Source organism: Schistocerca serialis, chromosome 4, assembly GCF_023864345.2.
Source record: "Schistocerca serialis cubense isolate TAMUIC-IGC-003099 chromosome 4, iqSchSeri2.2, whole genome shotgun sequence".
Classification (NCBI taxonomy): domain Eukaryota; kingdom Metazoa; phylum Arthropoda; class Insecta; order Orthoptera; family Acrididae; genus Schistocerca; species Schistocerca serialis.
The window spans coordinates 58,432,657-58,576,835 of record NC_064641.1 but is presented as its reverse complement, the minus strand read 5'-3'; the positions used below and the strand labels follow the sequence as shown (position 1 = coordinate 58,576,835).

The window sequence follows — 144,179 nt, the reverse complement described above, 5'->3', positions numbered from 1 at the left end:
TAATTCCCACTATATCTAACTTTAACCTATCCATTTCCCTTTTTAAATTTTCTAACCTACCTGCCCGATTAAGGGATCTGACATTCCACGCTCCGATCCGTAGAATGCCAGTTTTCTTTCTCCTGATAACGACGTCCTCTTGAGTAGTCCCCACCCGGAGATCCGAATGGGGGACTATTTTACCTCCGGAATATTTTACCCAAGAGGACGCCATCATCATTTAATCATACAGTAAAGCTGCATGTCCTCGGGAAAAATTATGGCTGTAGTTTCCCCTTGCTTTCAGTCGTTCGCACAGCAAGGCCGTTTTGGTTAATGTTACAAGGCCAGATCAGTCCATAATCCAGACTGTTGCCCCTGCAACTACTGAAAAGGCTGCTGCCCCTCTTCAGGAACCACATGTTTGTCTGGCCTCTCAACAGATACCATCCATGGATCTATCGTCAATGTTTAAATGTCTTAGAGGAAAAAAACATGACCTGTGACTGTGGAAATGTGCGCTGTAACTATCGTCATATCGTGTGTTTACAAACGGAATGCGAAGAAGAATGCACGACTTCTTCATTAAAATACGATCTTATGTTAGCTAAACTATATGTAGAGAAGCTTGAATAAGTGATAGATAGTGTACAGAAGGTGGAAGAAGTGATAGACCATTCAAAGGGTAGTGAAACGGTTGTAAACGAACAAAACGGTAACTTTATTAGGCCTAAAAAGTTTTGTCGTGTTAATCGTAACGAAAACAACTTTCGTCTCCCACAAGCAAATAAGTTTGAATTTTTAACGTGTGATGAATATGAAATATGTGAAAAGAGCCAAAGAAAGGAAGTACTTTCATCAAATGCAGCGAGCACAAATCATTTCAGTAGGCCTACGAAGTCCTGTAATAACAAGAAAGGAAATACCAGAAAATATATGGAACATACTTATCGTGCAAACAAGATATCTACCAATACAGGTAAGAAGAAAAAAGAAGATATTTTTATACTTTCAGACAGTCATGGAAAGGGCTTAGCCGACATTTTGTGTAACATGCAAACTATATTCAAGGTTAGTGGAATAACGAAACCGGGTCCCCCTTTGCGCGAAGTTTTAAAAGACTGTGAACATTCTTTGAAGCTTGGAAGCAACTGTCTAATAATAGGAGGTGCTAATGATGTTTATAGGAACGAGGGCAAACTCGCCACAAGAGCTCTAAGAAGTACATTACAGAAAATTACAGATGTTAACTTCTTCATTGCCAGTATCCCACAAAGACATGATCTTATAGAAGAATCCTGTGTCAACAAAGAAATCACAGTTACTAATAGGAAATTTGAGAAAATCTGCCGAAGCCTCCCAAATGCCACATATGTGGACGTACCATCCGCAGAGAGAGGTCATTTTACAGGGCATGGGCTTCACAGAAATAAACTCGGAAAATCATTCATTAGTCGAGAAATCCCTAATGCAGTGAAGGCAGTTAAGGACAAGAATAGCACGACCATACCACTTCCACCACCAAACACAGCAACTGAAAATTTCCAACAAGAAAATGAAATTGAATCACTGACAACAGGTCCAGCACTAGAATCTCCACTTTCGTCAAAAACAGCTGAGATAAATGATTCAACTAGGACAGAAGTTTCCAAAGCAGCTTCAGCAGAAGCAGCTACATACTACGCAACTGCATCATTAACAAGAAAAAAAACGCCTGATGTGCCAACAGCCAATGACCTTTCATCAGTATTGGCCGCTCCTCAGTCTTCAACAGTGAAAGACTTTTCACCAGCTTCACCATCATCAGCAGTAACAGAAGCAAACAGAAGAAGCACAAGAACCAGGAAACTTTCAACTCTGCGGGATTTTTGGTACCCGGCCTCAGTTACAAGACTAACATAAGGCAGATACCTTCAGATACACCAACTTCCAAGTCAAACCGGCAACAGACTCACCTCCACTGTCATCAACAGAAGAATAACCATGCCACCAGCTCATCTGAAGGATTTTTTAGCATCAGGTCTAAAGGGAAAGGCGCCACCAAGATAAGTGAAAACAAATGCCTAACAGTGTTTCATCAAAACATTCAAGCCATAAAGAACAAAGCACAACAGCTAGATGTAGAATTGGAAAAATTTGATAGCCCAATTTTCTGTATCACTGAACACTGGTGCAAAGGGAAGCAAATTGAACACATTGCATTAGCCTCATTTGACCTTGCATGTTACTATAGCAGAATCTCAATGAATGGTGGAGGTTCATGTATCTATGTAAAAAAAGGTATGTCATTTAAAGTAAGATATGATCTTTTAGATCTAGGTGAGGACAAACATTTCGAACTTTCCGCTGTTGAAATAATAGGACCTGGCATAGCAAAAAAATTAGTCATATTTTGTGTGTACCGCTCTCCTAGTGGAGACATTGATATATTCTTCTCAAAACTGAATCAAAGCTTAGACAAGGTTTCTGGACCAAAAGCAAATGTAATTATCTGTGGTGCCTTAAACATTAATATGATGAAGCCTGATAAGGCTAGCAACATATATGTGAATATTCTAAGCTGTTATGGAATATCCTCCCTTGTTAATTGTCCAACTAGAATAACGAAAGAATCCTCCTCATCTATAGATCATGTAGCTACAGATATTGATAGTAAAAAAATGTCATATTGCTGTCCAAAACCTGGGCCTAGCAGACCACCTCTGCCAGATCTTAAAAACTAACATTCATGTAGAAACTCCTCCTAAACTTTGTACATACAAAATAATGTTTTCCAAATCAGCCCTGCATCAGTTTAAATCCCAGCTAGAATATGAAGATTGGAGGGAAGTCTATGCAGAAACCAACACAAATCAGAAATTTATCAAGTTCATGTCAATTTTTAAACTCAGATTTGAAGAGATGTTTCCCAAAACTCTTTATCAAATTAAAACTACAAAGAGAAATCAGTGGGTGACGACAGGTATCAAAAAATCCCCAGAAACTCTTAGATATCTCAACTCCATAAAAAATAATCAATCTAACCCAGAAGTTCTGCAATCCTACAAAAAGTACAGGAAAATTTACAGAAAGGTGTTGCTAGCTGCAAAAAAACTTTCAAACAACAAAATATTACTTGAAGCTGAAAACAAGAGCAAAGCAGCCTGGAACATCGTCAAACAGGAAACATCTAACTCTGCTAAAAAGGACCTCAATTCACATATTAAAAACAAAGATGTACCAGTAGGTAACCCTAAAAAATTAGCTGATTTTGTAAACTCATAGTTCAGTAGTATTGCAAAAAAATTACAGCAGAAATTACCAGATACGTATGATTTACCTACGCAGAACCAGCCAACAAACTCAATGGTGCTCTTGCCAACTACAGAAAGGGAAGTGGCACTAGTAGTACACCAACTAAAAAATAAAACTTCAGTAGGACTTGATGAAATCCCAGTCTGCGTAATTAAAGATTGTATAGACTCCATAAAGCGCCCATTAACAGACATAATTAATAAATCTTTCGAATCTGGATACTTTCCGGAGTACCTAAAACAAGCAAAAGTTATACCTATCCTTAAAAACGGAGTTGTGGAAAATGTAGAGAACTACAGGCCGATCTCTATACTGTCTATCATTTCTAAAAGAATAGAAATACTAGTCAAAAAGAGACTGCTAAATTACCTGAATAAGTATAATCTTCTTTCCAATGACCAATTTGGTTTTAGGCCCGGAAAAGGCACACAATATGCTATAGCACAGTTCACTAAAGTAATTTTAGAAGCACTGGACAAAGGTGAAAATGTAAGTGGTATCTTTTTAGACTTGTCCAAGGCCTTTGATACAGTTGACCACAAAATCTTACTTCATAAATTAGGGCAAATAGGAATAAGAGGTGTGACAAAGAAGTGGTTCAAATCATACTTGGAAAACAGAATTCAACGAGTTGAGATATCACAAGTTTCAAACAATTCCCTTATAAAACACCTGTCTGACCCAGAAAATGTGAATATAGGCGTCCCACAGGGAAGTGTATTAGGCCCAATATTGTTTCTTATATACATTAACGACTTCCCACAAAGTATCAGACATGGCGAAAAAATACTTTTTGCTGATGACAGCAACATAGTAATAACAGGTGAAAATCCAACACAACTGTCAGAAAGAGCAAACGAGGCTCTCAATGATGCCCACAACTGGTCATTAAAAAATAAAGTAACCCTAAATGTAAAGAAAACTAACTATATTAACTTCCAATTGAACAAAAAACACAATGACACTAGAATAAAAGTTAATAATAATGAATTAGAATGTGTAACAAGTACCAAATTCTTAGGGATGAATGTAGACAGCCAACTGAAATGGACAAACCATGTCAACATTTTGGCAAAGAAATTATCCACAGCATGCTATGCTCTTAGAATCCTTGCACCGGTATGCAATAATACCTGTCTTAAAATAACATATTACGAATATCTACACTCAGTCCTCAGCTATGGGATCATGTTTTGGGGAACAAGTGCCAGTAACATACAAACTGTATGCCATAAGGATAATAACAAATAGCAACAAGAGGGCCCACTGTCTAGAATTATTTAGAAAGCTAGGAATTCTAACTGTTTCTTGTGAGTATATCTTTCAGAACATAATATTCATTAAGAAAAATCTCAACATGTACAACACAAACAGCCTAATACATGACCATGAAACAAGAGCTTGTCACCACCTCCATCTAGATAGAAAGAACAAGGCAAAGACGCAAAAAAAGTATATTTTACAATGGGATAAAACTGTACAACAAATTACCACAAGAAATTAAAGAAATAAATGAGCCCCTCACTTTCAGACAAAAGCTTAAAACCTTTTTAGTAAGTAAAAGTTGTTATACTGTAAAAGAATATTTAACATAGATGTAGATTATTAGCAACATATGACATTATCACCAAAATATTATGTAATTATAAATATGTGTATGACTAGTTATAAAAACTACACAAAATATGAGAAACCTGTTTAATTGTAAATGTAAATGTGTGCTCATGTGTTGTAATCTGACGACATCCATACAATATTTATTGTTCCACGGATGAATAATTAAATAAATAAAAAAATAAAATAAATACCTTGAAATATAACGCAAACGTAAATATTACGCAATGCCATATGTCCGTTTGTCACCATAACAATTATCCCGCACCCAATCTTTACGAGTTCCACAACTAACGAAATTATCATTCTTCAACTAACCTAGGCCTCGGACAACATTAGAGAGAAGTCCATAGAATAGATTTCCAGGGGGGTGTCCCAATATTGTGCTCCTGGCAAAGTATGTGTTATGCTTCAATTTTGGTCATTGTTATGTAAACAAGGAACTATATGTCATTGTTACGCTCGAACTGCGTCTTCCTACACCGTGTCTAGTTTTTCAGAATCCGGGTTATGTTCATATGGCATTGTGATAAACAATGCTGAATGAGGAATTAGATTAATTTTCTTTCTGACATGCATGCTTCCATGCATTGCTTAATTATATTAATTAATTTGAAACTGTGTGAAACAATTGTGTTATATTCATATATACTGCCTCATGTGGTCTGTTCTTGTATTAGAAGATACCAAATAAATAAACTGATAATTACATAGCCAGTGTGTATATTGTTGTGATCATACAGTCTAATTTCAGCTACTTCCATAATTACAGAGACCCAACAGCTAGAAATATGGGCCAGATCCTCATCTGCTTAAAGGCTTTCTTGCATTTACTCACTAAACAGTTCTCGGAAACTGCTGATTTTCATTTTTTCATGCTTGAGATGATGATCAACACAGCAATTAGCAGTAGTTTGTATAGTTAATAGATTAATAGGTCTAGACAATACTCACACCTCCAAATCGTGAGACTGTTATAGATGTAGGTCACTGGTAATCACAATTTATCATTTACAGTGAAATGTGTAACAAAACATTTGAAATAAATCACAAAGTTTCAGAGTGATACGGTATGTTTTAATGTATTAGACATTCACTCATAGTTCTTTTCTGTATTCTCTATTACAAACATAGGGCCTAGTCTGCTAGCTACAATACGGTATGTGGTGATGGGTACCTTGTATGACATTTCTCTAAATTTTTTCAATAGTGTTCCATGTAAAGAACATGTTTGTCCACAGTTTTTTCATTTGAGTTCATGAAGCATCTCCATAATACTTGCATGTTGATTGAGCCTACCAGTAAGAAATCTAGAAGCCCACTGCTGAACTTCTTGGTTTCTTCCTTAAACTGACCTGGTGGGGATCCCAAAAATTCAAGTGGTACTCCAGAATGAATTGCATCAGTGTTCAATACAGGTGGGTTTCTCTCAACTTGTGGTCTGAGCGACACTCTTCTCATTCCCAGTCTTCCCAAATGTATTCATCTTCCCAGAGGAAGGAACTATGAGTACAGAAAGCTAGAAATAGTTTTTTTACTCAACTGTTGTTTCCTCTAATAGTTCATACAAACCATTTTATAATTTTTAGAGAGCACCATCAGCTGTTCATATAACTGAAAAGTTAAATATCTGTTTAATATGAACATTACTGTTATCCAGTACATGCATCCTTGAGTCCAAACATTATGATTAATTATAGGAGGGGAGGCTAATGAGATACTCTTTTACTTTATATTTATTTTGGATAATTTACTTTAAATCATTCTCGATCACAATTTGATATTTTTTTTTTTTTTTTTTTTTTTTTTTTTTTTTTTTTTTTGTCATTGGTTTCAGCCACTTATGTGGTCATCTTCAGACCCATTGGCAGTGGCTGTTTATGGAGCAGAACTCCATATGGCAGTAAATCACTGTTGCAGAAGTAATTACATTTATTTAATATCTGGGGTTTCCAGTTTTCTGTCTGATGCCTGCCAGCAACCTGTTAGACTACAGGGTGTTAAATAAAGGAACAGTCGTGGAGATCAGCACCATACATCACGGATAAAATTCTGATTTTGCACCAGAATGTAAATTTCTATTCTGAATCCCAGGCAGAGAAACAGACTATGCAAGTATTATGGCATTTAATTTCACAAATAATCCTAAATTCACACTTCTTATGAACACCAAATAAAATTAGGGGGTTAATATATTGACATGAGAGTGTAAAACACAAGGACAATGAGGAGGCTTCTGTAAGATGTCAAACTATCACTTTTACACAATAATCTTACTCACGTGGATAAAAAGTTATCTCATAAGATTCCACATTAAATCTGAATAGAATCCCATGCTTTTGATTACTGCCTCCATCACTACTGTCAGGGCCCAAGTCTGACTGTCATAAAATTAATGAGGTTCACACTGATGCCCAGTGGACACAATGCAGTTGGCTAAATTACATCATGGAGAAAGCATATGCTAAAGCAACACCCTCTGCATTCATAGATCACATTTTTGCAAGCTGTCCAGCCTAGCTTGCAGTGCCATCACTTGTAATAGGTGGTGAAATATGTGAAGTTTTTCTCTGTAATTTTTCTTTCCGATGTGCATGCTTACATGCATTGCTTAATTATACTAATTAATTTGAAATTGTGTGAAACAATTGTGTTATATTCATATATACTGCCTCATGTGGTCTGTTCTTGTATTAGAAGATACCAAATAAATAAACTGATAATTACATAGCCAGTGTGTATATTGTTGTGATCATACAGTCTAATTTCAGCTACTTCCATAATTACAGAGACCCAACAGCTAGAAATATGGGCCAGATCCTCATCTGCTTAAAGGCTTTCTTGCATTTACTCACTAAACAGTTTTCGGAAACTGCTGATTTTCATTTTTTCATGCTTGAGATGATGATCAACACAGCAATTAGCAGTAGTTTGTATAGGCTGTCCCACATAACTGATACCATACTCACAAGGAATATTATAAATCCCTGGTACACTGAGCCTGAGAGTATGTTTGTCAGGTCACAACCTTTCTTTAATTTTCCTTGGTGACAGAAAGACTCATCTGATTCCTTGCCTGTTTACACTCTAACTTACCCATTGCACCACAGATTGGAAGCCATGCTGTGTCTTTGTCCTTACGACTTGGCTGATGATTTCTTCAACAGAATTGACCTAATTTCATATATAGAATGTTGTTTGGAGGGAGGGGGGAGTGGGGAGATTGTGAAAGAGCAGTGGGAAGATAGGAGGTTTGGTCAAGGGTATAAGTAAAATAAATAGTGACTAAATGGTGGTGGCAGGGGGGTGGTTTTGAGTCGTAATAAATACAAATCCAGGAAAGATTATGTCACAGCATTATGACAAGACTACGGACTACATGTCATAGGCACAATCCCAATTTATACAGTAGTGTTCTATCTGAATTAATAGCAAACTTACTTCCAACTGGGAATTTGCATAGATAGCCAATACATATATTACACGCCTAATACTGCAAAGAATTCAAACATTATAAACAATATCATGCTTTGCTGAATATGCAAACACACACAACAATTCAATAATATTCATGAGGATAAAAAACATTGTTTATATATATCAAAACAAGTGTAGAAGGAAAAATGTCTTCAACTGATTCCAAAATCACAGAACAGACTAGTATCACAAAGACCACCATACTACACTTAATAATTGCCAATATCAATCATTATAAGATGATATCCAAATTTACCTATTAGTGTTGACATCGATAGCCATCAAAACATAGAGGGTATTTTCTGGAGTGAAGTTCCACAATCAAACGATATTCCTCTCTTCTGCTCTTATTTTGTACACCTCCATGCCCAAACCCTCCTTCCACTGATCCTTTAATCCGTGTTCTGCTTACATCTTTCCTTGATCATGAATGCTCACTTTACCATGTGCAGTCCACTCCCCCCGTCCCAATGACCTGTCTCAATGTTGACCCTTTGCCTCAAGTGATGCAAATGTATTACCGACTGCCACTCACCCTATGGTCAGGGCAGACCCACCACATCAGATACACTAGAAGGTGCCTCAACAGCAGAGCCTATGGTGAAACAAATGATACCTGAGCTGTTCCAAGCAATGCACCAGTTTCTCCGCCACCATTACACCTGAATGCAGCAGCCTGAAGACAGCTGACCATAGTTAAAAGCACCTTCAGCCAATCATGAACTGCAGCCAGCTCCTATTGTGTCCAACACACACCCTATCCATCCTACCATTTCTAACTTAAGATTTAAACTATGAAAACAAACAAAAAAAAGCTAAATATGTGACTTACTAATGTTTGACAGAGGCAGATGGCTTCTCCCCACTCGAATAACATTATATTGAATATATTGTGTGTTCTTATCTAAGTGCTGCAATAATTTAATAACCTGTTTATGCACTATAAAGAAATTTCACCTTCAACTTATTATGTGTATGCGCAATACCTAATAGACTTACAATAAGCCTCTATTCCCTATTTTAAGTTTATTAATACCAGAGATTGCTGGTTCACATTTACATAAGCTGAGATTAATTTGGAAGCCTCCCTTCCCTCCGTCTCTTGTCCATACCACCTGCATTAATACTGTACTTTTGTTCCAATGTGATCTTTGCACTCTCAATTGTGATTATTAGTTTTCCTAAAGCAATAAAAAATCATTTAGCATGATGTACTGTTTTTATGGTTTTTCAGTTGATTTTTGTTAATTATCTGTCAAAATATGACAAATGAACTCAGCTCTTCTACAACCAAGTCAATTAGTGGTATGTTATAACAGCTAATTATGTGATGGCAGGATGCTGTGAGTTGAGAGCTTCGAAGTTATGATAGATAACACTTGGCACGATACTCTGAAGTAAAGTTTTTTTCCCTGGTATGTTAACTTATTTGCCTATGAATCTAAGCACACTTAATGTGTCATAAATATTTTGTGATGTTTCTGGACAGATATTCTGATGATGGGCACTGTCTGAACTGCATTACTAATTAGTCATCAAAAGTGGCTAAAACATATACTGTTGTTTGCTTAACATTTTCTGGTGATTTCCCCATAATTATTTAATCCTTGCACACTATTTCCTTTTGCATTTATTTTAAAAATAAAAGTAACTTCCTATACAGATATAATGGTACATTGTACATGGAAATTCAATCTTTATTTTTTGTTTCATGGTCCTGCTAGTGTTTCAGCTTGTATTTATTTTTAATTGAATTATTAGAATTTTTTCTGTTTTCAGTGTATTCACTTAAATTATGAATAATTTAAAAGTACATAAAACATTAAACCATATAACCTGCTGAAATACTAAGAAGCACTTCCAGAATTTCTGTAGAATGGGTTAACACCATTGTTCCGATCACTTTACAGAAAACTATCGAAACAGTCATTTTAACTCTTTCACTTTACAATTTATTAGGCCTACTGTATTTGGTGGGATGAGTTTGTATAAGATACATACTTCTTGAAAAGCTGCTGGCAACCAAAACTTTTTTTATTGAAAATGTGTGTACAATATTATGCAAGTGTTTATTCAGGCAAATAGTAATATTTAAATAAACTGAAAGTTAGTTGTTTCTGTATGCTGCAAGAGTTTGAAATATTTTCCAATTAATTCACAAAATTTAATTCCTTTATGACATTTTCAAGTGCATCTTTACTTCAATGATACTTACTCTTTACTTTCACTTGTCTTTTTTTTCCATCACCTCAGTTAACTACCTTCATTTCTTTCTTTTACAAATGTCTGCCAAGTCATCTGGCGTAGCCTATCTAACCGATAACCAGTGTGGTGGGTTAATACGGATGCCAGGGAATTTTGTTTATGTTTAGATTGAACGCTTGTAAAATTGTAGTGCTTTAGGTGTGCATACTTTGCACTCTGAACTGTAAAACCAAGGGGTTGTGTTCAGAGCAGGTAAGTTTGGGACCAGACTGACCCCACCATACTGCTTGTGGGATTTCTCTAGCGAACTGTTTCCTGTTCTTATAGATTCAAACGATGTTATATTCTCGTAAAGAAATGAAAATAAGTGATCAACTTGATGAATGGCTACAGTCTATCCTTGACTAAGTACAGCTACACACACTGATTAATCAGAACCTTTTGACCATCTACCTAATAGCTGGTATGTCTATCTTCGGCACGGATAACAGTGACAATGCGTTTTTGCACAGAATCAGCGAAGCCTTGATAGGTCGCTGGAGGGAGTTGGCACCACATCTGTGCACACAAGTCCCCTAATTCTTGTAAATCCTGGGGAGTAAGCTCTGATGCCACGTTCAAATTCAATCACATGCCAGTCTGTGTGATGGGCAAAATCAAGTGTGTCTGTATGATCACCCTGTGTGAACAAGTTCTTAAATGCAAAATTTAGGACTTCTGTCTTCCTTTTGCCCTCTTCTACAGAAAGTAACCAGCTACAATGCTGAGTTGGGCCTTTATCTGGATTATATAGCAGCCATGACAGTAATTCAGAGTTAGGTGAAGAAGAAGAAAATGGAAACGAGGTAGAAAATGAAGAGGTGTTGGGAGAGGTCATATTTTGATCTAGCACTTACCAGGCATTGGTCCTACATAGGTCTCCAAAATTCTTGTTCTGAATGCAGCATCTGGTCATTCCATGTAATGGGTAATATTTTTGGAGAAATTCTTAGGGCAATGAATGATTTTTTCTTCTTTTTGTGAATCCATCAGAGGTAGGATATAGGACTGCAGCTGGCTTCAAATTCTTGTGAATAACCTTGTACCAAACAGCTGTTTTACTTTTTATAAATTCTTTACTATATGCAACTAGTTTTGGCATCCCATTAATCTTAAGGCTATACATAAACCACCAGATAAATATATCACATAGTTGGTCTGCATTATGCAGGTGCCACCAGGTTTTTTACTAGATTCCACAGACTTCTTCAGACTGACGTGGACACCTCAGTCATAAGACAACTAGTTATATTTCTGCAATTATATCCATGGTATCCATTCTTTCAGACAGCCGAAAGAACAGTCACCATGCATACAATTTTATGTATACATAGCCTAGCTTGGCACTGGGTAACTTTCTTCAGTTCAGATGCACTCATATACTCAGAGCCATTTGCAGGAATATCTCATGGAGACGGCGAGTGAGATGGACTGCTGTAGTGAGGGTACTATTGCAGTAGTAGTGACATATGGAATTTTGGGTCAGATGGGAGACTTGCTGAGGTAATCCACATAGTCGTGATGGGCACTGTGTCTGGGCAGTGAAGTAGTCAGTGCAACTGCCTTGACAGCAGGAGTGATGGGTTCAAATCCCGATCCAGTAAAAATATTCTTGTGTCACCATTGATATAGGTCAACACAGCAAGAAAGCATTTAATAAAATTATCAAAATACTTTTATGTCAGAGGCATCCACATGGAACTGAAGGAGATATTCACAGAATCTAATAAAAAACTGCTGGGACCTGCACAATGCAGACCAACTATGTAGACATGTTTATCTGGTGGTTTGCATACAACATTAAGATGGCTGCCATTGGGTCGCCAAAACTACATGCATGTAATAATGGATTGATTGTAGAAAAACAGCTGTTTGATACAATGTTTTTCACAAGAACAAATGAAAAAATTCTGAAAAACCAGACTATTTCTCCAACAGAAAATACCTGATTGGTGATATGTGTCATGCAATTTAAGGCATCTTGAGATTATTATTATCCGATTCAGCTTTCTTGAAGTAAAAATGTATTTACAATGATGCCTACACAAGTTTATCTTGTTGTCCATCTTTTCTATAACCTTTGAGAGCTTTATAATAAAATTTGTATGAAAAGTTTACTGTACATGTTTAATTATCCTGTAACTACAGCTAATTGATGCATAACATAGTGCTATTGTGATGGGTTTACTCACATGTTGATTCAACCAACGGGTTTGATTCTTAAGGTTTTAAGAAAATATAACATTTCCATATATTATACACATGTCTGAACCATTTCAATGTAAACATTTAAATTATGGTGAGGAGTATGTGATTTTCAACATGCTTCACAAGTTTGATTTTAATTGCTTTAACCAAAGAAAACTAGTTTGAACTTCTTGCACAGCCCACTTTTATATATTATCCCTTAAATGTCACAAAGTTGCCAGCAGCCATGGCAGACAGCTGAATTATTGGGCAAAAACATTCCATTAAAGGAAAATTCCTCAGTCAGACATTAGAATTTTGGCTGCACTTTTCAAGCAAGACTTCTAGATGCATATACTTCATGCTCAAGGTCCCGAAAAGCTGTTAACACATCGACTGCAGTATTGTCACTAAAAGCCACACACCTGATGCCATATGCCTGGTGACGAAACATCCATCGCCAAGCATGTCATAACCGACATGTTAAATATAGAAAATTGGACCAAGAAAGTCAGCAAAATAGATTCTCGGGAACTGTTTTAATATAAACAATAATAACTGGAACTGAATAAACAATTTTCAACTTGTCCAAGCAAATTTTGCTTTTTGACTTCACTCAGTTGTCAACTGGAAAACATTCATACTGTAGGATTCTGGTGAATACTCATATTTTACCTGTAAAAATAGCAAAACCATTTGAAATGACTACGTATATAGTCCAATTAATGTTACAGTTTAGTAGATATTTCAGTTACATTTTGTTAACTATATGCAATAGGATAAATGAGTCAAAAGAAACACACAAACTGTGACATTTTCTTTATTAAGTACACTCGGATTTCCACATCACCCTGAGGTACCGAGTATGATGCGTTACTCATTTTTTTACATGGCGAGTTTCCCCAGTAGGCCTATAAACCATGATACCCAAACATGCACACACAACTGTAGGACAGATAAATTTAATTCTTAGAGTATGTGTGATCAATGCCAACATGTACACTCAACACTTCACTGTCAGGTTGCACCAAAGCACTAGCAACATTTGGCGTTTCAGCCAGGATTGGTTTACCACACTGAAGTTCTGTTTGTCAGATGTTTGTTGAACTGATTGCTGGCACAGTGTTGACCTCCTTTCTTGGAGCGAGAGTTAACAAGTGACAGCAATTTCTTCCCACAGCTTCAGAATTTGCTCACTATCTCCAAGTATGTCTAAATTGTTCCTTTTGCTAAGAGAAATCTGTTACACATGAAACTGCATTCCAATCTGGGTTCCATGCGTTCACTTTGAAATCTTATCTGTTTCATTGTAGGTAACTGCATCATCTGTGCAAAAATTGTAGTTCCTATTAATACTGTTTGCAGGATCATTAATATCATCCCCATACTTCACCCACAGTTACTTCCACATCTGTCGACGACACTCTACCCAAGCTAACATGTTGTGTCTCACTACTAAGATATCCTCAAACCGATCACATATTTCGTCTGATACCCCAAATCATCATACTTCCAATAATAAGTTTAGGTATTGTGTTGAGTCAAATGCTTTCGGAAATCAAGAAATATTGCATTTACCTAACTGCCCTGATCCATGGCTCTCAGGATGTCATATGAGAAACGTACATGTTGTGTTTCACATGATTATGTTTTCGAAATCCATGCTGTTGGCGTGGAGGAGGTCGTTCTTTTCGAGACACTTCATTATATATGAACTCGAAATATGTTCTAAGATTCTACAATAAATGGTATCAAATGTATTGAACCGTAATTTTTTTGATCTCTTTCTTCCAGCCACAGTTCTTTGTTTAGAGTATCTACAATAGATCATAGTCGACCGATGGGGACAAACTCAGCTGTGAATTAGGTATATTATCCGACAGGGAGTCCATCGGACCCTTGGGCTTTATTCAATTTTAACCATTTTAGCTTTTTCTCAACAGCACTGATACTAATAAATATTTCACACATCTTTTCAGTGGTACAAGAATTAAGTTAAGCATTTCTGCTTTTTGTTTGCTGCTCTCAACTTCAGTTCCAGTCTCATCCACAAGTAACAGGACACTAATGTCGGTGCCATTAAAAGCCTTCACATGGTCGTTTGAAGTTGTGATGTTAATCTGCTTTATTTCTTTCTTGATAGTCCCCAGTGTCGACGTACTGCATTGTTATACTGTGTGAAAAATGGTGGGTGGAATTTCAATACTGACTCTGTAAATGATGTAGCTGACAATTGCACAATTGAGTTTCACAGTCCTTTGCTTTTGCTGTTCACATCCCTCAGTATTACATAATTATATGATCAGTTCACTATTGGTAAGTGTTGATAAGCCTCATTAATAGGTTGTAGACAACATCAGCAATACTGCTACAGTAGTTTCCTTTTGAACATCTATGAGCAGTAAAAATCTAACCACACAGTTCACAGTTCTTGGAGAATAATATGGTACGTGTGACACTATTTTTCAAATAAATTAAACAGACATTGTCATTAATTGTTTTAACACACAGCTTATCTGTGTTACACTTATTCCACTGTTAAGTTGATGCACTGTTGTTGGTCTCACCTACACATATTTCACGTCTGAAAATCGGCTGTGGACTGAATGTCTCAGGACCAAAAATTAGTCCTTGATATGAGGGGCATCTGAAAAGTCCATGTAAAAATAAAAACTACTTGTGTTTGAGGTAAACTTTTTTTATTTTTCGACATAGTCTCCTTTTAGACTTATACATTTCCTCCAACACTGTTCTAATTTGTTGATCCCTTCCGAATAATAGGAGTTGTCCAAGTCTGCAAAACAGCTATTACTTGCTGCAATCACCTCCTCATTTGAATAAAATCTTTGTCCCGCCAGCCATTTTTTCAAATTGGGGAACAAATAGTAGTCCGAGGGAGCCAAGTCTGTAGAATAGAGGGGATGTGAAACGAGTTGGAACCCTATTTCCATTAATTTTGCGAACACAACTGCTGAGGTGTGTGCTGGTGCATTGTCGTGATGGAAAAGGACTTTTTTGCGGTCCAATCGCTGGCGTTTTTCTTGCAGTTCGGTTTTCAAACGGTCCAATAACGACGAGTAACATGCACCTGTAAAAGTTTTACCCTTTTTCAGCTAGTCGATAAGGATTATCCCTTGCGGATCCCAAAAAACAGTCGTCATTACCTTTCTGGCCGAAGGAATGGTCTTCGCATTTTTTGGTGCAGATTCTCCCTTGGTAACCCTTTGTTTAGATTGTTGTTTGGTCTCAGGAGTATAGCAATGTATCCATGTTTCATCCACAGTGATGAAACGACATGTAAAGTCCTGCAGATTCTTCCTGAACAGCTGAAAACCATCCTTACAACAATTCACACGATTCGGTTTTTGGTCAAGCATAAACAATCGCGGAACCCATCTTGCGGATAGCTTTCTCATGTCCAAATTTTTATGCAAAATATTATGTAAACGTTCATTTAAGATGCCCACAGCACTAGCAATCTCACACACCTTAACTTTTCAGTCATCCATCACCATATCATGGATTTCATCGATGATTTCTGGAGTTGTAACCTGCACAGGACGTCCAGAACGTTCAGCATCTCTTGTTCCCATATGACCATTCCGAAAATTTTGAAACCACTTATCTAATCGAAGTCAGAGTCACTGTAATGTTTATCAAGCATCTCTTTAGTCTCCTGAGGAGTTTTGCCTTTCATAAAGTAATGTTTAATCACCACATGAAATTCTTTTTCGTCCACTTTTTGACAATCACTCGACTTCTTTGATTCACACGAATGCCAAGGAGGATGCGAAGTTCACCCAACCTGGATATGATGTGACGTCATTATGACGTATACACGCTTTAGTCGATTAACGCACCTATCGACTTTTACGAACGTTCGAGATTCTAAACTGTCATCAGCTAGTGGTTTGTTTTGACACGTGCGATTCTGAAAACAGCTCAGTGTGGCAGCGTATATGTCTTTCGCCAAAATAAAAGAGCTGGATATTAATAGAAATATTCCTGACCGTGGCCTTGAAAACACCACGTAAACAAGTGAAGTCTTCGTATGTCCCGACCAGATTAGATTGTGTGATTGTTGTATTGAATGCTTACGCCGAAAATAATATTTGTTTATTATCAACATTTTAGTATGGTTTCATACAATTGGTCTTGTCAGTACATATTAGATTGTAGCAGCATACTCTTGCTGACTTTTTTTTTCTTAATTTATATAGCTGAAAGAGAACTCGTGCAAGTTTGTTAGGTAAGTAATTTATATGTCCATCCCAAGATAGTCTTTTATTGACCATAATTCCACGTAATTTTACACTCGGACCGCAGAGACAGGTACCTTAGTGTCCAGTAATGACTGATGTGTAGAATGATTGAATTTCGAACTTGAAAAGAATAATATGAGGCATTGTTGAAGAAAAATCGTTGACCGGGGATGAAATACGAGGGGAAGTGGATTTCTCAATGTAATCTTAACCAAAGGTTAGTGTCTAGTACTGATTGACGTATGAAATGATTGAATGCAGTGTCAAAGCATTCCATGGTGGTAAGCTTTTCTCTCATTAGTCTCTCGAATGCTGAACACATAATTAGAGACAAGCTAACGAAAAACAACGCACAGGACACAAACACAGTGCAATACACGATTTAAACGCAAGGAACGCAAAACACATTTAAACGAATGGCGCAGAGGCAACAAAACACACAGACCTGCACGCGGGTGAAACAGCGCTTTCCGATTGGTCTTCCAGTTCTGACTTTTCATTGGTCACTGGTTAGAACTGGAAGACGTGGTGGGGGTAGTGCAAGACTCCTCCTGTGTTGTTGCGACTATTTCCGAAATGAATCTAGCATCGTCAACACCCCCGCCCCCTCACGCCGCCGTATATGTGGGTGCTTGTCAAGTAAATACGTTTGTAAACAGTGGTGCAGCGCCATCTACCTGCGATTGAGGGAAGCGGTTCAGCACGAGTTCACTGATTGCACTGTAGCACGTTAATGCAGATAACAGTGTTTATGCGGGGGTGAGACAACCGCGATGCACCGTTTTCGCTTAGTGACATTTGATGTTAGTGGGACACTTCTTAATTTTCGGAGGCCACCTCAGACATTGTATTCAGAGGCAGCGTCTCTCTTCGGCGTTACTGCGCAGCCATCAGACATCGCTTTAATATTCCGAGCACAGTATGATAAATTATCCCGTGAGCATCCGAACTTCGGTCAAAAAACCGGCATAGGCTGGAAAAAGTGGTGGAATCTGCTGGTCGTAGATGTTCTCGAAAAGGCAACGCGATGCCAGTACAACAGAAGCACTTATGACAGTGTTGCAGGTTATCTCATAAATGCTTTCGAGAACGGAGATTGTTATGCCATTGCTGAAGGCGCCCAAGATTTATTGTCATATCTGCAGCAGACAAACACAATTATTGGCGTAATCTCAAACTACGATGAAAGACTGCATTGTGTACTGAATTCACTGGATTTAAATAAGTATTTTAATTTTGTTGTAACATCATATGAAGCTGGTATTGAAAAGCCATCACCCAAAATATTTGAAAAAGCCCTGGCCTTAGCATTGAAGATTGATACCCATGTAACTCCATCATGTTCTCTTCATATTGGTGATAAAGTCGAAACCGATTATGTTGGAGCCATTGGGGCGCATTGGCATTGTGCTTTAGTGACGAAAAGCAGTGATGAACTGTGTAGAAGAGGACTGCAAAGACAAGGTGTATTACCGAATTATATTTTCCGCGATCTTGTTGAACTTAGGGCAAAGCTCCCACATCTATGGGAAAGGGACATTGGTGAAGATGCTAAGAAATTTTAGAAGGTTAAAAGTAAACTAGTTGGGGCCTGCACTTATATTAGTTTCAACAAAACCTTTTGCAAGAGTGCAGTGAAATAAAAAGAAACATGTTTACTGCATATTGAAGAAGTATGTGCCCACTTTGTGAAGTCATAAGAGTCTTTTATAATATAAACGAGACAGGCAAATAGATTAGCTGCGAAACAATGGATATTATGTAACATCTTGTACTCCTGTATTGAACGCCAACCGCTTCTACGGATCAGAATATGTTTGCATTAGAATTTTGCTTTTGTGTGAAAACGTCTGGTGGGGTATATAACTTAAAGCATGTATCAATTAGGGGAAAGAACCACACAAATCAGCTGACATCTGAAGCAACAACAGCATATAAATGATTCTTGGTGTATTTTTAATTAATGGGCCTTGATTACATTTTCCAAGTCCAGAGTATTAACAGACAAGTCGGGAGGTGCCAAGTGCTTCCACCGTAGTTTATGTCCTGTTTTCTTGTCAACCATTGTGTTCCAGTTTTTCTTACTACTTCTTGCACCAATTTCCTGTTGGCCCTTCTAAACAACGAAAGTTCCAAGGTGATGTTTAAGCTTTGTTCATTAACTTATTAGCCACTCTGGTACATGGATGAAAAGTGCTTGCAAATACAGAGCTAGATATATTACGTGGAAAGAGGGCAGTTCAAAGGCAATTGCTGCATACAATAAACTTGAAGTATTTTAAATAAATGTTATCTGGAGCTGTGAGCAGAGTATGTGAACACTCTGGACTATTTAAACCAGCAAACACAAGATATAAAATTCACATGCATTGTATATGAAACTGCTACAAATTTTTAAATTACATTATGTACTTGGCACAAGAGATGTAATTGACACAAAAAACTATCCCCATGTTTGTGATTTTAATTCTCTCATTTCGTTTTTAAAGCACAGCCTTTATACACTAAACTTTTCAGTACTAATGTTTGCATGTAAACCTTTCCTATCAGAATCAATTATTTTAACTTGAGATTGGCATGCCTTAATAAATGTAAGTCAAAATCATAACTGTACTGTCTACCATTTTATGTAATCAGGGACAGTTGTGTTTCAGCTTTATTATGACGGTATAAAATTTGAGTTTGTATCACATATAAAGTGACACACACTACAAATCACACATCAGAGAAGTTGTTAAAAGATAAAAGTATAATGACTGTGGAATTAGATTGTAAAGGAAAACTACTTTGCATGTATTGGAGATTGTGATACTGTCATTCTGGGTTATGATGATAATATATTTTTTATGTTGTTCAGTGTATGGTTATATTTATGTATTTGCTGAAAATCCATATTTTTCACTATGGTCTGATTTTTCAAGTTTAAAGGTGTTAGTAACAAGAATGTTCAATCTCAAAACCGATATAGTCCCGCCCCGCAGTGTTGTTGATAGTGTGATAATATGTTGTTATGGTCAACATTGTGGTTATATAATGCTAACAAATAGTTGTGTTGCTGATAGCACTACTGGTCAAAGCTAAGAGATCATATCATTCCCTTCACTACTTTAATTACTTCTCCTCAATGCAGTGCGTCAAATAGATTCACTTGTAACATCATGCCCTGAAAGACAATTGAGTTCAAACAGCTTCTAACTTCTTCACTGAAAAATATTATTATCACTTCTATGCACATTGATGTGGTAATCATGATTGCTCTGCCAAATTGTGCTAGGATGGTCTCATCAATGGAAGGAGGCCTTTGGATATGGCACAATCACTTAAGATAGATGTCTGATCTTATTCAATCTCCATGGATCTTTGGTTGATACAGAATACATGGTGGAATCTAGGAATGGACTTTTATGAGAATAGTATCCATTTGTTCTAGTTTCTTGTTGTGGTCTAGGCCTTGTTGATGTTGCAGGAGGCAATTGGGAATGTCATCTGTCATATGGAGTTGCGCAATAATTAAGTAACAAAATTATATATTTGCATACAGTGTCTGCGTGATGAAGAGTGATATTCTGCATTGCTCGCTCTTCATTTTAAGCCTCTGTACTCTTTATCTGAAGAGAATCTCTGACTAATGTAGTTAGAAATAGAGGAGGAGTGCGTAGGAGACCAGCTGCCGGCGGAAACTCGCTAACATGAACAGCAAAGTATCATAAATGAACTGTATCTTATCTTTGTTTTTTTTGGGGGGGGGATTCTGGGATTCTTTTCATATCTGTGCACTGTGAAATAAACCTGCACTGATTTCAAAATTAGTTATTCCTGGAAAGAAGCAATAAGTACCCAATGGTTGTGATCGCAGCATTAATAACTGTTAGATGCCAAAATCTAGGTTTGTCTTGATGTGTATTTTTTTCCACCACATAATTTACTGCAAGCAATGAACTAACTTCACCAGGCCATGCCCAATTTAGACAGATATGTAATGTGTTCAGAGTACATGTAAATGTTACAAACATGTATTCCTAAGTTGAACATTCATAGCTCTGTCTCGCAGTGTACTGGATTCATGTTGAATAATGTCTTACATGGATAAAATGTGACTGTAATTGTTTTAAATTATCTTTCACATTCAACACATTACTGTTTTATTTTTCAAATTATTATTTTAGTAGAAGATTGTGGACCGTAAGAGTCAAATTTGTGTTTTATCATGTACAAGCTTATCTCAGTATGAATTAAATGTTCTAGTCTGTCACAGGTGGGTCTCTTAAAGCCCAAATGGTGTGACTCTCATTATTCTTGTTATGAGGTATTATGATTTACAAAGATTGTTACTCAAAACTTGACAGTAATTTTTGGCTAAAGTGCACTTACAGTGTGCCGCAGTATTCCATTGCATGCTGCTGTCGGCACTTTGTTATCGTTGTTCATAGCCAGTCAGGTGATATAGGCCTACTGTAGCCAATGGGAATCACTGACTGTAATGGTTCCTATTGGTAGAAGATATGAATTAATGGCATCTGTTTTCAGTATGCAGAGCACCAGAATAAAATTCACTGCTCTGGTTAGTATGAATTTGTATGTTGCTTACTAATTTCCATAAATTCTCTGTTGACTGGGAAAACTACATGTGCTGATGGACTGACCTGTGGTCATGAATGGAAGAAAATTAGATGTAGCTGCAGCATAGCCTGAGGCCTAGGTTAGAGTGGACTATAATTTGCTTGTGAATTAGCTAAGCCCACTAATCGCAACACAATTGCCATAATAGGTTGATGTGTACTGTAGCCCAAGAATACATTCATCATTGCAGTAACCTACTTGTATGTCCTCTTCGAGATTTTACCATAACTCTAACCTAGTACAATGCCAGTTAATCTTACTTATAAACCATAGGCAATTACAAACAAGAACCCCATTGGCTACATACATCTGATTGATGTTTCATCATGTTAACTTCCCTTTATTTATCGTACAAACTGTTACTAAGAGCAACAGACAACAGAATAGCTGTGGTACACCATAAGTGCATTTTTACCAATGTTATCCAGTTATAGACCTGATACAGGGGTCCAAATAAAGGTAGACCATTTATAATATAAATAGGTAAAGGATTTTACTTACTATAATAATATACATGGCAGTTGACAGTGTATTAACATAACCTTTGCTACTCATAGTCAGTTCCATTCAGTTGCCCAATATTTTCATCATTGCCAGAAGAATGAACTTGCAAATTTGATTATGGTCCTGTATCAGCTGTAGAATATTTCAGATCAAATGAAAATTTGTGGCGGACTGGGACTTGAACCTGGATTTTGTGCTTGGGGTCAGTGGTTACTTTAAGCACTTCGGCTATCCAAACATGCTTCCAGGAGCGGCTCATACAAACATGCTTCTAGGAGTGGCCAAATCTCCATTTGTCCTGGTGTTCTTGTGCTTGCATTGTATTACTGTGATTCCTGCGCAGAGTGAGACATTGTTCTCTCTTGTCATTTTCATTTGTTCTGAAATAGTCTACAACTGATGGGGAACCATGATTGCAATTTGTGAGCTCATTCTTAACTGAATGCGGCTGTTGGTCATTAGTGCAGTGACTCAGACACTGCACTGCAGATTGTCAGAAGAAAGGAGACTCTAAAAGTAATCGCAACAAGCAGTTGGTATGTTTGGCAAAAGGTCTTTCATGGCCTCCTCCTTCTCTTTAGTAACAGCCTGTAGTCATGTGTACAGATTTACACAAGGTATGTTAGTCAGAGAAACTAGGTGTCCGTTTTCAGATCCCAGCTTGAAGTTTAACTTTTAAAATTCCATGTTCGTTGAAAGAGTTTCCTTGAAAAATATTGTGAATGGTTCAGTCTTTTGGTAATCCTCTAGATGTTTTTCAGTGTCAGTCTTCCTTTTGGTGACTGACTTCAAAATGTTTTCAACATACAAGAAGTCATTGCCATTACAGCAGCAAGAAAGGTCTCTTTTTCCAAGACTTGTCGATAATATTGTAGCTGTCATCGGGACCAAATATCTAATGTCTTTACTGCAGTTTTCTGTGAGGCAAAGACACCACCATTGGGGTGATAGGAATCACCACTTTGTATGAACATTGGGGTCTATGGTTTCAGTGTTATTCTCTTCGTTAAAACTAGTTTCATTAATGTTATGACTCTTTTCCAGTTCCTGTTCTACCCTGTACAAGTATTGTTGTACATCACAATGTGTTTTGCTGATGGTGCTATTGTATAAGTGTGTTTCACCAAACAGTCACTTCGTCCCAGTAGTACTTGAATCCTAATTTTGATAACAGCTTGTGACAATGTAAATTGAAAACATATAATTTATGTTTGTAATAATCTGTTTGACATGGCTCCTGAGCTTTTTTGGCTTTGCGTAGATGCAGTTAATGGTTCTGCCAAAGCTTGATGTTTTTGTGTTCATCCGTTGAATGCTTGAGTTTACTAGCAAACATATCATATTGTACACAAGCATCCTTGCGAGGAGCAAGGAAATCAAGCTGAACTCACTGTTAAAAGCTCTGTGACAAATGTGTTCTGCACCTAACGCTTTTTCCTTAACTTTCAACATGTTCTTTGTAAAAATTGGAGAAGAGTCAAACATTCATATCTTCTGATAAAGGGGAATGATGCTATGTGACCACTTACTATTAATTTTCCTGTAGAGCTTTGTTACCGGGAATGTTCTTGCAATGTTTATCTTCGCCTGGAGGCTCTCCAAGTTTTACCTTTCTCTTTTTTTTTTTTTAAATGGCTTGAGCATTCTACCATCAGAGATTTTGAATGTTTCCAAGAAGTATTTTTTACACGTTGTTTCACTTCTTCCATCAATGTTCATATGAAAAATAGAAGTTGCAGTTGTTTTTATTTTTAATGATCTTTTTTGTTCAAAGGCATTGTTTTCTCTTTGACTAAGCCACAACAATGCATTTTGAGGAGAGAAAGATTTTCCAAAAATATTGTCAGTTCATTCTCTTTGCTTGCCCTGAAATGTTAGGAAAAGATCTAACATCCACAACAAATTGAAAAAACTAAAAAACAGTAGCAGTCACAGTGGTTTATATCCTAACTACACCACTTCAACTGTCAGTGGAGAGATGCCTCTACTTACAGCAAAAACTTATGTTGTTACACACATGGTTGCTATGCAGGTTAGGAATTACACCATTTGTGCTGTTAATAGAATGGCACTTGCTGAGCATGACCCCAACCATATTAAAAAAATAAGAGAAAGTGGAGTTGCACCACTTAGTCTTTAACTGGAAAATATGTAACATGTAATTTAGCACTCTCAGAGTTAAATAATTGTTGTAAATTATATTTTGTTTAGAAACAAACACTGTGTGCAAATACGTATTTTCCCTGCGACAAGCACCTTAGAAGGTAATACTTCCTGCGTGGTTTCCTATAGCACAAATAACTGGTGTTATAAATCAGGAGGTGTTTTCAGCCATATTCAGGCCATCTTCTGTGTAATTACATGGGCCTACTTGTTCTTTGCTATCAGCTGGAAACTATTAGTGCAGCTATGGTAAGTATAATTATGATTTTTCTAGGAAACTCCCAAAGAAAAAATTTCTTTGCATGCTCATTTTTTATCAAGAACAGTTGGAGTACCATTAATCTTGGAGTTAAGGAGATTAATTTTTGGGTCTTTAATTTAGTCAAGTTCAAACTTCTCATTATAAAGGAAGTTTACCATTGTGGGGAACTATTTTCCTGATAGGTGGTGGTAAGTGACTATGGGACCAAACTGCCGAGATCATTGGTCATTTCCTGATAGGTATTCAGCAGTCAAATACATTAGTCTGTTTTCCAAAAATGTCTCAGAAACTTTATAGTTCCTGGTGGTAGATTTTTTCGTACTTATAGAAACATACCTGCTGTGTCAGATTTCTTTATGCTTTTTGAAACCATGGTGTCTTAATGCTATTTTGTCTGACAACAGCGTTTTTTAAGATTTATCGATGTTATGTAATACGGTATGTTTCTAATCTAAGCATCAACAAACCACAATTTTTATTAACCACTTTGAAGCAAAAAAATAACACTATTACTGACTTTGAATATTACAGATTGATCACCAAATGCCTTACATGCAATTGTGCTAAAACACCATGATGTGTTGTTCTAAGATCATTGTATTTCTACACATTGGGAAAAAAATGTATTTTTAAGTGCAGTTTGGTAGCCACTGAAGGTTCTGTTGGTCAAACATCTGAGCCAATCACACCTTTTTGAAGATACTCTGTATGATTGTATCTTTGTTGTTGATGGGGTTGTGCCATGTCTAACACCTTTCACAAATCTAGGAAGATGGCTTCTACCTGTTTGCTTGCAGTGGCTGTTTGCAAGATATTGTGTATGAATAAAAAAATATTCTGAATATAATAGAGAGGAACATTCCACGTGGGAAAAATATATCTAATAACAAAGATGATGTGACTTAGCAAAAGAAAGCGCTGGCAGGTCGATGGACACACAAACAAACACAAACATACACACAAAATTCTAGCTTTCGCAACCAACGGCTGCTTCGTCAGGAAAGAAGGAAGGAGAGGGAAAGACGAAAGGATGTGGGTTTTAAGGGAGAGGGTAAGGAGTCATTCCAATCCCGGGAGCGGAAAGACTTACCTTAGGGGGAAAAAAAGGACGGGTATACACTCGCACACACACACACACATATACAGACACAAGCAGACATATGTGTATACCCATCCTTTTTTCCCCCTAAGGTAAGTCTTTCCGCTCCTGGGATTGGAATGACTCCTTACCCTCTCCCTTAAAACCCACATCCTTTCGTCTTTCCCTCTCCTTCCTTCTTTCCTGATGAAGCAGCCGTTGGTTGCGAAAGCTAGAATTTTGTGTGTATGTTTGTGTGTCTATCGACCTGCCAGCGCTTTCTTTTGGTAAGTCACATCATCTTTGTTTTTAGATATAAAAAAATAATCTGTATCACATGAGTGATTTTTCTTGATTATGTGCTGATTCTTTGAGAGAAGCTTGTTTTCCTCCTGGAAGATCATGGTGTTTAAGCTTAGAATATGGTCTAGCATCCTACAACAGATGTCGGCAGTATTGGTCTGTAATTTTCTGCATTTAATCTTACATCCTTGTGGCCTGCACTCTTTCCCAGGCATGTGGGACTATTTGCGAGGGGGAGTGGCTAATATTGATACCTCTAATTTTGAATCTGTAAGGGGGTCAAATTTGATGCAATAATACCCTCATCCACAAATATGTTTTAAATGTGGAATTTAATATTTCTGCTTTCTTAAGATTCAACATTGGATGGTTCCGCAAGAAACTGAATGAAAGACTTTGACTTGTTCATTGACTTTATTTAGGGTCTGAAATTCCTTGGATTTTCTAATAAATCTTTTGTCAAGATCTAGCTATTAAAATTGTTGTAAGGCTTACTATTAGCTTTTTTCTATCAATTTGTGTGCAACAAGAGTTTTGCAGTCTCTGTTCTTACAACACTGTCTGAATTGTACCATTAAACCATGGTGGGTCTCTGCCATATTTTTGTGGAACATCCTTATCCAGGCCACAGTTTATAATTTCTTCCAGCTTTAACCACAGTTATTATGTGTTTGTTTGATCTGAATTAAATATTATCATTTTATGCTTTAAGAAGGTTGATACTGACACATTATCAGTTTGACCAAATACAAATATCCTCCTACATTTCTTGGTAAAATGTTTGCCTTTGATGACCATGATCACAAATTTCTCTCTCATTGCTGACACAGTTTAAAAAAATGGGTCTGTTTGTAACTAAGAGGTCTAAAATATTTCTTTAGTGTGGGGGTTGCTGGACTACTTAATCTAGGGAGTTAGACAATGTATTCAGTATTAATTCGCAAGGCTATTTGTCGTTATTGCTGGTCTCATATCCGTAGTTTTCCCTGTCAGTAATAGGCAGGTTAAAGTTGCCACCTACTGCTACCAAATGTTCAAATTGTTTCTGCCAGATGTGTCAAGCTATGTTTTGTAGAAACATGTGATTATTAAATTAAGTACACTGACTTGAGTTACTCTTGTCAAATTAGTTCACAATCAGATTCAGTTTGCACCTCACTAGACTTAATGCCTCTGCTTGTTCATATAAACTGTACTTGTCTTGGAGAGTCTAGCCTAACTTTCTGACATGCCTTCCATGTGTTGTCAAAACTTGCTACAAACACTGTTCCTCTTAGAAAATCTAGCATATCTTTCTGATGTACTTCCAATGTGTTTTCAAAAAATTCCATCCTTTCTACTTCTTGTTTCTACCTACTCTCAGTTGCTAGTATGACGTGGAGACAATTGCTTTCTAAAAAAAACACATGAGCTTTTGGTATCTTTTTGTGAATACTCTTTCTTTTAACTAATATTTTAAGATTCTCACTTTCTGGATTTGCTATGCAGTCTGTTGAATAACTGGCCTGTCTTATGCTGATTTTTCCACTGGGGTTCTTGGAGTTTTGTCCAACTTTTTGATGTGCAGTTTGCACTTCCTTTGCCACCCAGAGGCCATTTCTAGTGTATTGTGCCCATCTGACCTGTCAACATGACTTAAACAAGTCTCCACCGTCTATGGTATGTAGATGAATCTACAGTCAGTATAACCACGGAACTGATTAAGCCTCTAGTTTAGACTCTCTACTAGACTTCTGATTACAGGGCCTCAGTAAATCCTTGGAATTATTTTACAAATGATAGCTAGCATCAGCCAAGAGGTCTCTGAACAAGTGTCTTCACCATATCAATTACGAGCCGGTGGTTTATAGGCACAGAGCTTGAGCCTAGTAACATCCAAGATGTGTTCTAGTGGGTTCAGATCAGCCAAATCTGGTGGCCAGTACATCGATGTGAGTTCATTGTCATGCTCCTCAAACCACTGTAGCACAACCAACAATTCTACTGCTAGAAGATGCCATTGCCAACAGAGAAGGCATTAGAGCTGAAGTGATGCAGATGGTCTACAATAATGTTCACATAGTCCACAGCTGTTATGGTGCCTTTGATTGCTACCACGTCCCATCAAAGCCCAGGTGAATGTCTCCCATAACATAATAATGCCTCCCACGTGCCTGCATCTGTGGTGTGGTGCAAGTTTCAAGCAGCTGTTCATCTGGATGACAGTCTATACAGACACAACCATCGACGTGATGTAACAAGAAATGTGAGTTATCAAATCAGGCAAAATGCTTCTATTGACCCATGGTCCAATCTCAATGATCACGTGATCACTGCAGTCACTAGGACAATATTCTTGGGTCAGTATGGGAACAAATAGGGGTCATCTGCTGTGGAAGCCCGTGTTTAATGATGTGTGCCAGGCTGTAGCAATCTTCCTTTCATCAAAGTCACTTTGCCAGTGGATTTCTCCATTTTGGCTCACATTGTTGCTAGAATGACTCACTATTCATCTCTCCTCTGCTTCTATTTTTTCCCATTTTATGTTACCACAATGCCACCAGGTAGCATTCAGTCTTTCTTGGGCAGTGGTCATGTTTTGGCTTATCAGTGTATGTATTAGTAATTCAAAGTATTGTAATGCACCAACCATATTTGGTCATAAAGGGGCAAAATCGAAAGTAAATTGCAGGAGTGCAAATGTTTTGCTTTACATAATCTACTACAACGTTTGCAATATTGTGAGGCAGGACCACGTGGGAGGATATGTAAACAGTTGACACAGCATTACCCAAGTGACAGATGCCTTAAGTCTTTCCACACTAGCAGCTATAAAAAATCAAGGCATAGCAAGCCTAAACAAGTGCAGCTAGCCATTTTATACAAAAGTCACTTCCGTTAGTATTGTAGCTCTGTCACCAAGAAACTGTTACACTCGGCTGCATTTGGAATGCTGTTTGAGGGTACCAGTCCAACTTTGCACCAGGGCGCTCCGCCCTTGGATCGTGGGATCTAGAGCTGCTTTCTCAATGGATCAGCACCAGCCCTGGGAATCAGCTCGCTGGGCATCGACTCAGGGGCAGTGGGTCACTGCCATATCACCAGGCTGTTGCCTTCTGGACAATGCAGGGCGCACCACAATACAAGCAGTTATAGATATCTGGGACCGTCTGGAGTTGGAATCACTGCTGATAGAAGCAGTTGCATCACAGGCCACTGCCCAGCTGATGTGCTATGCTCTGTCAGCATTGTGGGGCAACAAAACACAGGAGGCGTGCAGCCAGGTTGTCGCTTCCTGTACTGAGCTACAGCAGGAGGCCATAATAAAAGCATTTGGAATTACAAGCTGGTTAATTGGCACTGTACAGCATCACCCGACCCAGATCCACCAGTCTATTACACTATTTTATTAACCCTTTCCACTCCAGCATCAAGTGGTGCTCAACATTGTGAATTTTGCTTTCTGTTCGGATAGTGATTCTCATTTGACACAATTGTTCATGGCTGTCACATGATCAGTTCTTGTTTCTGACAGTACTAGGTGTCAATGGTGCTTGGTGCTGCCTTCTAGGGGAACTTGGCATTAACTCGGTGTCAAACTGTTGCAGTTGTGTTGAAAGGAATGTTGGAATTATTATGTTCAAGTTCACGTGCATGCAATGGCTAGTTCCTTATGTTCAGTTCTTTCCGAGGAAGAGATTTTACAGCCTTTAGAGGAATCTCTTAAGCGACAACGATAGTGAGAGTGATTTTGATGATGAGAGTGGTTCATTTCTAAACAATTCTAGTGAAGATGATAATGAAGACCATTAAAAATGGCATGTGATGAGGGCCTCACGTTGGGTAGGCCGCTCGCCTGGTGCAAGTCTTTTGATTTGACACCACATTGGCGACTTGTGCATCGATGAGGATGAAATGATGATGAGTAGGACAACACAACACCCAGTCCCTGAGCGGAGAAAATCTCCGACCCAGCCGGGAATCGAACCCGGGCCCTTAGGATTGACAGTCTGTCGCGCTGACCACTCAGCTACCGAGGGCAGACATGAAGACCATGAAATGTGAAATGTGTATTTTTCTAGTGATTCAGCAGAAGATTCGTGTTGAATGTGGAGCAAAAATTTTTCAGATTTTCCTTTTGACAAATCAAAGTGTGATTTTATCACTAAAAGTGGTAGTGTTCCATCATTGCCAGTTGATTTCTTTCAGTTAATTTTCACAGACAACCTATTTCAACAAACAGCAAACAAAATGAACAGGTAGGCCACAGCAAAAATATGTAAAGTGACACCATTTCCACAACAATCTATGTGGTGGGACTGGAGAAATGTTACCAAGGAAGAAATGAAATGCTTCCATGTTGTGCCAATGAATATGGCAGTACAAAAGTGTGAGAACTTGCAGGACTTTGTTTCAAGAGAATTGTTACAATTATCTGACTTCTTTTCAGACTGTTTTACTCACAGAAAATTTTCTGGGAACTTCATGTTTCTAATCCAGAGAGTGTTACACATCTCAATACACTGGTTCAGTCATGTCTGAGTAAAGTGAAGAATGTGTAGGATTAATTAAACAATGGAAAATCCAGGATGGAATGTAACAATACGAGAGAAGGAAAGTTGCTACTCACTATATAGCGGAGATGCTGAGTTGTGATAGGCTCAATAAAAAGATTCGCACAATCATAGCTTTTGGCCATTAAGGCCATTGTCAGCAGTAGACACGCATAAACACACGCACATACACTCATGCAAGCGCAACTTGCACACATGTCTGCAGTCTCAGAGAGCTGAAACTACACTGCGAGCAGCACCACCAGTGCATGATGGGAGTGGCGACTGGGTGGGGGTAAGGAGGAGGCTGGGGCAGGGAGAGGGAGGGATAGTATGGTGGGACTGGCGGACAGTGAAGTTTTGCAGTTTAGACAGAGGGCAGGAGAGAAGGTGCGGGGGGGTGGGGGTAGGTAGCGGAAAGGAGAGAAATAAAAATAAATTAAAAGACTGGGTGTGGCGGTGAAATGACAGCTGTGTAGTGCTGGAATGGGAACAGGGAGGGGGCTGGATGGGTGAAGACAGTAGCTAATGAAGGTTGAGGCCAGGAGGGTTACGGGAACGTAGGATGTATTGCAGGGAAAGTTCCCACCTGCACAATTCAGAAAAGCTGGTGTTGGTGGGAAGCATCCATATGGCACAGGCTGTGAAGCAGTCATTGAGATGAGGGGTATCATGTTTGGCAGCGTGTTCAGCTACAGGGTGGTCCACTTGTTTTTTGGCCCAGTTTGTCGGTGGCCATTTGTGCGGACAGACAGCTTGTTGGTTGTCATGCCTACATAGAATGCAGCACAGTGGTTGCAGCTTAGCTTGTAAATCACATGTCTGGTTTCACAGGTAGCCCTGCCTTTGATGAGATAGGTGATGTTAGTGACCGGACTGGAGTAGGTGGTGGTAGGAGGATGTATGGGACAGGTCTTGCATCTAGGTCTATTACAGGGGTATGTGCCATGAGGTAAGGGGTTGGGAGCAGGGGTTGTGTAAGGATGGACAAGTATATTGTGTAGGCTCGGTGGATGGCAGAATAGCATGGTAGGAGGGGTGGTAATGATAGTGGGTAGGACATTTCTGATTTCAGGGCATGACGAGAGGTAATGGAAACCCTGGCGGAGAATGTAATTCAGTTGCTCCAGTCCCAGATGGTACTGAGTTATGAGGGGAATGCTCCTCTGTGGCTGGACTGTGGGACTTTGGGAGGTGGTGGGAAACTGGAAAGATAAGGCACGGGAGATTTGTTTTTGCACAAGGATGGGTGGATAATTACAGTCGGTGAAGGCTTCAGTGAGACCCTCGGCATATTTAGAGAGGGACTGCTCGTCACTGCAGATGCGACGACCATGGGTGGCTAGATTGTATGGAAGGGACTTCTTAGTATGAAACGGGTGGCAGCTGTCGAAGTGGAGGTATTGCTGGTGGTTAGTAGGTTTGATATGGACGGAGGTACTGATGTAGCCATCTCTGAGGTGGAGGTCAACATCTAGGAAGGTGGCTTGGGTTGCGTAGGACCAGGTGAAGCAAATGGGGGAGAAGTTGTTGAGGTTCTGGAGGAATGTGAATAAGGTGTCCTCACCTTCAATCCAGATAGCAAAGATGTCATCAATGAATCTGAACCAGGTGAGGGGTTTAGGATTCTGGGTTTTTAGGAAGGATTCCTCTAGATGGCCCATGAATAGTTTAGCATAGGATAGTGCCATGCGGGTGCTCATAGCCGTACCGTGGATTTGTTTTTAGGTAATGCCATCAAAGGAGAAGTAATTGTGGGTGAGAATATAGTTGGTCATGGAGGCTAGGAAGGAGATTGATGGTTTGGAATCCATAGGGCATCTGGAAAGGTAGTTTTCGATAGCAGTAAGGCCATGGGCATTGGGAATGTTAGTGTACAGGGAGGTAGCATCAGTAGTGATGAGCAGGGCACCGTGTGGTAAAGGGAAAGTAACTGTGGAGGATTGGTCAAAGAAATGGTTGGTATCTTTTATATGGGAGGATAGGTTCCGGGTAAAAGGTTGTAGGTGTTGGTCTACGAGAGCAGAGATTCTCTCAGTGGGGGCACAGTAACCGGCCACAATGGGACGTCCTGTGTAGGATTACTTGTCTCGCAAGTTTCTCGAAATTTATTTACCATATAGGTATTTAGCTGCCGAAGAAACTACAGTATCATTCAAAGATCACATGTTATTCAAAATGTAAAATCCTCAAAAACCAACAAAATGAGGACTCTGAGTTTGTGATTTCAGATTCTCAAACAGTTATATTTGCAGTTTGATGCTCTATTTTGGCACTGTAACAACAGAGTCATTGGTTCGTCCAGACTTGAATTTTTTCGGAGATAATAGTCCTTCAATTGCTGGCTAATATCAGAAGTGTTATAGGGAAATCATAGTATAATTTATCATTTGTACACTGACTGTTTTTATACAGGTTTTGCATTAGCTGATGAACTGTGATTCTTCATTTTCTCCAGGCGTATTATATGACGAAATAAATCTCGGGCGAACAGCCTGGTATGAGTGTGCATAGGACACAATATTTCAGCAATTGACCGGATTGTAATCATCAGGTGCGCTGATATACTGAGCGGCAGTGGGCCGGCACTTAAGGAATCTGACATACTGGTGAACTTCGACGTGGTATCTCTATTCACTAAGGTTCCGTTACAAGACTCCTTGGACGCACACCGATTTGTACCTACATGCGGATAGCTGCCACCACCCAGCACAAAAGAATGGCGTGCTCAAAACTCTTGTACACACAGCTCACACCATCTCCAACAGGGACAGTCTCCAACAAGAATTGGACCATCTGAAGGCTGTGTTTCGGAGGAACGGTTACAAGGAAGGGCTAATTCGGAAGGCTCTACACCCCACACCTGCAGCACCGGCGGAAGCTGAGAATAAACCTCAGGACGAGGTGGCCTTGGCTATTATTCCATTTTGTGGGGCCTTATTTGGAAAAATTGGACACATTTTACGTAAACACCAAGTGAAAACCATCTTCCGTCCTCCAAGCAAAACCAAGAGCCTTCTTGGTTGTGTCAACGACAACCTTGGTCTACGTAAATCAGGGGTTTAGCAGATACCTTGCCAATGTGGTAGTGTATACATAGGGTAGACCATTCGTACCATTGAGCCCCCAGGGGCTCAGCATTCTGGGGACTGGTAAGTGCCGCCAGTCCCCTGTCACCGTAAGCTCTGGGCATACTTCAGCGACCACCGTGCAGCGCGGCGGTGGAACGTTGTGTGTCTCAGGGAATGGGGATCTTGGCTTGACCACCCGATCACGAGGATGGAACAAACCTCTATAAACAACCCCTCAATCTCAAGATGTGTTGCGCGCTGATGAGATGTATGGCTGTTAAGGTGGAACAGTTGTTAGCGGGCACCTCAGTTGTATAAGGCTTACCTAGGCACGCGGGGCTCTGTGTAGGTGGACTTCTAGTTCCCTAGTTACTCGTGGGACCGAGATGGATCCTTCAAAATCCTCTTTTCCTCCTCCCAGCAGAAAGGGTGAGCTGCTGAAAGGTTCTAACACCCAGTCTCTCAACAGGGCCCATGCAGTCAGTCCCCCTGACTCCGGCACATCTTTAACAAGTAATGTCTTTAGTAACAGAATGCATTCTGGTAATCAGAACGTGTTTCTCATTGTGAAACGGAAGGAGGGTAGTTTTGAGGAGATTTCGCCCTTCTATATACAAAAGTGTTTGGAGGGCATCTGTGGCACCTTAAAATCAGTGAAGCGTTTGCGTAATGGGACCTTACTAGTGGAAACTTCCAATTCCCAGCAAGCAACAAACCTCCAATCTGCTAAATGCCTTGGGGAGCATGCCATAGACACTGAACTGCACAGCACCTTGAATTATAGCAAAGGTGTTGTGACATGCCGGGATCTAATCGACATTCCCAAGGAAGAACTGCAACGTGAGTGGGCTCCGGATGATATCATTGATGTACAACCTATCATGAGAGGGTTGACAATCTTGTCAAATCCGACTCCTTCATTCTGACCTTCAGTAGCATGAAACTTCCTGAACATGTTAAAGCTGGCTTCCTTCGCCTTAGTGTGAGGCCTTATTTCCCGACCCCCAATGCGCTGTTTTAAATGCCAGCGTTTTGGGCATATCACCTTAGGGTGTATAGGCGAAGTGACTTGTGGCAACTGTGGTAAGGCTGCTCATGAAAGAGTTAGTTGCTCGTCTCCAGCCAAAGGTATCAATTGCTCTGGAAACCACCCTGTATGGAGTAGGGACTGCCAAATATTTTTAGAGGAACGCAAAGTCCAGGAAATAAAAACAACCAAGTGTATCCCCTATGGTGAGGCCAAAAAGATCTACAAGTCGATGCAACCTCATACATTTGCCACATCTTTTGCATCCATGGTTCAGAAGCCTACTCCAAAAGCCGATGCCTATACGCAGACAGAGGTGGTGAGAGTTGGCACTAACACCTGTAGCTGTCAATGCACTTGCAACGCACTGCACTGTAGCCCCTACTCGAACGGCAGATAAAGGTACAGTGGCGAACTTGGGCCAGCCCCTGGTGCCTCCAACAGCTGAGGCTGTTCCGAAGCCCGGTACGGCCATCACCACTCCCACGTCGGCTCCCCCAAAGCCCACCAAACCGCAGAAAGCTCCTCTACAGCAGCAACAGCGGGTCAAATCACGCAGTAAACCATCTGACCATGCAGATGTTGTTTTACGTGAGGCTTCGTCTGACTCTTCCCCAGAGCTCATTGAGTATGACGTATGTGTGGGGGAATCACCTCGCCCCACGCCTGCCCTTCCACCTGCTGCAGTCTCCCCACACTGTCGGAGAGACAAGATGGAAGTGCTACCGCCTGTCATAGATGGCTCCCATACTTCAGTGGAACTTGCAGGGGTTCAGGACACATGTGAAGGAACTTTGTCTACTCTCTCAGGGTAGACCACTGTGTCTGTGTCTCCAGGAGACTTAATTCCATCCATCATACTCCCCCGAGCTACAAGGCTATACACTCCACGAAAAGGACGACCTGCGTGGAGAGAGAGCTAGAGGAGGTGTAGGTATTTCCGTCAGGACGGACTACCACTCCTCGCCTCTCTCGCTTACAACGACTTTACAGGCCGTCGCTGTGTCCATGCACGTGCGTCATCCATTGACTGTCTGTTCGCTTTACTTGCCCCCACATGATACACTTGATGACGTGGCCCTCACCAACCTTCTTACACAGCTCCCCCAGCCAATCATTATTTGTGGTGATTTTAATGCCCACAATGTGCTTTGGGGCTCTGCAATTACCTTTCCCAGGGGTAGAGCAATTGAGATCTTATCCTGTCATCCTGTGCCTACTTGCTCAATGGAGGATAGAGCACTCACCTCTGCACAGCGACTGGGTTGTTCTCTGCTATTGATATCTCGCTTTGCTCTCCAGCTCAATGGGAAGTGGTTGCTGACTTGCACAGCAGTGATCACTTCCCAATCTGGATTCACCTGCCAGATGGTGTGGGCCCCGAAAGGAGACCACCAAGGTGGGTGCTCAGTGGAGCCAACTGGACACTTTATAATCAGTTGGCCCAGTTCGAACACTGTGCGAATGTTGAGGCGTAGGTGGATCATATTACCAAAATGGTCCACCACGCCACTGCAGCATCCATTCCACAGGCCACTGGAAGAGGCAATCTGTCCCTTGGTGGAGTGCCGAATGCCGCTCTGCAATCAGGACCAGGCGTGCGGCTCTGCATCGGTTCCAGTGTCAGCCGACTGCTGAGAATCTTGCAGCCTTTCAGGTGGCAAGGGCAAAATGTCGCTGCATTATTTGTGAGAGTAAGAAGAGGTCATGGCAACAGTTCCTGAACACCATTAATCGTTCCACCAAAAGTTCCATTGTGTGGGAGGCCATCAGGAGAATTTCTGGGAGAGGAGGGAGCTGTCCCATGGCTTCTGTAATGAATAACGGCACTCTCCACACGGATCTGCGAGACGTTGCCCAGACTATGGCAACGTATTTTGCCACGGTTACTGCAACAACCAATCAGTATCCGGGTTTCCGGCGCCGTAGAGCGGTTGCTGAGAGGTGTAGTCTGTACTTCCAGTCCACCTCTCATGAAGTTTACAACTGCCCATTTTCTATAAGAGAGCTGGATTCTTCATTGTCTGCAGCTCGTGACACATCCCCTGGTCACGACAGGATCCATTATAGTATGCTGCAGCACCTCACAAAGCGCAACAAAGAAATCCTCCTTTACTTTTTAATGCTATTTGGGCGTCAGGTCACTTTCCTGACTCATGGCATGAGGCAGTTTTAATTCCTTTTTTAAAACCTGGGAAAGACCGCACGAACCCGAGTAGCTACCATAGAGTTTCCCTCTCTAGTTGCCTGGGATAGACCTTGGAGCGGACGGTCAACCGCTGCCTTGTCTGGATGTTAGAATCCTGGCAACTCCTTAGTTGCTTTCAGTGTGGGTTCAGGAGGTTTCGTTCCACCTTCCATAATCTTGCCCTCCTGCAGGCAACTATACAACAAGCTTTCCTACGCCATCATTACCTTCTAGGTGTATTTTTTGACATCGAGAAGGCCTAAGATACCACTTGGAGGCGTCTCATCCTGGAGCAGCTTCACGAATGGGGTTTTCGTGGTTGTCTTCTTCTTTTTATTCAGTCTCTCCTCTCGCCACGATATTTAAGATATCGAATTGGTGACGTCCTGTCTGACCGCTTTGAGCAGAAGAACAGTGTACCTCAGGTTAGCGTTTTAAGTGTGACTGTCTTTGCCATCACTATTAATAGCATTACCTCCATAGTGAAAAGTCCTGTCCAGTGTTCCTTGTTTGTGGATGATTTCTCTTTGTTTTGCTCTTCTTCAAGCCTTGCAACGACAATGCGTCAGTTGCAACTTACTCTTAGACGTTTGGATGACTGGGCGCAGAAGAGTGGTTTTAAGTTTTCCACCGAGAAGACCATGGTGTGTTCTTTTTCACCGTTCTCGTTCGATTCTAACCTTTCCTGAGTTGAGGATAATGGACAGTATCCTTACTTTTAAAGACACGGTGAGATTTCTGGGGCTCATTTTTGACTCTAAGCTTACGTTGTTACCTCATCTTAAAGACCTGAAACGACGGTCACTGAAGGCTTTAAGTATTTTGAAATGTCTTAGTCACAGTACATGGGTAGCCAACAGGACTTGTCTGCTCCAGTTTTACAGTGCGTTTGTGCGATCTTGGTTCGATTATGGGTGCACGGTGTATGGGTCTACGAGGCCTTATTACTTAAAGATGTTGGACATTCTGCACCATGAGGGGCTTCGGTTGGCCACTGGGGCATTCAGAACCAGCCCCATACCAAGCCTCTGTGCAGAGGCTGGTGAACCGCCACTTCATATGCGGCGACGGCTACTTACAGTGCGCCAGGCGTATAAAACTTTGTTCACACCATACACACCTGCATAACATACCGTTGCTCAGCTTCCTCTGGCATGGCTATTTCATAACCGGCAACATGCAATGCGGCCCTATGGCATTCGTGCACAGGATTGCCTCTCTGCGATGGATATGGCTGGTCTTCATGTTTTACATCCTGTTTGGAGCAGATTTCCACTTTGGCTCCTCCGGAGACCCAGACTTATTTTAGATTTGACTAATCTTAAGAAAGATTTTACATCCCAATCTCTGTTTTTTAACATTTTAGATGTGCATCGCAGTTTTACCATCGTTTACACTGATGGCTCCAAACAGGAGAATTTCCTTGGCTGTTCTGTAGTGTTTCCTGATCATGTTGCCCAGATTCGCCTCCCTGATGAATATACCGTATTCGCAGTGGAGCTCCACATGATACTGAAGGCACTGTAGCTGATGAATCGTGTTTGGGGCAATCGATTTCTCCTCTGCTCCGATTCTCTTAGTGCCTTACAATCACTGCAGAATCTGTACCCAACTGAGGCGATGGTCCAGCTGATGTATGACCAATTCTACCCGTTCCTACAGCGGGGTAAGGAGATGTCCTTCTGCTGGGTGCCTGGTCATGTAGGAATATGGGGCAATGAACAGGCCGATCAGGCTGCTAAGGAGGCCTGCAGAGAGCAGGATGTGGTCCAGTGTCCTCTTTCCTTGCAGTCTGTCATTTCTCCACTCCACAAGAAGTGCATGGAGTTGTGGGAGGAAGAATGGCTGGCGGTGATGGCCAATAAACTGTGGTTGGTGAAGTCAAGAACTCGGCCATGGCGTTCCTCCTGCCGGTTGTTCAGGCGGGAAGAAGTGACCCTTACACGTCTTCGGATCGGGCACTGTCCTCTCACACATAGCTTTCTATTACGGCAGGAGGATCCCCCATTTTGTGATGATTGTGGTGTGCACATCTGTCCAGCACATTTTAACAGACTGCATTTTATACCGTGATGCAAGGGCAGAAGCACAAGTTGATGGGGATCTGCCTTATGTTTTAGCTAACAATGAGACGCGTGTGTCTAGGGTTTTAAAGTTTTGTGATGTGTCTGGACTCTGGCCTAAACTTTTAGGCTGGAGGTTTTAGTGTATTGCAGAGTGGCTGGCTCCTCCCTTTTTTCCTTGCTGTCAGTCAGACACTTCCATCTGCTATATTGTTTTAGTTCCCTCTACCACTTTCTTCCTGTGTTGTTCATGTTTTACTGCTGACGACATGCTTTGTCCCACGCTTCGGTGTGGGTAGGAACATATTTTTCAAACCTTGTTACCTGTGTTTTACTTTCTGTTTTATTTTACTGTTCTGATTATTTTCTTGACACCCGTCTCAATCTGTTACTGAGTGGGCACTGAAGACCTTGCTGTCGTGCGCCCAAAAAAACCCTCTACTACTACTACTACTACTCGTACCATTGAGGACCGATGTCAAGAACATCAATGGCACACTAGACTGCAACAGCCCAGTAAGTTGGCAATCGCTGAACATTGCCTGTCGGAACTCCACAGCATGGATTATGACCAAATCAAAGTCCTGACACAGACTTCCAAATACTGGGACTGTGTCATCAAAGAAGCCATAGAGATCAGTGCAAGGGAGCCACAACTAAATTGTGATAGCGGTTATATCCTTAGCAAGGCATGGGAACCCACAATCACCCGGATTAAGAAGATAAAGGATATTTCCCAGAGTGTACCGTCTTCCGGGGAGGAGGGAAGAATAACGAGAGCGGTGCCAGCAGACCCTCCTGAACAAGAAGACCTAGGATGCAGCGCCCAGACGGCAGCGAACGGACGCTGTACCTGGACCGCACGCGGGGCGCAGGCCGCACCGACTCATAGGAAGCAGCTGAGGGAGGAATGGGAGGGGGATTGTCCTATATATACATGGCGCCGGCCCACTGCCGGTCAGTACATCAGCGCACCTGATGATGGAAATGTGGTCGATTGCCGAAATATTGTGTCCTATGCACACTCATACCAGACCGTTCACCCGAGATTTATTTTGTTAGCTGATGAACTGTCGAAATAGAGCGTGCATCACACAGGAACACTTCAGGCCAATCGCAAAAACCTTCCAGCTACAATCAAGAAAGGAGTTCTGCATCTGAAGAAGCATGAAATAAAATGCCTCCGCAATAACAAAATGATAGTTCTGGCATGGCAAGGTAAATGAATTGTTCTCATCATTTTTACAAAAGCAAATAGCTCAGTGACACTTATAGAAAGGAGAAACTGAAAGGAAAGGGAAGAAGTAATGTAACCAAATGTGATTACTGATTATACTTTCAAGATAGGTGTAGTGTATTGATCTGACCATTTTACTTCCAGTTATGGTTTTCTGATGAAAAGTCTGGAGTGGTGGCAAAAACTGTATTTCCGGTTGTTGGAAGTAGGACTTGTAAACAGCTATTTGCTATACAAGAATCACTGTGGGAAAAACATCTTGGAAAAACTGCCTCACAAAATATTCTGTAAAAGTGTTACAAGAGACTTCATTGGTGAAGAAAGAAACCCAGGGCAGAAATGAGGACCTTTGTACTGTAATGTTTTGGAAATATATTTGGATGAAATCATATTCTTTGCTTTAATGTATACTCTACCTGTTGGTCAGTGGCCTCATTGTTTCCATAAAGAAAACACACAATTCTCTGTGGCATGCTCGCTGCCCAGGCAGTGGTGATTTAAATAAGAGTACGCTGAGCTGCCTTACGGAGTGCATAAGGTTAAGAGCAAGTACCACTACCATTACAAGTAAGTTAGCACACTGAAATTACATTTCAAAGGGCCAAGATAATTTTTATTAACTAGAAAAGGCAGTTATTTGAATCATGGCAGCTGAACTGACACCTGCTGACATGATAAACACTTGTACTCAGTTTATACTATCAGTGTTTTCATTGCATTCATGTTGACTCCCGCTCTCAATCAGAGCCAAAGAATTATTTGCTTTGTTATTTATTTATTTTAAATACAAATACATCATCAAGCATCTAGATTCTACATGAAAGACTGGACAATATGTTAAGGGAAGCAATCAAGAAGGAAAACTTAAAATACTTATACATTATTTCCAGTTTGTCTCAGCCTTACAACACACAAATATTAAATAACAATGTTAAAAAAATAAATCTTTAATGTATGTACATGTTTAATCTTTGCAAGATTATGTACTTAACAAATAAAAAAGTGCTAGTACCATCAAGTTTAACCAAAGTTAACTTTGGATGTTAGCTTTTGTGGCTGTGTGTATTTTTCTGCACTGAACTGTCCAAAGATTGTTGGATTTTGTGCTTGCGGATGACAAATGTTGGCAACAGTGATGCAGTTGCCATCAGACCCAGTCTAATGAAAGTTTCTGTACTAAACAGTGTGTCAAGAGACGTGATGGAGGACAGAACTTCACCAGCTTGAACGCACATAAAATTATATGGCATTAAACCTGGAACAGATATCATCAGTTATAATTAGAAACATTTCCACAGTTCCTACTGTCACTACCATCTTCTTCTCTTGGCAGTCTCTCGTTTCTATAGGAGATACATGTAAAAACAATTGCCAAAAAAGTGACATTTCACTTTATTATTTTAATACATTCTATCTGAAAGAATAAGTACTTTTTTTCTAAGTTTTACAAGAGAGTGAAAAAGCAGCATATAAAAAGGGGGGAATTTGTTCTCAATTTGGAAAAGATACACACATCTCATACTTAAAACATTGGTGTGAGCACCTACTAAATTCGATTTCAATTTAAGTTTCTAAAAATTCAGAAAAAAGCTTGTGGTTTCTGTCTACTAAATGGATAACACTTTGATGGCAGAAAAGAAAAGTTTATGCTTATTAGAAAACATACATTGAATGATATTTTGAGTTCAATTTACCTTCATATGTGAAAAAAAAAAAAAACTGAATATTGCTTAACTCTTTATTATCAATAAAGTGTCATAAAAATCAACATTCCAAAAATTTACTCCAGTAACAGTAACACACATTATACTAAAGTGTCATAAAAATCAACATTCCAAAAATTTACTCCAGTAACAGTAATACACATAATACAAAAAGAGTGTATGTGGGGCGGGCGGGGGGGGGGGGGGGGGGGGGGGGACCTCATCACCTGCACTGTCACTGTTCCTCTCAGCATTGGGCCACTGGAAGAAATTTTCATAAAATTTCTAGAAATCCTGCAGTATATGCTCACTCTGTTTCTTCCACATCTAACTATTTATTAATCAGCCAAACATCCCAGGACAACAGAATCCTGGGAAGCATGATGTTTTAAGGTTACTGTTGTTTTTTGAATATGAATTTGTGAGTGATACACTACGCCATATATAAATTTGTTACAGCTACGAGTCTCATGTGTGTACTAGAAAAAAATATTACTTTCGATTGTTCCGCAACAGCCTTTCCTAGTGACTCAGTAGGTAAGGGCATTTTCTTGTAATAGTCCCGCCCACCACTATTTTTCAAAATAAAGAAGACTTCCAGTGTTTCAAATTCTGTGAAGTCTTTTTAAGGAAGAAATCTCTAGTATTGGGAAACAAGGAATGGCCTATAATGGATAAGTTTTTTTTTTTAATCCACCTTATGAAAACACAATTAGTTTATTTTTATTTATTTTTTTTATATTTACCCAGACATGTTTTGACACCTATGGGTCAAATTTTTGTTTCTGTAAAATTCTAAGGGCTGCAACAGTTAAATTATTATAAATTTGATATTGTGTTTTACAGAAATAAAAATGTTTGGGTAAAAATTAAAAAAAAAAAAATCTAATTGTGTTTGCATAAGGCAGATTTTCAAAACAACCCAATTTTTACATGGTTGCAGTTTTGCCTAGGTCAACCATATGAAAAAGAGGTATATATTGTTTATCAATTATGTATTTGAACCATATGGTACAAACATCATTGGCTCCTTTCCTTGATTTCCTTCATGATTACAAAGAAAACTTACACTATTTGGTTTTCAATTTGTCAACACTAAAGCAACTGATGTATATGTAACATAAGTAAATTTCTTGGATGGGAATTTTGGTAATGGAAGCATCTGTAAGACCAACAATATTATCTTGCTCATAACTTCAGTTTCTGATAAAACTTCTTTGTTCTTTAGTGAAATTATAATTCTCACAGAGGTGTCCACTTTTGTTGTGAAGTTTAACATTTTTTGTGCAGGCATCAGTTTGAGTTTGAGCTAATTACAGATTAAACTAATGGAGGTAAAATTTGTATTTCACATTTGAGTGTAGATACAAATGAAGGAGTGTAGACTACATTGTCTTCATGTCTAATCTAGCATCTAAGTACTTTATATTCCAAAAATGAAACAGGCTCAGCTTAGTTGGAAAAGATTTAATATGACCACGAATCTGATAAGAGATTTCAGGAATTATGGTACTTTGCATACATTAATTTCTTGCCATTAATCAAACTATTTCATTTGAAGGAGATTGTGTGATATTTTAGAGGGTCACTTTGAGGCTTATGCTCCTTCGCATTGGGCCTTTCTATGAGTAGTTGTGAGAAAATATCATGATCATCTTTGGTCTTGATCAAATTAATAGTGTTGACTGAGCACAAATTTTTGTCAATACTTAAATTACAAAAACACTGCATGCAAAACCTACAGTGAGGACCTGTTGCTTCTGTAGGAACAATACTCTACTTTGACTGGATTCATTATAAAATAACCCCCCCCCCCCCCCCCCCCTGCTCTCTCTCTCACTCTCTCTCTCTCACACACACACACACACACACTCTGAGAGAGAGAGAGAGAGAGAGAGAGAGAGAGAAGATTCTCCTCAACCAAACAGTCTTTGAATGTTGATGATAATGTGAACGCTTGTTATAAGCACACCTTTTATTAATATCCAATATGTCTGCACAGTATTGTACCACATCATCACGATACAATATAGCAACTGAAACAGAAGCACCTGGAGCCCACAACACATGTTGTTTCTGCAGTCATTGAAGTTTTATAGGGGCTTATATATTTGAGGTATGATTTCTTTCTCCATCAAGAATGAAACCAACTGCTTGAGAGATGAGCACCACCATACTAGTCTCCGCAACATAAGCTGTGGAGGGGGTTGTGATGAAGCAAGCTGGGATATTCTTTCTTCCCCTCTTGTTTTGCCAGCTACCTACTTAACTTCATTTTTTATCATTTCTGAACTAATTATCATTAACGTACATGAATATAATCTGCATTTTCAAAAAAAGAGAAAGATTAGTCCTCAGTTTTAAAGAATATAACACCAGATCTAATTTTGTGCTTAGTTTTAAGTATGTAATTGATTTTCTAGTTTATTTTGACTATTCCTAGTTAGTATCTTTTGTTACAGGACAAAATCAGTAATTGTTTCGTAATTTAAATTCTACTGTTGACGTATAAACAAATATAAATTATATAATAATTATAAACATTTAGAGGAACAACTAATTGTATTCTTAAAGGATTTATCTGGCTCTATTCGAAAACATGTTAGCAAAGCCGGCTCTTAATTAATTCCAAAGTAATTAACAGTTTTGTCAAAAGTATTCTTTGTGCACCTACTTACATTTGTTAATTTCATGATTTAAACAAATAATTCAGCCTAACTCTTGTAGTAGAAGAAACTGTTAAAAAGACGGAATTTTCGATGTATTCAGTTAATTTAATGAGTTAGATTTTAATTGTAATTTCTGTAAATTTAACTTTGAACAATGTGTAGTTTCAGTACCTGTTATTGCGAAGATATACACTCCTGGAAATGGAAAAAAGAACACATTGACACCGGTGTGTCAGACCCACCATACTTGCTCCGGACACTGCGAGAGGGCTGTACAAGCAATGATCACACGCACGGCACAGCGGACACACCAGGAACCGCGGTGTTGGCCGTCGAATGGCGCTAGCTGCGCAGCATTTGTGCACCGCCGCCATCAGTGTCAGCCAGTTTGCCGTGGCATACGGAGCTCCATCGCAGTCTTTTAACACTGGTAGCATGCCGCGGCAGCGTGGACGTGAACCGTATGTGCAGTTGACGGACTTTGAGCGAGGGCGTATAGTGGGCATGCGGGAGGCCGGGTGGACGTACCGCCGAATTGCTCAACACGTGGGGCGTGAGGTCTCCACAGTACATCGATGTTGTCGCCAGTGGTCGGCGGAAGGTGCACGTGCCCGTCGACCTGGGACCGGACCGCAGCGACGCACGGATGCACGCCAAGACCGTAGGATCCTACGCAGTGCCGTAGGGGACCGCACCGCCACTTCCCAGCAAATTAGGGACACTGTTGCTCCTGGGGTATCGGCGAGGACCATTCGCAACCGTCTCCATGAAGCTGGGCTACGGTCCCGCACACCGTTAGGCCGTCTTCCGCTCACGCCCCAACATCGTGCAGCCCGCCTCCAGTGGTGTCGCGACAGGCGTGAATGGAGGGACGAATGGAGACGTGTCGTCTTCAGCGATGAGAGTCGCTTCTGCCTTGGTGCCAATGATGGTCGTATGCATGTTTGGCGCCGTGCAGGTGAGCGCCACAATCAGGACTGCATACGACCGAGGCACACAGGGCCAACACCCGGCATCATGGTGTGGGGAGCGATCTCCTACACTGGCCGTACACCACTGGTGATCGTCGAGGGGACACTGAATAGTGCACGGTGCATCCAAACCGTCATCGAACCCATCGTTCTACCATTCCTAGGCCGGCAAGGGAACTTGCTGTTCCAACAGGACAATGCACGTCCGCATGTATCCCGTGCCACCCAACGTGCTCTAGAAGGTGTAAGTCAACTACCCTGGCCAGCAAGATCTCCGGATCTGTCCCCCATTGAGCATGTTTGGGACTGGATGAAGCGTCGTCTCACGCGGTCTGCACGTCCAGCACGAACGCTGGTCCAACTGAGGCGCCAGGTGGAAATGGCATGGCAAGCCGTTCCACAGGACTACATCCAGCATCTCTACGATCGTCTCCATGGGAGAATAGCAGCCTGCATTGCTGCGAAAGGTGGATATACACTGTACTAGTGCCGACATTGTGCATGCTCTGTTGCCTGTGTCTATGTGCCTGTGGTTCTGTCAGTGTGATCATGTGATGTATCTGACCCCAGGAATGTGTCAATAAAGTTTCCCCTTCCTGGGACAATGAATTCACGGTGTTCTTATTTCAATTTCCAGGAGTGTATAAGGGCCCAATTTTTGGTCACGAGACAGTCAGTCCACAGCCGAGTTTCACACAAGAAACCTATGTTGGTTAGAACAACAAAAATGCTTCAACTTAACCGTGGAATAAGTGTTAAACAATTAGGCCATGTTTAAAAACAATAACAGTGTCTTCTCCATACTATCTGATTATTCTTCAAGAACTGTGAACTTTTTGGTTAGGTTTTACTGCTCGTAGATGTTCAACAGGAAACTATTGTAGCAGTATGCGAAGGTTTGCCTGCAAACTATTAATGAGGCTTATCGAAAGTTAAACAATAGTGCACTGGCCATATAACTATGTATTATTAGGGGGTTGTGAACAGTGAAATTAAAGTACTGTGAAATGCAACTGCACACCTCTCGGCTACATTATTTACAGTAGTTGCACTTCCACAAACCATATTTTAGCCAGTGCGTCAACACCAAGGACAACAAATCAATGAAAAGATAAAGCAGGTGTTACCACTACAGGGACTGTAAAACAAACACCCATTCTTCATTTTTTAAATTTATTAGTACACATCAAAAAGAAATTTGTCCTTTTCTACATAGTCTCCTTGAAGTTCTGTACATAGATTTCTCATGTGTGAGGAGTCTGAGAATCCCTTCGTAAACTGTTCGAAGACTTGACATGACCTGACTGCATCTGAACTCACTTTTACTGTCACATTTTAGGGACATGGATGAGGTGCTTTCTTTCTATAGTTTACTTTTATGGCATAGTATATGGCTTTAGAAGCAAGGAGCTCATGAAGTAAATCTATGAGAAGAATGCCTTTCCAGCAACAGAATATTATCTCTCAAGTTTTTTCCTGGGTAACATAACTTTTGGCCTGTGTGTGGCTAATGTTCTTACTCCTTCACCTCTGTATAAACGTCAATTGAGACTTGGGAATATATTGATGGATCTACATCTCAACACAATTCCCTACTCCATGCAAAGTTGTTAACTTTGACAACCCCATCTATACTTTGTGATCAATGTGAAGTAATTTTGTAACTCTCTCATATATTAAGGTTTCAGACCATTCCATTAATGGATGGGCAATGAAAAGAATGATCGTGGTACACTTCTAGGCAAGCTATTATTTTCCCAATTTTATCTGCACAGTCTCTTTGGGATAGATATGTAGGCGACTGAAAACTATGTTCAGTTTCCATCATTGAAAGGCAGTTCTTGAAGTTTTCTAAGCACATTCTCACAAGATGTATGATGCCTCCTTCAAGTGTCTGCCATTTGAGATTTTTCAACATTTCTGTTAAAATCTCTCACTGGTCAAACAAGCCTGCGACCAAATGCATCAGCCTTCTTTGTGTACACTTTATACACCTGTCGGTCTGACCTGATATAGGCCACATACATTGAGCATGGACAGTTGTTATGTATGGGCCATATGTGTTTTATTCAGTTTCTTTTGTAGACAAACTGCAATTTCCGAGTATTCTGACAATCAATTAAAGCATGCCATCAGATTTAATTAGAACCGAGATTGTGATGATTCCACTTCATACATCTACACACTGTTACTCCCAAATATCTGTATGATGTGAATTACACTATTTGTAACTCATTAATACTACAGTCCAACAATACTACATTTTTACATTTTGTGAAGTGCACAACTTTCTCTACATTAAAAGCTAACTGCCAGCCTTGGCAGCAGGTTGATATTTTCTTGAGAATGTTTATATGAATAAATTCCAGACTTTATGAATGCTTTGTTGCACCCAAACTATGTTTAGAAAATTATAACTAATAGTTGCTGATGTAATGTTGCATTGATTTTGGAGTTCTCTTCCATATCTGTACTTCTGTTACACATACTAAAAAGAAAACAAAAGAGGTTAACATACTGTACTCACCAAGAAACACAGTAATGAGAAACTGTGTGAGTGGTACACCAGCTAATGGTGCTATAAGATTTATCAACCAGTTTGGTGTAACAGGGAAGAGTCGCAAGAACAAAAGATAGTAGAGCAGACAATTTGAATTGCTAGCAACCTGTGAAACAATAAATGATCTGTATTTATAGACATGTACATAAGCATAAAAGTATATAGTGACTATGCATTCTATAAGTTCCTACAGAAATATGTCAACAAGATTAAAATTTCAATGATACAGATACAAAGTTTATATGTAAACAACTAAATAAATTAATAACACAAAGACACGCAAGTTTGTCTCATAATAAAATTTAGGTCACTTATTGTGGATGACAACCAGAAAGTTGTGCAATTAGAAGCTTTTTTATACATCATCTTTTTGTTAGTACATGTATTGTTTGCCTCAAGACATAAATTATTTTGAAATCTAATAAAGAGAGCTTCCATGGTTCATCTGCCATCCAGTAAATTGACTGCATGCCCCACCCACCTCAGTTTTACTTTCATTACAATCATGATTATGTGTCTTACTCCAGTCTGTTCCCCAATCCATTTCTTTGTTTCCCTGTGACTTCCAGTAATTCCCAACATACATGTTCTTTCCTTTCTATTTGATCCTCAGTATTTGATGATGGTTTACACATTAAAAGGCTATGTCCAACAAACTTATGCTAATACTGGAGATCCACATTGATTGTCAACTTTCCCTGTGGGACACAATGGAAGCTATATTTTAAAAACTTTATTTAATTTATCAAAGGTACTTCAAGCCATTTGTACTCTTCTGTTTACTTTGTTTGCTGCCCATCAAGATTCTTAACTAATGAAATGTGATGTCTGCCCAACAGAAGTTTCTATCTCATTTCCTTCATAATCATTTTGTTTTCAGTTGTTTCTCTTACAAAATTTTCATTTTATATCCTCTCAAGTTTGTGTATGAGCCATGTCTAATTTGAAGAAATTGTCCATAAATATGGAAGATTATCGATATAGAGCAGAAGTTGTGACAGAGGGAGGATGAGGAAACAAAAAGAATGAGGAATTGAAACCCATTCAGCAAATGAAATGGGACAGTGGTTATCACACTGGAATGAATAACAGTCAAGAGGTGTGGAATCACACCACTTTCCTGCAATCTTAATTGACATTTTCTGCAGTTTTTCTAAATAAGTCATGGCAACTGATGGAATGATTCATTTAAGAACATCATTCCTTTCCTGTCCTAACTGTATCTGAGTTTTTGCTCTGCTAAAGCCTTTCTTATTGGCAGCAAGCTACACCCCAGTCTTTCTACCTTTCCTTCCTTGAGCGTAACTCTTGCTAAATGTGAATCCAATGTCTTAATAAACTTGCCACTTTAATCAGAAAAGCAGAAGGTAAAGTATGGCCTTTGTAACTGAGTTACTATTCAACCAATTACATTGTGTGTTCGAAAGCAGAATACTGTCTCTTGCTCTTCAGGTTAATTTCAACACATAGCAGTAAGAACACTGTAGCTTCATACAAGGCACATTATGTGGCCAATTTTGTGTAGAAGCCAGAGAGTTGGTTATGTGGTAATCTAACATGTATAAATAAAAGAACATTCATTTTTGATCTAGAGCTTCACATTCATAAGTGCTCTTCTCTTTCATTGTCCCTGTATGAAATCTAATAATCAATCTGGCAATTTCTGGTTAAAAAAGGAGTTGCACCAGAAACTGTCACTTGAGAATGACGGTCAAGTACAAAAGAGATAACTGTAGCACGGCATCAGGCTAAGTAGTGCTGCTGCTGTGTGCTAGGTGGGTTGCGCAGGTATGAATGAATGAATAAGTAAATTAATAGTTGCAGTAGTATCTTACGTCTCTGTAGCATATTTCAATAATACTGTGCAAGTAGTTTTTATTTGAGTTGGAACAGATGTGATCAAAAGTATCCAGACACCTGGCTGAAAATGACTTACAAGTTTGTGGCGCCCTCCATCGGTAATGCTGGAATTCAATATTGTGTTGGCCCACCCTTGGACAATCATCTGCTATGCTTTTATAATTGGCCACACGTTGCATCACAAAAGACAAACAATTATTTGTCATCAACATCCTACAATTAGTATGATGTACATTTCGTATTTCGAACTAAAAGATAACTGAAGCGCAATTCTGTAGTCACGTTGTCTACTTTGATGTGAGTTTCATTGTTCTTCATTGTTTTTTTTTTTTTTTCTTCCTTGGCGGGCTGCGCTGCACTGTCAAGGTAATCCCCAGTCTTTGGCTAAATGGCTGGCGGGAGGCCAAATAAATAAATTTAAAAAGATCTCCACCCTTCGACAGCTGACAAGCAAGTCAGTAGAAAACACAGCTGCAGTCAACAGTTGCTCGCCTTTAGCCAGTCTGTGCTGTCGTGTAGAACAATGTCTTCACTCTTTTATTGGTATTGTTTTGACTCTGCAGTAACTCGTCGAGTTTTGAAGTACAGAAGCACTAGGAGGTTATGGATTCATCCCATGAATAGCGACAGACATTTAGGAGAGTTTCTTTCTTTATATGAAGAACTTAAAAACTATCCTGAAAAATTTTATTCAAATTACAGAATGAATCATAATACATGTGCTGCAGAATATTCAAGACAAAATTTCTAAGCAGAACACAAATTTTCGCAGAAATATAACAGCAGAAGAAAAATTGTGTATAACGATAAGGTAAGATTCGTTAGTACACACTTTTTGGTTTGCAGTAGAACTTTGTACAGCATTCACTACCTCCAGTTAATTGCAGTCATGCTTTTGTATTTTAAATTTCACAAACGCTTACCTCTGAGGGGAAGAGAGTTTATGGGACTCCTGAGAATCATTAGGAAGTAATTAGCTTCGTCATTTTGGGTAAGGTCTTGCTGTGCCTTCAACGAAGAATCGCAGAAATACTCCTTCAGAATTTTCCAACTTTTTTCTTCTTTTTTCTTCATGATGCAGCGCTTGGCAGTGGTGATGGTTCATCATGTGGAGCCACTGATGACCTCACAGAATTCTTTTCATTACCTTGTAAGATAGACAGATTGATAGGCGAAGAGTTTTGAGATAATGCCCTTTGACTCAGTGGTTCTATTTCCACTGATAAGGAACTGCCACAGCATGACTTTACAATGCATTATCATCTGGCAGGGACACATTTCCGTCCCTCAGTGACACTCATATCTGTCTCCGTTTACAAGTAAATGCGAACTATTCAGTGGCGGCAGTGCCGCGATCGCTGGCAAGCTACTGTTGTAAATGCATGTAAATACGGTAGATTAAATAAATGAAATAAAAGTAATTTCGCATGTATCATTATAATAAACGTAATTTTTCCTGACTGATTGTGAAATGTGAGGCAACATCTTAAAATAAAAGACGTGTGCAGTCACACTTGTGAAGAAAGCAGAAGGGAGACGTGTGATGCGTGTACTGCAGAAGCTGTAGTGCTGCGCCACAGGCTCGCGCCTGCGGTCGGCTCGTGCCGGCAATATTAAACACTCGGGATGTCGCCGGCTCGGCTCCGGGAGGCTCATGCCGTGTCGGCACGGCCCGGCCGCCAGTGTGAACACCGCAATTCAAAACCATGTGTTTGATATCGAAGCGGGCGGCGGCCCGGCCAGGCTCGGCTCGGCCCGGCCCGGCCGGCAGTGTGAACGCAGCCTTAGCCTTGGTGACAGCTTCCACTCTCAGAGGAATATGTTCAATCAGGTGCTGCAAGGTTTCTTGGGGAATGGCAGCCTATTCTTCATGGAGTGCTGCACTGAGGAGAGGTACCGATGTTGGTCGGTGAGGTCTGGCACGAAGTCGGCATTCCAAAACATCCCAAAGGTGTTCTATATGATTCAGGTCAGGATCTCTGTGCAGGTCAGTCCATTACAGGGATGTTACTGTTGTGTAACCACTCTGCCACAGGCCATGCATTATGAGCAGGTGCTCGATCGTGTTGAAATATCCAACTGCCATCCCCAAATTGCTCTTCAACAGTGGCAAGCAAGAAGGTGCTTAAAACATCAATGTAGGCCTGTGCTGTGATAGTGCCAAACAAAAAAATGGGTGAAACCCCATCCATGAAAAGCACAGCCACGCCATAACACCACCACCTCCGAATTTTACTGTAGGCACTACACACACTGGCAGATGACGTCACCGGGTATTCACCATATCCACACCCTGCCATCCGATCGTCACATTGTGCACTGTGATTTGTCACTCAACGCAACATTTTTCCACTGTTCAGTCGTCCAATGTTCACACTCCTTACACCAAGTGAAGCGTCGTTTGGCATTTACCAGTGTGATGTGTGGCTTATGAGCAGCTGCTCAACCATGAAATCCAAGTTTTCTCACCTCCCACCTAACTGTCATAGTACTTGCAGTGGATCCTGATGCAGTTTGGAATTCCTGTGTGATGGTATGGATAGATGTCTGACTATTACACTTCACAACCCTCTTCAACTGTCGGCGGTCTCTGTCAGTAAACAGACTAGGTCAGCCTGTATGCTTTTGTGCTGTACATGTCCCTTCACTTCACTATCACATCGGAAACAGTGGACCTAGGGATGTTTAGGAGTGTGGAAAACTTGTGTACAGATGTATGATACAAGTGACACTCAATCACCTGACCACATTTGAAATCCATGAGTTCCGTGGAGCACACCATTCTGCTCTCTCGTAATGTCTAATGACTACTGAGGTCGCTGATATGGAGTACATGGCAATAGGTGGCAGCACAATGCACCTCATATGAAAAACATATGTTTTTGGGGGTGTCCGGATACTTTTGATCACACAGTGTACATGTTTTGATAACGCATAATTTACTTCTGATGGTCACTATTACTCTAATGCATTAGTGTGATTAAAGAACACTACCTTGTTTACAAAGTGACTTGTAAAATCCTGTGGTGATAGACGTGATCTTGTAGTAGAAGTCTATAAACAATCATGCCATGAGAATCCCAGAAAATGACAGCCATTGAAGCAAACTCAACTGAAATTACTACAGCTGACATATTCCTTATGAGAGAAATCAGCAAGTGTATGCCTATTGATATTTAAAACAATTTTAAAATATTGTTTATAAATTAAATTGTGTGTAAACAAGTCTGAATTCACTTGTGCAATGCACATTTGAATGTGTTTTTGGTTTATGTTTATCAGGCATGGTATCCATTGAGTAGAAAGCTTTATTATGCACAAAGCTAGGCGTCAAATTTGCTGAAAGTGTGCTACTGAGATCTTTGCAATATCAGTGACCATGTATGCCATTAACTGGCAATCACTGAGTATGGAATTGTGAACTTTTGTTATAGTCTCATAGGTTATAGAAGTTTTTCGATGTCATGAACACTTGTAATTTTCAGTGGTTTGGAGGACTCTTTTGGTGTAAAACATAAATCCTGTTTTATATTTGCTGAGGTTAAACCTTTAATTCTCTGCTCACACAATGCCCCATCACTGTTCACAATGATGGTGGCTTATAACTGACCAGAGCTTGAGGTACTGGAAGAATGGCAGCACAGACAAGCCTCTGGGTCAGGGACCCAGGTTTATATTAAGCTTGAATTCAGTGACTCTTGGCGATTATGATTTAACATTCACCTCGAAAATACCCCAAGTTAGGAATTCTATGGACACAACAGGTATTTCAGTGCCCTCCTATTTGTCCCACTCCACATCAATACAAGGAGAAATACATGATGGAAACTGAACAGAGACTTTTGTTATAGTAAGAGTATTATCTGAATTGTAATCAATACATAAGTCTACATTTTAAAAATTTTTGTCAAATGATTTCTCAAAAATAGGTATTCTAGAATTAATCTGTATTGCTGATTCTAAAAATTACTTTCATTTTGCTCTGTCACATCACAATTATTCATAAAATAAGATCTCATATTCTAAAGATTTAAGTAACTGAAACACATATCTTAAAATAAAATTTCAATCAAATTCTATATGATTATAATTATTGTTTTATTTTCATAGGCATATACCAAGGATACTATAAACAATTGTCAGCTACATTATGAGTTCTCTTTTACATTTAATTTTCAAGTGTTATCTTTCTTTATTCCCTTGAAGAACCTTCATCTTTATTGTCCATCTTCAAAACATAACAATAGTGAGCAATCATACATTATTTCAATCTTTCCTATTACCTCTCCACAACTGCATGCTACTCTTCACTAAGATGTTGCAGATTTACAGGGAAGTACTCAATATGTCAGTGTAGAATGTAGATTTCACACCCATGTTACTACTCAACAACTTGAAATTTTCCAACATGGTTTTGAGAATGTTCTTGTAACTTATATGTTTTTTATTCCTTAGAAAGGTTTTGGTAACAGATCTGTAGGCAGCCCATGCATCTATTTTTGTAACATTCAATATTCTTGAGCAGTATGGAGCAGACAACATCCTGTTGGTCAAAACCTCTGTGTAAAGAAAAAATTTAGCCATCTGAAGATGTTCATGGCTGCCCAGAATCAGTTATGGCACAAATAAAAAATTTAAAAAGTATTTGTGGCTGGTTGCGTCATTCACTAATATTTTTTTGTGGTCAATGAACAGTTCAGACAACATGTTTTTAGTCCCAGGCACAAAATATCTCTGATATGGTCAAAGCTTTGTACTCTAATGCTTTGCACTGCCCACCTATCACACTCATATGTATATTTATAAAAGACAGTGTCCCAACTGACTGACTCATCATTGACCAGCACAAACCACTAAGGACAGAAACTTGAAATTTGCAGAGGATGTTGATCTTATACTGTAGGCGTCATTTAAGAAGCCTTTTTTTGAAATTCAACCCCTATCTATCTATATCCGAATCCCGCTCCAGCTACTGCCGGGTCTGGGTGCTGACGAGTCCTCTCCATTTGGCTCGGTCCTCCCACCACTTTTCTTCCTCCACTTGCTGCCAGGTCACACCTCTCCTTTCAACAGATATTCTCACTCCCATTTTCCACCGTGTTCTTGGGCACCCTGTAGGTCTTTTCCCATCCATCTTTAGTTCTTCCATAATTTTGGGGAGTCTCTGCCCATGCATCCTCTTAACATGCCCATACCATCTTAATCTCTTTCTTTCAATTTCTTCTTTCATACTTTCTTGTTTGAGGTCCTTTCTAATCTCTACATTCCTTACTCTGTCCATTCTTGTTTTTCCCTTAACTGCTCTGAGAAATTTCATTTCCGCTGCTTGCAGCCTGCTCCAGTCCCTTTCTTTCATTGTCCATGTTTCTCCACCATAGGTGACAATAGGGAAGTAATAATTCTTATACATCAGGAGTTTTGCTCTTTCTGAAACTTCATTATTCCAAATCAGATGTTTTATTGTTTGGTAGAAATTGCCTCCCTTCTGTAACCTCCTATTAATTTCGTTAGTTATTCTTCCATCCCTAGATATTTCACTCCCTAAATAAGTGAAACTTTCTACCACTTTGAGGGGTTCTCCATTCAAGGTAATATTTCCATTGATTCCTTTCTCTCTTCCAAATACCATTACTTCACTCTTATCTTTATTTATTTTTAATCCATACCTTTTCATTATTTCCTTCCACGCATCAAGCTGTAACTGTACATCTACCTCTTTATCACCCCATATTACCATAGCATCTGCAAAAATCATCTTTTTGTCTTTTTCTTTTACTATATCTTTAACTGCCCTATTCATTCCCTCCATCACAGCATTAAAAAGCGCAGGAGATAGAATACTTCCTTGCTTAAGTCCTTGTCTTATTTCAAAGTATTCAGAGTTCCCCAATGGTGTTCTAATTCTACAATTGTGGCCTCTGTACATTGTCTTTATAACATTAATGTATCCATCTTCTATATCTATCTTCTTCAGTTCTTCCCAGAGTCTTTCCCTGTCAACTGAGTCATATGCCTTTTCTATGTCTATAAAAACCATTATCACCCTTTTGTTATACTCCCAACTTTTTTCCATCAGTTGACGGATAGAAAATATCAGGTCGATTGTGCTCCTTCCTTTCCTAAACCCATGCTGTTCTTCACTCAGCTCCTTTTCTATCTTTTCACTTATTCGATTTAGTAAAATTCTTTCAAAAATCTTGGCTGTATGACTCATGAGGGTTATTCCTCTGTAGTTTTTACAAAGTCTTTTATTGTCTTTCTTGAAGATGGGAACAATGTCTCCTGTTCTCCAGTCGCCAGGTATTTTACTATTTCTCCACACGCTTGATAGTACTCTATACAGCCACTGCATTCCCACTGGACCTGCTGCTCTTATCATGTCCACTGATACTTCATCAGGTCCTGGGGCTTTCCCCCCATTCATCTTCTTCACAGCTTTTTCCATTTCTTCCTGTGTAATTTGTCCTAATTCTGCTTCCCAACTTCTCTCAATTTCTCCATTATTTGTTGTTTCCTCATGTACCTGCTCCTCAGCGTTTAACAGCTTCTTAAAATGTTCTTTCCAGAGATCTTTTATATTCCCTGGATCTTCAATAATGGTACCGTCGTCTGTTTCCATCTTTACTGGTACTTCAGAAGCCTTCCTTTTATTTTTCATCATTTTATAGAACATTTTCTTATTGCTCTTCACATCTTCTTCAAGTTTTTTTTGTAAACTCTTCCCATGCCTTTTTCTTTGCTGTTTCCACTATTTCTTTGCACTTCTTCTTTTCCTCTATATATCTTTTATGGTCTTCGTCATTTTTAGTTTTGCACCATTTTCTCCATGCTCCATTTTTTCTTCTAACTGCTTGGATTGTGGTATCATCCCACCAACCTTTTTTTGAAATTCCACCCCTAAGGCAGTGAAATAGACAATGAAAGGTTTTTTGGAAATATGCTGCTATTAAGACAATTTTGAAGCTAAACCTATGAAACTGGTGTATGGTGTCTCCATCAAAAATAAAGATATATATGTTTCAATATAATGGAAGGAAACATTCCACGTGGGAAAAATTATATATAAAAACAAAGATGAGGTGACTTACCGAACAAAAGCGCTGGCAGGTCGATAGACACACAAACAAACACAAACATACACACAAAATTCAAGCTTTCGCAACAAACTGTTGCCTCATCAGGAAAGAGGGAAGGAGAGGGGAAGACGAAAGGAAGTGGGTTTTAAGGGAGAGGGTAAGGAGTCATTCCAATCCCGGGAGCGGAAAGACTTACCTTAGGGGGAAAAAAGGACAGGTATACACTCGCACACACGCACATATCCATCCACACATACAGACACAAGCAGACATATTTAAAGACAAAGTCTCGCACACACGCACATATCCATCCACACATACAGACACAAGCAGACATATTTAAAGACAAAGTCTTTAAATATGTCTGCTTGTGTCTGTATGTGTGGATGGATATGTGCGTGTGTGCGAGTGTATACCTGTCCTTTTTTCCCCCTAAGGTAAGTCTTTCCACTCCCGGGATTGGAATGACTCCTTACCCTCTCCCTTAAAACCCACTTCCTTTCGTCTTCCCCTCTCCTTCCCTCTTTCCTTATGAGGCAACAGTTTGTTGCGAAAGCTTGAATTTTGTGTGTATGTTTGTGTTTGTTTGTGTGTCTATCGACCTGCCAGCGCTTTTGTTCGGTAAGTCACCTCATCTTTGTTTTTATATATGATATATATGTTTCAGCATTTTTGTAAGTTTAACGCCTATGGGGAGGGGGGGGGGGTGAAAGTTTTGTTTAAACAAATCATTATTAAAGAACTACTAACATATTTTCAAACCTACATATATGAAAACTGGTACTTGGTTTGTCAGTCAGAAATAAAAAAAGTGCTTCATTGTTTTTGGAAACTCAATGTAGGCATCGTTTAAGAAGGGATTGTTTGAAATTCCACTCCTAAGGGGGTGAAATAGGGGATGAAAGTTTTTTCGAAAATATATGGCTATTTTCATTTTCAAGCAGGTGCCACAAAAATTGGTATTTGGTTTTTCTGTCAGAAATGAAAGACATATATGTTTCAGTGTTTTTGGAAATTCAACCACTAATGGGGTAAAATAGTGGGTGAAAGTTTTTTGAGAATAAATTGTTACTAAAGAACTACTGAAGTATTTGTAAAGCTACATATTTGAAAATTGGTTTTGATTTCTTGATTAGAAATTTAAAAAAAATACAAAAAATACCTCTTTCAGTGTTTTTGGAAATTCAGCCCTCTAAGGGAGTGAGATAGGGGATGAAAAGTTTTACGAAATTATTCATCGTGAAACTTTTTTCAAAGCTAAATCTAATAAAATTTGTATTTGACGTCTCTGTTAGAAATTAAAAAAAAAGGTGTTTCACTGTTTTATGGGAATTCAGCCCCCAAGGGGATGAAATGGGGATGAAAATTTTTAAGAAAATATTTTGCTATATTAAAAAAAAGCTAAATCCATGAAAACTGGTATTTCACTTCTTGGTTAGATAGGATGAAATATGTGTTACAGGATGAAAGTTTCTCTGGAAATATCACAAGAACGCAAAGGGCATGATTAACAAAAGCCTTGGACTCAAGCTACCAGAACTGCTTTTTGGTCAGAAGTGCATTCTGGGAAAGACCACACTTTAGAAGCCTTAGTTAGTGTGAAAAGTTTAGAAGGTGTTGCAGTTAATGGACTAAATCAAAGAAAGCTATTTAACAGCTACCATGACAAATTACCTTTGTCAGAACTGCATAGAAAAAGAAATAGCTCATTAATACATTCATTTTTAGTAGACCTAATATATGTTTATAAAATTATCTTTTTTAGTTACTAATCAAACTCGCATTTTCATGTACCCAGTTTGCTTTCCTAACAAAATTCCTACAATTAAACACAAAATAAACTTTATTCAATTATGAAAAACTATATATGATAGAAGAAAATTAAGATCAGTTATAAAATCAGCATTAAAAATTAGTTATGAAAACACATCTATTTTCAGTCATCCGATATCATGTAGACTGGTGTTATATGCACTGCCTGACAAAAAATGTGATGTGCTGAGAAGAAAAACGAACTGAAACTTCATTGTTGACAGGCTATGTGATGTTTTTGCAGCAATTACAAAATTGACTCGAGTTCAGAACTTGGCCGTATAAGCCCATTTATCATTAAAATGTTGCAACCCTCTCGCCTGGATGCATGCACTGATTCGGTTGAGAAGGGTGTCATCAAGAGAATGTAGCCTCTCCTGAAGCAAGCAGCCCCACTGCTGCTGCAATTGGTGCTTGATATCTTCGATACAGGCATTGGGATGGAGTTGACATTTGAGCTGGTACCACACATTCTATTAGGGACAGATTTATATTGGATAGTGAAAACCAATCAAAGACATTATGGTCAGTGATCAAAGCTGAAACATGTGCCACAGATTTATTTAATAAAATTCTTTATAAATGTAAACAAATCAAACATCAATGTAGAAGATTGCCCAGACAATGTAAATTCCTTCAACAGTGAGCAATTTGAAGGTGAATTTTTCAGTACATTTACCAAAACTAGTGTAAAAGATATAGAAAATGTGATACTATCACTGAAAACTAAAACATCAGTGGAATGGGAAGGGATACAACAAAAGTGTTAAAAACAGTCTCTAAAATAATTGCACAGCCAGCCACAACTACAATAGTGAAACAGTCCTTCAAGAAGGTTATTTTCCAGATGCAATCAAGTACACAGTAGTTAACATACTATTCAAAAAAGGCACAAAAGAACATATGGGAAACTCTTGCCCAGTCTCTCTTCTTCCATCACTAACAAAAATATTTGAAAAGGTAGACAACACACAAACTCAAAATTTTATTGAAAAATTTAATAAATTAATCTCAAAAAATCAGTACGGATTTCAAAAAGGCAAAACCACAGTATCTGTTATAAATCATTTCGTCGGTAAAATTAGCTCATCTCTAGACAACTCACTGCATGCCACAGGATTTTTTTGTGACACATCAAAGGCCTTCGATAGTGTGAATCCCTCCTTGCTACTCTGTAAACTGGAAAAGTATGGAATTGGGGACATGGTATTAGAATGGTATAAGTCCTATATGATCAACCCAAGACAAACAGTGGTTATGTCATCAGAGAGAGAAACTTATACTTCAAAATGGAAAACCATTTCACATGGAGTAGGAATGCTAGATAAAAATCTATCTTGGGGATCACATATAAGTACCTTGCAAATTAATTAAATAGCCTAGCATTTGCAGTGGGGATATTGTACAATGCTACCAGTATGGGCATAAGAAAAGTAGTATATCACAGCTACTTTGAGTCAGTAATAGGGTATGGAATTGTATTTTTGGGTAACTCAAACCATATGTGTCATATCTAAGACTTCAGCAAATCACCATCAGAGATATGTATAATGTAGGGCGAAGAAAATCATGTTGCCCACTCATAAAAAATCTAAGTATCTTAAGTGCTTCCTCGCTATAGATATTTGAGCTGATTATATTTGTACATAGTAACACTGATTTATTTGTAGCAAATCATTTTCAACATGAGTACAACACCAGAAATCAAAATAATTTTATGCTGCCCACCCACCGTTTAAAACTTTATGCTCGAACTCCATATTATATAGGTATGAAAATTTATAACAAAGTGAAAGGAAGAGAATTGCTCAGCGTAAATTTATAAACATTGAAAAAAACCTTTATGTGAAACTCGTGCAGAAATGTTACTATTCAGCAGAAGAATTCATAAACGACAACCTGAAAATTTGGGCAAGAGAGAGCAAGCATTTAGGACTGTTAATTTTTAAAAGTTTGTTACTTTTGAAGAAAAATTATTAATTGCTTAATTGAGTAATCATTCAGTACTGTATATTATATTACTGATATTATAAGAAAAACTGTAAACCAGTTTTTGTGTTGTGAAGAGTCTCCTGTACATTGAGTCAATGGCTTGAAATTGTTTGTTACAAGACAATAAATGTCTATTCTATTCTACTGTATTCTATTCTGGGGATCTTGCTGGCATGGGAGTACCTCAACATTACGAGGGTAGTTTGAAAAGTTCTCGGAATCACCACAGCAGGTCAGCACTAGCGCAACGAGTTGTTCATGTGATATTCATTGGACTGTTGCTTGTAAACACGTGCCATGTCAGTGCTCTTGGAAGAGAGCTGTGGTGGTGACGTGGCCCTGTTGTTGTTCCCATGTAGTGATTTTCTAAGATGGAAAAAAATCGAGATTCGAGCAGTGATTAAGTACTTCGGGAAGAAAGGTATGAAAGCAAAGGACATTCATGCTGATTTCCAGAATACACTGGGGGACTCTGCTCCTTCATATTCAACTGTTGCTAAGTGGACAAATGAATTTAAATTTGGTTTGGTGACCTCAGATGATGATCTGTGCAGTGGTTGGCCAAGATGTGCCACTACTGCAGAAATACTTGCAAAAGTACACAAAATGGTCATGGAGGATCGCCGATTGAAAGTGCATGAAATTGCTCAAGCTTGCCAGATGTCATCTGAAAGAGTATATCACATTTTAAATGTGCCAGATGTCATCTGAAAGAGTATATCACATTTTAACTGAAGAATCAGAAATGAAAAAAATTACCTGCAAGGTGGGTGCCGTGACTCTTGAAGCTGGATCAAAAACGCGTGAGGTTGGACATATCGGAACCATTTTTGGCCTGTTTTAGGAGAAACGAACAAGATTTTTTGCACCAGATTGTGACCACAGATGAAACTTGGGTGCACTACTATACCCAGAGACAAAGCAACAGTCAAAGCAGTGGAAACGTGCTGATTCTCTGCCACCAAAGAAAGCTAAGACAATTCCTTCGGCGGGAAAGGTCATGCCATCAGCGTTCTGGGATGCGAAGGGGATTCTGTTTGTAGATTAATTCTCCACTGGGCAAACAATTATTGGAGAATACTATGCTAACCTCCTGGGCAAAATGCAATAAAAGATACATGAAAAAAGGCTATGTTTAGCAGGGAAGAAAGTCATCTTCCATTAAGACAATGTGCGCCCGCACACATGTGCCGTCGCCATGGCAAAATTACATGAACTAAGGTATAAATTGTTGCCACGTCCACCTAATTCACCTGATATGGCTGTGTTAGACTTCCATATCTTGCCAAAACTGAAAATTTTTCTTGGTGGATGAAGATTCACTTCAAACAAAGAATTGATAGCCAGAGTTGACAACTGTCTTGCAGGCCTGGAGGAAACTCATTTTTGAGATGGGATCAAGGCATGGGAACATTGTTGGACCAAGTGCATTAATCTACAAGGAGACTACATTGAAAACCACAAAAATGTTTCAGTGATGTAAGTACTTCTTTTTCTATTCTGTTCTGAGAACTTTCCAAACCACCCTTGTATGTAAACAGTTCATAGACATACATGATGTGTGCATAAGCATTGTCCAGTTGAAAAATGGCTAATGATGGGAGATAACACGAGATGCAGGCTGTTCATGGCATACTGTTGTATGAGGGTCACTCCAAAAGAAATGCCCACTGTTTTTGGAAAAATACACTTTTCATTCTGCATGTGTGAAAGTTTTACAGTATGTAGATACATTCTTCCCGCTTGTTTTCAAACTTTATATTAACTTAAGTATGTTGTTAAATTAACTTAATTATGTCATGTATTGGAAAATTTGACTCGTTCCACATCATTACGAAATATCGTATTCATGATCCATGGAACTATTAATCTAATCTAATCTAATCTAGTTCAACCTGTTCCCGTGAGTATCACCTTCACAGCATGTCTTCAAGATGGCTGCTACACTTGATGTTCATCAGAAGCAACATGCTTTCATAGAATTCCTGTGCTGTGAAAATGAGACAGTGGGAAACATCCACAAGAGATTGAAAAAGGTGTATGAAGATGCTGCTGTCGGTAGCAGTACAGTTAGTCGGTGGGCAAGCAGGTTACGTGATGAAAGTGGGCATGGCAATATTGAGGATTATCCTCGCAGCAGCAGGCCTCGTACTGCACACACTCCAGACAATGTGCAGAGAGTTAACAAATTGGTGACTGCTTACAGATGCATCACAGTGAACGACTGAGTCGTGTTCAACCACATCGGCAAAAGCAGGATGTTTTGCTGTTGCATGAGAATGCACGGCCACATGTCAGTCAAAAAACCATGGAAGCGATCACAAAACTCGGATGGACAACACTGAAACACCAGCCTTACAGTCCTGACCGGGCTCCATGTGACTATCATCTCTTTAGGAAACTGAAAGACTCTCTTTGTGGAACAAGGTTTGAAGATGGTGACCGGTATACAGTCGCTGGTACCAAGATGGCATAAGGCAATTGAGAGGGATGGAAATTATGTGGAGAAATGAAAATATTGTTCCTAAAGGATGTATCTACACACTGTAAGACTTTCAAACATGTAGAATAAAAGATAGAATTTAAAAAAAAATAGTGTGCATTTCTTTTGGAGTGACCCTCGAATCATCATAGTTCCCCCAATCTACACACTGTAAGACTTTCAAACATGTAGAATAAAAGACAGAATTAAAAAAAAATAGTGTGCATTTCTTTTGGAGTGACCCTCAAATCATCATAGTTCCCCCAATCACCATTAGCCATGGCATGAAGTCATATCTGATGGCTCCCGACACAATAATACCGGAAGTAACACCAGCGTGCATCTCCAACACACTGGAAGAATCGGACCTCTCTCCAGATCACTGCCAAATGTTTCCAGTGATGGTTACTTGAGATAATGCACAACTGCAATTCATTGCTGAATAAAATGCAATGATATTCACCAGCAGTCCATGTTTCCTGGTCATGGCACTCCTCCAAATGCAGCCATCTGTGTTGTGGTGTCAACATCAGCCTACACAGTGGACAGTAAATCCCTGGTCTGATTACTGCTAACCTCTGAACAATGCAGTGGGATGACACAGAATGTCTCAGGATGTCCATAACTTGTTCACGTATGGCACATGCTGATGTGAAGGGGTAATGATGTGCTTGATGCATACTATTGTGGTTCTCCCTTGTGGTGGTCAGGCGTGGTTCATTGGAACCTTGACGATGAATATGTCTGTCCTCACATTTGCATGCACTTTATTGGACCACTGCACCATTCAACTAGCTGGCTGAATGGACGCCCACACTGACACCCCTTTCAAACTCTGTCAGGTGCTGATAATGCTGTCTCACACAAGCATACGGCATGCCCATGTCCTTCACAGTGATCACTTAACGTATGCTATTTACATCCCTCATATACCTCACCAGGGCTGGCAACAACACTAAACATTAACAACACTAATGCACTCTGATGGCGATTCTACCTGTCACAGAGAATTGCTACTCTAATCATTTCTATACCTGCTGAAGGTGTGTACTGTACAAAGTTACTATGACTTCGAGCCATGTCTTCTGAGTGCTTCACTTTCCTTACCATGCAGTGTAAATCGACTTCCAGCATAAATCAGTAATTGAGAATTCTTGGTAGGAGCAGGAAAGGTAGTATAAAGAAAGGCTGCCACATAGATAGGAAGTGCTGATCAGTAGAGAGATACATAGAAAGTTCTCAGCTATATAATCCTTTTTCTCATAGAAAGCTCACACTGTCAGGAAAGTTAAAGGGGGGAGGCACTGTCATGAGTGATAAAATACTGGTGGTTGTAGGGTTCAGAAAAGATCCTTTTTTAGGGTAGGGAGGACAGAAAGAAACCAAATTTTAAGAGAGGTTAGGACTGAGACAAACCTTCAGTTTGAGAAAGAAACCAGAAAACATAATTCTAGCTTATTACCTCGGCATAAACAGCTATTGGTTAATAATTTTCAACAATCAGCAGATATTTCAACTCTACCCAATTTTATCTCAGTCAATGTGAAATATCAGCTATCTTTATTACATCAAAATATTCGAGGACTGAGAAATAAAATTAATGGATTAATTATCTGCATAGATGAATTAGAGTCCTCAAACCCAGCTGACATAATCTGCCTCTCTGAACATCATGTGACCACTGGTATAGAGCTTTTAAGTGTTACAGGGTTTAGGTTAGCATCTCACTTTTGCAGAGTAGAAATGGAGAAAGGAGGAGTTGCCACATTCATCAGGAACAGTCATACATTTAAGAACACAGACATTCAAATATTTTGCCTAGAACAGCATATGGAAGCATGTGCAACAGAAGTAGAATTTCACAAAAAACCCTTCATAATATTAAGTGTATATCGAGCACCTGCAGGTAACTTTAATCTGTTCATAAACCATCTTGAAGCTGTACTGGCCTATTTAACAACCAAAAACAAAGAAATAGTGGCTGCTGGTGATTTCAATGTAGATTTCCTTAAAGACTTTCCCAATAAGAACTTATTTGAGTTAGTAACACTATCATTCAATTTAATTCCCACTGTAAGTTCCCCACTAGGGCAGCCAATTGCTCACAAACAGTCATCAATAATATTTTTATAGAAAAGTCCAAAGAACAAAATTATATTACAAAACCAATAGTCAATGGCCTCTTAGATCATGACATGCAGTTCCTTCTGTTAAATGTTAATACTGAACAGGATATAAAATCTGTTAAATCTGAGCTCAAGAGGGTAATCAATAAGCCAAAAATTGATTATTTTAGGACACTCCTCAGAGACATTCACTGGACTGATGTTTCCAGTGCTCATGGCATGAATGAAAAATGTAACACTTTTGCTAATAAAGTGCTTACCTGATTTGAACACTGCTTTCCCCTCAAACTGACCAAGGTTAGAGCAAAGTCTACAAAGAAGCCATGGATTGCTCAAGGAATAGGGATATCTTGTAAAACAAAAAAGAAAACTGTATCTGTCAATCTGAAACAGTTCTGATGTTGATGCTATAGCATATTACAAGAAATACTGCAAAATATTAAAGACTGTAATACGAACATCAAAGCAAATACACTCCTGGAAATTGAAATAAGAACACCGTGAATTCATTGTCCCAGGAAGGGGAAACTTTATTGACACATTCCTGGGGTCAGATACATCACATGATCACACTGACAGAACCACAGGCACATAGACACAGGCAACAGAGCATGCACAATGTCGGCACTAGTACAGTGTATATCCACCTTTCGCAGCAATGCAGGCTGCTATTCTCCCATGGAGACGATCGTAGAGATGCTGGATGTAGTCCTGTGGAACGGCTTGCCATGCCATTTCCACCTGGCGCCTCAGTTGGACCAGCGTTCATGCTGGACGTGCAGACCGCGTGAGACGACGCTTCATCCAGTCCCAAACATGCTCAATGGGGGACACATCCGGAGATCTTGCTGGCCAGGGTAGTTGACTTACACCTTCTAGAGCACGTTGGGTGGCACGGGATACATGCGGACGTGCATTGTCCTGTTGGAACAGCAAGTTCCCTTGCCGGTCTAGGAATGGTAGAACGATGGGTTCAATGACGGTTTGGATGTACCGTGCACTATTCAGTGTCCCCTCGACGATCACCAGTGGTGTACGGCCAGTGTAGGAGATCGCTCCCCACACCATGATGCCGGGTGTTGACCCTGTGTGCCTCGGTCGTATGCAGTCCTGATTGTGGTGCTCACCTGCACGGCGCCAAACACGCATTAGACCATCATTGGCACCAAGGCAGAAGCGACTCTCATCGCTGAAGACGACACGTCTCCATTCGTCCCTCCATTCACGCCTGTCGCGACACCACTGGAGGCGGGCTGCACGATGTTGGGGCGTGAGCGGAAGACGGCCTAACGGTGTGCGGGACCGTAGCCCAGCTTCATGGAGACGGTTGCGAATGGTCCTCGCCGATACCCCAGGAGCAACAGTGTCCCTAATTTGCTGGGAAGTGGCGGTGCGGTCCCCTACGGCACTGCGTAGGATCCTATGGTCTTGGCGTGCATCCGTGCGTCGCTGCGGTCCGGTCCCAGGTCGACGGGCACGTGCACCTTCCGTCGACCACTGGCGACAACATCGATGTACTGTGGAGACCTCACGCCCCACGTGTTGAGCAATTCGGCGGTACGTCCACCCGGCCTCCCGCATGCCCACTATACGCCCTCGCTCAAAGTCCGTCAACTGCACATACGGTTCACGTCCGCGCTGTCGCGGCATGCTACCAGTGTTAAAGACTGCGATGGAGCTCCATATGCCACGGCAAACTGGCTGAAAATGACGGCGGCGGTGCACAAATGCTGCGCAGCTAGCGCCATTCGACGGCCAACACCGCGGTTCCTGGTGTGTCTGCTGTGCCGTGCGTGTGATCATTGCTTGTACAGCCCTCTCGCAGTGTCCGGAGCAAGTATGGTGGGTCTGACACACCGGTGTCAATGTGTTCTTTTTTCCATTTCCAGGAGTGTATATTACAAGGAAAAGATAGTCATATAAGATACCAAAGAAGGACAAAATGGGATATAGTGAAGCAGGAGACAGGTAGAACCAGACATGAAGAGGGACAAATAGCATTAAGGGTAAATGATACATTGGTGACAGATGTGTATAGTGTTGCAGAACTTTTTAACAAACATTTTATAACTGTTACTGAAAAGATGAGGTTGTCAGGTTCGTAGATGCTGCTATGGAATACCTCAGACCAGACATTTCAAGTAACTTTCATAATATGAATTTGACCCTCACTACCCCAGCAGAAATAAAGTCCATCATAAAATCTTTAAAATCAAAAACATCTAGTGGGTATGATGAAATATCAATAAAGTTAATTAGAGAATGTAATTCTGAGTTAAGTAACATATTAAGCTATCTGTGTAACCAGTAGTTCATCAGTGGAATATTTCCTGAATGGTTGAAATATGCTGAAGTTAAGCCACTGTTTAAGAAGGGAGGTAAAGAAATAGCATCAAACTTCCATCCAATTTCATTTTTGCCATCATTCTCAAAAATTTTAGAAAAAGTAATGTTCAATCAGCTTTATAATCATCTTATCTCTAATAATGTACTGTCAAATTCGCAGTACGGATTTCTAAAGGGTTCTGATATTGAGAAGACTATCTACACTTACAGTGAAAATGTGCTTAATTCATTAGACAAAAAATTGCAGGCAACTGGTATATTTTGTGATCAGTCAAAGGCATTTGACTGTGTAAATCACAATACCCTTTTAAGTAAATTAGAGTATTATGGTGTAACAGGAAATGCTGCAAAATGGTTCAAATCATATCTCTGGCAGGAAACAAAGAGTGCTATTAGGAAAGAGACATGCATTAAGCTATCAGGCATCATCCAACTGGGAACTAATTACATGTAGGGTCCCCACAAGGTTCCCTTTTAGGGCCCTTACTTTTTCTTGTGTATATGAATGACCTTTAGATTAGATTAGATTCACTTTCATTCCAATTGATCCGTAGTGAGGAGGTCCTCCAGGATGTGGAACATGTCAGAAAAACAACAATACATGACAAATATTTAAACTAAAACAAATAAGCCAATGCACCATTCCACAGGTCCCAAGTGGAATGATCGTCATTTTTTAATGAACACTAAGAGTCATTTTACAAATACTATTGCACTGAATTTAAAATAAAAAAGTTTTATATTTATTTATAAGGTAAGAAACATGTAATACAACTACTGTAATACTTATTTACAATGAACACATTACTGCACTGAAATGGTGCAGAAGTTAGATTATACTTACACACACACACACACACACACACACACAAATTTTCAGTGAACACATTACTGCACTGAAATTGTGCAGAAGTTATGTTGTACTTATATACAAATCAGTTGGTTTTCCTCAGAAATTCATCAATGGAGTAGAAGGAGTTGGCCACCAATAAATCCTTTAGGCTTCTCTTAAACTGAATTTCATTGGTTGTTAAGCTTTTTATGGCTGCTGGCAAGTTATTGAAAATGTGTGTTCCTGAATAATGCACACCTTTTTGTACAAGACTAAGTGACTTTAAATCCTTGTGAAGATTATTCTTATTTCTAGTATTGATTCCATGAATTGAGCTGTTGGTTTGAAAAAGTGATATATTTTTAATGACAAATTTCATTAAGGAATAAATATATTGGGAAGCTGTAGTTAGTATCCCTAGTTCCCTAAACAGGCTTCTGCAGGATGTTCTTGAGTTCACACCACATATAATTCTTACTGCACGTTTTTGTGCCCGGAAAACTTTAGCTTGGCTTGATGAATTACCCCAGAAAATAATCCCATATGACATTATGGAATGAAAGTAAGCATAGTATGCCAGCTTTTTCATTTTTATATCCCCTATGTCTGACAAAATTCGCATTGCAAACAGAGATTTGTTAAGACGCTTCAGCAGTTCTGTGGTGTGCTCCTCCCAGTTGAATTTATTATCAAGCTGTAATCCCAAGAATTTAACACCGTCCACTTCTTCTATCTTCTTGTCATCATATGTTAGACATATACTCTTGGGACACCCCTTACAAGTTCTGAACTGCATGTAGTGTGTTTTTTCAAAGTTTAGTGACAAAGAATTGGCTAGGAACCAGTGATTAATGTCTACAAATATTTTATTGGCTGATCTTTCTAAGACTACACTTGATTTGCTATTTATTGCAATGTTTGTATCATCAGCAAACAAAACAAACTTGGCATCTGGTAATGTTACTGATGAAAGGTCATTGATATACACAAGAAAAAGTAAGGGCCCCAAAATGGAACCTTGTGGGACCCCACATGTAATTAATTCCCAGTTGGATGATGCCTGATAGCTTGATACATGTCTCTTTCCTAATAACACCCTTTGTTTCCTGCCTGAGATATAAGATTTGAACCATTTTGCAGCATTTCCTGTTACACTATAATATTCTAGTTTACTTAAAAGGATATTGTGATTTACACAGTCAAATGCCTTTGACAGATCACAAAATATACCAGTTGCCTGCAATTTTTTGTCTAATGAATTAAGTACATTTTCACTGTAAGTGTAGATAGCCTTCTCAATATCAGAACCTTTTAGAAATCCAAACTGTGACTTTGACAGTATGTTATTTGAGATAAGATGGTTATAAAGACGACTGTACATTACTTTTTCGAAAATTTTTGAGAATGCTGGCAACAGTGAAATTGGACGGAAATTTGATGCTATTTCTTTATCTCCCTTCTTAAACAGTGGCTTAACTTCAGCATATTTCAGCCATTCGGGAAATATTCCACTGATAAACGACTGGTTACACAGATAGCTTAATATGTTACTTAGCTCAGAATCACATTCTTTAATTAACTTTGTTGATATTTCATCATACCCACTAGATGTTTTTGATTTTAAAGATTTTATGATGGACATTATTTCTGTTGGGGTAGTGAGGGTCAAATTCATATTATGGAAGTTACTTGAAATGTCTGGTCTAAGGTAATCCATAGCAGCATCTACCGAACCTGACAACCCCATCTTTTCAGTAACAGTTATAAAATGTTTGTTAAAAAGTTCTGCAACACTATACACATCTGTCACCAATGCATCATTTACTCTTAATGCTATTTGTTCCTCTTCATGTCTGGTTCTACCGGTCTCCTTCTTCACTATATCCCATATTGTCTTTATTTTGTTATCTGATATGACTATCTTTTCCTTGTAATATATTTGCTTTGACATCCGTATTACAGTCTTTAATATTTTGCAGTATTTCTTATAATGTGCTATAGCATCAACATTGGAAATGTTTCGGATTGACAGATACAGTTTTCTTTTTGTTTTACAAGATACCCCTATTCCTCGAGTAATCCATGGCTTCTTTGTAGACTTTGCTCTAACCTTGGTAAGTTTTGGGGGAAAGCAGTGTTCAAATAAGGTAAGCACTTTATTAGCAAAAATGTTATATTTTTCATTCATGCCATGAGCACTGTAAACATCAGTCCAGTGAATGTCTCTGAGGAGTGTCCTAAAATAATCAATTTTTGGCTTACTGATTACCCTCTTGAGCTCAGATTTAACAGATTTTATATCCTGTTCAGTATTAACATTTAACAGAAGGAACTGCATGTCATGGTCTGAGAGGCCATTGACTATTGGTTTTGTAATATAATTTTGTTCATTTGACTTTTCTATAAAGATATTATCAATGGCTGTTTGTGAGCAAGTGGTTATCCTAGTGGGGAACTTTACTGTGGGAATTAAGTTGAATGATAGTGTTACTAACTCAAATAGGTTCTTATTGGGAGAGTCTTTAAGGAAATCTACATTGAAATCACCAGCAACCACTATTTCTTTGTTTTTGGTTGTTAAATGGGCCAGTACAGCTTCAAGGTGGTTTACAAACAGATTAAAGTTACCTGCAGGTGCTCGATATACACTTAATATTATGAAAGATTTTTTGTGAAAATCTAATTCTGTTGCACATGCTTCCATATGCTGTTCTAGGCAAAATTTATGAATGTCTATGTTCTTAAATTTATGACAGTTCCTGATGAATGTGGCAACTCCTCCTTTCTCCATTTCTGATCTACAATAGTGAGATGCTAACCTAAACCCTGTAACACTTAAAAGTTCTATACCAGTGGTCACATGATGTTCAGAGAGGCAGATTATGTCAGCTGGGTTTGAAGACTCTAATTCATCTATGCAGATAGTTAATTCATTAATTTTATTTCTCAGTCCTCGAATATTTTGATGCAATAAAGATAGCTGACATTTCACATTGACTGACTTAAAATTGGATGGAGTTAAAATATCTGCTGACAGTTGAAAATTCTTAACCAATGGCTGTTTATGTTGATGTAATAAGCTGGAATTATGTTTTTTGATTTCTTTCTCAAACTGAAGGTTTGTCTCAGTTCTAACCTCTCTTAAAATTTGTTTTCTTTCTGTCCTCCCTACCCTAAAAAAGGGTCTTTTCTGAATCCTATAACCACTGGTATTTTACCACTCATGACAGTGCCTCCCCCCTTTAACTTTCCTGCTATTTCCCCAGCCAATTTACCCTTCCCCTTCCTGTTGAGGTGAAGGCCATGCCTAGTATAATCCCACCTACTGACAGAATCAACATGAACCACACCAATGTGTGACCCCGCACCCGACATGAGCAGCCGTTCCAGCTCCAAATTAACTCTCTTGACAGAAAAGTTCAAATGAGGTCGGTCATGGCGCCCAAGAACAGATACAAACTCAACACTGGTATGCCTCGATGCTGATGCAATCTTTGCCAGGTCACACTCTATGCTGTACCCAGGATCTCTGTCAATACTGTTACCTGCCCCACCCACTATAACCACGGTGTCTTCCTTAGTGAAATCTTTGCAAAGTAATCCTAAATCCTCTGTCACCTGCTCCAGACCAGCACTAGGTTTAAAAAAATTGGTGACCTGGTATTCTGATCCTAGTTCATCCTGCAAGAGTTGGCCAACACCTCTTCCATGGGAACTACCTAACAACAACAGTAACATTACCAGGTGCTGAGTTCGCTTTGTTTGCTGATGATACAAACATTGCAATAAATAGCAAATCAAGTGTAGTCTTAGAAAGATTGGCTAGTAAAATATTTGTGGACATTAATCACTGTTTCCTAGCCAATTCTTTGTCACTAAACTTTGAAAAAACACACAACATGCAGTTCAGAACTTGTAAGGGGTGTCCCACGAGTATACGCCTAACATATGATGACAAGCAGATAGAAGAAGTGGACAGTGTTAAATTCTTGGGATTACAGCTTGATAATAAATTCAACTGGGAGGAGAACACCACAGAACTGCTGAAGCATCTTAACAAATCTCTATTTACAATGTGAATTGTGTCAGACATAGGGGATATAAAAATGAAAAAGCTGGCATACTATGCTTACTTTCATTCCATAATGTCATAGGGAATTATTTTTTTGGGGTAATTCATCAAGCCAAGCTAAAGTTCTCCAGACACAAAAAAGGGCATTAAGAGTTATATGTGGTATGAACTCAAGAACATCCTGCAGAAGCCTGTTTAGGGAACTAGGGATTCTAACTACTGCTTCCCAATATATTTAATCCTTAATGAAATTTGTCATTAAAAATATATCACTTTTTCAAACCAACAGCTCAATTCATGGAATCAATACTAGAATAAGAATAATCTTCACAAGGATTTAAAGTCACTTACTCTTGTACAAAAAGGTGTGCATTATTCAGGAACACACATTTTCAATAACTTGCCAGCAGTCATAAAAAGCTTAACCAACAATGAAATTCAGTTTAAGAGAAGCCTAAAGGATTTATTGGGGGCCAACTCCTTCTACTCCATTGATGACCCCCATGGTGAGAATTTTCCATGAACTGAATAGGTTTACATCCACTAATGCACCCAGTCAATGGACACATTGGGTAGAATATCTAGAGTGATTTGAACAGATCATAAATAATTTGCCATTGTCCACAACACAAAACACTACAGCTGAAGTAATATGCAAGACAAAAGAGAAGAATGAATGGATAGTCCCACTTTATTGGTGGCCAACTCCTTCTACTCCATTGATGACTTTCTCAGTAGAACCAACTGATTTTTGTGTGTGTGTGTGTGTGTGTGTGTGTTTTACATGTTTATTGCATTAAATTCAGTGCATTAGTGTTTGTAAAATGATTCTTTCATATAGTGCTCATTAAAAAAAATGATGATCATTCCACTTGGGGCCTGTGGAAGGTACATTAGCTTCTTTGTTTCAGTTGTAAATATTTGTCATGTATTATTGTTTTTCTGACATGTTCTACATCCTGGAGGACCTCCTCACTACGGATCAATTGGAATGAAAGTAAATCTAATCTAATCTAAACATTCTGATAGCAGTGCCTCTAAATGTTGCTTTATCCTCACATACTTTTTATCTGGAGAATAAGAGTTTCACACATGGACTTTTGTTTTGTGTATATTTTTTACCCTTCCATTACATTATAACTAAATAATTAGTGCATTACGACTGCTAAGTGACAAAAATTTAAATATTGTGGAATTCATAAAGGAATGAAAATGGATTTTGCCTTAATGCTGAATGATGTGTAATATTTATTTTAGGTACACACTACTTCCACATATTTCAAAATAAGAAGTCAAAACAAATTTTATTTTTTTAATTATAAACATGATAAAAGAGTCTTCTTCTTCATGTGCTGTCTCCTCTAAGAAGGTTGGCTGTCATCATGGCAATTTCTGATCTTGATTTGGCTGATCTAAGGAGTTCTGACGTTGAACAGTTGTACCAATTTTTTAAATTGTCAATCCAGGATGTCCGTCTTCTACCCCTCGTTCTCTTCCCACAAATTTTCCCTTCTAGTATTATTTCCAATATTTTGTAATTTACTCCCCTAATAACATGGCCTAAATATTGTAGCTTCCTTACTTTAATAATTTTAATTAATTCTTTTTCCTTTCCCATTCTTCTTAGGACATCTTGATTAGTAATCCTCGACACCCAACTAATTCTAAGTATTCTTCTATATGCCCACATTTCAAAAGCTTCTAAACTGTTCATGTCCTTCTTTTTCAATGTCCACGCTTCCATTCCGTATAATAATAATTTTGAGAATACATAGCATCTTAGCAACCTCATTTTTGTGTTTAAACAAATGTCTCTCGAACAGAATGCATTTTTCATCTTATTAAAGATACTTCTGGCCTGTCCTATTCTCGATTTAATTTCTTCTGAGCTTTCAATCTCCTCATTTACAATTGTTCCGAGATATTTAAATTTACGTACTTGATCGACTCTTTCCCTATTGATTGTAAGATTTTCTTGTTGGTGTGTTTTAGATATCACCATGAACTTAGTCTTGCTTACGTTAAGAGTCAAGCCAAATTCTTCACTTTTTTCTGCGACTTTGTCAAGAAGTAATTGTAGATCTTTGAGGTTTCCAGCTAGTAGTGCAGTGTCATCAGCAAACCTAACATTGTTAATGTTTAGCCCATTCACTTTAATGCCAACTATTTCATCTGATAGAGCTGCCTGGATTATGTCTTCTGAATACATATTAAACAATAAGGGTGAGAGAACGCAACCTTGTCTCACACCCCTCTTTATTTCTATATCATTTGATAACTCATTTTCTACCTTCACGGTTGCGGTTTGATTGTAGTAGAGGTTATATATAATGCGGATGTCTTTCTTATCAAGTGTTTTCTTTTCTAACAATTCTATGAGATGATCATGACGAACTTTGTCAAATGCTTTATTATAATCCAGGAAGCACACATATAGTGGCTGGTTAACCTCCATACATCGTTGCGCTAATATGTTAAAAGCAAACAATGCTTCTCTTGTACCGAGGGAACTTCTAAAACCGAATTGTGTTTCACTTATACCTTCTTCTACTTTTTTGTATATTCGTTGGTGTATAACTTTTAGAAATATCTTTAAGGTGTGACTCATTAAGCTTATTGTACGGTGATCATTACAAGTTTTGGCATTAGCCTTTTTGGGTAATGTAACAAAGGTAGATGTCAACCAATCCCTAGGAATAATTCCCGAATTATAAATATCATTAAACAATTGTACAAATATATCTATATGGTCTATTCCTATGAGTTTCAGGATGTCATTTGGTATCTTATCCGGTCCAGGGGCTTTTCCTGTCTTTGATTTGTTGATAACATGTAATATTTCTTCTTTCAATATGCTTGGTCCTCGTTCTCCGATCATGTTATCATAAAATTTTTGATCTTTTCTTGTATCTTCAAATAGTTCTTTGACATATTCTGTCCACCTGTCCAGTTTACCTTTAACATCAGGAATTATTTTGTCATTTTTATCTAACAATAAACTTGTACTTTTCTTTTTATTAAGTCCAGCTAAATCTTTAACTTTTTTGTGTAAGTTGAAACTATCATGTCTTGTTTCATAACTCTCAATTTCAGAGCATTGTTGCTTGTACCATTCTTCTTTTGCTCGCCGTGTTTCTTTTCGTATTTCTGCATGTAATCTTTTATACTCACTTTCATCTCTATTTTTAAGTATTCTTCTTTGTTCCATCAATTGTAATATCTTCTCTGTCATCCACTTCTTTTTCATGTTGTCGTGTTTGGTCGCCATTGTGTTTTTACATGCATTATTTAATGTGTCTTTTATAAGTTCCCATTTGCCATCAATGTCTTCTGTTTGATTATTCTTTATCCTAACTAATTCCTTATTAATCTCTTCAGAAGTCTTTTGTTTAGTCAAGGGGTCTCTTAGAATAGTTGTATTTATATAGTCCTTCTTTTGTTTCTTTTGTATGGCTTTCAGTTTCACATGGAACTTTGCTACTAAAAGGTTATGATCAGAAAATATATCAGCTCCTGGATATGTTTTCACACCATGGATAGAATTTTTGTACCTCTTGTTTATAAGTATGAAATCAATTTGATTTCTGCAAACTTCTTCATTACAGTCTCTTGGTGATTTCCAAGTATAAAGTCTTCGTTTAGGGAGTTTAAAAAATGTGTTTGTAATAGACAGATTGTTTTCCTGGCAAAATTGCGACAGCAAATCTCCTCTTTCATTTCTTGTTCCTAAACCAAAAGGTCCAATAAGATCACCTTCACTTCCTTCACCTATTTTGGCATTAAAATCTCCCATGATGATAATAATGTCTCTGCTTTTTGAGGTTCCTATTGCTTGTGTTAATTCTTCATAAAATTTTCCTATTTCTTCTTGGTCTTTGTTGGCTGTTGGAGCATAGATTTGGATTAAATTAATATTTGTTTGTTTCGTTTGTAAATGTAGACTGATTACTCTATCTGAGATTGGTAAAATGCTTTTGACAGATTTACTAGCATACTCATCTAAAATTATTCCTACCCCATTCCTGTGCTGGCTATCAGAATTTCCCGAGTAATATACTTTCATGTTGTCAATGGTCATTTCTCCTGAGTCAGGCCATCTTGTTTCACTTACACGCAAAATGTTAATTTTTAGGCGTTTCATTTCTTGTATAACATTATTTACTTTGCCTGGTTGGTATAATGATCTTACATTCCAAGTTGCTATTGTTGCATTATTTTTGTATTTACTTGTGGCATTGTTCAAGGCTCTCCCCCCCGGAGATCCGAGTGGGGGAGTTGAAACTCCGGATAATTTGACATTGAATCCTGCCATGATGAGTTTTCCTGGGGATATCCATTGGATCTTTAATGCTGTGGTTTCCCGTTGCCTTCAGCATCCTATGCCGTTGACCACCCTTGGTGATTCTTTCGTCTTTAGGAGTGATTTCTCACTCCAAGGACAAGAGGGTGCCCTTGCTCTACCAGCTCATCCGCCCTCTAGAAGGTCGTTGGCTTAGTAGAGGGTTCTCCTTACCCCCGGGAGAAACTCGGTCGCCAGAGCCTCGTTAGCGTAGCAGGGGATACCACATGCCGGAGAGGTTGACATTTGTGTGGGAGAGGCTATTGGTGACGCATCCCACACCTTACCAATTTCTTGTTTTGTACATTTAAAATGAATGTTTTTTTAAGAAGTCAATTTCTTCTAGTAATAATTTAAGAACATATGACAGGCTCCAGTGTAAAATACTTAATGCATCATTGAATAATCTGGTTCTTATGTAGGCAATCACTGTATTACTTGCCATGCAAATTTTTGTTTTACAGTATTAATAATGGTTGAGATAATTATAACTAAGAATGCAAAAAAGGTTGATTACAGGAAATTGAAACAAAAAGATTTGCATGCCATTTTCTTCTCAATAATAACATTCCAGCTGCATAATCTTGTTGGTCCTGGGTGTCCTATTCGTCTTCTCTGGTTTTCTTTCTTGTCTTCTGGCCTCTTTTGTCATGCTTTCAGCAGCATTTTCAGCTTCAGTAAAATGTTGCCTGTCCACTCATAGCAGCCCATTTTTCATGTTGTCCCCAGTTTTGATGCCTACTCTGCTCGTGGATTTTAATCTTTTTGTTACTCCATCATTAAAACATATTATGGAGTCCATCACACCAGTTTGAAATGCTGACATGTGAACAAAAACAGTTTTTGTAAGGACACCCAAGTACAACAGAAATTTTCAATTGGATTCTGCATTTTGCTATATAAATACTTTTCACGGAACTTAGAATCTGTAAGATATCTGTAGATTGGCTTTAGTTCTGCCATAACAGTTTCTGCCACGGGGTGTGCATCTGTATGCTTCTGTCCATTTGTGTTTGACAATAGTGTGATGGCTAGGCATTTAAAAAATATGTCACATTTGCATTAGTCATTAAAACATAAAAATAATGAGGTAACATACATAAAGTATATATTTTAAGAATCTGGAAGCCTCACAAAATTTTATTAAACATAAAGCAAAATTTCATTTTTTGAGCCTTCATGATGTCCACTTCCACTAAGTGGGTATTTTGCTGACCTATCAGAATCACATTTCAGAGATGGTATTTATTCACTGCAGAAAACTGGAAAAATAATTTGCTATAAAAGAGGACTGCTGAGAAAATTATTAGTTTTTTGACCATAGAAACATCTTCACAGCTAGGCTATGTGCCTTTCACCTTTCCCTCATAATACTGTCCGTCAGTCAAGTGCACAAAAATGTTTAGACACAGCACAAACTGGTCTTATATAAACAAGTCTTATATAAACATGTAGTATGAAACTTGTAACAGATGACGATTTGTAGATCTCACATTGGATATCAGCTATCATATGCAAAACAAAAGTCCATGTGTAAAAGTCTTATTCTCCATATAAAAAGTATGTAAGGATAAAGCAACACTCAAAGGCACTGCTATTAGAATGTGTGAGCTTTCTATGAGAAAAAGGATTATATAGCTGAGAACAGTCATAACTATCTTTTTATGTATCTCTCTACTGATCAGCACTTCCTATTTATGTAGCAATCTTTCTTCATACCACCTTCCTGCTACTACCAAGAATTCTCAATTACTGATTTATGCTGGAAGTCGATTTACACTGCATGGGAAGGAAAGTGAAGCACTCAGAAGACATGGCTCAAAGTCTCAGTAACTTTGTACAGTACACACCCTCAGCAGGTATAGAAATGATTAGAGTAGCAATTCTCTGTGACAGGTAGAATCGCCATCAGAGTGCATTAGTGTTGTTAATGTTTAGTGTTGTTGCCAGCCCTGGTGAGGTATATGAGGGATGTAAATAGCATACGTTAAGTGATCACTGTGAAGGACATGGGCATGCCGTATGCTTGTGTGAGACAGCTTTATCAGCACCAGACAGAGTTTGAAAGGGGTCTCATTGTGGGTCTCCATTCAGCCAGCTAGTTCAATGGTGCAACATCCAGATTTGGGGGCATTCAGATGGTACAGTGGCCCAATAAAGTGCATGCGAATGTGAGGACGACATATTCATTGTCAAGGTTCCAGTGAACCACGCCTGACGACCACAAGGGAGAACCGCAATACTGTGCACCAAGCACATCATTACCCCTTCAAATCTGCATGTGCCATACGAAAACAAGTTATGGACATCCTGAGACATTCTGCATCATCCCACTGCATTGGTCAGAGGCTATCAGTACCCAGACCAGGGATGTACTGTCCCCTGTGTAGGCTGATGTTGACACCACAACACAGATGGCTGTGTTTGGGGGAGTGCCATGACCAGGAAACAAGGACTGCTGGTGAATATCATTGCATTTTATTCAGGAGTGAATTGCAGTTTTTGCATTATCTCGGATGACCATCTCTGGAAACGTTTGGCAGTGATCTGGAGAGAGGTCCAATTTTTCCAGTGTGTTGGAGACGCACACTGGTGTTACTTCTGATATTATTGTGTCAGGAGCCATCGGATATGACTTCATGTCACGGCTAATGGTGACTGAGGGAACTATGATGCCACAACAGTATGTCATGGAGATCCTGCATCTCATGTTATCTCCTATCACGAATCATTTTTCAACAGGACAATGTTCATGCACACACCTTGTACGTCTATGAACTGTTTGCATAATGTTGAGGTACTCCCACACCAGCAAGATCCCCAGAATAGAACGGAATAGAAGTTTATTGTCTCATAACATACAATTTCAAGCCATTGACTTAATGTACAGGAGAGTCGTCAAAACACAAAAACTGGTTTACAGTTTTCTTATAATATCAGTAATATAATATATGGTACTGATTAATTACTTAATTAAGCAATTAATAATTTTTCTTCAAGAGTAACAAACTTTTAAAAATTAATGGCTCTAAATACTTGCTCTCTCCTGTTCAAATTGTCAGTTTGCCATTTATGAATTCTTCTACTGAATAGTAACATCCCTCCCCCTCCCACAGCCCACCATCTAATGTCGAACCTGCAGCACTTCACTGTCTGCCACCTCTACCATACTATCCCTCCCCCTCACCTCCCCAGCCTCATTATCCCTACCCAGTCGCTACTCCCATCATGTACTGGTGCTGCTGCTCGCGGTGTTGTTTCAGTTGCCTGAGACTGCAGTCATCCACGCGCGCGCGCAGAGGAACACACATATAAAAGTATTAAATTTGCAAACTCTCGGTGCCAGAGGCTCCTTCTTCTGGCAGAATGGTTAAAGGGGAAGGAAGATAGGTGAAGGATAAGGACTGGTGAGGTTTAGAGTTTGGAAAAGTCACCCAGAACCCTGGGTCAGGGGAGACCTACCGGACAAGATGAGAAGGAAAGACTGACTGTACAGGATGAGATTTGAAAACCTGAGAGCCTTAAGGTGGAAGATAGGGTAATCAAGAAGACAGAGATTACTGCCAATACATTGTGCATGAATTAAAAAGAGCAGAAAAGTAATAGCATTTATGTGATAGGGAGATGGGGAAAAATAGGCAGGTCAGAAAATGAAAGATATAGAAAAGTAAAAGGGAATGAAGAACCGCTTGAATGATGAGATTAAGGTAAAAAAGGCCAGGTGGGTTGAAAACCAAGGACATATTGTAATGCCAGTTACCACCTGTTGAGTTCTCAGAAATCGTTGTCTGGGGGAAGAATCCATGTGGCACTTAAGGTGCAACAGGCACCGAGGTCATGACTGTGATGTTGTAGAGCATGCTATGTGACAGGATACTGTGTGTTGCCAATACACACTCTCTGCCTATGTCCAATCAGCCTAACTGATAACTTGGTGGTAGTCATGCCGATGTAAAAGGACAAACGTGTTTACATAACAGCTGGTATACAACACGCATTGTTTCACATGTGGCTCTCCCTTAGATGTACATGTTTTTGCAGTTACAGGTCTGGTATAGGTGTTGATAGGACGGTGCATAGGGCAAATCTTACAGTGGGGATGGCCACAGGAGTAGGAGCCAGAAAGTAGGAAAATGGGTGCAATAGGAGCATAGGGTCTGACACGGATACTGAGGAGATGGGGATGGTGATGAAAAGCTATTCTAGGTGCGGTGGACAAAGTGTCGGACAGAATGGACCTCAATTTAGGGCAAGTTTTTAGGAAGTCATAGTTTGTTGCAGTAGCTCATTAATACATGCAAGACCAAGGTAATACTGAGTGACAAGAGGTATACTCCTAAGTAGTTTTTGTAGGGATCAGCAGTGCCAGGATTGGATGTGATGGCCTGGGAAATCTGCTTTTGAATTAGGCTGGTGGGGTAATTATGTTCAGTGAAGGCTGAGGTGAGACTGGTGGTGTATTGCTGTAAAAAGTCTGCATCTGAACAAGTATGTTTGCCTTGAATGCCACAGCTTTATGGGAAGGAACATTTGACATGGAAAGGATGGCAACTGTCAAAATGTAAGTACTATTGTTTGGTAGTAGGTTTAATGTGAACAGAAGTGTGTAGATAACTGTCAGTGAGGATGAACTCAATGTCAAGAAGGTGGTACGGGATTCAGAATAGGACCATGTGAAATTTAATTGGGAGAATGTATTCGGAGATTCCAAGAATTTTAACATGTCAGCTTCACCATGAGTCCATATGGCAAAGATGTCATCCAAACCAGGGATTGAAGGCTTATGGATCCCAGGAAAGCCCCCTCCAAGTGATCCATGAAAAGGTTGACATAAGAAGGAGCCGTCCTTGCACCAATGTTTGTGCCCCTGATACAAAGGAAAGACGTCACAGGTTTGGAATCAGGTGGGTGCTGACTGAGAAATTGCTCGTGGCAGACAGACCAGGTACATGTGGGATGTTGGTATAGAGGGAGGCAGTATCAATGGTAACAAGTGCTGGGAGTGGGACGATGAGAGATTTCAGATGATCTAGGAAATGATTGATGTCTTTACTATAGGAAGGAAGTCTCTGTACTATAGGTTCAGGTATTGATCAACTATGCAAGATATACATTCAGAGGTTGCTTCAAAGCCAGCTATGGGATGGCTAGGGCTACTGAATTTGTGAGTATTATGAAGAAAGTAAAAGGTGGGGGCACATGGTTTGGATGGGGTAAGAAGTTCTGTGCATTGAAGTGTTAGTCCTTGTGAGGGGCTTGAGGTTTTGAGAGGAGTCTGTAGGTCAGTCTGAATCACAGGGTGGGATCTTGATGGCATGATGTCTTGCACAATCTGAACAAAAGACATCCCAATGTTAAGTTAACCATGGCATTAGAGAATGATGGTTAATTCCCATTCCTGGATGTCCTGGTGAAAACAAAGGCAGACTGCACATTCAGCCACAGTGTATATAGGAAACCAACACAAGCCAACTTATATTTACTGGCTGACAGCTTCCACCACACAGCACAGAAGAATGGGGTGCTCAGAACACTTGTACCTTAAGCCAAGACACTCTCCAACACAGAAAGCTTGACCACAGAATCAGAACACTTACAATGAGTGTTCACAGATGACGAATATTCAAGCAGAGTCATCTGATAAGCATTACATCCTACCAGATGACCTGATACAATGGAAGAGGAACAAGAAGAAGATACAGGAAGGTAGCCTTTCTACTGTATGGTAAAATGGTACAGAAAGATTGGTTTTGAAATCCTTTTTGGAGCATCTGTTGTAAATTCTCAAGTGCTGTACAACTTGGCAAACATAGGATCCAAGTCTCGCATACAAATAATTTCTTTCAGAGAGCGCTTGACTCTACTACTATTGAATGACAAAGATCCACAACCACAATCAACACTACAACTGTTCCACGAAGATAACAGCCATCACCTTGTGACAGAAGAGGGATCAAAGCAGAGCAGTCGAAGATGATGTTTGGGCTGTTATGAGTGCCTGCGAAGAACAGAAGAAAGAAAGAAAGAAAGAAAGAATGCTGCTAAGAAAGTGAAGAGGGTGTGCATTAATTGCAATAAATGTGCAATTTTTATGTGCAACGAATGTTTTAGTGACATTCACAATGCTGTGTTGTAGAAGTAAAGTATTCTAAGATCTTTATTCATAAACAATATTGCCAGAACAAAAAAAAAATTGTAAATAATACAGCATTATATGTAGCTAATATAATCAAATAAATGAAGTGTTTGAATCATTTCCTGAAAAACGATTTTTTTTATACCTATTGTGGTTTTAAATCATGTGAACAACATGTGGCTCATGTGGCCACAGATTATAATTGTCCTACAGCCTAGGTATTCGTGGCAAACGTATCTGCTCCAGTGACGAATCCCTCAACAACTACACCAATAACCTGACCAGTGCTTTCCTCTCTCGCAACTATCCTGCAGACCTTGTCCACAAACAGATTTCCCGAGCAATACATTCCTCCCCGTCCAACAACAATGTTCCTACCCCCAGACCACACAGAAGCATCCCCCTTGTCACCCAATATTATCCTGGCCTCGAAAACATCAACAATTTACTCCGCCAGGGATATGACTTTCTCAAGTCAACCCCTGAAATGAGATCATCCCTTGACAAAATTCTCCCCACACCACCCAGAGTTGCCTTTCGTCGCCCCCCTAACCTCTGTAACATCCTTGTTAAACCCTACAATATTCCCAGACTACCTTCTCTACCCAGCGGTTCCTACCCCTGTAACCGACCCCGCTGCAAAACCTGCCCCATGCATCCCCCCACAACCACCTACTCCAACCCCGCTACTGGTAAAACATACACAATTCAAGGCAGGGCTACGTGTGAAACTACACGTCATTTATCAACTGACATGCCTGCACTGCACGGCCTTTTACATCGGCATGACAACAACCAAACTGGCTGAGCGCATGAACGGACACAGACGAACTGTCCGCCTAGGAGATGCCCAATACCCAGTAGCGGAGCATGCCCTCCAGCATAATTCTAGGGACCTAGGAACCTGCTACACTGTATGTGCCATTTGGCTTCTCCCACCCAACACCAGTCCCTCTGAACTGCGGAGATGGGAACTTGCACTCCAACACATCCTTTCATCCCGCCATCCCCCTGGACTGAACCTACGTTAAACAACCTCACTCCCATTCACTCTTCAGTCTTCTCCTCTTTCCCTTTCCTCTTTAGCCATTCACGCATCTTTTCATCCTACATAGTTGTGTTTATCTTTATACTATATACCTCTTTACTTCTGTATGCATCCTCTTTGGTTTGAAGCTGGCACAGTACTTACAGTAGAATATCTTTGGCTTCCCTCTGACAACCATGCCTCCATCCTTGCTACCCTCCCTGTTTACCTTTCTTTCCCTGTTGCTTCATAACCTGGGTTGTGAGTAACTGAATCCACTTTCCCTTCTTCCCTTTTTTCCCCTCTCTCCTCCCTGATGAAGGAACAAAGTTCCGAAAGCTAGGAATGTAAATTTTCAGTTCTGTTTTATGTGTATCTATCGGCTGTACTGAGCTGAGGTAAGTACTGGCCAGCCCCTCTATCTCTTTGTTAGTATTAAATTGTTGTTGTTGGGTCACGTGAGCCATATATGGCTCATGCCTGATATCAGTCCAGATCAGTCACAAATTGACATTTTGTCAAGTAACTTAATTCTACATGTTCAAAAGAAGACATCTGATGCAAAAAATCAATTTGGCTTCGAAAGTAATATTCCTGATTTCAATGTGGCATAGTAACGCCTGGTCCAAATTTCATCGTGGCAGTCAATGTGTTAAAGAACTACTAAAGAATTTTTAAAGTTAGACCTATGAAAATTGGTATTTGACTTCTTGGTCAGAAATAAAAAAAGACACATGCTTTGGTGTTTTTAGAAATTCAACACCTATGGGGATGTTTTATGAAATTTTTCATTAAGAAAGCTTTTTTGAAGCTAAATCTACGAAAATTTGAATTTGGATTCTTGGTTATAAATAAAACATACATGTTTCACTATTTTTGTAAATTGAACCCCTACGGGGGTAAAATAAGGGATGAAAGTTTTTATAGAAATATTTCATTATGCAAGCACTTTTGAAGATAAATCTACAAAAATTTGTACCTGGCTTCTTTCTTTTTCATTATGTTTTATGAAAACATTTCATTGTGAAAGCATTTTCAAAGCTACATATATGACAGTTGGAATTTGGCTTGTCAGAATTTAAAAAAAAAAAAATGTGTTTCACTATTTCCGGAAATTGAACCCCTGAGATGATGGAATAGGGCCAGACTGATTCTCTGACTCATCATCACCTAGCCCAAACTTCTAGGGATAGAAACTTGAAATTTGGAGAGGGTGTGGATCTTATACTGTGGGGATTGTTTCAGAAGCGACTGTTCAAAATTCCACTCCTAAGAAGGTGAAATACGAGGTAAAAGACTTTTTGAAAATATGTCATTATCACGGCAATTTTGATTTCTAAGTCAGTAATAAAAAATACATTTTTCAGCATTTCTGGAAATTCAACCAATAAGGGGGAAAAACAGGGGATCAATATTTTTAACAAAATATTTCACTGTATTAACAAATTTTTAAAGGTAAATGTATGAAAATTGGTATTACACTTCTCAGGTAAATATAAAGAAATATTTATTAGGGAATGAAGTTTCAATGGAAATACCACCACAAGAATACAAAAGCATGATTGACAAAAACCTCGAACTCCAACTACCAGAATCACTTTTTGGTCAGAAGTACATGTGGCAAAGATCATGCTTCTATGACCTTATTTAGTGTGAAAAGTTTAAAAGTTGTTGCAATTTGTGAACAACGTACAAATAAATAAATAAATAAAATTCGATTAAAGAAAAACAAAAACAAAATCTGTGCAGACCACACAGTCTACATGAGCGAAGGAGTGGGTGCTAAGCTAGTATCAAATATAAATTTAAGTGTTAGGAAGTATTTTCTAAAGGTATTAGCTTGGAGTGAAGTCTTGCAAGGAAGTGAAATTTGGATTATAAACAATTCAAAAAAGAAGAGGTGCCTTTGAAATATGATGCTACAAAAGAATGCCGAAGATTAGATGGGTAGATAGGATAATTAATGAAGAGGTGCCAAATCAAGTTTAAATTTAACTAAAAGAAGGGATCGGCCAATGGGACATGTCCTGAGACATCAAGGAATCATCAGATGATGGACGAAAAACAAAAGAAAGAGAGAGAGTGAGAGAGGAGAGAGAGAGTATTTGGGAAGCGGTGGGGTAAAAATTGTGGAGGGAGATAAAGACTGGACTACAGTAAAGAAACAAATACTGACATAGCTTCCAGAGTCATGTAAACACGAAGAGACATGCACATGATAAACCAGTCCTGAGGGCTGCATAAAACCAGGCTTTGACAAAGAACATAACAGCAACATTTGTGACATTTCAAGCAAAAACCAAATAAACCAGATTAATTCAATTAATATCACATAAACAGCACTAATATTAACTAAGTAGTGTAGGATATATAAGGATATGCAAATGAAGGTTTCACAATGTTTCAATATACTAAAATTTTTCTCTGATTTCTTGTCACATCAATTCCCGTAACACTTTGGAAAGCATACACACTATTCTTATCTTCTGGCAGATGATGGGAGGAGAATTTAAGGCTTCCAAAACAATGTGGATGCAATGAAAACTGATGTGTGAAATTTACGAAAGTTTTATTGCAACACATAAGCATGTTACACAGTTTGCAAGTGTAGAGTAAAGTTTAAATATTTTTCTGTCCGCTTTGATCAGCTATAAACTGCATCAACTTACCTTTTCCTGTAATCTCTGTACTTGGTCCTTCCAGTAAAGCATCAGCAAGTCACCAAGAAAGTATCGGGACATGAGATAGCAACATGATGCTCCTAATGCTGTGAGAACACAACACAATGGAAAGGCCACCAGACTTCCAAACAGAGCTCCAGCTAACACATTCTGTAAGTAGTAATGAGAGAAATGGCTTAAATGCAAAGAAAATAAATTCTGCATGGGGCAATTCAAATTAAAGAAAAGGGACAGATAAATGCCTACCTATAACAAAAAACTGCCAGTGAACATTAGGGAGTAATCAACCATGCAAGAATAAATAACTTTGGCTTTCAAGTGTTACTGAAGACCTTGGATTAATTCATGCTTGGTGATTCTTGCTCTTTCTACCACAAATTATTATTATTTTGTTTTACCAGATGAGTTGTGCAGCAGTAAATCAATGCAATTTTATTTGGGAAAGGCTATTTAAAGTCACTGTTCAATTCATTTGAACTACTTTCCACTATTTCACTAGATCGCTCCATTGATGGATCCTTTAGCAAGCAAAATCTGATTTTTCCTCAACGCCTATCAAGACTGGTCAGAACTTTCATCTTTAATGACTAACATCTGAATTTATACTCGACGTTAACAATTTTCTCTTTTTCATCAATACTTTTTTGCTATTCCCAGTCTGCATTTTATATCCCATCTACTTCTGCCATTGTCACTTCTTTTGCTGCCCAAATAACAAAACTCATACACAACTTTTAGTGACTTATTTCTTAATCGAATTTCCTCAGCACTGCCTGATTTAATTCTACATTCCATTACCCTCGTTTTGCTTTTGATGATGTTCATATTATATTTTCAAGACTCTTGTCATTCTATTCAACTGCTCTTCAATGTAGTTTGCCATCTCTGACAGTATTAGGAAAAATCTATGTTCCTTTCCCCTGTTTCAGTCAATCGTTGCCTAGTGCTTCCTTTGAAACTTTCAACAATGTCTGATTCCTTCAATTTATCAAGCCCCATCTCCTTAATTTCTTACCCATCTACAGTTTCTTTCATTTTAATATGTATTTCATAACCAATAAATTATGGCCAGAGTCCACCTCTGCCTCTGGAAATGTTTTGCAGTTTAAAATCTGGTTTCAAAATTTTTGTCTTACAATTATATCATCTGTCTCAAAATTCATCCACATAAGAAAGTGTGTTGCAGAGACACTTTCAGGGTACTTATTAGAGGGTGTGGTGACCAGCCTAGAGGTGGTTTTCAGAACAGTGTTCACATCCAGCTAAGTAAATACTGGACTGGTTCACACATCCCACCACAGATACATAATGTGCAAACACTTTGAAACCCAATGTCACATTTGATCATGCAATTACAATAGACATAGTAACAAAGGTTACACAGAGTCCCCTCTGGAGGAGCTGGCAGTAGCTTTAAAATGCCTTGGGAGTGGTGACCTCAATATAATAATAGCCTATATATAGGTACGGTTGGTCTCCATGAAATTGGAGACATATTGTACCAGTCCTGATGGCATTGGTTCGATAAAGGGCAACGGAAAGGAAAGAAGGAAGAAACATATCTGAAACCTTCCAGAATCTCTTAGTCTTTTCCATTTACACAGCTTTCTTACATGATTCTTGAACCATATTTTAGGAATGATTAAACTGCGTTCTGCTCGAAATTCTACCAGAAGGCCTCTCTTTTAATCCCTTTCCCCTAGTCCATGTTGTCTATTGTTTTCCTTTACTCCTTTTTCATACAATCAAATTCCATTCTCCCATCACAAAAAAAGTTTTTTCCTTTAACTATTTGAATAATTTCTTTCAATTTCTTCTTCGCCTGCAGAGCTAGTAGGCATATAAATGTGTACTGCTGTGGTGGGTGTTGGACTTGTATCTGTTTTGTCTAGGACAATGTGTTCACTATGTTGTTCATTGTAGCTTACTCACATTACTTTTTTCTTATTCACTATTAGATCTACTTTTGAATTTCTGCTATTTGATTTTGTGTTGTTCACCCTTTACTCACCTGACAAGACGTCCTATAATTCCCACCACTGCACTCCACTAATTCCCACTACATTGAACATCAATTTATCCATTCTCTTTTTAATTTTTCTAACCTACCTATCTGATTAAGGGATCAAAATTCCACACTCCAACCTGTAGAACACCTATTTTGTTTCTCCTGATGATGAAATCCTCCTGGGTAGTCTCTATACAGATATCTGAATGGGAGCAGTATTTTTACTTATGGAATATTTTATCCAATACATTGCAGTCATTATTAAGCCATATAGTAGAGTGACATATCCTCAGGAAATATAATGCTGTAGCTTCCCTCTGCTTTCAGTTGTTTGCAATAACAAAATAGCAAGGTCCTGCCGAAAAATGTTCTCAGGTAAAATTAGCCAAACTGTTACCCCAGCAACTACTGAATACCTCCAATGTTGTTTCACATCCAGTATGAATATCTGTATGACTGAAGCACAAAAGGCATCACACTGCGGGAAGGTCCATGGTTCATGTGGCAGTTGGAGTATATGTGCTAAAAAAAATTCTAGGGTTAGTCAGCTACAGAACGTAACACTTTTGCATTAACAATGTGACACTCAGTTGACTGAACTAACAAGTCACACCCTTTAAAAAAAAGTTTTAGTTCTTTTTGTAAAATTATAGTGTGCTATAAAACACAAGTTACACAAATTAAGTCTTCAAAGAAACACGTGAAGAAGCTTCCAGCTGTCAGTACTTCTAAATATAAACAGAAATGACAAATTGTCTAAAAAAAGTCTATATATAAAAGCATTAATTCAAAAAACAATAATACTTTAAATTTGTTCACTGTAAGCACTCACCAAAAGAGCTGAACCTGGTATGCTGAATGCTTGCTTGTAGAGATATGCACTGCTAAAGAGGATTATTACATAGAGTAAATGATGTTCTCGATACTGCTCCAGCAAATGTGCTAAATCTTTCATTTGTTGCAGGCTGCTTGGAAACTGCAGTTTGATACTGCCCTGAAAAAATAAAAGATGGTCTCATATTATGTAAGAAGAAAATACAAGGTTATTTTCTTCTCTTTGTGAAGTAAATGTGAAAGAACCAGTATCATCAGTCTTATTTCCTGGAACTGGAAGCAGTAAATCAGTAGTAATAAACAGACTTAGTGAGAAGACCTGCTGGATATACATAATTTAAATGCCAAAGCCACTGTAGTTCATATTTTTCCTCATTCACTAGTAATTTGTGACAAAATGTTGAAAGCGGGAAAGGGGGGGGGGGGATGGACATATCTTCTTCAGAATTATAGCTAAACTAATTTTCAATTACAAAGGCTGTTTGCAGATAAGGGCCATTCCACCAGTAGCTTTAGCTACATGTCCCAGACAGACATTAGCAGATCAAACAGCCAGTCTCTTTTTATATTGCAGACTGGATTGTAAAGCTTCTAATGAGCAACTCCAAAAATGACAGCCCACAGCACCAGTCAATCAATCAACAGCTTAAACAGCACTATATCGACATAGCTGTACTCTCTGCAAATCACTTCTCATATGAAGAATTGTTCACAGAAGTAGGTGAGGGACTTAATTATTCTGAAAGCCTGCAGATGAAACTCATTTCCATGGTGTATCATCACCATTGGGGATGATCCACTCAACTGTCTTCCTGAAACTCTTTGGTGCATGAATTGACAGCTCATGATACTAAAAGAGAAGTTCAATGAAAGTCAACATGCCTTAATTATCAGTGCTTATGCTCCTACTTCAAAGGCAGAAGATAACACCAAAGAAAAATTGTATGTAGACCATGACCTCATTCTCTCACATACAGAAAACAGTTGACAAACTAATTTTCCTAAGAGATTTTAACAAAATAGTGGGCATGACTCAATTCTGAGGAGGACATATTTGGGAGAAATTAAATTGATTCACCAAATTCTAACGTAAAACTTCTCTTGCCTAATTGTGGAGAACACTATAATAATCCATTAGAAATATCACTATAAAACATCACAGCAAGATCCATAACCCAAGCATTAGTATCTAACACACTATATCACTGTCAGAAAAAGAGACCAGAATGGTGTTTTTACAAATGAGGCACTGACTAGTGCCAATGACTGCTGGACAGGCTGCTGACTTAACTAATTAGTATAGAACTAAAAGTTAAGAGAAGGCAAATAGGGCTTTAATTTTTTTTAAAAATCTGATGTTGAAAAGATAAGGAACCAGGAGATTAAACTAATGTTACATAAAAATTTAAGGACAAATCTCCCTTGTGAATAACCTCAGAATCCCCTAGAAAACAAGTAAACTTGAAATGCAATTCATTCCACTACTGACAGAAAAAAGAAAATAATGTTCAACAAGAATAACAAAAACTTTCAGCACCTTATAGATAAGAAGATGAAAGCTCATTACACAATATGAAAGCCTCCTAGGAACTCAGAGCAGGTGTGCAAAGGAAAAGAAAAACACTCAAAAATGACCGACGGAAATCCAAAGCTATGAAAATGCTTACACTCTCATCAAGGCTACAAATAATACATACACAGTGTTTCATTAATATATGCTGACCCACCACGAGCAGTTTTCTAAAAACAAATAAATACACAAACAAATATATGACACAGATACTAAATTGCTGATATTTATTTTATGGACATAGGACTGTGGTCCAAGGCATAATTCTGTGTCTAATGTTTCATGTTCCAATGCTGGAGACATCATCAAGGTACAAGCTTGAGCAATCTCAGCAAGCCAAACAGTTTAATGTGTATCCATGCAACGTTTGGTTCGTGACATCATCAGACCACAGTCTAAGATTGCAGAGATGCACTGATGTATGCAATAGAAACTGTAGTGACGAATAATTGACACTGTTTGTTTTATTTAGCACTAAGGCCCACAACTTGTCTAATTTTAATGCTTATTCTTTATTGTTAAAGCTGTGTCACGATATTCTACATCTACATCACTACTCTCCAATTCACATTTAAGTGCTTGGCAGAGGGTTCATCGAACCACAATCATACTACATCTTCTACCATTCCACTCCCGAACAGCGCGCGGGAAAAATGAACACCTAAACCTTTCTGTTTGAGCTCTGATTTCTCTTATTTTATTTTGATGATCATTCCTACCTATGTAGGTTGGGCTCAACAAAATATTTTCGCATTCGGAAGAGAAAGTTGGAGACTAAAATTTCGTAAATAGATCTCGCCACGACGAAAAACGTCTTTGCTTTAATGACTTCCATCCCAACTCGCGTATCATATCTGCCACACTCTCTCCCCTATTACGTGATAATACAAAACGAGCAGCCCTTTTTTGCACCCTTTCGATGTCCTCCGTCAATCCCACCTGGTAAGGATCCCACACCGCACAGCAATATTCTAACAGAGGACGAACGAGTGTAATGTAAGCTGTTTCTTTAGTGGACTTGTTGCATCTTCTAAGTGTCCTGCCAATGAAACGCAACCTTTGGCTCGCCTTCCCCACAATATTATCTATGTGGTCTTTCCAACTGAAGTTGTTTGTAATTTTAACACCCAGGTACTTAGTTGAATTGACAGCCTTGAGAATTGTACTATTTATCGAGTAATAGAATTCCAACGGATTTCTTTTGGAACTCATGTGGATCACCTCACACTTTTCGTTATTTAGCGTCAACTGCCACCTGCCACACCATACAGCAATCTTTTCTAAATTGTTTTGCAACTGATACTGGTCTTCGGCTGACCTTACTAGACAGTAAATTACAGCATCATCTGCGAACAATCTAGGAGAACTGCTCAGATTGTCACCCAGGTCATTTATATAGATCAGGAACAGCAGAGGTCCAGAGGTCCCAGGACGCTTCCCTGGGGAACACCTGATATCACTTCAGTTTTACTCGATGATTTGCCGTCTATTACTATTGGGACAAGACTGATAGTTTAATGTACCAAGCCATGGAAGCAGATTTTGCAATATCAGTTAATATATGGAAGGAGAAATTCGACAGATTGGAAAAGAAGAGAGTAACTTTCCTACCTTCAGATATGAGTCATGCTGTTATTAATAAGTCTGACACACTTCTGTCTAAGAATGAAACAGAGATGCCTGTCAAAGGAGAAAATGATGTGGTTGCATCATCTAGCACTTGCTAATATTGAAGCTGAAATCCATGTTTTACCTAAACCAGCTGCAGAATAGATATGTATAGCCTCAGCCAGGATCCTGCTTAAGAGCAAATGACCTAGCAATAACTTAACGAAAGGTGAGATGAAGTGTCTCTAAGATTTAAATTCTGATAAAGACAATCAAATTCTTCCAGCAGACAAAGGCAATGCTACAGTGGCAATGAAGAAAGAAAGAAGTATACTACAGTAAAATTAGGGACTTGTTAGATCCAAGAAGATACAGAGAACTTATGGGAGATCCCAAAACTTATGTTCTCAGGATAATGGAAATGCTAACTAATGAAGTTCTCTTCAATTTCTCCTGCTGACAAGAAGGGTCTTGTCAAATCAGAAGCAATCCACCAAAATTGCATGGTTTACCAAAAATTCACAAACAGGGCTTTCCACTGAGACCAGCTGTTAGTGCCATTGATTGTCCAACCTATGAGACTGCCAAGCACTTATTCCCTCTATTAAAGAGGTGATATCACAGTTGGAAAGTGTCCGCCCTCGGTGGCTGAGTGGTCAGCGCGACGGACTGTCAATCCCAAGGGCCCGGGTTCGATTCCCGGCTGGGTTGGAGATTTTCTCCGCTCAGGGACTGGGTGTTGTGTAGTCCTAATCATCATCATTTCATCCCAATCGACGCGTCACCGCAGTGGCGTCAAATCGAAAGACTTGTACCAGGCGAGCGGTCTACCCGACGGGAGGCCCTCGTCACACGCCATTATTATTATACAGTTGGAAAGTACTTTAGCAAAGGATATGGTAGATCTCTTTAAATATTGTCTCACATCTACTTACTTTCAGTGAGACAATAAATTATATGAGCAAACTGATGTTGTGGCTTTGGGTAGTACACTCAGTGAAGTTGTAGCGTACTTTCGTATGGAAAAGTTTGAAGAAGCAACCCTTTAGATGGTGAAGAAGAAACTCTCCTGTTGGTTTCAGTATGTGGATAATACTTTTGTTATATGGCGTTATGAAGAAAAAGAACCTTCTGAATTTCTAAATTTTCTGAATAATATTAATTCTAATATAACGTTCACTATGGAAAAAGAGAAAGGAGGTCAAATTCCATTGTTCAGGTACTTAGAAAACATGCTGGAACTATGGAGCACAGTCTACAGAAGGCCCACTAATATGGGTAGACACCTGCACAGAAATTTCAGTCCCTACCCCATGCAGAATTAAAAGACTCTGTGAACCACAGTGTTTGGAGGACAAGTTCAATCATTTAAAAACTCCCTCCTGAATAAATGACGAAGATATAAACAGAGCACTACATCCTAAAAGGCCTAGAGCTTCTAATGAAAGAAAACTCACATCAGAAAAGTACTCAGAAAACATGGTATTGACACAATGCTTCAGCCAACAAGAAATATTGTGTGAATATTTGAAGACTACAAAAGACCTACGAGCCCTGTTTGCTGCAGCAGGAATATGTCAGATCCCCTGCACTTGTGGCCAATTGTACATAGGAACTACAAAAATAAATATTAACATCTGCCTCAAGGAACACAAGAGCAAATTATGATGTTCCAATACAATGTAGGAACAAGGATACAACATGGATAACTAAATTTTACTTTTTCCACATTTCAGCACAGCTGCATTCAAAAATTTTTATTTGTGGTGATTAGCATTCATTTATGGTTTGTGAATGGACAATGTAGTCTGAAATTAGTCACCACACATAAAGATTTGTGAGTACAACTCTGACAGAAATTGGAAAAAATAAAATAAGAGCAGTTGTTGCCTGGGCGAGATGGATGAATCAGCTGGAGCAGATCATGCACTATGACCAAGAAACTAACACATTTGTTTCTCTGACACTATGGTTTTACCAAGATCTACTAACTACTAAATTAGGTTGTCCTGAGAGGGCATTTAAATTCAAAATCACAAAAACAGCTTTAACAGATAAGAAGAAGCATTGAAATTAGACAAGTTGGCAGCCTCAGTTCTAAATAAAACAAACAGCGCCAATTGTACCTCACTACAAGTTCCATAGCATATATTGGCATGATTCCATGATCTTAAGCAGTGATCTGATGACATCAAAAATCAATCGTTGCATGGATGCATGTAAAAATTTTGTCTTGCTAAGAATTTTTTGAGTTTGTAACTGCTTTTTGAGTTTGTTACAGTCTCTAATGATGTCTCCAGCATTGGAAGATGAAACATAGGCAGCGAATTATGCCTTGGACCATGACTTTATGCCCATAAAACAAATATCAGCAATTATGCAAACAGCAGTTGTGAAAGCCTGCATTCTATAGTAGATCCTAAAGTCATTTTTCAGGGAACTCAGTGCTGACTTGAAAAGTGTCATTCAATAATAAATAGGAAATTATCTGCATTTGGATGAAAATGTGAACCAGATGGTTGACTGAATATAGAATCAACACATTGAGAGATACAGAATTCCAGGATATTAGTTGAGGTGACATGCATGACAATAGTGCGGTTTGCCTAATTTCTACTTGAAAATACAACTTTGCATTAATGGTGAGGATTTCCACTTACTGCACTACAAAGGCGACCCTTTTTTATACAGCACTCATCAATCTGAAGATAGTTTTGAACATCACTGAGCTTTAGTAGGCATGGTCCCCTTGCTTGCCTTCCTCAGACCTGTGAACTGATTTACCCAGCCTGTTGGGCAACTACTGTTTAACATGGAACCACAGGGAAACTTTGCACTTTCCGCATAAACAAACATTGAATTCATTAGTGTATGCTTTTTTTCTAATATGTAGTGTAAACTTGCTTCATGTCCATGGTTACAAAGCGTTAAATAATTTTGAGATGGGGATCACAGTTTAATGCATGAAGGAGTTCAGCCTCCATGACACTGTACTATTGTGTGGTAATGTACGTTGTGAATGTTTACCAGTATGTCAATTTTTGTTGCATTAGCACAATTAGTTTCCAATTTATAGTGAGATAACACATTTCATATCAGTACCATTTAGGGCATCTAGCTCCCTTGAAAATGACTTTAGACCAGTCACCAGTAAAGGAAGAACTTTGTATACCTCCAACATTAACTTAAGTCTAGAAAGCCATAACTCATACTACGGCACACAGACCAGCAAGCCCAGACAGCATACCAGCAGGGAAACTCATTTGTGTTGAATACTTGGAAGATCATGGCTCAGATGCAATGCAAACTTATCTCAATATTTTCAGAAAAGATTCTGACCAAAATAAAGTTCTCAGACAAACAAAGTTATGACAGATATGACATAAAGGAGGCAGGCAGGACAACTAAGCATTAATGTCCTGTCAATGATGAGCTGACTGGATATGGAGCCCAAGATCAGAATCAGGGGAGAAAGAGATAGGAAATTGGCCATATCCTTTTCAAAAGAATGACTTCAGGGAAACCATGGAAAACCTAAATCTATATGCCTGGGCAGGAAAATGAAGCAACATTCTTCCAAATGCAAATCCAGCATCTTAAACATACTCACCTAAATTGGTATGGCATTTACAGGGCAACAACTATAAAAGAAGTGTTAGAAACAGAACACACACCTCAACAGTTCTTTATAGATCTAGTGAAGGCATCTGATATTGCTGATCATAGTACTCTACAGAAAATTTTTATATCCCATGAGTACCCAATTAAATATATATCAATCTTGAAAGTACTCTACGACGACACGGCAGCTTCAGTTATCACAACCAATAATTTTGGTGTACCTTTTGAAGTCAAAGTGCTTGAAGTGTGGCTGGGTGACAATGATTACTTACTTTATCAAATACATCTGAACTGTCCTACAGATTATTGAAGATCAGATGAAAAACTAACACAGCAGTTGGATGGGAATCATTTAAACCACCAAAGCTTAACACTAGAACTACAGTAATGTCAGTCACAATCTACAACTAGACTACAGTTTAACACACATTCTCCAGATCTCAGAAATTTAACAGAGTGCAAATTGTAAGCATATGTTTCTACATCACTTATCTAGACATAAAAAACACGAAGGACTTATTTTTCAAATAGTTTGTCACAGAAATCAGCAATAATAAGTAACATCAGCACGGTTTGAAGGGAGTTGCCTACAGAAGCTCAATATGGTATATTTAACAGTCTGACTGCTGTCATGGGGACCTTCTCTATAGAAACAGAATTGATACCATGTGTTAAAGGAAAGTAATAAAATAAGAATGTGTGTCAAGCTATGTGCTAAAATGTATCAGATATTATTTGAAATGCAACATGAAGAAGAAAAAAACTGACAGCAATCGAATTTAGATGTGAGAAAGTATCAACTGAAGTTTAAAAGAGCTCACATAGGAAAATAAACTTGGTTGACAAATATTGGCACCTAATAATTACTAAAGGATGATGCAAGAATGAACACTTTATAAGGCTTCATACACAATTGTATGATGTGCCAAAACGTAATACAAGCAGAGTCTCATCCTGAAAGAAGAGAATGATACAATACATAAAAATAGAAAATATATAATAAACATGATTAGTAGTAGCAAATAAGAAGCAATTCAGAATGGAATATCTACATAAAGGAAAAGCCATCATCAACTCAAAGGCTGATTTGAACACCACAGTGCTTTACTAGGCATGGTCCTGTTGGAGATGGTATGCCTTTGTCTTCCTCTCACCTTTGGACTGACTTTCCCAACCAGTTATAGGTGGTATTACAGTTTAACATGGACTCTGAACCACAGCGCAGTTCAATATTTTTTTGATTAACAAAAATTGTCAGGGGTGAAAGAAGTGATAAGTGACAGATAAAAATCTTGGGGCAGACTGGGGCTCAAACCCAGGACCTTTGGAACTTTAGTCTGACACTTTACCACTGAGTCCCAAAGAAATATTTATGAAATTTTAAAAGTCACAGATAACTAAAAAAATCAATCATACAAGTTGTTTCTTCTATCACAGGCTGCAGTTCTGATTAGATTACCTTGTTTTCATTTTCAAGTTTTGGGGCATCATCAATCAAGAAATGCAGCCAAATGACATTCCTTCTCAAACAGGTTATAGTTCTGATCAGCTTACCTTGTTTCCATTATTGAGTTTTGGGGCAATAGTTGTCAAGAAATACAGCCAGCCTGTTGCTAAAACAGCAACGGGTACAAGAAACCATATTCTTTTAACACTGTTGCTCTCTTTTTTAGTGGAATCCATCTGGTACTCTTGTTACAGAAACCAATTCATCTGTCTGAAAAAAACAAGCACACGAAAGAAAGCTTGTATTAGGGTTAATACAACCTGTTTACATTATAAAAGAAGGGTTCTTCTTAGCCCAAAGCTACTTTAGATTTTGAGAAGTAGGCAATATCGGCAAGTACAAAATTACTGTCCAATATCCTTGACGTCAGTTTGTTGTAGACTCTTATACTGTACTCTGAGCTCAAACACAATGAGGTATCTTGAACAGAATGACCTCTTCCATGCCAACCAGCATCAATTCCAAAAACATCAATCATGTGAAACCCAACTCTTTTCACATGACGCACTGGAATCTTTGGATCAAGGCAGTCAGATAGACATATTATTTCTCAGTTTCTGAAAAGCATTTGACTCACTACAACACCTACACTTCTTGTCAAAAGCCTGATCATATGGGGTATCAAGTGAAATTTGTGACCGGATTGAGGACTTTTTGGTAGGGAGGATGCACCATGTTATCTTGGATGGAGAATCATCGACAGATGCAGAAGTAACTTTGGTGTGCCCGAGGGAAGTGTGTTGGGACCCCTGCTGTCCATGTTGTATATTAATGACCTTGTGGACAATATCAATAGCAATCTCAGATTTTTTGCAGATGTTGAAGTTATCTATAATGAAGTACTGTCTCAAAGAAGCTGCATAAATATTCAATCAGATAGTGATATGATTTCAAAGAGGCATAAAGATTAGAAACTTGCTTTAAATGTTCAGAAATGTAAAATTGTGCACTTCACAAAATGAAAAAAAAGTAGTATCCTATTACTATAATATAAGTGAGTCACAAAAGGAATTGACCACCTCGTGCAAATACCTGGGCGTAACACTTTTTAGGGCTATGAAATGGCATGATCAGATATGCTCAGTCACGGGTAAAACAGATAGTAGACTTTTATTTTGTTGATAGAATACTGGGAAAATGCAATCAGTCTACAAAGGAGATTGTTTACAAATCACTCATGCAACCCATTCTAGAATACTGCTCAAGTGTATGGGGCACATACCATATATGACTAGCAGGAGATACTTAATGTATACAGAGAAGGACAACATGAATGGTTACAGGTTTATTTGACCCATGGGAGAGTGTTACAACGATGCTGAAGAAATTGAATTGGCAGGCCCTTGAAGATAGATGTAAACTATCCTGAGAAAGTCTACTGTTTCAAGAACTGGCTTTAAATAATGACTCTTGTAATATACTACAACTCCCCAATGTATTGCTCACATAGAGATCATGATGACAAGATTAGAATAATTACAGTAGAGGCATTCAAACAATCATTCTTCTTGCACTCCCTATGTGAATGGATCGAGGAGAAACCCTAATAACTGGCACAGTGGGACATGTCCTCTATGCACTTCACAATGGTTTGGAGAGTACAAAATAGGTGTAAATGTAGTTGTAGAAGGTATGCCATAAGAGAGGAAAAAATGAGACCTTGGCATTTGCACGCCTAACAGAAATAATGTGTTCCTGTCTTGATTTTGCTTTTCTTCTAAGATATAAAATGCTCCAAGCAGAGGTCATCTGAGATGAAGCAGTTTCTTAAAGTCCACAATGATGCAGGAAATGTACGGAATGCCTTTACAGGATAAATCTTTGCATTTTCCAAAAGTGATTTTTAGAAACTATGATTGCTTAGCATCTGCAATGATCTTATTATGAATAAATATATGTAGGAACACAATTTAGTTATTTTCTTATTGCGCCCACACATGCTGCTACTTGGTATCTGGTTGTATTCTGAAGCATTATTTGCTGCAGAGCTTCTATTTCTTACATTTGTCATTTGATATACAAGTAGAACATAATAGTTATTGTACTAGTTGACAGTATATGGACTATTAGTGGCAAATTATCTACGAACAAGAAGAGAAGTTTATCTTGAGTCAGGTGTCACAAAACTAAATAGTTGTGGCCACAGTGTAGTAATCATGAAGCTATGGACAAAGTCAGTGAGTACTCGAGATAGTTTCAACAGGCATTCAAATCATGCATTCATAAACAGGGTTCCTACAAAGAAAAGTTTAGATGCTTTTAAAACTAGTGTCTTCCATAGATTGGCACCAAATATATCAAAATGCCTATAGAAAACTGTCAAAGTGAAAAGGTAGTATTCCCTCAGACTAACTGAAATAAAATGCTTTGCCCAAATACTAAATGATAAGGACAAAGCTGCTAAAGAGACTGGGATTAGGTCAAAAGGACCTACATAAAGAGAAGTATAAAAACCAAAGGAGGAAAGCAATGCTATACTTATTGAAGCAGCTCGTGACTCTCACAAATCAGTGTGGGATCTTGTTAAGGAATGCAAGCTAAAGCCCACATTGTGCTTTAATTCTTTGCAGTTCAGATGAATTTAATGAACATTTTATAAAGAAATTGGACTGCAGAGTAGGTGAAATATCTGACGTTAGAAGAGATTCTGCAGCTGCTGTGAAATTTTGAAATAAATGTGGCATGGTCATATGGAAGAATGTTTATCCAAAAGATCTAGTAAAAGTTGTAAAAAGACTCTCAGGGCATGTCTGAAATCTGTCGAACTGTTCAACCACTGACAAAAGTAAAAAATAAATGCAACTATGCTGGGGAATTTCCAGACTTCATAAAAGCAGTCATGGTACCAGTTTGCAAAATAAAATGTGAAGCTACTGCCTCATAACTGTACTACCAGCACCAGCTAAAGTGATGGAGTCTATAATGAAAGACCAGCTCTTTTGCATTATTTAGATGGAAATCACCTCTTTTATGATTCAAAACATGGCTTTCGGAAGGGCATGTCAACAATAACAGCAGTACTTGACTTAGTTACAAATATAAGTCAGGGTTTTGAAGACAAAGAGTCTATAGCATTGACACTATGTAATCTTGGTAAAGCATTCAATTGTATGCCATGTAAAGGCCCTGTTCAGAAGGCTAAACTCATATGTTATTGGAGGAACTGTTCTACAAACTCTCCAGTCCTACCTGAATAACAGATGACAGACTGCATCAGTGCAAGGAGTGTGATCCTTGCATAATCAGATGAAAAGAAGTTACAACAAGGTGTGCGACAGGGATCCCTAACAGGGCCTATGTTGTTCCAGCGTTTTCGTTAATGACATAAGTTTCGATTAGCATACCTTGTTGTTCATGGACAATACAACCTTGTTCTCAAAAAGAGAAAGTGTTGTTCAACAAGCAGAAGTCCTAATTAGCAAGGCAAGAGCCTGGTTTATCACGAACAAAATAAAAATTAATGAATATCTAATGCTGAGACGTGCAACCTCAGTGATACTGGAGCACTGTTAAATGTCTGGTTTTTTTTGTTAATAATAAGTTAACCTGGCAAGAGCCCACTAAATACATAGATTTCAAATTTCATGTATCCTGCATCTCTTGTGGAAACTAAAAAGTACAATATCAGAACAGTACCAACTAAAAGTCTACTAATCAATGCTCCACAGTCACATCAGCTATAGGCTGCTGCTGCAAGCTGTGCAGGCTGCAAGACTGTGCTTTTCTTGCAAAAGAAAGCAATGAATATCATTATCTCAACCATAAAATGATGTATTGTAAATCAGTTCTTTATAGATTAGGAGTTCTAGCTGTTTTAGCCAATATAGATTCAACTGCCCCCTTCACACAAAGATAAATCAGAAAGCCCAAGATGTCGATTAACAAAGACACAAAACAGTTTCCCAATGGTGGCCCTATAACTATTTAATGCACTATCTAAAGATTTTCAGTCATCACCAGTGGAGCAATTTACAATTAAAATTTTATATAAATTAAGAGAGCAACCTTTTGTACAGTACTGAAGAATTCTTCTCAGGTAATAGAAGAGTGTCTACCTGAGCTGCAATTCAGTGTCACAACAACAACAGGGACTCCGCTACTTAACTACACTATTTTTTTATTTTATATTTGTAATTATTGTCAAGTATATTGTAATCTAATTCTTATAAAATCCATTTTCGCGTCACATTCTCAGTTACAATATTGTATTCATTTAATTGTGTAGGATTATCATAATTTTGACGCAGTTTGTCCAGCCATGGCTGGCGAATGACATAGAATTGGTAACACAATGGTAACATATTTATCCAGTATTTCAAGAAGATAGGTCTCTGCATAAACATATACATGAGACCGCTCTTGAAGAAATTTATATGATCACATTTGTGCTGTGTACACTTTTATTCTATCACATTTATGTATTCTACAGAATGTAAATGGTTTAACATCCCAAGTGACCTTGTGACATAATCCAATAGTATTTGGTAAGTACAATGGTCTTTATGGTGCTAGCTATGGAAGAATGCTCTAACACTGGCGGACTTCAAAAGAACTTTGTAGTAATATTCTATTATTGATTTACAAGACTAAGCTATAAACTTTGTTTCAGATAAAGCACAGTTTAAAGAGAGTTTGAAAGGCATTTTGGTAGGCAACTCCTTTTATTCTATATGGAATACCATAACAGGGACTGTTCGACCTTCTTAAGTAGAAATGTGTGTAGGATGTCAGTTTTGACAGGACTTGGTACCAACTGTCAAGATTAGGTATTTTGTGTACAACAAATTTATTAAAGTGCATAACACTGTTTCATTCTGACAATGTATTAAACCTGTAAATCTTAGCAGATCCAGTTCACTGTAATGTAATATCTTGACAGCCTCCTGACAAATGATCTGGGAAGTGAGTATTACATTCAAATGTTCTAGTTTATGCTCTTTGACATGTTCCACACCCTTGAGAATCATCTCATTTTTAGGTTTCTGGAATGAAACTGAATCTAATCTAATCTAATAAACCACAGTACCAGTTTCACTGGCATTCAAACGTTCTTGAACTGGTTCATGAGAGCTATGTGTACGTTACGGGATTTTCAATACGATCAGTGGGCACATATGTTCAGTTGAATAAAACTTACGACATATACAAATATGTATTTGAAAAGGTACCCTCTATTACATGCGAACTTAGGGGAAACGCTAGTGACACGGTATTGATCTGTTCGCGAAGTTGAAACACGGTATTACATATTTGTTTGTTACAACTGATCAGTGACTAAGAAGAATTGGGGGGGGAGGGGGGGGGGGCAGTGAGGGTAGGTCTGGCGTCTTCGTTAAATTACTCATTTCCGAAGTTAGAAGCCTGAAAGCTAAAAAAAAATGTGATTGCAAACATCTAATATTAAATATACTCTGAAATTATAGGATAATCTGCACGAGTGGTAACTTTCACACTCCCAAATACTGGGTAATGCGATAACTGTTAATATTTCATTTGCAGTCCTTGATACCTTTATCATAAAATGCAAAGTTTTTATTGACGTAGGTCGTATCCATCACATAGGATTTTTTTAAGCAGACCTGCTAAGAAACGCGTATGATTAATAATGGCACAAGAGATCTTATTATTTCGCAATACAGAGAAGAATGGAACGATTGCATTAGGGGGCAATGATACGAATCCATCACCACAGATCACAATATCACATGTAATCTGTTCACTACGCACCGTTGAAGTAATTCTGGTGTTAACTGACCTGTTAAGAAAGTAGTATTCGGTTAGTAAATACGAGTATCATGTAGTTTATTGTCTTGGGTATAATCACTTATTTGCTGTGAAATGTTAGTAATGGGATGCTTTGTAGAAAAAGCCTGGCAATACATGCTCGCCATCTAAACATTTCGTCATGTGGTTCTCAGCTGTCTTTCCATCTCTACGAACAAAAAACAAAAAAATAAATTTGAGACAGGTGAAGTATGATTAGGTGTCCACGATAAAGAGGTTCAATCGTGATGTATTCACTAAAAGAATGATTGGTAATCCGTTATAATTTTGTTGTTGTTGAATAACAATCATGTTCTTACCGTTCGTATTTAAAAAAAAAAAAACTTATTCATTAAAATCTTCACAATATATAGCCTTTAACAGGGAAGCATAACAGTATTTGTGTGCTACGTTTTACGTAAGTATAAAACCAGAGGGAAGGATTTATATTTGAATTTTTATGGCGGACGAAGCACGATACGTACAGAAGACATGGAATTATTTTAGTATTTGACACTGTAACTGAATATGTTATTCAAATATGTGATACATACTGAAGACCTACAGAGGAGCATGACCGAGACACTAAGAGGTTACGTGACAACCGGTTTGTAGTTTATATGACGTTAAATACATTTATCGGAGTTTCAGAAATACATTGTATACAGATAGTTAACATGGTGTGAAATTTTGCCCACGAAGGGTGCTTATTTTACTTGCAGTTACTGTTGTGTATGTTATCACGCAGTCTTTTCTGTGGTCTTGTTATTTTGAATAAAAATGTTGACTCAGTGTGAATTTTTTTTTTAATGCACAGTTCTTGTATTCAGTTTCTGTTTCCTGAAAACTGTTTTGCTGTGAAGAGAATTTCTACAAAATGTATCGTAGCATAGTTAATTGTTTCAACCCATAAAACCCTTAGTGGTTCCTGAGAACTTTGAATTAAGGAATACGATGTAGTCCAACGTCAAGGTCTTGGCATACGCTTTTAGTAACACTTTTGATTCTAGACTGTTTTTATTCTGACGTGTATGAACAGTTATTGTATCTTTGTTATTTGTTTATGTTTTAGGGATTTTGTATTAGGCTGTTCCTGGCATAGCAACCACAAATTTTCTCTTTCATTTTTTACAACATATGGGATAATTTTTCCATTGAATCAATAGGCTGGTGTCACCTGGAAATGTGCTCTGTTCATTTTCCCACCAGAATTACAGAGAAAAGCAGTATACTAATAGACAATATTTTTCAAGGTGACATAATTGGTTGTGCAGTAGCTAGTGGCCTCTCTGACCTGATGCACAAGTACCCATACTTGATAATGAATTTAAGTGTAATGAAGTGGTATCATGGAAAAAAGAATAATTAAAGAGCAGTCAACAGACAGTTCCTAGACAGCCTTACAGGAAACCGTATCTGTATAAAGTGATAGATGTCTGTCCCGAATTTAATGTGACAGTGGAAAATCTTGGACCTTGGCCCAACAAGCCACCTTTTGCTATGTCCACCTGCACCTCCCTGATTGTTCTATACACATCAAACCTACAAACCACCACCAACACACCCCTTTACATCTTGACCCATTCCACACTACAAAGCCAATTCTATACATCCCAGCCACCCATGGTTGTTGCATTTGCAATGACAAGCATTACCTTTCCACATATGCCGAGTGTCTAATTAAGGTGTTCACTCCTTGTTCAGAAAGAGATCTTCTGTGCGTTCTCTCTCCAGCCACTATCATCCCTCAAATACCCAGTGATCCCACGCGAAGGAGTGCCTCCCTCATGACTCAGTACCACCCAGAACTGGAGCAGTTGAATAACATTCTCCACTAGAATTTCAACTACCTCTTGTCATGCCATGAAATGAGAAACTCCACCACTCCTTCCACAATTGAATTCTGCACACATCCAAACTACACAGTATCCTTTACAATTCATGTCCCACATCAGCTTCCACCACCTTGCCAATGGTTCATATCCCTGTAAAAGACCTAGATCCAGAACCTGTCCTATACATCCTCCAGCTCTGTCACAGACATTTCTTATCCATTAAAGGCAGGACCACCTGTGAAAATACCCATCCAGTATACCAGCTTAGCTACAATGACAGTTTTGAATTCTATGAGGGTATGTCCACCAATAGTTTAGCTGCTTGCATAAATGGCCACCACCTACGCTGCCTGGATGAATGGCCGCTGCCAGTCTGTGGCAAAGAGATAGCTGAACCACCCAGCTACCGAACATATTGCGCTATATAAGACGCTCTACTTCAACAACTTCTTTATAGCCTGTGACTTTTGAGTTATTCCCACTAACACCAGCTTTTCTAAATTGCACAGGTGGGCACTCTTCCTGCAACATATCATTCATTCCCATAATCCCCCTAGCCTGTTGCTAGTTACTACCTTCCACCTACCATGCTGTGCCCTTCCCTGCTCTGACTCCAGTCTCACACGTCTTGTTTTTCCCAGTGCACCTGAATAGTCCTTTCCTCTTATCTGCTTCTCTCCTCTTTCACACTTCAGATTGCCCTCCCCCAGATGCTGCACCTAGCAGCCTTCCAGCTGAGATTGGTGCTAACTCGAGTTGAGCTTCAGTGCCTTGAACTGTGTGTGTCACTTAGCACCTCCTATATGTGCCTAGTATCAGTCTATACTGATTTAAATTTAATTTATTTACAGATGGGTTTCTGTCAATATTTAACAGCTGCTTTGCCAAGAAAACCATAAAGGATGTTACTAATAAGACTTTAAAAAAATCATGGATTAAAAAGCAGTAAAAATATCATTCGTAAGGAAATTGTGAATTATAAAAAGGAAATTATTTGAAATGATTAGGACAAATAGAGAAGCAGGAGTGAATACAAATTACAAGAAATATTGTGTTGTCTTGAAGAAAGTGATTTAAAAAATCAGAAAAGATCTGTGTATCGTCCTAAATCAATAATTGATGTCATAAAATTAAATCTATATGATTAATAGTTAAAAGAAAAATCAGATCATCCATGGAATGTGGGAATTCTTTTTACTGAAGAAAATAACAAAATAATAAATTTCAGCAGTCAGATAGTCAAATATTTAACAATCACTTCCTTGAAGTAACTCAAAGTAGTGACATGGACAGTTCAAGGGTCAAGCAGTAGAAGGAAATTTACATTTACTCCATGCTCCCTCAAAACTAAAAATTCTCATGGAGATGACTTTATCTCAATTAAAGTTCTAATATCCTGTTCCACGTATGCAGTGTATTTAGTCTCATATGGAACCCGCCACCATCAAGGTATATTTCCAGAAAGACTGAAATGTGATATTGTCAGATCCTTTTACTAGCAAGGTAATATGACATGATCAGTCACATAACTTACCATGTACTTGAAAGTAAACTGATTAGTATCACAACTTACCTCATCCTGGAAGGTAAAAGCTGCAGTGAAATCTGTGGCTCAAGCTCCTTAGGGCTAGTGCAGGTAGAGTGGAACTTTTCTTCGCCATGGTAGTAGCAGGAGAAGGGTGGTAGACGCGTCACCCTGGTTGTCTTTTATCGTGGTACTTATTTTATAGCAGACTGAATGGACCTAGGGCTGTCCCAAGGAGCTGGAACAAGGAAAAAATCCCTGCTTCTATCCTGAGTTGAATCCTGGACCTCCACAGCCAGAGTCTAGCACTCTACTAGATAGACCACCGAGGTGACATTCTCAAAGATATTGGAAAAATAATTATGCTTGAAAGAACCATAACACCCTCTCTCAAAATAAGATTAACTAGTCTTAATTTGTTGAAGAAAAGGATCTTATCATGGAACATGTTATTTTTCAGTTAAAAAATCAGAATATGCAAAAGTTAAATGACAAAATACTGCCTACTGGTTTTTTTTCCTTGTCAAAAGCACTTGATTTGCAGTAAAGTATTCTGATAGAGAAGCTTACATATTACATATTTGAGATCTTACTGGTAACTGATGTTCATTCTATCTAATTAAGAAGGTGGAAATTGTAGCACTAAGAAACACTGGGAGTGTACCCAGTGAATAATCACTACAGGGATTGGTATTTGATCCACTCTTCTTCCCATTGTATATAAATGATCTCTGCATCATTCACCCAAGAAGCAGAAATAGTTTTATTTGGTGATGATACAAGTATTATAATAAACGCTAAGGTGTAACTTCAACACTTTAAAGTGTAAGGAATATTTTCTTGAAAACAAATAACTTGTTATCTGTAAATGAGCTGTCATGGAATTCTTTAAAATGTAATATATGCAGTTCAGTGCTACACAAGGTCTGACCACACTGTGGAAAATTATGCATCATGGTAAAATTGACCACACCATTAGAAACGCATCTTGGTAAAGCAGTAAATGAAACAGAATATTCTAAATTTTTAGTTGTGTATATTTATAAGAACCTGAACTGGAAGTCAAATGTTATAGATCATCTTAAACATCAAAGCTCTGCAACTTTCACGTCGTAGATAACACGAGGTGATGAAAATGCCCAAAAGTTGACTTGTGTTTCCTGTTTTTATTGGCATCATATTTGGGGGTAACTAGTCATTGAGGAATAATCAGTGTGACACAGAAAGGAGTAAGGTGTTGAGACAGAAAAATCTGTATTCATCTCACCATACAAACAATAAATAAGACTGAACTCAATACCAGCTTGGTATGAATGTTACACTCACAAGTACTTAGATTCTTTACCATTAACAACTTTCTGCATTCTACTACTTACCTAAGAATTCATTAATTGAAGAGCATTTTCTGTGAAGCCATAGTACTTCAGTTTATTTAATAATATCAGAGAGTGTCTAAAAGCTTTTGACAAATCTGCAAGTCTGCTGTGAAACAGTGGACCCCGAAAACATTGCTCTTGTGAAACCCAGCTTTCACTTTTTTCACATGATATCCTAAAAGACATGGATCGAGGCAGTCAGATAGGTGTAGCACTCCTTGATTACCAAAAAGCATTTGGTTCAATACCACACCTATGGTTATCATCAGAAGTACGATTTTATGGGGTATCAATCGAAATTGGTCACTGGTTTGAAGATATCTTGGTAGGGAGACTGCAGCATGTTATCTTGGAAAGAGGACTCATTGGCAGAACCTCCAACTTTTCACAGATGATGCAGTTATCTGTAAAGAAGTAATGCCTGAAAAAAGCTGCACAAATGTCCAGTCAGATCTTGATAAGATTTCAAAGTGGTTCAAATATGAGCAGCTTATTTTAAATGTTCAAAAATATAAAATTGTGCACTTAAAAAAGAGTATCCTATGACTAAAGAATCAGTGAGTCTGAAGTGGTCAACTCATACGAATACCTTGCCATTACACTTCGTACAGATGTCACATAAAACCATCACATAGGCTCAGTCACTGGTAAAGCACATGGCAGACAGCGGTTTATTGGTAGAATACTTTGAAATGCAATCAGCCTACAAAGGAATTGCTTATGAATCATTTGTGCACCCATCCTAGAATATTGCTGAAATACGTAAAACCTATATTGTATAGGCCTAACAGGAGATACTGTGTGTATACAGAGGAGGACAGCATAAATTGTAACAGGTTTGTTTATTCCATGGGAGAGTGTTACACAGATGTTGAAGAAACTGAACTGGGCAGCAACTTGAAGACAGAGGCATATTATCTCAAGGAATTGAACTAATGAAGTTTCAACAACTGGCTTTAAATGATTGACACTAGTAATGTATTACAACCCGTATATACTGCTCCCATTAGGATTGTGAGGACACGATTGGATTAATTACAGTGAACACAGAGGCATGTAAACACTCATTCTTTCCATACTTCATATGTGAATGGAATAGGAAGAAGTCCTGATAAGAGGTACAATGGAAAATACTTGACAGTGGTTTGCAGAGTATGGATGTAGGTGTAGATGATTGGTTTTATAGTTGCTTAATGCAACACACTATCACTAAAGATCTTGTTTTCTTCAAAGTAGTTTACAGTTTGTTTATTCATTACAGCTTTAATTTGACACAGGCCTGTAATTGTCACAACCTGAGAGGTATCCTTTCATATGAACTGGAGTAACTTTCACACGCTTCAGTATTATTGAGAGCTGCAGTACCAGTACATGTGTGTTCATTACACGTGTTAGTTCTCCTAGACGAAGTGATCCATGTTTTAACATTACTGTATTCGGCGCCCAAGTATCACTACTGAAGTTCATCTTTTTCAACAAAGTTAAAAATATCTTGCCCTTCAGTAAATCTAAAACTGAATATACCTAACTAAATTTGCCAAATTTTCCAAAAATACTTGCGGTAAGATACTGTGTTGTGAGTGTCGATCTTCTTCATTGTTTCCCGTACGTTGTCAGTACAGAAAATATTGAAATATTTATTATTCAGATCACCAAATCCGATTGGTGAACCCCTTTTGCTGTTATGCTCACTATTAATAATCTTCAGCCTGACTCTCATATTTTCAGGTGTATTATTGCAGCATTCTTTTTTACATCCTGTTTCTTTTAAGACATGACAATCTTTTCTTTTCAATTATGAACATTATCTTTACCACATCTGATCCCACAGTTCTATACCAATTATAACACTGATGCCACATTCTTTTAATCTTCAAGACTCCTCATAACACACGTTATTAAACCATCTTGTCCTTTCCTCACCATATATTTTACAGGGAGAGGACATGTTAACAATTCTGAACAGAATGGCTTTATGATCATCAACTTTCTTGTCAGTGGAATGTTATCAATATTTTTGCAACCAGTTACAATTATAAATGAAATTTAAATGTATTTTGTGTCTGCTCTTTTACCACGTATATATTTGTTCTTGGCAAATACAGGATGAGCACAAAGTCTTGCCCTGATTGTAACAATTTATCACAGAATAACCATTTGACATAATAATTTACATTTGATGCTGTTACATAGGTTAGTGTTACTATTTTTTTTTTTTTAAGACCACGTACATAAGTAAACCTCAATGTGTGCTCCCTTGGTAGCTTGGAGAATGTTGAGGCGGTATTCCAGTTCCCGCCAGGTGTTTTGTAATGTATTCTGTCACAGTAACCACAGCAGCTTGTATCCTAGCCTTCAGTTCGTCGACATCAGCAACTGGTGTGACAAAGACTCTGTCCTTGATATGGCCCCAGAAAAAAAAGTCAAGGGATGTAATGTTTGGATCGGTGGATTGGAAGGAACAGTCCAACACCCTGGCCATCCCGCTCTCCAGGCATTACGCCCCTTGACCTTTTTTTTTTTTTTCTGGGTCTGTATCAGGGACAGAGTCTTCGTCACACCAGTTGCTGATGTCGATGAACTGAAGACAAAGATACCAGCTGCTGTGGGTACTGTGACAGAACACATGTTACAAAACACCTGGCGGCAAATGGAATACCGCCTTGACATTCTCCGAGCTACCATTGGAGCACACGTTGAGGTTTACTAACGTAAGTGGTCTTAAAAAACACTAACCTATGTAACAGCATCAAATGTAACTTATTATGTCAAATGGTTATTATGTTATAAATTTTTATAATCAAGGCAAGACTTTGTGCTCACTCTGTATATTTTGTTAGTTGTAGCATCTATTGTATGGTTGGTTCTAAGAACTAATGTCCAGTGATCAGATGCACAAGTCTTTAATTGTGTATCATTTGAGATATTTTAATTCAAGTAAGGAAGCGATATTATACACGCATTCCTTGTATCTTTGGCTAATAGTTGTAATGTAAACCCCAAAAGAATTCAATAAAACTGTACTGTCCAGTCACATTAATATGACAACCTATCAATTAATGAACTTTTGCAGCACAGACTACTGAGAGATGTGCAGGAAGAGTGTCACACATTGCATTGTCCTGCTGGTAGATGGCATCGTGCCGAGGAAAAACAAACTCCATGAAAGTGTGGACGTGGTCCCCTGGGGTACCTGCATACTTGTGTTGATCCATTGTGCCTTCCAGAATGAAGAGATCACCCAAGGACTGCCCTCTAGCCCAGATCCTTCAGATGATTATTGCATTGTGTTTGCTTTCAGATGTACATGCCAAAGGCCATGTGTCTGATGATTTCGTCTGAAAAGGCCACTTGTTGCCACCCAGTTGACACCCCGTTGTGCTATTGGCATGCAAATTCCAGTCTCCATATCCGATGAACTGCAACCAGCATGAGTGCACAAACCAGGCACCTGCTGCAGAGGCACTTACACAGCAAGGATCACTGAACAGTCATTGAAGAGACAGTGTTGATGGCCCATTGGTTCATCTGGGCAGTTAGTTGCTCAATAGTTGCACGTCTGCTCGCCTGTATACATCTCCACAGCCATTATTGACACTTGTTATCTATGGCCCATGATGTACCACAATTTCTTCAGCAGATTTTGGATAATGCCATTTTGGCATCAATGGTGTACTTCAACCACAGTGGCACACAAACAATTCACAAACTTAGCTGTTCAGAAAAGCTTCCATCTTTGACCCAAAAGCCAGTGATCATGTCCTTCTGGATGTCAGATAAATAGCTGCATTATGACAATGATTGCACTATTTTCCACATCTCCCCAACACTTTATATACATTCCACTACTAACTTTGCCATCTGTGAGTGGTTTTTGCATGTTGACATCGAACATATGCAGTGGTCACATTAATGTGACTGCACTGTGTATGTGCATATGAGCTATATTAGTTGACAGCTTGAGATTAAAATAGAAATTGGCATAAATAATCCTCCTATGTCTACAAGGTGGTTCAAATGATTGATTTTAACCCATCCCCTCAGAAGCACATTATTCACCAGCTTGAAATTTATTGGATACCCACTGCAGTACACACAACATATTAATTAATGGATCCATAAATAATGGTGATTCCGTTTGTAAAATCAATTTGAGGATCCGATCACTTCCAAATCTCCCAATTCATGGTAGGCACAGAGCGGAGACAATGATCTCTGACCAGAGTACTGTAGGAGAACAGGGTGTGGGCTATGTTCTTCTGTGTGATGAATGACGTCCTCTTCAAAGTCAAGAGCGCAGCATATCCATGAAGCACCACAGCCAACCCTCCTAGTTTCGAGCATAGCAATTTCTCGCAGCCATTGTTGTAGTCAGACAAAGGTGTTGTGTGAAGCCACAACTGCAGCAGGCACCGACAACAGTTCCCCCTTCTCAGCAGGTGTGCATACTGTGAAGTGTGAGATTTGAAAGTGATCCCAACTTCATACTGATTTTACATCCATGGGTTCCTTATCAAAATTTCATCTGCTGTGTCCCCGTGACAACACTAAGAAGCCTGTAACAGAAATTGAATTACCATGTATAATGGCAATCATGAACAATGCATTTCAGAAGTGTTGCAGTGCAGTGTGGAAGCAGGAGAAACTCTTAAGAGAAAAATAACAGTTTTATTAGGCCAGACAAAGTTTGTCACTTGAAGTACTTTATGCTTCTCTTTATGCCATGAACTCATAAATTTTAACAAATTTTTGCCTCTGTTGCAAGGTGAAAGTATCATGAAAGAGGCAGAAGGGGAAAACCAGTGTTTATATACATCAATGAATAAGAAAAAATGCAAAAACAGAATTCAAGAAAGGGAAATAATCATATTTTCTAATAGTCATGGAAAGCGGGACTTGTTGCCTACATGCAAAATAAAGGTGCCTGATTGAAACCAAGGAGAATCACGAAATCATGAGCTCGATTATAAAAAATACTGAAGGACTGTAAAAATTAACTCAGTCCAGAATGCAACTACATGATGGTAAGAGCATCAAATGACGATTACCACAATGTAAGTGTACATGCTGGAGGAGTTCTAGAACATATGCTACAGGGGAGCCGATGAGTGAATTTCCTTGTGGTAAGCATCTCTCAAAAACATATCTAATGGAAACGTCGTGTACCAACACAATTACAACTGGTAGGAGGTTCAAGAAAGTATATAGTACCGTTCTAAATGCAGTGTTATCTGCATTATATCTTCAATGAGGAATCATTTTACAAAGTATGGGCTACATAGGAATAGGAAAGGAAAAGTGTTTTGAAGAAATCTTAAAAGTAGTGCTTGATTTGTGACTATACCTGCTGGTACGCCATTCTGGTACCTCTGGAAAAAAAGTCATGAAAATAACATTTTAAGACATCTAAATTTATTTATTTATTTATTACAAATCAAACACTGACTGAAAGTAATCAATGAAAATACTGTTAAAAAGTCCCTAACCATATAGCTGCAAGCACCTTCAGCCCTAATTTTATTACCAGCCAGTGATCTGGATTTCACTCCAGAAAAGTCTGTGTCAGCAGTCAGTAGGAGGGGTAGAAAGATCACAAAGTAAAAAATGGCCAGAAGAGAACACAGACAAGCAGCAACAAAACAAGTACTGACAGCATCCACAATGATAGGAAAGGAAATTGTATTTACTGGTGCAGAGAGAATTGTATCTATAGGAGAAAGGAATATAATACCATCAATGCAAGAGGACACTGCTAAGCAGCAGCAAATGAAACAATGACATTGGTAATATCAGAAGAGGACCTACACCTATAATGGCAGATGTGGCTGTTAGTGCAGTAGGCTTAAAGAAGGAAATAATTACACCAGAAACAAAGGCAACATTCACAGCAGCAACTGAACCAATAGTATGAGAAGCATACACAGAAGAAACTACAGCTGCAGCTGAAAATGGAGGCATCACTCAGTAGGGAAAAGAAAGACATTGCTTCCTGTATGCCTAAAAGATTCTTTACTGACTGGAGAAAAGAAGAAAAATCCAGGGTAAATAGTGATGAAAAGTTGACTGTCTAACAATTATCTACCAAAATATTCATTCAGTGAGTAATAAAATCCAGCAATTTGAAGTAGAAGCCCATTCATCATATATATCAAAGTATGCATTACCAAGCATTGGTACACGGAAGCAGAAATAGTGAGTGTGGCATTAACCTGTTATGGAAGACCATATTTCTCTTGTAGAATATCCCCAAAAGGTGAAGGCTCCAGAGGTTATGTAAAAAAGATTTACAGTTTACATTCAGACCTGACTTCTGTTCCTGTGGTCCAGACTGACATTCGGCTTGATGGCTGATTGGAGCCATCATTAAGGCATTTCCCATTTACAGCTGCTCCCATCAGCCAGTGTGCCAAATGTTAGTTTGGACTTCATGAGTACACAGTGAAGATAAACATTATTAAATCTCTAGAATGAAATGAATGGGACAGAAAAAGAATTTACCATACTACGTGTGTATAGATCACCTAGTGGCAATTTTGTTGGTCTTCTTAAGTAAATTAACCCAAGCTCTGGATATGGTGTGTAATTGATAGTTACTTTATGTGAGAATATGAATGTAGACACAGAAGTGTGAAGTTATTGACACTTTCCTGAACATTGTCATAGCTTTGGTGCCCCACAACTGGCCAATAGTGCGACAAGAAAACTGAAACAATGGTATCGACATTAGATCCCTTAATAACTGACACATAAAACCAAGTTTAACATAACTGTAAAAGATCTAATGCTTTCTGACCATTTCTGCCAAGTTGTTAATCTTAATTGAAGTACAGAAAAATCTCTCAGGAGGAAGGTTTACAAAAGGGTTTTTCCAAATAAAAAATGTATGGTTTTGCAAAGCATACACATCACCAGACCTGGGAGGATGTGTACGCTGTAGAAAAGTAGAGGCTAAGTACTGTGAAGTTTCACCACTGTTTAAAGTAAAATTTAAGAAAAAATTAACAAAACCATTATGTTCTGTTGAAACTACAAAATATAGTAGGTGGGTCACCAGGGGAATTGTGAAATCCTCCCAAACCCAAACATAATTTAGCTCTCCAAAAATAAATCAAAATCGTCCAGATTACCATCAAAAAGACAAATGAATATAAGAAGGTGTTGCCAGCAGCAAAGAAAGCCATGAATATCAGACTCACATGCAAGTCAGAAAATAAAAGCAAAGCTCTTTGGACAGTTGTAAGGCAGTACACATGGAAGTAGCAATCATCATCATCACACCAGCTCTGTGAGCCTTGTCCTTCTGCAGAAGGTTATTCCATTCTTCCCTTTTTAGTGCCGAGAACTACTCCAATTATGAATTCCAACTTTCCATGTGTCCTCTCTGAAACCTTGCTCCAACCTTAGCTTTAGTCTTCTAATTCTCCTAGTTCCTTTAGGCACTGTGCTGAATATATTCTTAATCATTCTGTCATTTGCTCGTAGTACAATTTTTGACTGTCCCAGCCTTGCAATCTTAATGTCCTGACCATGTCTGTTTCATTATTCAGTTCACATAATTCATAGTTGAATCTCACCCCTCAAACACCATTTTCTTCCAGTGGCCCAAGAATTTGTCTCAAAATTTTTCTTTCAAATATGACCAGTGCTTTTCATCAAATTTTGTTGCTGTCCATGTTTCAGCACTGTATGTTAGCACCGGCCTTATTGAAATGTTATACATCATAACTCAAGTTTTCCTGAACAGTAACTTAGATTTCAGATGTTACCTGAGGCCATGGTAGTACTCGTTGGTGGACAATATTCATTTTTGGATCCGAGTGCTGACAGTTTACTTCTGGTCCAATGTAAGTGGAACTATGGATGACATCAAACTTTTATGAACCAATTTCTATGGATGGGGGCTCATTTGGATAATCTTTCTTTGTTACAGACATATACTTACTTTTCACTTCATTTATCTGTTGGTTCATATTTCTAGAAGCTCTCTCAACAAGACTTGTAAAGGCTTATTTCATTGCTTTTGGTGTCCTCACAATTATACTGTCTACATATCCCATCAACTGAACTGATTTGTTCAGGATAATCCCTCTTGTATTGAACCCCCCCCCCCCTCCCCGTCCCCCTTACGGGGCCACCCGCATTGTCACCCGCGCCGCCCCTGCCAGTCAGCCTGCACGCTATTCGTTCATTTCTTTCATCAGTCGACTCGACTGAATCAAGTTTCGAATAGTTGTACTTTCCTATGTAGCACGCGTGTCCGCATAATTGTATTGTATACATTTCTGTCTGGCACATAGATAGCTAACACGTACCTACGAGAAAAGTCACGGCCATTCTAGTGATCTCGATACGTTATTCTGGCTGGCATTTCTTCAAGAAAAGTCGCAAATATTCTACTGTTTTCTTGTACAGAGAGCCATTGATACATAGCGTTATAAATACGGACTATTTGCCGAATAGGAAGCTAGTTTACACTCAGAAGCAGAAATCTTAAGACTGAAGAATGAATAAGTAAAGTGTCCTAGTTGTAGCAAGTACAAGTGTGAGGATAAGTCAAGAGTGAGAGTGATCAGTTGATTGTGATGTATTAATAATAGTAATTCGTAGTAATTTCTCAGTAAAAATGTTGTTATGAAACTCATAACACTTTACTAATAGTGACTTTCAAGAAGATTCCTAAAAACACATGTGCTACAAAGGAATGGAATCGACAATAAAAGTTCCACACACATAAATTGCCACATGGCGTCATCATTGTGATGGTCAGCAAGTTAATATTGATTATTGTGTTATGTATTATGTAAATTTGTCACATATGTAGTTTTCTGAATATATTTACTTTTGCATATGGACACATGACTAAACCCATATCATGTGCATGATTGATGGTTGAGAAATAAAAATAAATATGAATAAGGTAAGTCCACAACTGCCAATGTTCCTTTATTCCAAACGCAGTCCCTGATAATGTCTTTTGTACAGTACAAAATGCAGTAGCATCTCTCCATTCCTGTTCGTCTACAGACTCAGAGTATAGTGAAGGCATTTTAGTACTTTGGCAAAGAATGTTGCACATAGTCTATACCTTTTTATTTTAATAAATTGACCTAATAATTGAATTATAATTCTCTGAAATGGGTAGTGCGAAGAACTGGTTACAATAATTTGTATTTTCATTTCTGTTTGCAGTATTAAAAAGCAAGCAATAAGTAAATTGTATCAAAGTATACATCACACATCTTGTAGAGGTCTGTTAAACAATTTTGTAATTGTTATACATCTTCCTATTTCATTACTTTGTAGTAGTGTTGTACCGAGTAATAACAAAATTGGTTTCAGACAAACTGTGACTCATAACTATAGCCCAAAACAAAAATAAGAATTTGCCTATTTGTCCATGGTTCAGAGTGGACTTCTGTATCCAGATGCTTTGTGAAGTTTTCTGTAGACAAGACACTGAAAATTCCTCACATCAAACAGGAAATTAAAAACCTGTATTATTACCAAAATTGTTTACAAATTATGTTACCTGGACCTGAATTTTGAAAATCAACAACAGCTACAGAATGAGTAGTTACGCTCATTGTAAAAAGGGACTGTTGTTACAATGTATTTCTGCTTCCTACTTCTACCTGCTAAATTTTGGCTAGCATCATTGTTAATAGGTGAAATTATCATTTTCTGTCAATCTTGAATTATCATTTTCTGTCTACCTGAGTTTCTTCTTCCTTCCAGGCCATTTAATTGTAAAGAGGTTATCTTCTAGTTGAAGAGCTAGATGACTGACCCACCTGGATAGCCTCCTGCATTAATGTTCCATTTCTGGAATTTGGAGAGGTGAGCCAGCCCTGAATTGAATCCACTTCATGAATTAATGATGAGAGCTGGTCGGCTGGCCACTCTCGATGTGTTTTTAGGTAGTTTCCCCACACCCAACTAGGTAGATATTAATCTGATACCCACATTCTGCTTCAGTTGCATACTAAACAAATATTTAGAAAATGTTCTCACACTTAACATGACATTCACCCTAGAAACAGACAGTTGGGTTACACAGATTCCATCCCCACGGGAGTGGTGGTGACAGGAAGGGCATCTGACCACCCACTGCCATTAATATTTTCTCAGCTACATTTAAAAATGCTGACTCCATAGAAAAACTGCAAAAGCCGAGGAGGACTGCTAGGTGTCTACTGCTTTTCATGTTGGTGCCAACACGTTATTTTCCTGTTGATGACTACTTCATTATACGTTATGTTGGGTTTCAGATTATTTCTGATGCTTTCTCTCAATGTGATATTCAACATCTGTTATAAAACAAGTCCAAAGTAGAACCTTACTGGCAGGATACATGAATGAGTGAATGCTGTTGAATCTTCTCAACAGATGAGGATCATTTGGCAGATGGTAGTGGCCTGATCTTGGTCTTAATTGGTAATACGATGAGGTGACAAAAGTCATGGAATACCTCCTAATATCATCTCGGACCGCATTTTGCTCAGCGTAGTGCAGCAACACATACTATGAACACAATGTGTTAAGGACTCAACAAGTTGTTGGAAGCCCTGCAGGAATACTGAGCCATGATGCGTCTGCAGCCATTCATAGCTGATAGAGTGTTCCTGGTGCAGGATTTTGTGCAATAACTGACTTCCTGATTACGCCCCACAAATGTTAGATGAGATTCATCTCGGGTGATGTGGGTGGCCGATTTATTCGCTTGAATTGTCCAGAATGTTCTTCAAATCAATTTTAAACAATTGTGGCCTGGTGGCATGTTTGTGAACAATAAGTCCATGAATGGCTGCAAATGGTCTCCAAGTAGTCAAATATAATCATTTCCAGTCAACGATCAGTTCAGTTGGACCAGAGGACCCTGTCCATTCCATGTAAACACAGCCCACACGGTTATGCAGCCACCACAAGCTTGCTCTGTGCCTTGCTGACAACTTGGGTCCAAGGTTTCATGGGATCTGGGCCACACTCGAAACCTACTATCAGCTCATACCAAATGAAATTGGACCTCATCTGACCAGGCCACGGTTCTGCAGTCATCTAGGGTCCAACAGACAGGATCGTGAGACCAGGAGAGATGCTGCAGCCGATGTCGTGCTGTTAGCAAAGGCACTCACATCTGTCGTCTGCTGCCATAGCCCATTAACAACAGATTTCCCACATTGTTGTACCATGCAGTGTTGTTTGTCTGTTAGCACTGACAACTATGCAAACGCTGCTGCTCTCGGTTAAGTGAAGACCGTCAGCCACTGTGTTGTCTGTGGTGAGAGGTAATGCCCTTTATTTGATATTCTTGGCACACTCTTGACACTGTGGATCTGAGAATATTGAATTCCTTAACAATTTCCAAAATGGAATGCCCTATGCATCTAGCTCCAACTAACATTCTGCATTCAAAGTCTGTTAGTTCCCGTCTTGTGGCCATAATCATGCTGGAAACCTTTTCACATGAATTACCTGAGTACAAATGATAGCTCTGCCAGTGCACTTCCCTTTTGTACGTTGTGTACACAACACTACCACCGTCTGTTCATGTGCATATCGCTATCCCATGATTTTTGTCACCTCAGAGTATATCTGCCACATTGGATTGTTGACATCCCCAAAATGTTCAGTTCACATCATTACCACATGATCTACCACTTAGCAGGAAAATGAAATTGTGCAGAGGGGACAGTGCGCAAAATCATAATATCTACTCTACTAGCTTCCCTAACTGTCACATTGAATGCACAAAACCCTATGTACCATTGTGCCCTAGTATTCACTAAATATTTACTATCCCTTAACACCTTCCTATTTGGTGCCTCTTATACAGTGAATACTGGGCCTGGACTGGAAAGGTACTTCCACAATTTCACAAAGAACTAAACATACCTAAATATAGGCTGTAACTGCTATGGGATCACCACTCCCAGACATTTTTGAGCTTCTGCCAGCTGACCCCCCACCCCCATGAGAGGATTCATGCACCAGTTCTGTGCGTGTGTCTAGTGTAATTACATCGCCAAATGTGACATTTATCAAAGTGTTTGTGCATTGTGTATCTGAGCTGCGATTTGGGAACCAGTCTGGTATTTACTTAGCTGGATCTAGAAAGCTGCCTAAAAGCCACATCCAGGCTGGGCAGCTACACCGACCACTACTGTTAATTAGTGAAGCACATTTGATCTGGGACCGCTGTACCTCCACATGTCCTCGAAGCAGAAGCTTTTAACACTCTCGGCTACCCAGGTAGGCATTATCCCTTAATTGTACATAAGTAATCATGATTCTTTTTAAACTTGCTATTTCTGCAAGTTGTATTTGCCTTATTAGTTTGAGGAGCTTTCTGTTCTGATGATTTCTTACTTAATTACTCCGTTGGTTTTAGAATCTCTCAAGTTTCAGGGAGTTGGAATCTCAAGTCACTTTCATCAAGGGGGAGGGCAGGGAAAGGAGACAGCTAAGCAACTGGGTGTTTCTCCTTGCTTTCCCTCAGTATATGTAAGAGCAAAAGAAAGTAATTATCCTTGGTAACAACCATGGTTGGAGCACCTCTTCATGGACAATTTGTTTATGGGACATTAAAGCCTAACCCTCCTCCTCCTCCTCATATAATTGAAACATCTACTGTGCATGTAGTGCTGTTTATCAAGCCTAGTGTGTCAATTGTGGAAATTAATAAATTTACAAAATCGTCAGCAACAGGTAAGCTGTCTTCCAATGATTTCATTGGTCTTTTCGGCAACTTGAATGATGTTTATAAAAACGATACAAACACAGCCTGTCAGAAACTGAAGAAATGTTTAGTTCTGCTGTCACACATCAACATCCTCCTAGTCAACATTCCATATCCTTATGATCTGCCATGGTGGTCCTGTGTCTATTACAAAATAGGTACCGAGCGAGGTGGCGCAGTGGTTAGACGCAGGACTCGCATTTGGGAGGACGATGGTTCAATCCTGCGTCCGGCCATCCTGATTTAGGTTTTCTGTGATTTCCCTAAATCGCTCCAGGCAAATGCCGGGATGATTCCTTTGAAAGGGCACGGCCGACTTCCTTCCCCAACCTTCCCTAATCCGATGAGACTGATGACCACGCTGTCTGGTCTCCTTCCCCAAAACAACCCAATCCCCCAACAAAATAGGTCCAGCAAACCAACGGTTTGAAAAAAAAAAAAAAAAAAAAAAAAAAAAAGGCAAAACACAAACACTTGAAAAACATTGGTGGTATAAACGTAAAGGACATTGGTATTGGATTTCGTACTCACCAAGTGTAATTAAATGGACCAGAAAAGTGCTTGGTGTAATAATAAACAATTCCTCACATACTAAGTCCACATAAAGTAATGTTAGGTTGAGATCAAAGGTCCCATCACAAAACCTTTCTAAGCTAAGTGTGGACTGTATTCAAACATGACAGACCTCTCCATATCTTGTCATGATTCTCTGTTACTTTTGAATGTTGACATCAGATGTTTAAAAAAGAAGGTAGATGATCTTACTGTGCTAGTAGACAAAACCAAAAATCCTGTTCTGCATAGTAATGAGCATTAGTTAAATGAGATTCAGCTACCAGGTGTACCGGTATGAAATGAGCGTTAAGATACAAATGTGTCGATAGGGAACATTTGTTTGGTTGGTATGACATCTGTCAAAGATATTTAGTATACATCAAGTCATGGAACAAACATCATCATATGTTTTCATCATGTTAACAATGTACCAGAAAAAGATGATTTGTGGAAAGCATTAATTTTTTGTTTTCATTTGAAAAAAAGTGCTGCAGAGTCGCATCGAATGCTTGTCGAGGCATATGGTAATCATGCTCCATCAGAAGCAACATGCAAAAGATCGTTTCAACGGTTCAGAAATAATGACTTTGATGTAAGAAGTTTGAAGACGCCAAATTGCAAGCAATATTGGATGAAGATGATACTTTGAGTCAGAAGCAAATGACAGCCATGCTAAATGTTGCACAACAAATGGTTTCTGACCGTTTGAAAGCTATGGGAAAGATCCAAAAGTGTGGAAAATTGGTGCCACATGAATTGAGTGAAAGAGATGGAAAACGGAAAAACCATTTGTCAAATTTTGCTTCAAAGACATGAAAGAAAATCAATTTTGCATCGAATTGTTACTGGCGATGAAAAATGGATTTATTTTAAGAATCCTAAATGGGAAAAATCATGGGTTAATCCGGGACAACCATCAACATCGACTTCAAAACCAGATCGATTCGGCAAGAAGACAATGCTCTGTGTTTGGTGGGATCAGATAGGTGTGGTGTATCATGAGCTTCTAAAACCCGGTGAAACTGTGAATACTAATCACTACAGACAACAAATGATCAATTTGCACTATGCATTGATTGAAAAAAGACCAGAATGGGCCAGAAGAAATGGCAAAGTAATTTTTTTACACGACACTGCACCTGCACACAAAGCAGAACTGATTCAGGATACAATCAAAACACTTGGCTGGGAGCTGCTACCCCACTCGCCGTATTCACCAGACTTGGCCCCTTCCAACTATCATTTGTTTTCATCAATGGGACACGCATTGGCTAAGGAACACTTCGATTCCTACGAAGAAGTCGAAAATTGGTTGTGATTGGTTTGCTTCAAAAGATGAACATTTCTGTTGGTGTGGTGTCCACAAATTGCCAGAAAGGTGGTCAAAATGTATAGAAAGCAATGGTCAGTACTTTGAATAAAAGGTTTTTACTTTTCAATTCAAAATTAGTGTTTCATTTTCACAAAAAAACACTCATTTCATACCGGTACACCTGGTACATATGTATGAGCCCTCTGACTGTTGCTTACTATCAAGTTTCTGTAGAAGTTGGAACAGTTATGAAGGTAACTCAATACACGAGCAGCAACAATCTTTCAACAAAATGTATTAATCTTGACATTAGTAATTCTGCATTGAAAGTGTATTTGAGGCAGCTGCTATGTTGTTATCAAGCTCCAAACTAATTGTAGTGTCTGTATACCATGCCCCTGACAGAAGTACCAGATAGACTAATATCCTACTTGCCAAACAAAATTAAAATATTCTGGGTATTACTACTGACATAAGGACTACAACAACAAAACACTTACACTTGAAATCGTAAAACAGAAATGAATGGCAAACGATACCTACACTGTATGGGGAAGGTTTGGGGACTTGGAAGAAACCACCAACTGAACGTACATTGTTTATGTTTAGTGTTGTTACCAGGCCTGGTAGAGTGTATAAGGAGTTTGAACAGCATCAGATGTTGCCTGGCCACTGTCAAGGACATGGAGATATTGCAGTTATATGAGACTGTGTTATTAGTAGATTAAAGACTTTGAAGGGGGCTTCATAGTGGATCCTCATTTGGCCAGATGATTGAATAGTGCAATATCCAGATTTGAGGGGCATTCAAATGTGACATTGGTTCATATTGAACTGTGCAGGAGTGTGAGGGTTGCATATTTTCTTCTAGGCTCTGGTTGATTACATCTCACCATCACAAGGGAGGAGTTCAAATGGTTCATATGGCTCTGAGCACTATGGGACATAACATCTGAGGTCATCAGTCCCTTAGAACTTAGAACTACTTAAACCTAACCAACCTAAGGACATCACTATACACTACACTATTCACACACATCCATGCCCGAGGCAGGATTCGAACCTGCGACTGCAGTGGTCGCGCGGTTCTAGACTGAAGTGCCTAGAACCGCTCGGCCAGACCGGCTGGCGAGGGAGGAGTCTGTGTGACCAATCACATGGTAACCCCTTCACATTTGTGCTAGCCATCTGAGAACAAGTACTAGACTTGCTGCAAATTCTGTGTCAGAGACAACTAACAACTCGACTACGAAATTACCACCTCATGCGTAGGCTGCCATTAACCCAACACAAATGGCTGTATTTGGAGTGGTGATTCTGACTGGGAAGCATGGACAGCCGATGAATGGCATCGCAATGTATTCAGTGATGAATCGTGGTTCTGTACTACCCTGGATGGCAATCATCATGGAATACAGTGTTGACTTGGAGAGGGGCCCCATCCTTCTAGTGTTTTGGTGAGGCACAGCAATATGGTGTCATGGTATGTGGAGCCTGTGATGTTCGCCTGCTTTTATTGTTCTTCAATGATAGTCCTCAGTGTTGACATACTGCATTTTTATGCTGGCTGAAAAATGGGGGGGGGGGGGGGGGGGGAGTTCAACACTGACTATTATAAATGATGTAGCCAACAGTTGTGTTTCATGGTTCATTAGTCTCAGTGTTCACAACCCCCCTGTATTACAGAGATATATGATCAGTGCAACCTTTGGAGAAAAGAGAACCACTTGTAAGAATGTCTAGAATTCAGATGGAAACCGAGTTCTAAGCAAAGAAGGGAAAGCGGAAAGGTGGAAGGAGTATGTAGAGGGTCTATACAAGGGCGATGTACTTGAGGACAATATTATGGAAATGGAAGAGGATGTAGATGAATACTAATGCAAATTATTTACAGACGAATGGAAAAACTGGTAGAAGCCGACCTCGGGGAAGATCAGTTTGGATTCTGTAGAAATATTGGAACACGTGAGACAATACTGACACTACGACTTACCTTAGAAGATAGATTAAGAAAAGGCAAACATACAATCTAGCATTTGTTGACCTGTATATTGAGCGAGCAGTAAAGGAAACAAAACAAAAAATTCGGGGTAGGTATTAAAATCCATGGAGAAGAAATAAAAACTTTGAGGTTTGCCGATGACATTGTAATTCTGTCAGAGACGGCAAAGGACTTGGAAGAGCAGTTGAACGGAATGTACAGTGTCTTGAAAGGAGGATATAAGATGAACATCAACAAAAGCAAAATGAGGATAATGGATTGTAGTCGAATTAAGTGGGGTGATGCTGAGGGAATTAGATTAGGTAATGAGACACTTAAATTAGTAAAGGAGTTTTGCTATTTGGGGAGCAAAATAACTGATGATGGTCGAAGTAGAGAGGATATAAAATGTAGACAGGCTAAGGCAAGAGAAATTTGTTAACATCGAATATAGATTTAAGTGTCAGGAAGTCATTTCTGAAAGTATTTGTATGGAGTGTAGCCATGTATGGAAGTGAAACATGGACAATACATAGTTTAGACAACAAGAGAGTAGAAGCTTTAGAAATGTGGTGCTACAGAAGAATGCTGAAGATTAGATGGGTAGACCACATAACTAATGAGGAGGTATTGAATAGAATTGGGGGAAAGAGGAGTTTGTGGCACAACTTGACTAGAAGAAGGGGTCGGTTGGTAGGACATGTTCTGTGGCATCAAGGGATCACCAATTTAGTATTGGAGGGCAGCATGGAGGGTAAAAATTGTAGAGGGTGACTAAGAGATGAATACACTAAGCAGATTCAGAAGGATGTAGGTTGCAGTAGGTACTGGGAGATGATGAAGCTTGCACAGGATAGAGTAGTATGGAGAGCTGCATCAAACCAGTCTCAGGATTGAAGACCACAGCAACAACATGGCCAGTGCACTATTCATAAATTTAAATAAGCGTCATTAATGGCTTGCTGGCAAACATCAGCATACTGCTCCAATAGTTTGCTGTTGGACATCTATGAGCAGTATAAACCTAACCACACAGTTCACAGTTTTTTCAGAATAATACAGTCACTGCCATTGTTTAAACACATGACCTATTGGTGTTACACTCATTCCTCAGCATTATTGTTATTCTAACTGATACAGACTTCCCCTTTGAAAATCAGCCGTAGACTGACTGTCTTGTGACCAAACATTGGGCCTTTATATATCCTCACAATAATAGACACTGAAACTGTACATTGTTCGATGTTTATATGTTGTTGTTGTTGTCTTCAGTCCTGAGACTGGTTTGATGCAGCTCTCCATGCTACTCTATCCTGTGCAAGCTTCTTCATCTCCCAGTACTTACTACAACCTACATCCTTCTGAATCTGCTTAGTGTATTCATCTCTCGGTCTCCCTCTACGATTCTTACCCTCCACGCTGCCCTCCAATGCTAAATTTGTGATCCCTTGATGCCTCAGAACATGTCCTACCAACTAGTCCCTTCATCTTGTCAAGTTGTGCCACAAACTTCTCTTCTCCCCAATCCTATTCAATACCTCCTCATTATTTATGTGATTTACCCATCTAATCTTCAGCATTCTTCTGTAGCACCACATTTCGAAAGCTTCTATTCTCTTCTTGTCCAAACTATTTATCATCCACGTTTCACTTCCATACATGGCTACACTCCATACAAATACTTTCAGAAATGACTTCCTGCACTTAAATCTATACTCAATGTTAACAAATTTCTCTTCTTCAGAAACGCTTTCCTTGCCATTGCCAGTCTACATTTTATATCCTCTCTACTTCGACCATCATCAGTTATTTTGCTCCCCAAATAGCAAAACTCCTTTTCCACTTTAAGTGTCTAATTTCCTAATCTAATTCCCTCAGCATCACCCGACTTAATTCGTCTACATTCCATTATCCTCATTTTGCTTTTGTTTATGTTCATCTTATACCCTCCTTTCAAGACACTGTCCATTCCGTTCAACTGCTCTTCCAAGTCCTTTGCTGTCTCTGACAGAATTACAATGTCATCTGCGAACCTAAACTTTTTTATTTCTTCTCCATGGATTTTAATACCTACTCCGAATTTTTCTTCTGTTTACTTTACAATGTTTATATAAGTTACAGAAATTACAATTAAAACATAACTCATTCAATTAACTGAATACATTGAAAAATTGGTTCTTTTTTAACAGTTTCTTCTACCAGAAAGGTTAGGCCAAATTATTTGTTTAAATAATGAAATTAACAGATATAGTTATAGAAACAATACTTTGGCAAACCTGGTAATTATTTTGGAATTAAATAAGGGCTGGGTTTGGTAACATGTTTTCGAATAGAGCCAAATAAATACTTTAAGAAACCTAGTAGTTCTTCTACCAAATGTTTATAATTAGTGCAGAATTTATATCTATTTATAAGTCAACAATAGAATCGAAGTCCTGAAACAATTGCTGATTTCACCCTATAACAAAGGTATTAATTAGGAATGGTCAAACTATATTAGGAAATTAATTACCTGCAACCAACTAAGCACCGAATTAGACCTGTTGCTATATTTCTTAAGACTGAGGGGCAACCTTTCTCTTTTATGAATTTAAAACACATAAAAGACGAGTTTCCATGGTTGTGTCCACATTGTTTACATATTGAGACTGCTGAACTCGTAAGTACTGTGAACTCAAAAGAAGAAATTATCAAATTGCTTCAAAGTGACATCGAAGTTCTGAAGGCGGAAATTTTAGCATTGAAACAAGAAAATTCGGAACTAGTTACTGAAAGAAAATCCTACTTTGAGTCAGTTATTCATTATGGCATAATCTTCTGGGGAAATTCAGCAAATGTCACTAGGCTCCTAGTATTGCAAAAGAAGAGTAATTAGAAATGTGTGTTACAAAAAAATGGGAATCCTGTCGACCACTGTTAAAAAATTTACAAGTACTGTCTATCCCCTCACTTTGCATATATGAGGTCTGTGGTGTTCCTATATAAAAATCAACATACGCTAGACACTTTCCGGTTTGACCACAATTACAGCACTCACCACAGAGATAACTTAAAATTTCCAACACATTGTTTAAAACTTTATGCCCAAATGCCAGAGTATATGGGGTTAAAAATTTTCAATAAAATGAAAGGCAGTAATATATTTAAGTTGGAGCGTGGTGCACTGAAAAGATTGCTCTTTACTCTTCTGGTGGAAAAGTGTTGTTATTGTCGATGAATTCATTGAGGACAGCTTCACAGTCTGAACACAGGGATTGTATTACATGTATTATTTTATGTACTTGTAACTTAGACATGTAAAATATAATGTAAACTTTTGTACTTCTCTTAAAAAAGAGAAAAAAGTTTCTTTTGTAAACCTTGACATGTCTCCTGTAAATCAAATCAAATCGAATCAAATGATTTGAAAATTGTACGTAAGGTGATGAATAAATCACATATCCATATTATACTCATGTATATTAATGGTAATCAGACAAAGATGAATTTAAAGATGCAGATCACAAAACAAGAGAGGAAGTAAAGAGGTCCCAGCTTGCTTCGTCACAAGCTGTCGGGTATGACTTTTCAGGATATGGCTGGTAGTGGCTGGGACAACTCTTACAGCACAACAGTACATCAGGAACATCCTGCATCCACATAATAATAATAATAATAATAATAAAATTTTATTGTCATTCGGCTGATACAGCAATAGACAAAGTCAAGAGCATATATTTCTACATAAACTACTTTAGTGATGTAAATTGGTTTACATAAAATAGGTACACATTAGAGTACAGTATTTTCATCTTCAAAACATTCATCAATGGCGTAAAACTGATTGTTCACTAGTAGCTTGTATAATTTAGCTTTAAAAATATTTACATGCAGTTCTTTAAAGTCAGCACTTATTCTATTAAACATCCTTAGTCCAAGAACTAGGTAGGAGTTCTGCGATTTTGGTAATCTATGATATGGCACGTCTACAGATGTTCCGTTTCTGTTATTGTGGCTATGAATATCACTTCTCAATACAAAATTAGAGACATTGTTTCTGATGTACAATGAAACATTGTGGATGAATAAGTTTACTACGGTAAGACACTGCAGTTCAATAAACAGAGGTTTACAATGTTCTGTTTTATCAGAATCCGTTATTATTCTTATTACTTTCTTCTGTAAAAGTAAAATGTCATTTACATGACAGCTACTACCCCACAGTAAGATTCCATAAGAGATGATGCTTTGGAAGAAGGCAAAATATACTGATCTCACATAGTCATTGGGAACATGTCTTTTTAAATTTCTAATTAGATAAATAACTCTTGAAAGCCTAGCCAATATATTTTTAATGTGTGGTTCCCATGTCAATTTATTGTCAATAGTAACACCTAAAAATTTGACAGTTTCTAGTTCTTGGTAGTTAGGAATCCCTTTGAGGCTAAAGTAACGTGTCTGGGTTTCGTTTTCATTTAGTAAGAAGCCATTAGCTTTGAACCATATAATGAGGACTGAGCAAGGGTATTTTCGGTCAGTGTTTTCAGTGTACTTAGATCAGAGTTTTTATGTATAAAAGTTGTGTCATCAGCATACAATATTGTGTGAGAATTTATGAACAAGGGCAGGTCATTAATCATTAGTATAATCAGTAAAGGTCCAAGCACCAACCCTTGAGGCACTCTGTACGTAACATTAACCAAATTTGATTTCTCCCTACCAATGCACAAAACTTGTTGATGGTTCTCTAGAAAAGACCTGAACATACTTATACTGTTGTCATCAAAATCATAGTAAACTAGCTTATTCAGCACAGTGTCATGCTCTACACAGTCAAAGGCTCTGCTCAGGTCACAAAATGTAGCCTGGGTGTAGTCCCTAGCCTCGAACACATCTAGTACTAATTTTACGAGGGAGTCCATTGCATCCATTGTGGATTTACCTTTCCTAAATCCAAACTGTTTATTACTAATTATATTTAGTTTACCCAAGTAGACACTAACTTGCTCATACATAATTGTTTCTAAAATTTTTGAAAAACCTGGGATTATGGATATAGGTCTGTAACTAGCGGGACAGTTCTTTCCCCCTTTTTTATGTATGGGCACAGCTCTAGAAATTTTTAGTATTTCGGGGAACTTACTTTCAACGAGGCATTTGTTAATACAAAAAGTTAAGGGATAAATCACACAATCAATAACATCTTTCAACAAATTACACGACATATCATAGTAATCAACACTAACTGAAAGTATGAAATTTTTCACTATTTTTAGGATATTATTTGGGCTCACTTCTGTGAAATTGAAGGTGCTTGGGGTAAGCTTTTCAAAGCAGCTGTCCATAATACTAAGTGCAATTTCAGGGAGTTTGTTTATTGAGCTACTAATTTCTTCAGTGGACTGAATGCAATATTTATTAAATTCTTTTGGGGTAATGGCGATTTCCTCTTTGTGTTTAGAGCGAGCAATGGAGTTTTAATACATTCCAGTCCTTTCTGCATTTATTGTCAGATTTTTCAATGTTTACTATGTTATGCAGTTTCTTTGCTTCATTTATTGCCTTCCTATACTTGTATTTAGCTTTAGCATACAGTTCTTTATACAGCTTTGATTTACTGGTTTTGTACAGACTAGAATACAGCATAACAGTATTTTTTATTTACCATAACTGTGGAGTATACCATTCCTTTGTTTTCCTTTTCTTGTAATTGCTACTAATATTCACTGTACATTTTTTCAGAGGGATGTTATTTTCAAATATATTTAAAAATATGGAGAAAAACTTCATGAAAGCAACATCAGCTGCACAGTGTTGAAGCCTAATAAAATGTGTGCCCCAACTGAAATATGTGAGGGCATGTCTAAACCTATTCATCCTCTCTCTGCTCACTGGTCTAGTAATCACAATTTTAGATTCTTGTTTGGCGCAGTCTGAAGTTACATTATTAATAATAAGATATACTATATCATGGTCTGAGTAAGGGAAACTAATTACATCAGTGGATATACAAGTTCTCTTAATATTTGTAAATATATTGTCTAGACAGGATTATCCTCTGGTAGGTTTGCAGTTAAATAGTACAGGTTAAATTGTCGAAGCACATTTTGGAGCTCTGTCACAGTTTTTCTGTCCTTCAAGACATCAAAACTTGAATTGATATCCCCTCCAATGACAATATTGTACTTTCTCCATTTCGGTATTGTGTTATCCCTCACGTGACAGTAGTGGTTCACAGCTTTGGACATCAAATCTGTCCCAGTGCCAGTAGCAAGGATATCAAGGACCAGTTACAGTGGTCGTGAACTGTCTTGCCTCAGGAGACGATGCAGTGGGTTTATGACAGCCTTCCCAACCAAATCAGTGCACGCTTCCAGAAAAGAGTGGATGCAATGTTATACTGATAAGTGAGCTCGTACTGCCAAGTTATTTGTTAATGTGTGTCAATTTTTTAATCACTGCAATAACATCACATACCCATTCAACCCATGAAGTTTCATTTCCTTTTCTCGTTTGGGTGGTTCACTTTTTTGTGTTAGCAGTATATATCCAGAAACCACAGAACAAAAACAAGCTTGCTTTGGGAGTCATCAAGCCAGAACTACCTAATAGTAACAGAATCACCTGTCATACTGTTGGTATCACACCTGACACTTCTTTATTAATTCTGATAACATAGGACACCCAGAACCACAGAATGACAACTATAATAAACCTTAATAAACATCTACAAAATATGAAGTTATTCATACTGCACATCAAACCTGAAACATCTATGTTCAGGTGGCAACAAACTGATGTCACTGATGCAGCAGTAGCTATAGTAAATGTTAAGAACCTAAAAGTCAGAAAACTTGAATGGTAGGCCAAATTTTGTTATTAGAAAGGTAGCATTGTACTACAACCCTCTCACCTCAAGGGGTGAAGCCACCAGCTACACAACTGGTAGGCTGGAAAGGACAGAAGGTGTATTCCTATGAAAACTTCCTATGTCCCTCCAGCCAAACGATACCTGACTCTTCCTCTGCTAACTGGAGAGGCTCTAAGAAGTCCATCAAAGGCAAACAGTCTTCTCCTTTGCCGACTTGAATATCCTCTTCGACTGTATTGCCACATGATATCTTACCCCAGCCAACGTCTGTGTTGTCGGCATGCACCACCAACCATTTCTCTGCATTGGATTCCACAGACCGACAGCACAAGCAAGCCGATGCTTATCTGCAACGCATGGAGCAGGATCCTCTTGCTTCTGTGCCCTGTAGCAGTGAGTCTTCGCAGGCTGTCACTCGGCAGTCACCGAGGTGATACCATCTTCATTGCTTCCTCTTCATGACTCTCCTCCAGTGGAATATTCATGGTCTTTGGTCCTACAAGGAGGATTTATCACTGTTTTTTAGAATTGCAGCGCCCCCTTATACTCTGCCTTCAGAAAACAAAATTGCGTCCTCATGACCGCTTTGAGCTTCCACATTTCTTCCTGGTCCATTTCGTCATTTCCCCTGATGTCAGCATTCCATCTCATAGGGGTGTCATGCTGCTCATATGGGATGATGTTCATAGTCAACCCATCTCCCTGACTACCTAGCTTCAAGCTGCTGCAGTTTGCATTTTCCTTCCGCACCTGACTTTTTCCCTCTGTACCATTTATGTCGGTCCATCATTCAATGTCACCAGGGCAGACTTCCTTCGGCTTATTGGGCAGCTACCTCCCCCATTTCCGCTCCTCGGTGACTTTAATGCACATTATCACCTTTAGGGTTCTCCCAGAACCTGCCTTGGCTGATCATCGTAATCAACTCATCCTGTGCTGCCTTAACACTATAGCACCAATACTCCTTTCCAACTCCTCGCACACGTATTCTCATTTGGACTTATCCTTCTGCACTGCCCAGCTGGCCCATCATCTTGAGTGGTCTGACCTTTCTGACACCTACTCGAGTGACCATTTTCGATGTGCTATCTGTTTGCTGATTCTTACCTCACGTGCTGGCGTGCCCAAATGGCAGCTTACTAAGACTGGCTGGTGGCTTTACTCCTCCTTGGTAACCTTCGAAGAACAAGATTTCCCCAGTTGTGATGACCAGGTCGAATATCTCACAAACAATATTATTACTGCTGCAGAATGTTCCACTCCTCACTCTTCCTCATTACCATGCTGTGTCCTAGTTCCTTGGTGGACTGAGGCAGGCCACAATGCAATTCGTGCATTTTTAACTGTCATCCTATGATGGCAAACTGCATTCATTATAAACAGATGTGTGCAAAGTGTCGTCACATTCTTCAGGATAGCAAAAAAGCTAACTGGATTTCATTCACTAGTTTTTTTTAACAGTTCCACCCCTTCCTCTCTCTCGTGTGGGCCAACCTCCGATGGCTCTCTGGAACCAAGATCCAGTCGCCAATTTCTGGCCTGACAGCAGCAGACGATGTCATCGTGGGTCCTATTGGGCCACCATTTCGCAGAAATTTCGAGCTCTTACCACTATCACCGTGCCTTCCTCCACCGGAAACGAGCGGAGGAGGCTTGGGCGATAACCTTCTCTTCTCTGAATCGTGTATGCTACGATGCCACCTTTACTATGGGGGATCTAGATCTTGCTCTCAGTTCATCCCGATCTTCCACCTCAGGACCATACGCCATCCACACTCAGATGTTGCAGCACCTTTCTCTTGCAGGCAAGCACTTTCTGCTTATTACGTACAACCACATCTGGGCAGAGGGCACATTTCCCAGATGTTGGCGTGAAGCCACCATCATACCCATAACTAAGCCCGGTAAGGACAAAAACCTACCTACTGCCCCATCTCTCTCACCAGCTGTGTTTGCAAGTTGATGGAACATATGATTCATGCCCGGCTTGTATGGTGACTCGAGTCTTGCAATTTACTAACGACTGCACAGTGTAGATTTCGAGCAAGTCGTTCTGCAATTGACCATCTCTTTACTTTGTCCACCTATGTCATTAATGGTTTCCTGTGGAAATCCAAGACTGTGGCTGTGTTTTACGAAATGGAGAGGGCCTATGACACCTGCTGGAAAACTGGTATCCTCCGTACTCTTTACATGTGTGGCTTTCGTGGCTGCCTTCCCTGTTTCCTTCAGGAATTTTTAAAAGACCGAGTTATCAAGGTACGTGTGGGTTCTGCCTTGTCGGACACCTTTATACAGGAAACTGGTGTGCCTCAGGGTTCTGTGCTGAGCCTCGCCCTACTTGTTATCGCCATTAACCCTATAATGGCCTGTCTCCCACTGAGCATCTCTGGCTCCCTTTTTGTTGAAGATTTTGCCATCTACTGCAGTTCTCCATGGACCTGTCTTACTGAGCGGCATCTTCAGCGATGTCTTGATCATCTTTACCCCTGGAGCATCGACAGTGGCTTTAGTTTTTCCTCTGACAAAACTGTCTGTATGAAATTCTGGTGGTGCAATTGATTTCTCCAACCAGCTTTACATCTTGGGCCTGTTGCTCTTCCATTCATTGAAACTACGAAATTCCTGGGGCTCATCCTCGATAGGAAACTCTCTTGGTCCTCCCATGTCTTACCTGGCAGCCCACTGTACACGGTTCCTCAGTGTCCTATATGTCCTCAATGGTACTTCCTGGGAGACAGATCAAACCACCCTCCTTCGTTTGTGCTGATCCCATGTCCGTTCGAAATTAGAGGATGGGTGCTTTGTTTACGTGACTGCATGTCCGTCCCTCTTACGCCATCTCAACACTATCCACCATTGTGGAATCAATTTGGCCACAGGTGCCTTTTACACTTGCTCGGATGATAGTCTGTATGCTGAAGCTACTGAACTACCGCTGTGACTTTCCCCTCAGCAGGTATGCATGCCGTTTGTCTGCCATCTGTGGCCACCCATCTTATGCCTCCTTTTTCGATGATTTCTTTGATCGCCAGTATGGGCTGTGTCCCTTTTCTCTGTTACCTCCTGAAGTCCGCTTTTGGCACTTGCTCTGGCAGCTTAACTTCACACTACCTGCAGCTTTCCAGTGGGTGTGAACCCTTCGCCACCTTGGCTTTGCGAAGCAGCCCATGTTAATCTCGGCCTTGATTCGTTTCCTAAGGACGCTACTCCTGCCTCGCTCTGTCACCTTCAGTTCCACGACCTTTGTATGGAACTTTGTAATAATACCTTTGATGGCTCTCAGGTGTGCCTTTGTCATTGGTGCCCACGTCTTTCGATATTGGCTTCCAGCAGACTGCTCAGTATTTACAGCTGAGCTCTTCTCCCTGTGTCAGGCAACGGAATACATCCAGCGACAGATTTTTCAATTGTGTCCTCTGTTCTGACTCCTTCAGCGCCCCTCAAAGTGTATGTGTGCTGTACACCGTCCATCTCTTAGTGCAATGGGTCCAGGAAAATTGTCACTTGCTCACTCGTGACGGAGCCACTGTGATGTTTATGTGGATTCCTGCTCATGTTGGTCTGCCAGGAAATGAGGCTACTGATGCTGTTGCCAAGGCTGCAGTCCACATACCTCAGCCCACCAGTTCGTATATTCCCTCCAACAGTCTCTGCTCTGTGTTGCCATCTGTCAGGAGGTGGTGTCTTTTTGGCATTGCCATTGGACCTCCCTCCATGGAAATAAGGTCCAGATTATTAAGCTTCTCCCAGTGGCACGGACGACCTCCTCTCGGCCCTCCCACCAGGAAGAGGTCATTTTAACTAGGTTGCATATTGTTCACTGCCTATTTAGCCATCGTCATTTGGTAAGTGGCACTCCCCCCTCACTTTGTACACATTGCGCCCAAGTTTTAATTGTCCGCCACTTTCTGACAGAATGCTCATTTTTTAACCATTTTCATTCTCTCTTGAGTTTGTCAGCTGAGGTATCGGCCATTTTAGCAAATGATGCACGGGCTGTTGATTGCTTTTTACTTTTTATCTGTCAAAGCATTATGAAGAAGGCCATTTAATTTTTAGTTTTGGACCTCCGTTTCCATATGGTGTCTTTTTTAGCCCTTTCTCCAAGTCCCCATTTTTAGCTGTCTTTTCTTATGTCAATTGCGATTGACATTTAGTCGTTTTTTAACTACTCTCTGTCTTTGTGCTCTATAGTTTTGACTTGGGCACATGCGACCCCAGTTGTCTTTGCGCCCTAAAACAAAACAAAACAAACATACTACAACGAATCTGAATACTAACAAAATTGAGTTTCATAGTTGTTCTTTCCACCCCTGTGAACCATGGATATTGCCGTTGGTGGGGAGGCTTGTGTGCTTCAGTGGTACAGATAGCTGTACCGCAGGTGCAACCACAATGGAGGGGTATCTGTTGAGAGGCCAAACAAAAGCATGGTTTCTGAAGGGGAGCAGCAGCCTTTTCAGTAGTTGTAGTGGCACAGTCTGAATGGTTGACTGATGTGGCCTTGTAACATCAACCAGAAAGGCCTTGCTGTGCTTGTTCTGCGAACAGCTGCAAGCAAGGGCAAACTACAACCATAATTTCACCTGAAGGCATACAGCTCCACTGTATGGTTAAATGATGATGGCATCCACTTGGGTAAAATATTTTGTAGGTAAAATAGTCCCCCATTCAGATCTCTGGGCGGGGACTATTCAGAAGGATGTTGTTATCAGGGAGAAAAAACTGGCATTCTACAGATCAGAGCATGGAATGTCAGATCCCTTAATCAGGCGGGTAGATTAGAGAATTTAAAAAGGGAAATGTATAGGTCAAATTTAGATATAGTGGGAATTATTGAAGTTTGGTGGCAGGAGGATCCAGACTTCTGGTCAGGTGAATACATGGTTATAAATACAAAATCAAATAGGGGTAATGCGGAAGTAGGTTTAATAATGAGTAAAAAATTAGGAACATGGATAAACTACTATGAACAGCATAGTGAACACATTATTGTAGCCAAGATAGGTACAAATCCCACACCCACCACAGTAGTATTAGTATATATTCCAACTAGTTCCGCAGATGACGAAGAGACTGAGGGAATTTATGAAGCGATAAAAGAAATTATTCAGATGGTTAAGGGAACTGAAAATTTAATAGTCCTTGGGTACTGCAATTCGACAGTAGGAAAAGGAAGAGAAAGAAAACTAGTAGGCGAATATGGACTGGGGGAAAGGAAGGAAGAGGAAGCCACCTGGTAGAATTTTGCACGGAGCATAATTTAATCATAGCTAACACTTGGTTTAAAAATCATGAGAGATGGTTCTATATGTGAAAGAGACCTGGAGACACTGGAAGGTTTCAGATTGATCATTGATGGTAAGACAGAAATTTTCGAATCAGATTTAAATTGTAAGACATTTCCATGGCCAGATATGGACTCTGACCACAATTTATTGGTTATGAACTGCAGATTAAAACTGAACAAATTGCAAAATGACAGGCATTTAAGGAGATGGGACTTGGATAATCTGAAAGAACCAGAGGTTGGAGAGGGTCTCAGAGGGAACGTTACAGAATGATTGACAAGAACAGGTTAGGAATGCAATAGAAGAAAAATGGATAGCGGTGAGAGATGAAGTAGTGAAGGCACCAGAGGAACAAGAAGGTAAAAAGATGAGGGCTAGTAGAAATACTTGGGTAACACAAGAGACATTGAATTTAATTGATGAAAGGAAAAAATATAAAAAGGCAATAAATGAAATGGGCGAAAGGGAACACAAACATCTAAAAAATGAGATTGATTGGAACTGCAAAATGATTAAGTAGGAATAGCTAGAGGAGAAATGTAAGGATGTAGAAGCAGATATCACTAGGGGTAAGATAGATACTGCCTACAGGAAAATTAAAGAGATCTCTGGAGAAAAGAGAACTATTTGTACAAATATCAAGAGCTCAGATGGAAAACCAGTCCTAAGCAAGGAAGGGAAAGCAGTAAGGTGGAAAGAGTATGTACTTGAGGGCAATGTTTCGAAAATGGAAGAGGATGTAGAGGAAGATGAGAAGGGAGATGTGATACTGCATGAAGAATTTGACAAAGCACTGAAAGACTTAAGTGGAAACAAGGCTACGGGAGCAGAAAACATTCTGTTAGAGATACTGATACCCTAGGGAGAGCCAGCCATTATAAAACTCTACCATCTGGTGAACAAGATGTATGAGACAGCCCTCAGAATTTAAGAAAAATATAATAATTCCAATCCCAAAGAAAGCAGATTCTGACAGGTGTGAAAAATACCGAACTATCAGTTTAATAAGTCATGACTGCAAAATACTAACACAAATCCCTTACAGAAGAATGGAAAAACTGGTAGAAGCTGACCTCAGTGACTATCAGTTTGGATTCTGGAGAAATGTAGGAACACACTATCAAAATTGTCCCTACAACTTCTCGTAGAAGAGAGATTAAGGAAAGGCAAACTTACGTTTATAGCATTTGGTGGCTTACACTAAGCTTTTGACTGTGTTGATTGGAACACTGTCTTTCAAATTCTAAAGGTGGCAGGGATAAAACAGGGAGCGAAAGGCTATTTACAATTTGCACAGAAACGAAATGGCACTTATAAGAGTATTGGGGCATGAAACGGAAGCACTGGTTAATAAGGGAGTGAGGCAGTGTGACGAAGCAAGCTGGGATAATTTTATGTGCTGTCTTGTTTTCCCATCTGCCTCCTTATATTCGTTTCTTCACTTTGAACTAATAACCATTAACATACGTGAATATACTCTGAATTACCATAAAAGAGAAAGGTTGGCCCTCAATTTTAAAGAATACAACAGATCTAATTTTGTGCTTAGTTTATGTATGTAACTAATTTTCAGCGTTGCCAACCCCAGAAGATAAAATTACGGCATTTTGTATTTAAAATTATCGTTTTTTATCTAAAATTGTCGTATATTGATAATCTTAAAAAAACAAAAACAATAATGCTGATAATATGACGTACACAATATTTGTTTTCAATTGTGAATGGCAAAGTCTTCTCATCTTTTAAAATTTTTATCCATAAAACCTCTTAATTACGAACCAAAACGTCTCTAATCGCGATGCTAAGTACTACAAATACGTTCAGAACAAGATAAACTCGGAAGTGTTCAAAGCATCACAGATTTTATGCAAGGAAAATTCGCTAATCCCGATCGAAAAGTAGCACTGTGTACGTAATATAATTAAAAATAATAATATAATTAAACTCACCCTAACAAGCATCGTTGTCGAACTCCACATCGGCGAAATCGGCGTCACTATCCCGATGAGATTCCTTCTTCTTAGCATAAATGTTCGACGCGTTCATTGATGCAATCATTGCACTGGTTGGTTCGAACTGCACACAATTCTTCACACCCTGGGAAGTGAGCATTACTGCGCTGACTATACCCAAATGTAACTTATTTCTCAATGGTGTCTTCACTAGATTCATTTTTGAAAAGACCCGCTCACAATCAGCACTAGAATGTGGTAGAACTAATATATCTAGCACAAAGATTCCTATTTGGAGGAACTCTTGGTTACCACGAAGATCCCTAGCGTTCTTTATGAACACCCAAAATTCGTCCACCTCTTTAGACCGTAGATTTTCGGGAAATTCTGCATGTGGCAATGCTCTCCATTGATCATCAATCATTTGCATAAGCCTTTTGTCTTTTGGAGAAATCCTCTGAACCGACTTTATAAGTGGAACAAGCGTTGACGGGCCTTGTAGCTCGTTTTGACAATGCTATTTCTGGTGTTAACCAACTCAACAGTTTTAGAACGGAATTGTTAAAATCATACCGCTTTTTTTATCTCAGAACAAGATACTATAAGAAACTGTTGCACTCTGTAGTAGAAATCAGTCGCTTTAGATTTTTGTGAGATGTTTTCAGATTGGCTCATGAAATCCATCACACCTACACCTAAATACATTTGCGTATAAGGCACAAGTTGGGCTGGGTTTGCTGGATCTATGTCTGTCAAATCAGTTTTATTGATATAAATCAGGAGACATATAGCAGAGAAGGATTTCTTTGTACGTTTTGCACATTCTATCATGCAAAGAGCAAATTACTAATTTCTCGCTTTGAAAATATTGATTCAGCGACACAAATTTCGGTAGAATCCACTCGAGAAATATAAAAAAATACACGTACAAAGTTGTCTCTGAATGCCTTTGCTAATTGTTCAGCTGCATACAATCTTTCTTCTTCCCACTTGCAAGTGAAAAATAATTGCAATGCATTCCATTTTTCTAGAATATGTGAAACAACAGTTAACAAAGATAACCATCTTGTTTGACACGGATGCAATATCTTGTGAGGTTCGGCATTACAAAACTGTTGGAATTCTACAAACTGGGCTATTCTTTTTGAACTATGCTTAAAGAATGAATATGTATCCCTTGCTGTGTCTTCACATAGTCTTGGTAATTGTTGGCAAGCGTCACTCGCACATAGGTGCAATGAATAACATATACATTTCTGTATAAAAATACCAGGAAAATCTCTAATTATTCGACTAGCAACAGAATTATCTTTCCCCATCATTGTGTTGCACCCATCCGAAGCAAATCCTACTAAATTTTCAGGAGGAATATTATGCACGGTACTGACAAGCTTTATGTATGAGATCGTACAAACAGCTGTAACAACTGCCAAAATTTAATATGTATTCATCAAAATACCGCACACAAATACACAAATTTTTCGTAGCGGAAATGTCGGTGGATTCATCAATTATGAAACTGAACTTTTGTCTCTGTAAACTTTCATTCAGTTCATCCAAATGACATTTACCTATGACATTCTTTATCACCCCTGTGGCTTTTGTTCTACCCAACTGCAAGCTCTCAACTATTTTAGAATTGGGAAAGGCGCTTTTAACTACATCTGTTAAGTGATTTGCTGTATTAATAGAGATGTTATGTTTAGCCAAAAGTCCACATAGCAATATTTCAGCCCTCTTGCCCTGCTTATCAAATGTATCAGACGATTTTGATTGTGATGAAAAATCAAGTTTCTTTTGTAGAGACCCGACACATTTTACAGCAATTAAGTGTTTTTTCCCTTTAGCGTGATTTTTCACTACAGTCAACTCAGCACTGAATTCACATCTACAAACTTTACATCGAGCTTTATATGCATCACCACTAACAGGTTGTAGCCAATCCTTGAAAGATAAATCAGTCAACCATTCCTTTCTGAACTATTGTTTCAAACGTTTTAATTTCAACTCACCACGCAGCCTCAATTTCTTCTGTGGGGTCCACGGAGAATCTACATCATTGTTGTCACTTTCCATTATTTATATTTGAATACACTACTACAGTATTTATTTAAAGAACACCACACTTTAATTTCTCTTAAGAACAAAAAAATTAATATTTCTTTAAGAGTACAAAGACAACTACCCGTGCATTCAAGTCCCAATTTCACCAGCAACTGATGATGATGGCCTAGCCCTAATAGCCCATATTGTTGTGAAACAATATTTGTTAGGTGGAAAGGGTATTCCTCGGAAGCGAATATACAGAGTTAAGAATCGTTGGACTGTTGTGGGGAGTGGACGAGAGAAAAAGAGGAAATTGCTTATATTGAATGGAGTATGGACTTAAATATATGAAAACAGATTATTAACGTATGAAACTACTACAAGTATCAATTTATTTTCGTTTTAAATCTTCACAAAAATTATCGTAGATTCCGCAATTATTAGCAATGTACTATCGTATATCATTTTCACATTGTAATTATCGTATATCGCAATAATTTATCGTATGGTTGGCAACACTGCTGATTTTTCTAATTTATTTTGACTATTTCTAGTTAGTAACCTTTGTTATAGGATGAAATCAGCAATTGTTTCGTAACGTAAATTCGATTGTTGACATATAAAAAAATATAAATTTTGTAATAATTGTAAACATTTGGTAGACGAAATGCTAGCAATCTTAAAGTATCTTTTGGCTTTATTCGAAAACATGTTAGCAAAACCAGCCCTGAATTAATTCCAAAGTAATTAACAGTTTGGTCAAAAGTATTGTTCGCATAATTATATTTGTTAATTTCACGATTTAAACAAATAATTCGGCCTAAGTCTTTCAGTAGAAGAAATTGTTAAGAAGAACCAATTTTTCGATGTATTCAGTTAATTTAATGAATTAAGTTTTAAAGGTAATTTCTGTAAATTTAACCTCGAATGATATGTAGTTTCAGAACCTATTATTGTGACGCTATATAAGGGCCCGATTTTTGGTCACGAGGCAGTCAGTCCACAGCCGAGTTTCAGACGAGTAACCTGTGCTGGTTCGAACAACTACAATGCTTCAAATTAACTGTGGAATAAGTGTAAACAATTAGGTTGTGTGTAAAAGCAGTGACAGTATTTGATCCATACATACCTGATTATTCTTCAAGAACTGTGAACTTTGTGGTTAGGTTTTACTGCTCGTCAGTGTTCAACAGTAAACTATTGTAGCAGTATGTGGAGTTTCGCCTGCAAACTAATAATTAGGATTATCGAAGGTGAAACAATAGTGCACTGGCCATATAACTGTGTAACGTTGGAGGTTGTGGAAAGTGAAAATTAAAGTACTGTGAAACACAACTGTGCACCTGTCAGCTACATGATTTACAGTAGTCAGTGTCAGAATCCACAACCCATTTTTTCAGCCAGTGTAGCAACGCAGTTAGTCGACACCGAGGACAACAATCAACAAATGAAGAATTAAAAGCAGGTCGAACCGCCACAACAGGGTTGTAGCCTATCCTCGATGTTATTCAATCTCTGTGTTGAGCAAGCAGTAAAGGAAACAAAAGAAAAATTTGGGATAGGAATTAAAGTCCAGGGAGAAGGAATAAAATTTTTGAGATTTGCCAGTGACTTTGTAATTCTGTCAGAGACATCAAATGACTTGGAAGAGTAGTTGAATGGAATGGTCAGTGCCTTGAAAGGAGGGTATAAGATGAACATCAACAAAACCAAAATGAGAAAAATTGAAAGTTGTCGAATTAAATCAGGTGATTCTAAGGGAATTAGATTAGGAAATGAGACACTTAAAGTAGTATATGAGTTTTGCTATTTGGGAAGCAAAATAACAAATGATGGTCAAAGTAGGGAGGATGTAAAATGTAGACTGGCAATGGCAAGGAAAGCGTTTCTGAAGAAGAGAAATTTGTTTACATCAAGTATAAATTTAAGTGTCAGGAAGTCCTTTTGAAAGTGCTTGTATAGAATATAGCTGTGTATGGAAATGAAACATGGATGATAAACAGTTTAGACAAGAAGAGTATAGAAGCTTTTGAAATGTGGTACTATAGAAGAATGCTGAAGTTTACATGGGTAGATTACATAATTAATGATGAGGTATTGAATAGAATTGGGGAGAAGAGGAGTTTGTGGCACAACTTGACTAGAAGAAGGGATCGGTTGGTAGGACACGTTCTGAGGCATCAACTGATCACCAATTTAGTACTGGAGGGCAGTGTGGAGGGTAAAAATTGTAGAGGGAGACCAAGAGGTGTATACACTAAACAGATTCAGAAGGATGTAAGTTGTAGTAAGTACTGGGAGATGAAGAAGCTCGCACAGGATAGAGTAATATGGACAGTTGCATCAAACCAGTCTTTGGACTGAAGACCACAACAACAACAAGGGTTTGGAAGGTATTGCTGGAACATTAAAATCTATAAAACGATTGTGTAATGGCTCATTGTTGGTCAGAACTAACAGGTCAAAGGAGGTAGATCTCTTTAAGAAATCGCAGAAACTGGGTGACTATGATATCATTGTTGAGATGCACACCTCTCTCAACTCCAGTAGGGCTATTGTCACATGCCAAGATGTGGACCCCTATATAGCAGAACTGAAGCAAGAATGGGCATCCCAGTGAACAGTCGATGTGGAGCAACAAACGCACAGGAATAATGGAGCAAATGAAAAGACTGACACTTTCATTGTCACATTCAATTCTCCGGCACTGCCTGTATATCTTATGGCAGGGTTCCTCCAACTTAATGTTTGGCCTTACATTTCAAACACTTTGTGGTGCTATAAATGCCAGTGTTTCGGTTATACAACCACGAGTTGTGGAGGTGAAGAGATTTGCAGGAAAGCCACTCATGACGCTGGGACTGATAGCCCACCTCTGGTGATCTGCATCAACTGTTCTGGGAACCACCCAGTCTGGAGCTGAGGCTACACTGTTTTTGCTGAAGAACGCAAAATGCAGGAGATAATAGTGACCAAGCGGATCCCTTATGCCGAAGCCAAAAAAGAATGTAAAGCGA

At 38.9% G+C, this 144,179-nt stretch overlaps 2 protein-coding genes across 5 annotated transcripts; one reads left to right on the top strand and one right to left on the bottom strand.

The window, feature by feature from the left end:
• Window positions 1-17,602: 17,602 nt before the first annotated feature.
• LOC126473714 (rhythmically expressed gene 2 protein-like) lies at window positions 17,603-21,067 on the top strand. The gene has a single exon (XM_050100958.1). The coding sequence runs from the start codon at window positions 17,831-17,833 to the stop codon at window positions 18,620-18,622; it is 792 nt and encodes a 263-aa protein (XP_049956915.1). The 5' UTR covers window positions 17,603-17,830; the 3' UTR covers window positions 18,623-21,067.
• A 19,815-nt stretch (window positions 21,068-40,882) lies between these two features.
• On the bottom strand, window positions 40,883-104,298 carry LOC126474938 (transmembrane protein 41A-like). 4 transcript variants are annotated; one of them, XM_050102456.1, is made up of 6 exons: window positions 104,255-104,298; window positions 97,985-98,147; window positions 89,630-89,791; window positions 86,778-86,939; window positions 47,976-48,114; window positions 40,883-41,360 (listed from the first exon to the last, which is right to left on the bottom strand). In XM_050102456.1, exons 2-6 carry the CDS (start codon window positions 98,111-98,113, stop codon window positions 41,149-41,151), a joined length of 804 nt encoding a protein of 267 aa, XP_049958413.1. In that variant the 5' UTR covers window positions 98,114-98,147; window positions 104,255-104,298; the 3' UTR covers window positions 40,883-41,148. The 4 variants fall into 4 exon arrangements, with proteins under 4 accessions (XP_049958413.1, XP_049958412.1, XP_049958414.1 ...); XM_050102455.1 differs by lacking the exon at window positions 104,255-104,298 and adding an exon at window positions 103,447-103,597; XM_050102457.1 differs by lacking the exon at window positions 104,255-104,298 and adding an exon at window positions 103,075-103,208.
• Window positions 104,299-144,179: the final 39,881 nt, after the last annotated feature.

Excerpts from the sequence above, each read along its gene's own strand:
- LOC126474938 (XM_050102456.1), bottom strand. The coding sequence starts at position 98,113 with ATGGATTCCACTAAAAAAGAGAGCAACAGTGTTAAAAGAATATGGTTT. Across the intron at positions 89,792-97,984 it reads AACTCAATAATGGAAACAAG|GGCAGTATCAAACTGCAGTT; the intron begins GTAAGCTGATCA and ends TTATTTTTTCAG. Across the intron at positions 86,940-89,629 it reads TACCAGGTTCAGCTCTTTTG|AATGTGTTAGCTGGAGCTCT; the intron begins GTGAGTGCTTAC and ends TACTACTTACAG.
- LOC126473714 (XM_050100958.1), top strand. The coding sequence starts at position 17,831 with ATGCACCGTTTTCGCTTAGTGACATTTGATGTTAGTGGGACACTTCTT.